The 144179-nt window shown below is 35.0% G+C and overlaps 2 protein-coding genes across 2 annotated transcripts; both read right to left on the bottom strand.

The window, feature by feature from the left end:
* Positions 1-21226: 21226 nt before the first annotated feature.
* On the bottom strand, positions 21227-68852 carry LOC132739149 (uncharacterized). Its single transcript, XM_060726804.1, has 6 exons — positions 68720-68852; positions 52939-53008; positions 49018-49134; positions 38447-38570; positions 21573-22285; positions 21227-21381 (listed from the first exon to the last, which is right to left on the bottom strand). The coding sequence occupies exons 2-6, from the start codon at positions 53006-53008 to the stop codon at positions 21227-21229; spliced, it is 1179 nt and encodes a 392-aa protein (XP_060582787.1). The 5' UTR covers positions 68720-68852.
* Positions 68853-77257: 8405 nt separating this feature from the next.
* Positions 77258-143711, bottom strand: LOC132739148 (uncharacterized). Its single transcript, XM_060726803.1, has 8 exons — positions 143660-143711; positions 143026-143199; positions 123336-123418; positions 101073-101140; positions 100044-100223; positions 96269-96468; positions 77555-77649; positions 77258-77299 (listed from the first exon to the last, which is right to left on the bottom strand). Exons 1-8 carry the CDS (start codon positions 143709-143711, stop codon positions 77258-77260), a joined length of 894 nt encoding a protein of 297 aa, XP_060582786.1.
* Positions 143712-144179: the final 468 nt, after the last annotated feature.

Genomic DNA, 144179 nt, shown 5'->3' with positions numbered 1-144179 from the left:
TGTGACCTTGACCTTTGACCCCTTGACCCCAAAATCAATAGGGGTCATCTACTGATCATGACCAATCACCATCTCAAGTTTGAAGTCCTAGGCCTAAGGGTTCTTTCATTATTGATCGGAAACCGTTTTTACCTACAAGGTCAATGTGACCTTGAACTTTGACCCCTTAACCCCAAAATCAATAGGGGTCATCTGATTGGTCATAACCAATCACCATACCAAGTTTGAAGTTCCTAGGCCTTAAGGTTCTTTAGTTATTGATTGGAAACCGTTTTTACCTACAAGGTCAATGTGACCTTGACCTTTGACCCCTTGACCCCAAAATCAATAGGGGTCATCTACTGATCATGACCAATCACCATACCAAGTTTGAAGTTCCTAGGCCTTAAGGTTCTTTAGTTATTGATCGGAAACCGTTTTTGCTTTTTCAAGGTCAATGTGACCTTGACCTTTGACCCCTTGACCCCAAAATCAATAGGGGTCATCTACTGATCATGACCAATCACCATACCAAGTTTGAAGTTCCTAGGCCTTAAGGTTCTTTAGTTATTGATCGGAAACCGTTTTTTGCTTACAAGGTCAATGTGACCTTGACCTTTGATCCCTTGACCCCAAAATCAATAGGGGTCATCTACTGATCATGACCAATCACCATACCAAGTTTGAAGTTCCTAGGCCTTAAGGTTCTTTAGTTATTGATCGGAAACCGTTTTTGCTTTCAAGGTCAATGTGACCTTGACCTTTGACCCCTTGACCCCAAAATCAATAGGGGTCATCTACTGGTCATGACCAATCACCATACCAAGTTTGAAGTTCCTAGGCCTAAGGGTTCTTTAGTTATCACTCGGAAACCATTTGGTCTACGGACCGACGGACCGACGGACCGACAGACCGACGGACCGACGGACCGACAAGTGCAAAGCAATATACCCCCTTTTCTTCGAAATGGGGGCATAATTAGTGAATGAAATCTCTCCAGAAAATGAATCAGTCTCAGATCATTATTGTCACACAAAACACACTGATTGCCTTACACTAAAAACAACTAGAACTATCACTAAATGTGATTAATACCCCCGCAAGACTGCTTCGGAAATGAGGATGTTACTAGTAATAGAATACCTTGTAAAGAATTGAAATAGAGTTATGGTTGTGGGCAATTAAAGATGGCTGTGGTTCTTGTATGTTGCATTTCCTTTCAATGTGGTTGGCCATTGATGGAGTTTTATTGGATTACTCTGTAATAAGTCCAGAAAGACAAGGAAAAGGAACAAAGGGCAATAACATTATAAATACTGAACAATGAGTTATGGTTATTGTGCATTGCACTTCCTCTGATTGCGCTTGACCATTGTATGAAGTTGTATTGAATTCCAACTACTAGTTTTCAAGTTATGCACCGGACAAAAAAAGTAACAAAGGCAATAACTGTAATTAGTCCAAATAGAGTTATTGTTCTTGTGCACTGCACTTCATCTCACTGCCCTTGACCATTGTATAAAGTTTCATTCAATTCCAACCATTAATTTTCAAGTTATGCACTGGACAATAAAAATAAACAAAGGGCAAAAACTTTTAAATTAGTCAAAAAAGAGTTATGGTTTCTGTGCACTGCACTTCCTCTCAATATACTTGACCATTGTATGAAATAGTTTTGAATGCCAACTAGTAGTTTTTAAGTTATGCTCGCTCTGGACAAGAAAAAAGCAATGGAAAAGTAACAAAGGGCAATAACACTATAATTACTCTAGACAGAGTCATAGTTCTTGTGCTTGGCCATTGTATGAAGTTGTTTTGAATTCCAACCAGTAGTTATCAAGTTATGCTCCGGAAAAGGAAAAGTAACAAAGGGCAGAAAATTTGTAATTAGTCAAAATGGAGTTATGGTTCTTGGGCACTGCACTTCCTCTCATTGTATGAAGTTGTTTTAAATTCCAACCAGTATGTTTAAAGTTATGCTCCGGACAAGGAAAAGTATCAAAGAGCAATAACTCTGTAATTTGTCAAAATGGAGTAATAATTCTTGTGCACTGCATTTCCTCTTAATGTGCTTGACAACTGCATGAAGTTGTATTGAATTCCAACCAGTAGTTTTCAAATTATGCTCCGGACAAGGAAAAGTAACAAAAGACAATTACTCTGTATTTAGTCAAAATGGAGTTATGGTTCTTGTTCACTGCACTTCCTCTCAATGTGCTTGACCATTGTATGAAGTTATATTGAATTCCAACCATTAGTCTTCAAGTTATGCTCCGGACAAAAAAAGCAATGGAAAAGTAACAAAGGGCAATGACTCTGTAATTAGTCAAGATGGAGTTATGGTTCTTGTGCATGGCACTTCCCCTTATTGTGCTTGACCATTGTATGAAGTTGTTTTGAATTCCAACCAGTAGTTTTCAAGTTATGCTCCGGACAAGGAAAAGTAACAAAGGGCATTAACTCTGTAATTAGTCAAAATGTAGTTATGGTTCTTGTCCATTGCACTTCCTCTCAATGTGCTTGACCATTGTATGAAATTATATTGAATTCCAACTATTAGTCTTCAAGTTATAGTCCAGACAAAAGAAAGCAATGGAAAAATAACAAAGGGCAATAACTCTGTAATTGCTTTAGATAGAGTTATGGTTCTTGTGCACTGTACTTCCCCTTGACAATTGTATGAAGTTGTTTCAAGTTTCAACCAGTAGTTTTCAGGTTATGCTCCGGACAGGGAAAAGTAACAAAGGGCAATAACTCTGTAATTAGTCAAGATGGAGTTATGGTTCTTGTGTACTGCTTTTCCTCTCAATGTGCTTGGCCATTGTATGAAGTTATATTGAATTCCAACCATTAGTCTTCAAGTTATGCTCCGGACAAGGAAAATGCAACGATCCGCTGGACCGACCGACCAACCACCGGGTGACTCCTATATACCCCCAAGACTTCGTTTTTGGGGGTATAATTACAAAAGACTGTTGATTTATAATTTCCGCAAGTGATTATTAAAAACATAAATAATGTAGATAATGGAAATGATACTCATCACCGTCTTTATGGCACAGAGACAAATAATAATGTTGATGAATCATAGCAACAAAGTTTTGTTTATTCGTAAGATATACGTTTGCAATTGAAACAATGTGAAAACTTGTCTCCCTTTCCGTAATTAGTAATTTTTCTAATTCTATTTTTGTTGCTGCTTGTAAACTTAACAAAATACATAAGAATGATGCATTGACTATAATTAATTTTGTTTTTGAGTCAACAGATTAAACTCGTTGCATTTGACAATATACATGTACATGTATATAATTTGTACAGTACATTATTTATAAACTTATTATCTTTGGTATAGAGACCGAAAGTAAACAAGAGCACCGCTTGGCGGAGCATTATATGCCCGAAAGTGATTTTTTTTAAATTAAGATGAAACATTTGTAAAACGTGGGAATTAAATAAAGTATTACCAAATAACAATCCTCTTTTGAAGTTTCAATATTGTGGTCCAAATGGAACTTAAGTTATGCCCCGGAAACTGTTTTCAGTTCTCAGGTAATAGTGACCTTTGACCTTGTGACCCCAAAATCAATAGGGGTCTTCTACCCAATATGGACAATCATACAATGAAGTTTAAACACAGTGGGCCAAATGAAACTTAAGTTATGTTCCGAAAACTGTTTTCAGTTTTAAGGTAACACTGACCTTGACCTTGTGACCCCAAAATCAATAGGGGTCTTCTACCCAATATGTGTAATCATCCTATGAAGTTTGAATATTGTGGGCCAAATGGAACTTAAGTTATGCTCCGGAAACCAAATTGCTAACGGACGGACGGACAGACGGACGCTAGGGGGTATAACATAATATGCCCGAAATTCTTTCGGGCATATAAAAATGTATTCCTGTTGACATTAATTAGATCTGGTTATAATTGTATATTAATGGGCGTTTAAATTATGACTGTCAGACATATTTTCGATCATAATTTAAAAAAAACCTATTAATTTCATTTGATTGTCAAATATATACACTGTTTGTATTTATATTATTCAAAGATAACACCATCTTTTCTGTTTACATCTGATAACTGGGTAGAGCTACTTTCAATCTTTATTAATTCCAAGATTATCATGAGCAATTATCAAGGTAATCCGATTGTTAATCTTTCATGTCATTCCCTCTGATGCAGCTTGGCAGGCAATGTCACAAGGCGATCCCATAGTGGTTTTACTTAAGTAACTACCCACATTTTGGTTTTGAGCGAAATTAACGAAATCACTATATACTAATAAACTGCTCAGTATAAAAAGGTCCACAAGGTGAAACAAAATCTCAGTCAACATGGAGTACAAACATTTAATTATGTATAATAATTTGTTGGATTCTCTAGTAGGATACCACAACAGAATTCATTTGTTCAAAATACATTTTTTTATTTACATTATATGCAATACAAAATATAATTTCATACACTGTTAAAATTTATACACAATTTAAACAAAACAAGGTCATAAAAAAAATAATGTTATTTTACTCCTGTTAAATAATAGACTTGATATATTATAACGGTTTCTTACATAAAAAGAAACGAGACCATTCCAAAAGAAATACACAATTAGTTTTTACATATACTTTTCTATACATTATTTTCAAAAATATACAAAATTTCTTACTAACCACTTCTTTAATTCATTGTCAAACTTTAACATACATATATCTGGACTCTTTAAGTAAATTTCAGATGTTTTTTTTTATCTTTTATTAGTCAGATTTTGGTATTCTTATACAATATTAACCTGACTAAGGGGATCTTCTTAGTTTCACAATATTATTTTATATATGTAATAGGATGGGTATTTACGGTTATCTAAGTTAACAGTTAAACTTTTAGATCTATATAAGTTATGAGTTACTATCTTTCATACTTATTGCATGGTATATACAATATTATTGTCAACCAATCAAATTGTTGCAGTGAATACTGAATGGTATGAATAAGCTGACTTTGGCAATGTTAGCTACTAGATTAGGTACTGTACCTACTCTGGTCAGTACTGCAAGACTTAGCCTTGAAACATTAAACTGGACTTATGTTTGTTGTAATCGACCACATATAAAATATATCATTAATATAATCTTAATTAAATAATAAGCGGAGTTATTATTAATATAAAATGAAATATCATTTGATAGGTATACTTATTAAATTTGTTAGGGCTACTCATATAATAAAAGTATTGACTGAAATTGTATTTACTAGTTGTTGTTGTTTAGTCCATCATCTTTATATAGAGACATTTATATAAGTCTACTGAGCCCTCATAATTTACTCCAGTATAATTTGTGATCGTTTGGTCTCCGTGTAAAGCAATGATTCTCATTAGAACCTGACCACAATTACATTATATACTAGTAGATGAATAAACCAAATCTCTTTTGTAGTTAAATATATAATTACATATTGTGCATGCCTAGTAAATCAAGGACGATCAGTGATAACATGTGTCGCAAAAAAATGTTGATGAGATGCACAACTAGATTATGGTATTGATCATTCCGCTAAAGTTTTGATGAAATTGCACCAGTAGTTTCTGAGGAGTGATCCAGACAATCTTCTGTGTAGCTGGCAACACCTTTTTTTATTCAAGGGCAATAACTCATCCAAAATCATTAAAGCGAAAAACGTGTGTATTATGCACAAGAGCTTGACCTACCAATCAATCCTGTAAAGTTTCATTGATATTGCATTAATGCTATACGATGAGTATTCAGGACAAACTTTATTATTTCAACGGCCATAACTCAGACAAAATTTATTGAACCATGAAGAGCAGATGATGTACACAAATAGACTTGGTACTGACCATTCCTGTAAAGTTTGGATGAATTGCACCAGTAGTTTTTGAAAAGTAGTCCAGACAAGGTTTTATGTATCTGGCAACACGCAAAAACACATTTTTATTAAAGGGCCATAACTCGGCCAAAAATCGTTTAACCAGAAAACCTGTGCAAAATGTGTAAGGACTTGAGCTCCAGATCAATCATGTAAAGTTTCATTGAAATTGCATTAGTGGTATAAGCTACAGGAATAGCCCGGACAAACTTAAAAACTAAAAATTATTAATTAACTCGGACAAAAGTCATTGAACCGGAAAATGCTGATAATATGCACAACTAGACTTGGTACTGATCATTCCTGTAAAATTTGGATGAAATCATAGACGGGCAGACAGACGAACAGACAGACAGACGATGGATAAGTGAACCTTATATATCCCCACTACTCTTTAGGGGCGACAAAGTATTTTTTCATGTTTGTGATTTGTAAGATTAAATTCTAAATAACGTATGAACATGTGTCATTCTCTGCTAATCATTTCACTCAACAATGATTTATAATTGATGCAAAAATAATAAAATAACATAAAACTACATCTATTACAAGAAAAATCAAAACACTACCGTATAATAGATGAACGGGTATATGGAACAATGAGGTTATACATTCTTGAGTACAATACTGAATTCAATTTTACGAGTACACAGATACAAAACCTATATTTGAAGAAATGCTTCCATACTGAATACCACTTGTACATATAAAAACTCCACTTCAAAACAATTAATTTCACTTGAATAGCTCAAGCTCTCAAATCAAATCTACAAAACCACATCACTATATACGATGAAACATTGTCCAAAACCACAAACAATAATTATAACAGAACTCTAACATAGAGATATTTGTCATTAACATTCAACAAGATATATTTTGCACATTTAAATAATGTCTAACAAAAGCCAACAAGCTGGGCCACCTTTACTTTTTCTGATTTCTAAGATGAAAAACATTGTAGGAAAGGGTTCTTAAAGAAAACATCATTTTCTGTCATTTTCATATTTCATTGGAGAAAATTAATCACTGGCCAGTAACAAGAGGGCCATGATGGCCCTGAAATGGCCCCTGTATAAAGGCTCCCGGTGCTGGGCCAGTTTTAACCCAAGGGCTTTAAACAAAACTTGGTAGACACCCATCAGAAGATTTTTTTAAGTTTATAATGACCCCCACCACCGGACCGGGCCAATTTTGACCCTAGGGCTTTCAATTAAACAAACTTGGTAGACACTAACAAGAAGATATTTCATGCTTAGAATTCAAACTCTAGCTCTTCGGGTTTTTTAAAAGAAGTTTTTTTTAAAGCTTTTGCCATACACATAAAAGGAAAATCAATAACCCCCCACAGTTTGGATGAATTTGGCTAAGCGGTTTATTTAAAGTAAATGTTTACGGACGGATGCCGGACGGAAAGCGATCACAAAAGATCACAAAAAATACAAAAAGCTTTTCCTGTCATTCTATTTTAAAGATTGCCCTCTTAATCATATACAAAAAGTTTGAAGCTTGTCTTATTTATAATACAGAGACACACACAATACCTTTGTAATTGACGATGTTATGATGTAACAACTGAAGACTGTTGCTTAAAGCGGGCATTTTACACTATACAACCTAATATTTCATTTATACACATATACTTTTAACTGATATTTATGACCCCATTGTGCCTTTTCACAGTAGATTTTTTTTAACAATTTAAATATACAACACTTTTGTAACAATGCAAGACTGAATTCTGTAAAAAATCTTTTAAACATTATTGCTATATAACGGTAATCTCAATACTGGGGCATATCATAATGCCCCAAGTAAATTTAATGTTATGGTGGGATATTCAATGTTTGTCGCATAAAAATTATGAAACCACACACACATGCACATATAAATTCATACATTAAAGTAACACTGTCAAAATGTATAAAAACATGAAATTTGAAATTCCTACATAGATGAACTGTTACACTTTATAAAAAGAAAAACAAATGCAGAAGATATTAAGTTAAATAAAAAAATATTTTATGAGTTATTTGATATAAAAGCAGTGCAACATTTCATTTTTAGTCATTTTATGCAATTACATGATTATAATGAAAATGGAGTAAGCAAATAATCTGAAAATGTGCATACTAGATAATGGTCCAGACATACATCAAATGGTAAATAAATCTTGATAAAATGTTTCTAGTCTTCTCTCATGTAAAAAAAGAGGGCAACAATCTCAATGGAAACCCTTTAACAATCAACAATCCCTGAACATTCTTTGTTTAAAAAAGTAGATTTATCAAACTCATAATAAACACAACATGACCTAAACTGCATACATACAACAGGATACACTTTCGGAGCATAAAAATTTTAGGTTTCAGTGAAAGATGACACCCTTTAATTTAAAGTCAAAAAAAACTACACTTTTATTCTTTCCCCTGTAAATTTTGAAAAGGGTTTAAATTTTCGGGCTTTAAAATACATTTTAAATTTCTGCCCCCTTCTGTTAACATCTTGTACAGCAGGTTATACCCCTTTTTTTGTCCCTTGGGTTGCTTTGCAGTAACAGGCAAAGCCCTTTCTAATTTTAAAAAAGGGATTTAACTATTTTTATTCCCACTAAGGTGCCCTTTGTCAGTTTTTCCCTGCTTTCCCTATCCATTCATGCGGGTTTTCTAACCATCCCAAAAGGCAAAATTTTTCTTTCAAATTTGGGTTTTTTAGGAACATATTTATTTTTTTTTTTCCAACCCCCCCCCCCTTGAAAATTTAGCAGGGCAAGGGACCTTTTTTTGCTCAAATCAAATGAAAAATTTTGTTCACATTTAATAGGTACTCCTAATAACTACCCTATACCCAATGAATGACCCCTGCATCAGAGCAGAGCGTCTCATATACAGTTGAATCATTTACAGAAACTATAAATAAGCGTAGCAATAAATCAAGAGGGCCATGATGGCCCTGAAATCACTCACCTATATATAGGCCCCCGGGCCAAGGCCAATTTTAAGCAAGGGGCTTTTATTTAAACAAACTTGGTAGACACCTATTAGAAGATGTTTCATGATAAATAATATTCTAAGCTCTAGCTCTTTGGGGTTTTTATAAGAAGATTTTTAAAGTTTTTACTATATACAAATAGGGAAAAACAATGACCTCCCCACCCCTCCGAGGGGCCAATTTTGACCCCAGGGCTTTTATTTGAACAAACTTGATAGACTCTCACTAGAAGATATTTAATGCTTAATATCTAAACTCTAGCTCTTTGGTTTTTTTATAAGTAGATTTTTTAAGTTTTTACTATATACAAATATGGAAAATCAATGACTACCTGGGGCGGGGCCAATTTTTACCCCAGGGCTTGTATTTGAACAAACTTGTTAGACACTGACTAGATGATGTTTTTGTATCATAGTAATGTGTTAAGTTTCCATGCTTAAACATTATTGAAAACAAAACAACATTTTTTTCTAATGAAAATTCTTAGTTCAATGATGATAATTCTGATAATATAGGTACTAGAACTGATTTACAAAACTTTCCGCTTCCGATGTGGGTCAATGATGATAACAAACTTACATTTCAAATTTAAAGTCAGATACATTAAAAAATAAAGAAGATATAAAAAAACTTTTCATGAAAATTCTACATTTAAAGGGGATAATTCTTTTAGTTTCTGTGCAAGTCAGTTGTAAACCTCTATGTGGTTGATGATCAGAAACATGTATTTCAAGTTAACTAAATATCTAAAGAAATAAAGAAGTTCTATTGAAAATTTTTCTGCGTAAGTCTGTAAAAATTTTATTGGAATTAAAAACCTTCACAAGGTCGCAGACATTGGGTGAGTAGGACAATTGGCATTATACTCCCTACAGTCGAGCTTAGAATAATGTACCTAATTTCCATACTGCCATCTGTATATATTTCAAGTTTCTTAAAAAAATACAGTACTTTTTGAGTTAACACAAATATTTTTTTATTTGCAATATTTTGAGTCTATTTGTTACCATAGCAACCACATTTTCAATAGAGGATGATTGAAGATAAGCATAATCTCAATACTGTCATTTACCCTTATTCCATGTTTTATGAAAACATTTTTAGTACTTTTTGCATTATCATGGGATCCAGTTATAATTGTCATTTTATGTCTCTTTGTTGTCATAGCAACCAAAGTTTCAACATAGGAAAAAAAGAAGTGTGCATAGCCTCCAGACTGCCATATACCCATATTTTAAGTTTCATAAGAAATCAGTACTTGTTGTGTTATCACGGGATCCAGTTTTGTGGACTGACGGTCCAACAAAAAGACGAACGTTGTAACGAGACACTAATTATATTGTTCCTTTTAGCCACATAAAGGAAAATAGCCACGTAAATGCCTTACTGAATGAATGACTTCAAAGAGAAGCTACAGTTACCTATTGTACCTCTAGCCACATAAGTATCCAAATGTAAGCTCGGACAGACAGATAGAGGGACGGACGGAGGAACTGAAAGTCCCATCCGGTTTAACCGATAGGGAACTTGTATATAATATTTGAACGAACAAATATTATTCAAAATGAAACGAAACTGAACAGGACCTTATTTGGGAATATATTTTAAAGGCACCCCCATTTTTTAAAACCTTATAAATTATAGCCCAAAAATAGGTAATTTTTTCAAATTTTTAAGTTTAAAGTTTATGGGAAAACCAGGGAATGAAAATAGCTTACAGGTTTCCCAAAAGAATAGCTTTAGGGTCAAAAACAAAAAAAAATTTAAAAAAACCCGCATTACTGGGAAAATAGAGTAAGACAATTTTTTTTTTTCATAATTACCACTAAATTGAGGGGAAAAAAAACAAGGGCCATGGGTGGGGCCCCGGGAAAACGCAACCTGTAAAAGGCCCCCCCGGAAACGGGGCCAATTTTAACCCAGGGGCTTTTATTTGAACAAACTTGGTAGACACCCATTTGAAGATGTTTCATGATAAACATCTAAGCTCTAGCTGTAAGAAGATTTTTAAGTTTTTACTATACACATATAGGGAAAAACATGACCCCCCTCTGGGCGAAGATTTTTTAAGTTTTTACTATATACATATAAGGAAAATCAATGATGCCCTGGGCGGGGCGAATTTTAATCCCAGGTCCCTTATTTGAACAAAAATGGTAGACACCCATTAGAGATATTCCATGCTAAATATCTTAGCTCTAGCTCTTAGGTTTTTTTTAAAGAAGATTTTTAAATTTTTACTATAAACTTAAAGGGAAAAACAATGACCCCTCTGGGGCGGGGCCAATTTTGATCCCAGGGCTTTTATTTGAATAAACTTGGTAGACGCCCACTAGAAGATGTTTAATGCTTAATATCTAAGCTCTAGCTCTTTGGGCTTTTTAAAAGAAGATTTTTTAAGTTTTTACTAAATACATATAGGGAAAATCAATGATGCCCGGGGCGGGGCAGATTTTAACCCCAGGGCCGTTATTTGAACAAAAATGGTAGACACCCATTAGAAGATGTTTCATGCTAAATACCTTAGCTCTAGCTCTTAGGATTTTTTAAAAGAAGATTTTTTAAGTTTTTACTATATACATAAATGGAAAAATTTATGAACAGATGAATTTAATTTAATGCTTTTCTTTGGCACTTTTTTCCATCTGACATCTTAAATCCAAATAACACATCGCACTCATTTGAACTAACACTCGGCGTGCTTGCTTTTGATAAAACTTGTGAATCCGACTGTTCATCATCATACCTGGGGCGGGGCCAATTTAACCCTGGGGCTTATATTTGAACAAACTTGATAGACATCACTAGAATATGTTTGAACCTTAATATCTAAGCTCTAGGTCTATGGATTTTTTAAGAGAATAATTTTTAACTTTTTACTATAAACATAAAGGGAAAAACAATGACCCCCTGAGGCGGGGCCAATTTTGACCATAGGGCTTTTATTTGAACAAACTTGGTAGACACCCACTAGAATATGTTTCATGCTTAATATGTAAGCTCTAGGTTTTTGGGCTTTTTAAAAGAAGATTTTTAAGTTTTTACTATATAAAAAATAAGGAAAATCAATGACTCCCCCGTGTCGGAGCCAATTTTAACCCCAGGGCATTAATTTGAACAACTTTGGTAGACACTGACTATACGTTTCTTGCAAAATATTTAGGCTCTAGCTCTTTCGGTTTTCTAAAATAAGATATTGTTAGTTTTTTCTTCTGGTTGTCATGTGCTTGGGAACAAGGAACATTCCTGTGAAGTTTGGATGAAATTGGCTTAGCCGTTTATGAGATGTCGTTTTAAGTAAATGTTTACGGACGGACGCCGGACGAAAAGCGATCACAAAAGCCCACTATGTCACTTTGTGACAGGGGAGCTAACAAAAACAAAATAAAACAAAAAACACCCTCCAAAGAACCCCAAACAATGTTGAAACTGCAAAGTGATCTTAATTTACACAAAATCCTATTATAATTTACAAAGAATTCATGGCATTAATTTCATGTAAACGAATTTTGTAAAATTAGTGTTTATAAAGTTATTAGAATAAAAACAATTTAAAGGTGCAATTCTTTCAAGGTATGTAAATAATAAAACAAAAAAAACCCCTCAAAATATGTATATTTATACATCGTACAATTACCTAAATTTATAAACATCAATGTTACTTTTCTATAAGTGTTTTTTTGGATAAATTTCATAGTCTAATTATTATATCAACTGTCTCGGATACACTAAAATAATTAATAATATAAATCATCATAAATTCAAATTTACTGACTGGTCAGCAATAATATTTATCTAGCAGACATACCATGTTGTCTAGAATAACAGGTATTACAAAACCCACCCTTGGCGCAATTTCCATAATTTGTACAGCCAGTTTTATTATTTTTTTTTACAATAAGACTTAATCTTCTTACTATCGATCAATCTATTGTAGGAACTACCAAGATGGTCATCTCCATTTATGGCATGCTCATGAACTCCATGAAGTTCAGCTGGAACCACTTCCGGTCTATGATTTCTGTTATCTCTACCAGTTTCGGACCAATTTGCGTAAGTAATCCTTAATGGGTAGCCGTACCTGTTGTTGATGTTGACTAGCCAGAATATGTTGTTGTTGTGAATAGTGAAAAATACATCTATCAAGTTGGCTAGGGTCCGCGTATCTCGTGCAGTATTTCTCTATAAAGAGTTTAGGTTTACGTGTTACAAGGGGTACTGTCTGTCTTGACTTCACTTGCTGACCTACAGGAGTTATTAATATATATAAATATAGTAAATAGAGTAATTGAAAATAATATTGAAAACCCTTAACAGATTATTATCATTTACTAAACAAGAGGGCCATGATACCCTGACATCGCTAACCTGTATATAGGCCCCTGGGGCGGGGCCAATTTGAACCCAGGGGTTTTTTATCAACCGACTTGGTAGACACCAATTAGAAGATGTTTCATGATAAATATCTAAGCTCTAGCTCTTTAGATTTTTAAATGAAGATTTTTCAAGTTTTTACTTTAGACATATAAGGAAAATCATATACCTGGGGCGGGGCCCAATTTAACCCTGGGGCTTTTATTTGAACAAACTTGATAGACATCACTAGAATATGTTTCAACCTTAATATCTAAGCTCTAGGTCTATGGATTTTTTAAAAGAAGAATTTTTAACTTTTTACTATAAACATAAAGGGAAAAACAATGACCCCCCGAAGGCGGGGCCAATTTTGAACCCAGGGCTTTTATTTGAACAAACTTGGTAGACACCCACTAGAATATGTTTCATGCCTAATATATAAGCTCTAGCTTTTTGGGCTTTTTAAAAGAAGATTCTTAAGTTTTTACTATATACATATAAGAAAAATCAATGACCCCTCGGGTTGGGTCCAATTTTGACCCAAGGGCTTTTATTTGAACACAGACTATGTTTCGTGCCAAATATTTAAGCTCTAGCTCTTTCAGTTTTTAAAAAGAATATTTTTAATTTTTACTACATACAATTAAGGAAAAGTAATGACCCCCTGGGGCGGGGCCAATTTTGACCCCGGGTCTTTCATTTGAACAATCTTGATAGACACTCACTAGAAGATGTTTCATGCCAAATAATTAAGCTCTACCTCTTTAAGGTTTTTTAAAAGAAGATATTTTAAGTTAATTTTTTCGGTTGCCATGAAAAAAAGAGTTCTTCCTGGAATTAAATTCTTGGAACAATTTTTAAAGGTGACCATGAAAGGACCATTCCTGTGAAGTTTGGGTGAAATTGGCTGAACGGTTTATGGGGAGATGTCGTTTAAAGTAAAAATTTACGGACGACGGACGGACGCCGGACGAAAAGTGATCACTAAGGCTCAACATGTCACTTTGTGACAGGTTAGCTAAAATAAAAATTATTAATGGGCCTTTACTTAGACAAAAATCATAAAACCGGAAAATGCTGATGATATGGACAACTAGACTTGATACTGATCATTCCTGCAAACTTTGGATGAAATCACAGACGGGCGGACAGACAAACAGACAGAGGATGGATAAGTGAACCTTATATATTCCGTAGGGGCGACAAAGTATTTTTCATGTTAGTGATTTGTAAGATTAAATTTTAAATAACGTATGAACATGTGTCATTCTCTACTAATCATTTCACTCAACAATGCAAAAATAATAAAAGAACATAAAACTACATCTATCACGAAAAAATCAAAACACTACGGTATAATAGATGAACGGGTAACTATTATGACTTTATGGAACAATGACGTTATACATTCTTGAGTACAATACTGAATTCAATTATACGACTACACAGCTACAAATCTGTATTTGAAGAGGTGCTTCCATACTGAATACCACTTGTACATATACATGTATGTAATATATAATGCACCGCATTTTAAAGCATTATATTCATAGCCCCACAAGCAGGTAATTTGGTCATAATCAAGTTCAAAGTTATTGAATTCTATGGAATGTAATATAGCTTACAGGTCCAAATGACATAGCTGTAGCTCAAAACACAACAAAGTAGGAAGTTTGGTAAGTGGTTGCGGAGATGTCGTTTTTTTCCTTCTATCTTTAGCTCTAGCAGCCATCTAGTTCACCGGAATTGAACCATCTGAGCAATTATGTTAAAGGACCAACTAAGGATCAGTGCATAACAGTTTCAACAAAATCTACCGTTAGTTTTGAGGAGAAGATGTTGTTTAGAGGTTTTCTATTTTAAGCACTAGCGGGCATCTTGTTCAATGAAGCGGAAACATTTGAGCATTTGTATAGTTGATCTCTCAAGGATCATTCTTGTATAGTTTCTACACAATAATGGCCAAGCGACTGAGTAGATGTCATTTATAAGAAAGCTTATTTCTGTTTTTAACTCTGCCCAACTATTGACTATTAACAGACCGGAATCATTTGAACAATTTATGTAGAGGACCATCCAATGGTAATTCCTGCACAGTTCATCAAAATCTATCACCTTGCTGAGGAGATGTGGTTTGGAGGTTTTTCTGTTGAATCCCTCTGGCAGGTATCTTGTTAAGTGGAGCGATTCCATTTGAGCATTTTATAGAGGACCACTCAAGAATCATTACTGTGTAGTTTCATCACTATTAGCCAAGAGGTTTGTTCAATACAAAGATGTAAATCATTGTTTGATTTTATTTTAACATCCGGAAGTGTGTATATAATCTAAAATTAGTTTTAGATAGAAACAAGGGCTAAATATGTGCTTAATACGTCCGTCATGAAAGATTTTGTCAGAGATATGGACATTATATACAGTATATGCATATAGGAGATATGCTTTGGGCAATATCTGGATATTTTATCATCTCTAGTGACCTTGACCTCGCAAATATTAACCTAACATGTGTCACACTTGAAGTCATGATAGTTATCCTTTGTGTTACAATCCATCTATGACTAAATGGTCCCCTTATACAAATTTTGACCTCTCTATGTGACCTTAACTTTGGTAGTAGGGACTTGGATTATGTGCACAATACTTATATGTAGCTTCACAATGGTAGTCATGATAATGACCATTTAGGTTTCAATCTCTCAATAAATGATAACTAAATGGTCCGATACACATTTTCATATTTTTAACTGAATTTTGACCCCTATGTGTGACCTTGACCTTGGCCACAGGGACCTAAATTTTGCATGCGACACTCTGCCTTACAATGGTGAACATTTGTGCCAAATTAATGAAATCCCCATATGCATGTGAACTTTTGCTCTGGACAAGCGTTTTTCAATGCCCTCTTGTGGCCTTGCCCTTTAATCTGGTTCATGCACATGACACTGCTTCTAAAAGTGGTGACCATTTCTATAAAGTTTCATTAGAATACCTCCATATGTGTAGGAGATATGCTCTGTACAAAATCCCTATATTTTATCATCTTTAGTGACCTTGAACTTGCATATATTAACCTTATTACATGTATCATACCCGTAATCATGACAATGATCATTCGTGTTTCAATCCCTCAATCAATGATGACTAAATGGTCCGAATACACATCTGAACTTTGACTTCTATGTGTGAGCTTGACCTTGGCAGCAAGGTTCTAAATTTTACATGCGACACTTCGCCACACAATAGTGAACATTTGTGCCAGGTTATATTGAAATCCCAATATATATGTAGAAATTTTGCTCCGGACAAGCATTTTTAAAAAACCTCTAAGCGTGACCTTTATCTTTGACCTAGAGACCTGGTTCATGCGTACGACACTGCTTCTCATAGTGGTTAACATTTCATTTCTATGAAGTTTCATTAGAATCCGTCTATATGTGTAGGAGATATGCTCTAAACAAAATCGCTATATTTTATCACCTTTAGTGACCTTGACCTTGCATATAATAACCTAAATTACATTTTCGCCAATTCTTATATTGGAATCCCTCTATGCATGTAGTAGTTTTGCTCCGGACAAGTGTTTTTTTAATTACCTCTAAATGTGACCTTGACCTTTAAATAGACATAGAGACCTGTTTCATGTGCATTACACAGCATCTCATAGTGGTGAACATTTCTATAAAGTTACATAAAAAGTTCTTCAATGTGTGAAGGAGATATGCTCCAGACCAAAAATTGGACAAGGCACGCCGTTCTGCCCGTCCGCCTAGGGGGAAATTATAAAACGACCCGTTTTTCAAACGGGCGTATAATGACTTCTAAATGTGACCTTGACCTTTATATAGACCTAGAGACCTGTTTCATGTGCATTACACAGCTTTTCATAGTGGTGAACATTTCTATGAAGTTACATAAAACATTCCTCAATGTGTGAAGGAGATATGCTCCAGACCAAAAATTGGACACGGCACGCCAATCTGCCCGTCCGCCTGGGGGAAAATTATAAAACGACCCGTTTTTCAAACGGACGTATAAAAAGAGGTCCTTGTGTTAAGTTTTAGATCAACTCAAATCAAAAATAAAATCTACAAATGAAAGTGCATCTAGTCCGAATTTCATAACTGTATGCTGTATAACGATTGTCTGTTAATAATAAGGGACTCACAGTTAAAACAAGTGCATATTATAAGTCCCTCAAGAATTGCTTCAGAATAGTAACCTCTGTTCAACCACCTGCTCCTCGGCATGATAATCAGAATGATAACAAGAGCCATGTCAACATGGCCATCCCCCGCCGAATGTGTTTGCTCATTGGAAGAATGTATATGTAGTAGAGCGGAATAATTCCATTTTAAGAGGTCTTTTGGTAATGAAAACTGATGGCTATAGTGATTACAGATTTGAAACCTATGTGAATACTGATGGCTGAAAATAACAAAGGGCAATTACTGAAAAATAATGCAGGGTAGGTTATCATTCTTGTGTGCTGCATCCCTCCTCAGTAAAATCTATCCACCTATGAAGTTTCAAGTTGATACCTCAAATACTTTTTGAGAAAAAAATTGAATTGAAAAATTAAGTATGAAAAAGAACAAAGGGCAATTACTCAAAAATTATAAAAGGTAGAGTTATCATTCTTGTGCAGTACACACCGCCTGAGTGAGATCTATGCACCTATGAAGTTTCATTTCGATATCTCAAAGGCTTTTTGAGTTATGCTCTGGACAAAAATTAATTTTGAAAAATAACAAAGGGCAATAATTCAAAAATAATGCAGGGTAGAGTTATCATTCTTAAGCACTGCACTCCTCCTCAATGAGATCCATCCACCTTTGAAGTTTCAAGTTGATACCTCAAATACTTTTTGAGATAAGCTCTGGACAAAATAGCATGAAAAAACAAAGGGCAATAACTCAAAAATTTTATAGGGAAGAGTTATCATTCTTGCGCACAACATTCCTCCTCAATAAGATCTATCCACCTATGACATTTCATGTTGATATCTCGAACACTTTTTGAGTTATGCTCCACTCAGGTGAAAAATTAGGTATGAAAAATAACAAAGGGCAATAACTCAAAAATTATTAAAGGAAGAGTTATCATTCTTGTGCACTGCACACCTCCTGAGTGAGATCTATGCACCTATGAAGTTTCATGTTAATATCTCATAGGCTTTTGGAGTTATGCTCTAGACAAAAATCAATTTTGAAAAATAACAAAGGGCAATAACTCAAAAATCATGCAAGGTAGAGTTATCATTCTTGTGCACTGCACTCCTCCTCAATGAGGTCTATCCACCTATGAAGTTTCAAGTTGATAACTCAAATACTTTTAGAGGTATGCTCCGGACAAAAATGTCGGACGGAAGGACGGACGGACGGACGGACGGAGACCATTTCTATATAAAAAAGTGTTTTTTTAAATAGAAAAAACTAGGTCAGTGGCTGATAACTACTGAAGCATATTAATTTTTACACAAGGGCTTAAAACAAAGGACTCGTCCACTAGACAAAGTGCAAAGCCTTTATTGGTTCAAAAGAAAATGGTTTGAAATGTTTACTATTTACATGTACATATAAAGAAAGCCGCTAAAGTCAACAGTTTCAATTGTAAGATTGGATGATGTTAGCTGGGACAAACGGCGTCAATTACCACATCTTCCATCGTCTTTTCAGCTTGGAATAAAAACCTGATGAATCGGCTAAACCCATTTAAGAATTTCAATGGTAGAGACAAATTGTGTTTTAACATTTTAAATAAAAATATTGACCTATATGAATCAATATTTAGCAAATAAACATTTCAAATCGATACAGGTGGAAATTCGAAAATGCCATGCTTCATATCAACAAGAGGGCCATGATGGCCCTGAAGTCGCTCACCTGTATATAGGCCCTTGGAGCGGGGCCAGTTTAAACCCCAGGGCTTTTATTTGAACTAACTTGGTAGACACCCATTAGAAGATATTTCATGCTTAACATCCAAGGTATAGCTGGTCAAGTTTTTTTCTTTACACATATAGTTAAAAACAATGACACACCTGGGGCAGGGCCAGTTTTGACCCAAGGGCTTTTATTTGAACAATCTTTGTAGACACTTACTAGAAAATGTTTCATGCTTAATATCTAAACTCTAGCTATTCAGGTTTTTTCAAAGAAGACTTTTAATTTTTTGCTATACACATATAAGGAAAATCAATGTCAGCCGGGGCGGTGCCAATTTTGACCCCAGGGCTTTTATTTGAACAAACTTTGTAGACACTCACTAGAAGATGCTTCGTGCTTAATATCTAAACGCTAGCTATTTGAGTTTTTTCAAAGAAGATTTTTTAAAGTTTTTGTATAACACATATAAGGAAAAGGAATGACCCCCGAGTTGGGGCCAATTTTAACCCCAGGGCTTTTATTTGAACAAACTTTGTAGACAATCACTAGAAGATGTTTCATGCTTAGTATCAAACTCTAGCTATTTGGTTTTTTTCAAAGAAGATTTTTTAAGTTTTTTCTATACATATATAAGGAAAATCAATGACCCCCGGGGCGGGGCCAATTTTGACCCCCAGGGCTCTTATTTGAACAAACTTGGTAGACATCCATTAGAACATGTTTCATGCTAAATATCATAGCTCTAGCTCTTTGGGTTCTTTAAAAGAAGATTTTGTAAGTTTTTACTATATGCATATTGGGAAAATCAATGACCCCCTGGGGTGGGGCAAATTTTGACCCCAGGGCTTTTATTTGAACAAACATGGTAGGCACCCATAAGAAGATGTTTCATGGTAAATATCTTAGCTCTAGCTCTTTGGGTTCTTTAAAAGAAAATTTTTTAAGTTTTTACTATATGCATATAGGTAAAATCAAAGACCCCCTGGGGTGGGGCCAATTTTGACCCCAGGGCTTTTATTTGAACAAACTTGGTAGACATCCATTAGAACATGTTTCATGGTAAATATCTTAGCTCTAGCTCTTTGGGTTCTTTAAAAGAAATTTTTTTAAGTTTTTACTATATGCATATAGGGAAAATCAATGACCCCCTGGGGCGGGGCCAATTTTGACCCCAGGGCTTTTATTTGAACAAACTTGGTAGACACACATAAGAAGATGTTTTATGCTAAATATCTTAGCTCTAGCTCTTTGGATTCTTTAAAAGAATTTTTTTTAAGTTTTTACTATATGCATATAGGGAAAATCAATGACCCCCTGGGGCGGGGCCAATTTTGACCCCAGGGCTTTTATTTGAACAAACTTGGTAGACACACATAAGAAGATGTTTTATGCTAAATATCTTAACTCTAGCTCTTTGGATTCTTTAAAAGAAAATTTTTTAAGTTTTTACTATATGCATATAGGGAAAATCAATGACCCCCTGGGGCGGGGCCAATTTTGACCCTAGGGCTTTTATTTGAACAAACTTGGTAGACATCCATTAGAACATGTTTCATGCCAAATATCTAAGCTCTAGCTCTTTGGGTTTTTTAGAAGAAGATTTTTTAAGTTTTTACTATATGCATATAGGGAAAATCAATGACCCCCTGGGGCGGGGCCAATTTTGACCCCAGGGCTTTTCTTTGAACAAACTTGGTAGACACTTACTAGAAGATGTTTCATGCCAAATATCTAAGCTCTAGCTCTTTGGGTTTTTTAGAAGAAGATGTTTAAAGTTTTTTCTTTTGGTTGCCATGGCAACCAGAGTTCTGCATGGAATTAAATTCTTTGAACAATTTTTAAAGGTTACCACCAAAGGAACATTCCTGTGAAGTTTGGATGAAATTGGCTTAGTGGTTTATGAGGAGATGTCATTTAAAGCAAAAGTTTACGGACGACGGACGGACGGACGACGGACGGACGGACCGACGCCGGACGAAAAGCGATCACAAAAGCTCACCCTGTCACTTTGTGACAGGTGAGCTAATAAAAACTACTGGTATGTGATCATACAGGCCATTTCAATTAATATTCATCTTTTGTCATTTATGTTCTACTGTATAAAATATCTACGTCTTCATCACCTTCCTCCATTCTTTGGATTAAAGGCCACCTGAAGGGGCTGTCTGGTTTCCCAAGCTAGAACAACTTCTTTAAACGTTTTACAAGGCTCCATTCCTATATCCGTTCTAAAAGTCATTTTTTGTATGGCAACAGTGTAGGAATCTTTATCCTCTGAAAAGGAAACTAAATCATGAATCACGAGTTTTATGAATTACTTCTACTGATTTGATATGCTTAATCTTTTGTTACAAATAAAAAATATATATTGATAGAAAAAATACAACACTTACATACTATAAATTTGGAAGATATTCATTTTAAAAACTTGTTAAAGTGCCTATCTGAATGTAAAATAAACTTACTTTGTGACTTTTCAAGAAGCTGAGCTTCAATCTGACACATATCTGAAGAAAAGTCAAGTAGAAGTCTTTGAGTTTCTGTATCAGAATCATCATGTACAGTGAACTCTATGCATTCCTGCTCATCTGTGTAGTAAGCTATAACAGAATCATCATAGCTGCCGTTGAATAAAAGTTGAGGCTCCTGTATCTTTTTAATATGATTGTGTATGTAACCAAATAAGTTCTCAACGGTCACATAATCTTTCCGATCGTTCCAATACATCTTACAAGAAGTGCAGTATTTTGTCCCACATGGCGCATTTTCAGTATTTGCTTTCAAACCTTGTATCAGAAACTTTGAGAAGTAACTTGTCTCCTGAGTAGGGGTCCATGACCTTTGTGTTTCTTTAGATGAGTTAATTTGAATAATCTTATCTGTCTTGATACCTTTGATATTTATTTTTCGAGGATAGCAACAGTCACAAAACAAAATGACTTTGATGAAGTCATTATTAGAGTCTTTATATTTCTCTAATTCTTCTTCTAATCTTGTCAACAAAAGTGTGTCTGATGCTGACAAACAAAATGTGAAGGGGTCATTGCGTGAGCCATGGCATGAAATGTTTATCACAAGAGTCTGGAGATCTTTTGGTAAATTCTCAATGGCATCCACAATTCTCTGAGACTGCTTTGGCTTTGTTTTATCTGGTAATACCATCTGAAGGCTGCTTTCACTGAAAAAAAAATAATATGACTTCAAAAAAGGCCATTGGTCCCAAAGTGCTCACCTGAGGACAGAATAGTGTTACATTCTCTTTAGTTGGACACGGTTTTAATTGTAAAGGCCAGTCTGATCTTATGGGTCATCCATAACCTCTACACCAAATCTTAGAAAAGTTTAAGGCAAAGTACATGAAGGGAAAAACCTTGCAGAACATCGGCAAGTTTGACTCCAAATTAATATTTTGATCAATCTTAGTGAAGGTTAATTAGAAGAATACTTTATACAAAGTGTCTCAATTTAAGCCATCTTGCAAAAAGAGGGAGAAGAATTTTGAAAGTTAATTGAAGCCGTTTTGCAAGTAGAGGAGAAAGACTTTTAATAGTTATATTTAATGTAGATAAGGAAAACGAATGTTTCCTGGGGAAGGACCTTTTCAACAATCTTGGATAATGATTCATGCCAAATATTAAAACGCTTGCCCTTGGGGATTCAGAAACGAGTATTTTTTTAAGTTTTTACTAATTATCCTTGTTTTGTATTAATTACCAGGGATTTGTCGTATTATTTGGGCAAGCTTATATAAATCTGACCGCATCAGCGCTTTGGGAAACATTGAAATGCTGACCTGCCTATGTAAATATTCAAATTAGAATGTGACAAAAGCAGAAAAAACTTGTTTTTATCTCCAATAATTATGGGAAGGGGGAATGAAGTCTTACCCTGTCCATGCCTGTGTGCATGTGTCCGTAAGTGCATCCTAAACATGTAAAGGCCCATAGCTCTGTCATGAATCAAGTGATTTTAGAATAAATTGGCTCAAATGAGTAGCATGAGAAGAGACAGAGTTTCATGCACACGACCTAGACTCCTAGCGTCAAAGTCAAGGTCACACTTTAAGGTTTAAAGTCTGAAGTAAGAAAATCTTGTCCGACCCATAACTCTGTCATGCATCAAATGATTTTGGAATAAATGAGCTTAAATGTGCAGCATGAGACAATGTGTTCCGCAATACCAAGGTCCTTAGTTCCAAGGTCAAGGTCACACTTAGCGGTCAAAGGTCAACAGTTAGAAATTCTTGCTCGGTTGGTTACTCTGTCATGATTTAAAAGTGATTTTGAATTCCGTTTGAAGACGAGTTAAGCAAAATGTGTCATTATAATCCTAGAAATTGTGATAATCAATTCTTCATTTTGACACTACTGACCTTTTCTGCCACTTTTATGCTCCTTACAAATATCATCCGTGTCTTTCAGACACATTATTATTTTTTAATACATTGTTTCAGTTAATCAGGAAAAACGTGTTAAAATTTCCATTTCCAGAAATGATCCATCTAATGATCCTTAACAAATTATTTGCTAAATTAGAAAATAACTCTGAGAATTTAAAATAAACAAACATAAAAACTCTGACAATTTAAAATAAACTAACATAAAATGGAGCAAAATAGTGAATGCTTTAGGCGTTTATTTTGGCACACAAAAAAGAATGCGAACAACTGTATTGGGAGTTGAAAATTCAAAACTAATTACATACCTTTGGGACGATAAATGTTAAAAGATTAAAGTAAGTATACTGATAAACAATTTTGAGAAAGGTGGTTTAAACATGACCAACATCGAAATATTTGTCACCATGCTCCAAATCAAATGAGTAAATTCTCTACTTTTTAAATGAATTGCAAACTGGAAAGTTATTCCAGTTATTTTTTCAGCAAATTTGGCAATAATTTTCGTCTTTTTAACATGAATCTAAAATCAGTCTCAAGTTTACCAAACCACTATTATAACTTGATAACCTGATTTCTATATAGGGCTTATAAGAAAATTTCCCTATATGTACATACTGAAAATCTATTAGCCCATGGCATATGCCAATTTTGACCCCAGGGCAATAATTTTAACAAACATGGTAGAGGTCAATTACACAATGTTTCATGCCAAATATCTAACCGCTAGCCTTTGTGATTTCAGAGGAGGATTTTTAAAAATGTTTTTAGTATATACATTTCAGGAAAACCTGGGTTGGGCCAATTTTGCAACTGTCAACAACATTGGTAGATAATTAAAATATAATATACCCACTATCAAAGCCCTAGGCCTTGTACTTTCAGACAAGCAGATTTTTAAATTTGCATGTTTTAAAAATTCTCTCTGATCTACGACCTATTTATGCGCTAGACCAGAACCATTTAAACAACTATAAAGGGGACCACCAAAGGATCATTCTTTAAAAAACTAAAAGTTTTCAGTTGATACCTATAATAATTATCAAATTGTGTCCCGGACAAAAAGTTCAAAGTGTAAAAATGCACAAGGGCAATAACTCCAAAGGTAGGGTTAGGGTTTTTATGCACTGCACTTCTTCAGTGAGATCTATTTACCTACAAAGTTTCAAGTTGATACTTTTTATATTTATCAAAGTATATCCAGGACAAAATTCAAATTGTAAAAATGAACAAAGCGTAATATTTCCTAAATTAGGGAAGGGGGGGGGGAGGGGGCGGGATTACGGTTCATCTGCACTGCGCTTCTTGTCATTCAGATGTATCTACCTACAAAGTTTCAAGTTGATAGCCTTTACATTTTTTTATGTTTTGTCTCGGACAAAGTTCAAAGTGTAAAAATTAAAAAAGGGTAATAACTCCAAAATAAATAGGGAAGGTCACAGTTCTTTTGCACTGCACTTCTATCTACCTACAATGCTTTTTATAGTTTTTAAGTTATGCCTCAGACAAAGTTCAAAGTGTAAAAAACAAAGGGCAATAACTCCAAAATTAGGCAAGGTACAGTTACAGTTCTTTTGCATTGTACTTTTACTTAATGAGATCTATCTACATACAAAGTTTCTTGTTAATACCCCTTGTTGTTTTAAAGTTATGTCAAAGACAAAGTTCAAAGTGTAAAAAACACAAAGGCAATAACTCCAAAATTAGGCAAGGCAGAGTTATAGTTCTTTTGTACAGTACTTTTACGTAATATGATCTACCTATCTACAAAGTTTCATGTTAATACACTTAGGCGTTTTAGAGTTATGTCCCGGACAAAGTTCAAGGTGTAAAAAACAAAGGGCAATAACAATGAAATTAGGCAAAGTACAGTTACAGGTCGTTTGCATTGTACTTCTACTTAATGAGATCTATCTACCTACAAAGTTAATACCCCTTGTCGTTTTAGCGTTATGTCCAAGATAAAGTTCAAAGTGTAAAAATAACTAAAGGGCAGTAACTCCAAAATTAGGCAAGGCAGAGTTACAGTTATTTTGCACTGCACTTTAACTCAATGAGATCTATACACCTACACAATTTGAAGTTGATATCTTTTGAATATTCTTAGTTATGCCCCAGACAAGAAATCTGCAACAGACCAACAGTCTGACCGACCGACCACCAAGACCGACCGACCACCAGCTGACTCCAGTATACCCCCTAAAACTTCCTTTGTTGGGGGGGGGGGTATAAAAAAACTCGACATTTGTCCTTGAAGGGCAATGTTATATTAAGTCAAGGTCAAGTTCAGTCTTGTCTACTTGAAGGTCTTGTCTTAAAGGTTTGTTGTGTCCAAGTTTGAAGACATTAAATTTATAAATAATGACCAATATTAAAGTTTCTGGACGGCAACAGGAAGAACTTTACTGGTGCGATAGCTGGAAATTTGTCTTTGAAAATGTCGAGCTAAAAACACATGACCACTGGGACAGGACAAATGTTGACCACAGTGCGATTATTTCTAAAGCCATGTAGGAGGTCATTTAGACGATGTTTCATCTAGCCCTTGGGTTTCCAGTGACGAAGGTTTTAATTTATATTCATATAAAATAAACATTTAATGGCTTAGATTAACTAGAACTATCACTGAATATGATTAATACCCCCGCAATACTGCTTCTGAAATGAGGAAGATACTAGTTACAGAACACCGTGTAAAAAATGGGAATAAAGTTATGGTTGTGGGCAATTAAAAATAGTTGTGGTTCTCGTATGTTGTATTTTCTTTCACTGTGGTTGACCATTGATGAAGTTTTATTGAATTAATCTGTGATAAGCCCAGAAAGAGTTACGCTTCATGAGCACTGTACTTCCTCTCATTGTGCTTGACCATTGTATGAAGTTGCATTGAATTCTAAACATTAGTTTTTAAGTAATGCACCGGACAAGGAAAATGAACAAATGGCAATCACTCTACAAATACTGAAGATGGAGTTATTGTTCCAACCAGTACTTTTCAAGTTAAGCTACAGACATAGAAAAGTATCAAAGGGCAATAACTCTGTAATTAGTGAAGATGGAGTTATGGTTCTTGTGCACTGCACTTCCTCTCAATGTGCTTTACCACTGTATGAAGTTGTATTGAATTCCAACCATTTGTCTTCAAGTTTTGCTCCGGACAAGGAAATTGCAACGGATGGCTGGACCGACCAACCGCGACCACAGTGACTCCTATATACCCCCTAAACTTCGTTTGGGGGGGGGGGGGGGATTACAAGGCACAGCTTAATGTAAACAATTTTTGTACACTGTCACCAAAGAAATTTTTGGTGAATTTTTTTTCCTTCAAAACTTGAACCACTGGTTTAGATGTTGTTTAAATGTGTTATTTTTCTAATTTTAGAGGACAACTAGATGACCTTACATACCAAATTTCCAAGCACCTGGTCTTTTAATTTTTAAAGGAAGAGTTTTTAAGATTGTTTGTTTGTTTAATTGGGTTTTATGTCACACCGACACATTATAGGTCATATGGCGACGTTCCAGCTTTACTGGAGGAGGAATACCTTAGGTGCCATTCCGTACATTATTTCAGGCATGAACAAGAACCTGAGTAGAACCAACGACGTTCCGTTTGCTAGCTGGATAGCTTCCTCACATGAAAGAATCTGTCAGGATTCGAACCAACAGCGGTGAGAGGCAAGTGGTTTGAAGTCATCGACCTTAACCACTCGGCCACGGACAACCCTCGAATTTTTAAGATATTCATAAATAACTCTAAATACAGCTAATAAGGCCCTTGGTTGACCCCTTTTGATCTCAGGCAAATTATCTGAACAGTTCCACGTTCACCCTGGGGAGGGGCCAATTTTAACCCAAGGGCTTTTATTTGAACAAACTTGGTAAACACCTATTAGAAACGGTTTCATGATAAATATCTAAGCTCTATCTCTTTCGGGGTTTTATAAGAAGGGGCCAATCTTGACCCCAGAGCTTTTATTTAACAAGAGGACCATGATGGCCCTGAAGTCGCTCACCTGTATATAGACCCTGGAGCGGGGCCAGTTTAAACCCCAGGGCTTTTTTTAACAAGCTTGAAAGACACCCATTAGAAAATGTTTCATGATGTTAAGTTTTTACGACACACATATTATGAAAAACAACGATCTCCCGCTTGATTCTCCCCCTCCCGGCAGGGCCAATTTTAACCCAAGGGCTTTTATTTGAACAAACTTGTTAGACATCCATAAGAGGATGTTTCATCATAAACATCTAAGCTCTAGCTCATTGGGTTTTTTAAAAGATTTTTTAAGATTTTACTATACACATATAGTTAAAAACAATGACACCCCTGGGGCGGGGCCAATTTTGACCCCAGGGCTTTAATTTGAAGAAACTCTGTAGACACTTACTAGAAAATGTTTCATGCTTAATATCTAAACTCTAGCTATTTGGACTTTTTCAAAGAAGATTTTTTAAGTTTTTGCTATACACATACAAGGAAAATCAATGACCCCCGGGGCAGGGCCAATTTTGACCCCAGGGCTTTTATTTGAACAAATTTGGTAGACACCCATTAGAACATGTTTCATGCTAAATATCTTAGCTCTAGCTCTTTGAGTTCTTTAAAAGAAGATTTTTTAAGTTTTTACAATATGCATATAGGGAATATCAATGACCCCCTGGGGCGGGGCCAATTTTGACCCCAGGGATTTTATTTGAACAAACTTGGTAGACACTCACAAGAAGATGTTTCATGCCAAATATCTAAGCTCTAGCTCTTAGGGTTTTTTAAAAGAAGATATTTAAAGTTTTTCATTCGGTTGCCATGGCAACCAGAGTTCTGCATGGTATTAAAGGTGACCACCAAAGGAACATTCCTGTGAAGTTTGGATGAAATTGGCTTAGTGGTTTATGAGGAGATGTAAATTGAATAAAAGTTTACGGACGGACGGACGACGGACGGACGACGGACGAAAAGCGATCACAAAAGCTCACCCTGTCACTTTGTGACAGGTGAGCTAAAAATCTTGGTAGACTCTAACTCAAAGATATTTCATGTTTAGTATCTAAACACTAGCTCTTTGGGTTTTTTTAAAAGAAGATCTTTAAGTTTTTACTATACACATATAATGAAAATCAATGAACCCCGGGGTGAGGCCAATTTTGACCCAATGACCCTTAATTGAAAAAACTTGGTAGACACTCATTAGAAGATGTTTCATGCTATATATCTTAGCTCTTGCTCTTTGGGATTTTTACTATGTACATAAAGAGAAAACTATGTACATAAAGAGAAACACAATGACCCCTGGGGAGGGGCCAATTTTTACCCCAGAGCTTTTATTTGAACAAACTTGGTAGACACCATGTTTCATTATGACACCCATAAGAAGATATTTCATGCTTTATATCTAAGCTCTAGCTATTTTGGTTTTTTAAAAGAAGATTTGTTAAGTTTTTACTATATAAAATTAGGAAAATCAATGACCCCTGGGGCGGGGCCAGTTTTTACCCAAGGGCTTTTATTTGAACAAACTTTGTGGACACCCACTAGAAGATGTTTCATGCTTAATATCTTAGCTCTAGCTCTTTGGGTATTTGAAAGAAGATTTTTTAAGTTTTTACTATATACAAATAAGGAAAATAAATGACCCCTTGGGTGGGGCCAATTTTTACCACATGGCATTTATTTGGACAAACTTGGTGGACACTGACTAGACAATTTTCCATGCCAAATATTTAAGCTCTAGCTCTTTCGGTTTTCTATATGCAGATTTTTTTTAACTTTTGGCATAGCAACCGGAGTTCTGCATGGAATTAAATTCTTTGAATATTTTTTTAAGTTGACTTCCAAAGGAGCACTCCTGTGCAGTTTGGATGAAATGGGCATAGCGGTTTTGGAGAAGATGTCGTTTAAAGTAAGTTTACGGACGGACGCCGAATGAAAAGCAATCACAATAGGTCACCATGTCACTTTGTGACAGGTGAGCTAATAACAACAAGGGTGCCATAGTCACAAAATACGCCCGTTTACGAAAGCTTTAGATGGAGATGGGGGCATTATGGATAAGTGTTATCTAGCAAGCAAGTTTTTATTCTTGGCACTGTGTTGTTAAATGAACCTTAAAACAAATCAGTAGGGAAGATATGCACAGGATGTGTGACCTTGACCTTGGTCGCAGGGACCTGAATTTTATGCACGGCACTCAGCCTCACAATGATGAACATTTGTGCCAAATTATATTGAAATCCCTCTATGCATGTAGAAGTTTTGCTCCAGAACAAGCGTTTTTTTCTATGAGCTCTAACTGTGACCTTCACCTTTGACCTAGAGACTTGGTTCATGTGCAGGGCAACTACGTCTCATGGTGGTGAACAATTCTATAAAGTAACATTAAAATTCCTCCATGCATGTAGAAAATATGCTCCGGACAACATCTGGATATTTAATCATCTCCAGTGACCTTGACCTTGCAAATATTAACCTAAATTAAATGTGTCACAACTGTAGTCATGATAGTTACCATTTGTGCTACAATCCATCAATAAATGATGACTAAATGGTCCCTATACACATCTTCAAATTTTTATCTGAATTTTGACCTCTATGTGTAACCTTGACTTTGGTCGCAGGGATCTGAATTTTGCGTGCGACACTCAGCCTCACAATGGTGAACATTTGTGCCAAGTTATATTGAAATCCCCCTATGAATGTAGAAGTTTTGCTCCGGACAAGCGTTTTTCCAAGAGATCTAAGTGTGACCTTGACCTTTGACCTGGAGACCTGGTTCATGCATGGAGCAATACATATCATGGTGGTGAACATTTCCATAAAGTATTATATAAATTTTTCCATACATGTAGGAGATATGCTCCAGACAAAATCTGGATATTTCACCATCTTTAGTGACCTTGACCTTGCATATATTGACCTAAAGTACATGTGTCACAGCCGTAGTCATGATAATGACCATTTGTGTTACAATCCCTAAATAAATGATGATTAAATCGTCCCTATACACATCTTCATATTTTTATCTAAACTTCGACCTCTATGTGTGACCTTGACCTTGGCTGCAGGGACCTGAATTTTGTGCGCGACACTCCGCCTTACAATGGTGAACATTTGTGCCAAGTTATATTGAAATTCCTCTATGCATGTGGAAGTTTTGCTCCGGACAAGCGTTTTTCAATGAGCTCTAAGTGTGACCTTGACCTTTGACCTAGAGACCTAGTTCATGTGCGTGACATGGCTTCTCATAATGGTGAACATTTCTATGAAATTTCATTAAAATCCCTCCATGCGTGTAGGAGATATGCTCCGGACAAAATCTGGATATTTCATCATCTTGACCTAAAGTACATGTGTCACAGCCGTAGTCATGATAATGACCATTTGTGTTACAATCCCTCAATAAATGATGATTAAATCGTCCCTATACACATCTTCATATTTTTATCTAAACTTCGACCTCTATGTGTGACCTTGACCTTGGCCGCAAGGACCTGAATCTTGCGCGCGACACTACGCCTCACAATGGTGAACATTTGTGCCAAGTAATATTGAAATCCCTCTATACATGTGGAAGTTTTGCTCCGGACAAGCATTTTTCAATGAGCTCTAAGTGTGACCTTGACCTTTGACCTAGAGACCTGGTTCATGTGCGCGACACTGCTCCTCATAGTGGGGAACATTTCTATGAAGTTTCATTAAAATCCCTCCATACATGTAGGAGATATGCTCCGGACAAAATTGGACGCCGCCCGCCCGCCAGGGGCGTTCCCATAATACGTCCCGTTTTTCAAACGGGCGTATAATAAAAAACATTTTTTGGCGTATTGGGCTTTTAAAGTTTTAACTACATGTATATACAAACAAGGAAACCCAACAATACATTTAATAGTGGTGAACATTTCTATAAAGTATCATAAAAATTCTTCCATGCATGTAGGAGATATCCAGATATTTCATCATCTTTAGTGACCTAAATATATATGGTCAATAATGCACAAATCAGTGAAAATTCAATAATTTAACCTTCAAGCCAAGGTAAATTTGAATTTGACAAGTATCAATGTCTTGTCCTTACAAATGTTCTGTTATTATATGAAGTCAATTCATTCAATAATAGCAAAGTTACAGCCAGTTACAGCCAAAACAAGATTGCATTTGAGAAAAATGCTTTGCCATCGCATTAATACAACACTTAATAGTAGTGTAGGAACAGATGTTTTTTGTTTCTATACAATTGAAGATTGTCATAATGCATAAATCCCTGACCTATCTAATTCTTTTTATCAGATTAGTGGTTCAATCTATTGTTAATCCAATAAAAGATCAGATTAGGAATATATCAATGCTCTTGAGTCTAGTGAATTTGGTGGTGAAGGTCATATTTCACACAGCCTAAATTTCATGACTACATTAAAGGACAACACAGTAAGACACTTTGTCAAAATCTAGGTCAGCTGATATTAAAGTTCACTTTACATCTTCATCTGTGCACATGGTTCAAATTTCATAGCTGTAGATCAAAGGACAAGAAAGTAGGTCACATCAACAAAATCTAGGTCACCTTATATCAAAGTTCAATTTTAAAACTAAAACTGTGCACATGGTCAACATTTCATTGCTGTACATCAAAGGACAAGAAAGTAGGTCATTGTCCCCTTGGGCACGGCAAAATTTTGACCCAAGGGTTTAATTCAAAACAATCTTGATACAGGTCCACCAAACAACATTTCAAGTCAAATATCTAAGCTGTATCTTTCTCACATTCAGAAAACGTGTGTACATAATGAGAATCACTGACCCCTGGCAGGGCCAATTTTGACACCAGGGGAAACATTTGAACAACTTTGGTAGAGGACCTATAGATGATATTATATAGCAAACAACAGCTCTATGCCTTGTACCTTCAGACAAAAATATTTTTATATTTTTACTATATGTACATAATGAAAATCAATGACCCCCGGGCGGAACCAATTTTGTCCCTAGGGCTATAATTTGAACAATCTTGAAAGAGGATTCACTTCGCAAAGTCTAATGCCATATATTTAACCTCAAGCCTTTGTCAATTCAGAGAAGCAGATTTTTCAAGTTTTTACTTTATACATATAAGGAAAACTATCGCCTCTGGGGAAGGTCAATTTTAACACTAGGGGCATAATTAAAACAACTTTACTACTTAGAGGACCCATAGATGATATTATATACCAAATATCAAAGCTCTAAGCCTTGTACCTTCAGACAAGAAGATTTTTTAATTTTATACGATACGTACATAGTGAAAATCAATGATCCCTGTAGGTGGGGCCATTTTTGACCCCAGGGCTATAATTTGTACAATCTTGCTAGAGGTTTACATAAATGTTTCATGCAAACTATCTTAACTCTAGCCTTTGTAAATTTAGAGAAGATGATTTTGTAAGTTTTTACTATATACATATAAGGAAAACCTATGGCCCCCGGGGCGGGGCTAATTTTGACTCTAGAGGCAAAATTTGAACAACTTTGGTAGAGTACATATAGCTGATATGATTTAAAAAAATATTAAAGCTCTAAGCCTTGTACTTTCAGACAATTAGATTTTTTGATTTTTACTATATGTATAAAATTATATTGAAAATCAATGACCCCCGTGGCGGGGCAATTTTGACCCCAGGGCTATAATTTGAACAATCTTGCTAGAGGTTCACTCCACAATGTTTCATAGAAAATATCTAACCTCACACATTTGTCAATTGCCAGAAGAATTTTTTTTAGGTTTTTACTATAAGTTTTTACAATATACATATAAGGAAAACCAATGACCCCCGGGGCGGGGCCGATTTAGCCTTAGGGCTATAATTTAATAAATCTGGGTAGAGGTCTACCAGACAATGCATAATGCAAAATATCTAAGCTCTAGGCCTTTTGGGTCTTTACAAGAAGGTATTTTAAGTTTTTACTATATATACATATAGTGAAAATCAATGACCCCCGGGGCGGGGCCGATTAAGCTCTAGGCCTTTGGATTCTTTACAAGAAGATTTTTTAAATTCATTCTTATAACTCCTTTTGGTTGCCATGGCAACCAGATTTCTGCATGGAATGGAATTCGTTGAACAACTTTGAAAGCCCGTCAGTCAAGGATTAAGCCTGTCAAGTTTGGTTGAAATTGGACTAGTGGTTGTTCACAAGAAGATTTCTTAAGTTCACTATATAATCTATAGAACACACACACAAACACAGGTGAATCGCTATATAAAAATGTCAATTTCGATAATTTGACATTTAAAGTCAAGGTCATTTATAAGTGAAGGTCAAGGTCTGTCTGGTTATTTTAAAGGACTATCCTTGAAGATTATTATGTTCAAAGTTTCATAAATAACGAAGTTACAGCCAATAATAGCAAGAGCAAGCAAAATTTGGACATTTGACCTTTAAGGTCAAGGTCATTCATGGATGAAGGTCAAAGTTAGTGTGGTCTACTAAACGGTCTTGTCCCAAGGGTTTTGTGGCGAAGTATGAAGACAATACACCAAGAACTAAAAAAAATATGATCCAGGTACAAGTTTGCAGACGGCAACGCCGCCAGGACTATAACAATACCTCTATTTTTTTTTCAAAAAAAAAGTCGATCTAATAAATGATGACTAAATGGTCTCTTAACACATTTTCATTTTTAATCTTAACTTTGACCCCTATGTTTGACCTTAACTACAGGAACCTGAAGTTGGCACAGCAAACTCTGCTTTACAATAATAAATATCTAAGTTAAATTGAAATACCCCAATGCATGTAGAAATTTTGCTCCGGACAAACATTTTGCAATGACCTCTAAGAGTGACCATGATCTTTGATCTACAGACCTGGTTCATGCACGCGACATAGCTTATCATAGATGTGAACATTTTATAAATAAAATCGCTCCATGTGTGTTGGAGATATGCTCTGGACAATCTTGATGTTTCACCACATTCAGAGACCTTGGCCGTGCATATATTGACCTAAATTACAAGTGTCACAGATGCTGTCATGATAATGACCGTTTGTGTTACAATCCCTAAATAAATAATGACTAAATGGTCCCTATACACATTTTCATATTTTTATTTGAACTTTGACCCTGGGTAATATATGTAACCTTGACCTAAGCCGCTGTGACCTGAACTTTGCACGCGACAGTCTACATTCCAATGGTGCGAAATAATATTGAAATCCTTCTATGCATGATAAAAGTTTTTTTTTCCAAGCTTTTTCAAAAGAACCCTTAAAATTTGGTGACCTGAAACCTTTGGATGTAGATACCCTTAATCATGGGCCCGTTACAGGGTTTTTCGTAGTCGTGAACAATTTTCTATGAAGCTTTCCGTCCAAATCCCCAATGCTTTTTATGAGATATGCTCCCAGCCAAAAAAATTTTTTGCTAAACAGGCGGTATAAAAAATTGATTAAGGGTTCCCATGATATACTGTGATAAGAAGGTATCTTTACCCACTTTTCAGGGACTGTCCCATGCCCCTTGACACAATTAAACCAATTCAGTAAGGCACTTTTGTCACTCTTTTTACATTTTCTCTGTTTTTACTATAATACAATTATAACGAAAAAAAAACCATTGACTTCTTCCTGGACCCGGGATCAATATTTCTAATAGGGGCAATAAAACTATGAATCAAATATAGTAAGTTTCATGCCTCAAAAAGATAACTTATACCCCCTAGCTTTTCTCAGACGGAAGAGGGTTTTTAAAGGTTTTTATAAGTAGTTTTTTTATCATCATTGGAAAACCCAAATTGACAACCCCAACCCGAGGTAAGGGACTAATTTTGACCCAAGAGGTATAATTGCAACTTTTTTCATGCTTTCCAGTGTTTTATTGCAATATATCACATGATAATATTCTGATAAACTACTAGTGAAATTTGTTCAATATAATTTTCACTGTAGCCGGGACTTATATTGAATGGGGATGAATAGAATAGAATAATCATAACTAAAAGCAATAGCAGGCAAACATAAATGCTGTCATACGTAAATTTGGCTTCTTTAGAAGAAGCAAGTCGATGTCAGCATACATCAAGTTAAAAATGTAAAAAACAAGATTGCATTTGCTAAAAATGCTATGCCACCGCAGTAATACAACACTAAATAGTAATGTAGGAACAGAATTATTTTGTTTCTATACAAATGAAGATGCCATAAATGCATAGATCACTGACCTAATCTTATCCTTATTCAGATTAAGTGGTGTAAATCTATTGTTATTCAAATAAAAGAGTAGGAATCTATCAATGCAGTAGAGTCTAGTGAATTTGGTGTTGAAGGTTATATTTCACATGGCCAAAATTTCATGACTGTATATAAAAGGACAACACAGTAGGTCACATCATCAAAATCCAGGTCACCTGATATCAAAGTTCAATTTTACAACTAAAACTGTGCACATAGTCAAAATTTCATGGCTGTACATCAAAGGACAAGAAAGTAGGTCACTGTCCCCTTTAACAAGGCAGAATTTTGACCCAAGGGTTTAATTCAAACAATCTTGATACAGGTCCACTTAACAACATTTCATGTCAAATATCTAAACTGCAGCTTTCTCCAATTCAGAAAACATTTGTTTTAGTTTCTGTTTTTGCTATGTGTACATAATGAAAATCAATGCCCCCCAGGCAAGTCAAATTTTGTCACCAGGGGAAAAATTTGAACAACTTCGGTAGAGGACCTATGGGTGCTATTATAAAGCGAACATAAAAGCTATATGCCTTGTACCTATTACTATATGTACATAGTGAAAATCAATGACCCCGGGAGGGGTCAATTTTGACACCAGGGCTATAATTTGAACAATCGTGGTACAGGTTCACTACACAAAGTCTCATGCCAAATATCTAATCTCTAGCTTTTTCATTCAGAGGAGAAGATTTTCTAGTTTTTACTAAATACATATAGAAAACTATTATTTCTGGGGCAGGCAATTATTAACACCAGGGGGTCGGGCAAAATTAAAAAAACTTTGCTAGAGGACCCATAGATGATATTATATACAAACGATCAAAGCTCTAAGCCTTGTACCTTCAGACAAGAAGATTTTTAATTTTTTACTATATGTACATAGTGAATTAAAATAAATGACCCCCGGTGCGGGCCCAATTTTGACCCCAGGGCTACAATTTGAACAAACTTGCTAGAGGTTCAATACACAATGTTTCATGCAAAATATCTAACCCCAAGCCTTTGTCAATTTAGAGATGATTTTTTTTAAAATTTTTACTATATACATATAAGAAAAAACCTATGACCCCTGGGGCGGGGCTAATTTTGACACTAGAGGCAAATTTTGAACAACATTGGTAGAGTACCTACAGATGATATCATATACCAAATATCAAAGCTCTAAGCCTTGTACCTTCAGACAAGAAGATTTTTAAATTTTTTACAATATGTACATAGTGAAAATCGTTGTCCCCCGGGGCCGGGTAAATTTTGACCCAAGGGCTATAATTTGAACAATTTTGCTAGAGGTTTACTACACAATGTTTCATGCAAAATATCTAACCTCTAGCCTTTGTCTATTTCGAGAAGATGATTTTTTTAAAGTTTTAACAATATACATTAAAGGGAAAACTATGACCCCCGGGGCGGGGCCAATTTTGACATTAGAGGCAATATTTCCACAATATTGGTGGAGTAATTATAGATGATATCATATATTAAATATCAAAGCTGTAAGTCTTGTACCTTCAGACAAGAAGGTTTATTAAGTTTTTACTATATGTACATATAGTGAAAATCAATGACCCCTGGGGCGGGGCCAATTGTGACCCCAGGGCTATTATGATCAATCTTGCTAGAGGTTCAATACACAATGTTTCATGCAAAATATCTGACCTCTAGCCTTTGTCAATTTCTAGATGATTTTTTAAGTTTTTACTATATACATTAAAGGAAAACCTATGTCCCCCGGGGCGGGGCTAATTTTGACACTAGAGGCAAAATTTGAACAACTTTGGTAGAGTACCTATAGATGATATCACATACCAAATATTAAAGCTCTAAGCCTTGTACCTTCAGACGAGAAGGTATTTTAAGTTTTTACTATATGTACATATAGTGAAAATCAATGACCCCCGGGGCGGGGCAAATTTTGACCCCAGGCCTATAATTTGAACAATCTTGCTAGAGGTCTACCAGACAATGGCTAATGCAAAATATCTATGCTCTAGGCCTTGTGGGTCTTTACAAGAAGATTTTTTTAACTTCATTCTTATACTTCCTTTTGGTTGCCATGGCAACCAGATTTCTGCATGGAATGAAATTTTTTGAACAACTTTGGAAGCCCTTCACCCAAGGATCAATCCTGCCAAGTTTGGTTGAAATTGGACAAGTGGTTTTTCACAAGAAGATTTTTTAAGTTCACTATATAATCTATAGAACACACAAACATACATACAAACACACACACACAAACAGGTGAATCGCTATATGCCACCGCATCGCAGATGCTGCGGTGGCATAAAAATAGAGAAATTTAACAGAACTTCATTTCAAAATTGATGATGTGACGTCATGATGTGATGACGTCACAAAGGAGAATGAGCGACGTTACGCGGTAAAATCAGTAAAAAAATACTTAAACTCACTTAAAAGAATGAAATAAAAAACATTTATTTGTTTTACATATAAGATTGAAATATATTTCATTCGTGAACACAAGCTTTTCTATTTTCACGAGTGGCGTATAATATTACATCTGGTGTTCACTTAGTGAAATTATATTTCAATCTTACATGCAAAACAAACAAATATCATCTATGTATATCACATACCATGTATCAATTGATAAATAAGCATAGCAGAAAACACTCGTATCAAACAACATTGATTACATTACTTCAAGGCCTACGTTTGTTTTATTTTATAACTTAGGACATAATTCTACAATACAATAATTAGATAAAATACTACACCTTATTCCCATTATGAGTGGAGCTCTAGATGTAATGACTTCTTTGAAGGAGAGAACATCTTGAGTAAAATTATGAGAACCTTCTGTATTTTCTCCTGCCACTAGCAATGCGCCCCATTTATATCCTGAACATATGTGAAATGGTAAAACTGTACTCTTCATATATCAAACATTTTGGAAATACTTATTTTATGACTAAGACTAAAATTGCTGATGACAATGAAATGAAACATGTGCAACTTTCAAGCGGAAGCCAATCTAAACCCTTTCCTTATTTCTAAATGAACAAGCAAATTCGTTGAATTTATATCCCCCGCCGAGTAATGGTTATTACTAACACAACAACTGAAGACATAAGGTCTTATTTATATATTTATCATGGCATAATCAGTAATATTCTTTGTACTTGGTAAATATTCAGGACAATAACAGAGCCATAACTCTGTGTTAAATAGTAATATCTGGACATGCCAATGAGATGTAAATTGCCTTGTTTGCAATAGGTGGCGCTGTGTAGCGCACGAGTTTCTCGGGTGTAATGTACAACGTGTTCATTCAGCGCTAGGACAGCCGACGATAATGACTGAAGAAAAGTCTAACAGTACTTCAGATTTAATCCAACAGCAGTTATAAAGGCACAACGACGATGTTAATTCTTTACGTGAAGAAGTACGGGGCAATAATATTTCTGTAAGACAGGAAGTTAAAAAGTTAAAAGCAGATGTGGACTTTGACTGGAAGAGAAAAAGTATTAATATTCAGCATGAATTTAACCGTGATATACTAGAACATTTAATTAATTGGACTTGGCTCTTAAAAACAAAAAGTACGAGTACTGCAGCGAAATCCTGCAAGAATCAGTAGATTTAGTCTCTCGCAGACAGAAACTCATTCAAGTCGCTGACCAGTCCGAATTCGGTGGGATACTGTTGATTGTTATACATCGAACCCTCTCACCAGTGATTCTGATGATGAAGCAAAGCTCCGAATGCTGAAAATCAAGCAGCTAAACGTCGAAAGTCTAAGTCAGCCAAACGTTCTCCAAACGACACGCAGACAACCATTCTGCTAACGGTTACTGCGCCTTCTCTTCCCCCTACTTTTCACTTCCCAAGCGCAGCAGCATCACCAAGCAGCACCATTTCCGATCTCACAAGCTCGAAACACAGGCTTTATTCGAGGCTCCAGTCCATATGGACAACGATCAACCGCCTACGGTTCCTGTTTCATATGTGGATCTTTTGACCACTTCCGGCGCTCATAGACAGTTCAGCAACCATCTTCAAGCGAGTCAAGAATTAACATTTCGGATACAGTTGATCTAGAAGATGAGTATTTATGTAATGACTCAAGAAATTTTAATGACAGAAAAAATCAAGTTTTTTTAACACATGAAAATTTTGAATACGAGTCTGGTCAGAAAAGAAATAATTGTTAGGGGTAGATTAAGACAAAATTTAAATTTTTTTGGAAATCGATTACAACAAATATTTTTTATTGATACGATTTTGCAGAGTTATAAAATTCTTTTTTTTCTATAAACCCGAATCATGCCATTTGCCTGCTTTAGAAAACAAAGCTTTTGATATTCAAGCTATTCAAGAATTGTTAGACAGGGGCTTGATATAAATTTGCTAAGAAATACCATTTATTGTAAATCCTTCGACTGTTTCTGTCGAACGACAAACGTAGGCTTATTCTAGATTTACGTGCAGTTAACAAGCATTTATGGAAACAGTATTTTAAATTATGACGATATCAAAATTGCTCTTGAATTTCTCAAAAAAGGTTCATGGATGATAAAATTTTGATATTCATTCCGCTATCATTTTATTGAGATTTTCCCGCCACATACTACATTTTTGGGGTTTTCCTGGACAAATTTACAAGGCGTTTCAACTTTTTATAAGTTTTTAGTTCTCCCTTTTGGTTTTATCTACGAGCGCATATGTTTTCAGTAAGGTGTTTCGCCCTGTAATTGTAAAATGGAGGGGCGAGGGCAAAAGGACGTTATGTTTTCTTGATGATGGTTTTGCTACAGACGAAACCCATGATAAAATAAGCACAGTAGCTGCAGAGATAAAGCAAAATCTGATTTCTCCAGGGTTTGTTCCCAAATTAGAGAAATGTATCTGGGAACCTACGCGTATCATGGATTTTTTAGGTTTAAACTTAAATTTTGAATCTGGTATAATTTCCGTACCGGAAGCGAGAATTTGTGTTTTTACACTCTTGAAATGATCGAAAGTGCTATAAAGAAACCCAGTCGTGTTTGTGTACGTTTATTAGCTAGTTTCGTAGGCAAAATCATATCAATGTTAATCGTATTCGGAAACAATTCGCTTATCATGACTAAATATATCAGTATGGATATATTAGATGCTCCTCACTGGAATTATTATGTCCGCGTTTCTCATGAAAGTAGGAAATAATTAGAGTTTTGGCGAAACGAAATACTTAATTTAAGCGCTAGGGACATGTTTATTAACCCCTCATACTCTAAAGTAGTATATTCGGACTCAAGTAGTTACGCTTACGTTGGTTACGAAGTAACAACCATTCAAAGCGTTACTTACGGTATTTGGTCTCCTGAGGAAATGCTACTTTCCTCTACTTGGAGAGAATTAACCGCAGTTTTCGGGGTTTTAAAATCTATAGCTTAGAGACAACCGTATAAAATGGTTTATTGACAATCAAGCAGTCAGTAAAATAATACGAAATGGGTCGATGGTACGTAATTTACAGCAAGTTGATGTTAGTATATACAGATTTTGTTTACAACATTCGATTTCTATATATGTAGAATGGATTCCGAGGTCTCAGAATCAGAAAAGCGATTACATATCAAAAACTATCGATTATGATGATTGGGGAATCAATTTTTGGCCTATTTCATGTCCTAATGGTAGATTTTGTAAAGAAGTAGTAGACCTTATTATCTTACCTCGTGAAAGACAATTTTACACAAAATGTTCGAACGGAAGGGGTATTTTTCGCAATCAAGATTTTATTTTTCGATATGCTTGCTTTAAAAATTGTTTTCTAACAAAAAAAAGTGTTTTTTTAGAGTTAAAAAGCGTCTAACGTTAAACAGTTACTTAATATTACACTAAATATAGACCTATGTGAGCGTAAATGAGATTTTGAAATCATTAGATTTTTCACAGGCTTAGCAGCCATGAGAATAGTTTTTAGACTTAGCAGCAAGGCATAAGAATATTTTGAAGAGGCATAGCAGCCATGAGAATTGCTAACGGTAATACTTTAATGAGGCTCAGCACTGCCACTCAGCAGCCATGAGAATATCTTATAATGAGGCTTAGCAGCCATAAGAATAGTTTAATGAGGCTAAACAGCCATGAGAATAGCTTAATGAAGCTAAGCTGCCATGAGAATAGCTTAATGAGGCTAAGCAGCCATGAAAATAGCTTAATAAGGCTTATAGCAACTAGAACTATCACTAAATGTGATTAAAAGCCCCGCAAGACTACTTCGGAAATGAAGATGTTACTAGTAACAGAATACCTTGTAAAAGAATTAAAACAGAGTTATGGTTGTGGGCATTTATAGACAGTTGTGGTTCTTGTATGTTGCATTTTTTTTCAATGTGGTAGGCCATTAATGAGGTTTTACTGAATTACTCTGTAATAAGTTTAGAAAGACAAGGAAAAGGAAGACAGGGCAATAACTCAATAAATACTGAAGATAATGTTATGGTTATTGTACACTGCACTTCCTCTCATTGCGCTTGACCATTGTATGAAGTTGTATTGAATTCCAACTACTGGTTTTCAAGTTACGCACTGGACAAAAAAGTAACAAAGGGCAATAACTGTAATTTGTCCAAATAGGGTTATGTCTTGTGCACTGCACTTCATCTTACTGCCTTTGACCAGTGTATAAAGTTTCATTGAATTCCAACCATTAATTTTCAAGTTATGCACTGGACAATAAAAAGTAACAAAGGACAAAAACTTTTAAATGAGTCAATAAAGAGTAATGGTTTCTGTGCACTGCGCTTCCTCTCAATATACTTGACCCTTGTATGAATAGTAATGAATTCAAACTACTAGTTTTCAAGTTATGCACTGGACAAAAAAGTAACAAAGGACAATAACTGAAATTTGTCCAAATAGAGTTATGTTTTGTGCACTGCACTTCATCTTACTGCCTTTGACCATTGTTTAAAGTTTCATTGAATTCCAGCCATACATTTTCAAGTTATGCACTGGACAATAAAAAGTTACAAAGGGCAAACAACTTTAATGAGTCAAGAAAGAGTTATGGTTTCTGTGCACTGCGTTTCCTCTCAATATACTTGACCCTTGTATCAAATAGTATTGAATTCCAACGAGTAGTTTTCAAGTTATGCTCTGGACAAGAAAAAAGCAATGGAAAAGTAACAAAGGCAATCACTCTATAATTACTCTGGAAAGAGTTATAGTTCTTGTGCACTGCACTTCCTCTTATTGTGCTTGACCATTGTATGAAGTTGTATTGAATTCCAACCAGTACGTTTGAAGTTATGCTCCGGACAAGGAAAAGTATCAAAGGGCAATAACTCTGTAATTTGTCAAAATGTAGTTATGCTTCTTGTGCACTGCACTTCCTCTTAATGTGCTTGACAACTGTATAAAGTTGTATTGAATTCCAAACAGTAGTTTTCAAGTTATGCCCCGGACAAGGAAAAGTAACAAAGGGCAGTAACTCTGTAATAAGTCAAGATGGAGTTATGGTTCTTGTGCACTGCACCTCAACTCAATGTACTTAATCATTTTATGAAGTAATATTGAATTTCAACCATTAGTTTTCAAGTTATGCTCTGGACAAAAAAGCAAGGGAAAAATAACAAATGGCAATAACTCTGTAATCAGTGAAGATGTAGTTATAGTTCTTGTGCACTGCACTTCCTCTTATTGTGCTTGACCATTGCATGAAGTTGTTTTGAACTCCAACCTGTAGTTTTTAAGTTATGCTCCGGACAAGGAAAAGTAACAAAGGGCAGTAACTCTGTAATAAGTCAAGATGGAGTTATGGTTCTTAAGCATTGCACTTCCTCGCAATGTGATTGACCATTTTGTTTGAAAATATATTGAATTCCAACTATTAGTCTTCAAGTTATGGTCCAGACAAAAGAAAGCAAAGGAAAAGTAACAAAGGGCAATAACTCTGTAATTTCTTTAGATAGAGTTATGATTCTTGTGCACTGCACTGCCCCTTATTGTGCTTGACAATTGTATGAAGTTGTTTTGAATTCCAACCAGTAGTTTTCAAGTTATGCTCCGGACAAAAGAAAGCAATGGAAAATAAACAATGGGCAATAACTCTGTAATTAGTCAAGATGGAGTAATGGTTCTTGTGCACTGCACTTCCTCTCAATGTGCTTGACCATCGTATGAAGTTATATTGAATTTCAACAGTAGTCTTCAAGTTATGCTCCGGACAAGGAAAATGCAACGGACCGCTGGACCGACCGACCACCGGGTGACTTCAATATACCCCCCAAACTTTGTTTCGGGGGTAAAATTAACTGTGTAAATGTTTCCTTTAAGACAAAACATACACGACGTTAGTATTTACTAAGTTAAGCATTTCATTGGTATTTATCTTATAGTGACATACATATGTTAAGAATATTTTTGTTTAGTTTTTTTTTAAATAAATTTTAGTAATTAAGATGTTAATATACGCTCGTATATAGACACTTTCGTCTGTCGAATTATTGTTTTGGTATTTTAAAAATGTTTAATTTTCGTTTCTTAAGACTAAGTTTAAGGAGTGTTTTCTTAATTTTATATATATGTATTATTAATTTTACACCAATCAAGTTTTCATGTAATTAAAAAGTATGATTATACATTTATTTTTCCAGAGCCACCGTGACGAGGTAGATAGCCTGCCGGAGATCCTGGTGGACAAAGTGACTCTACAGCCGAATATACTCCTCCAGTCTAGAGCTGACAGCACGCTCAAAAACTATACAAATGCTTTCAAGAGATGGAGGATATGGGCTTTATCTAACGGTCATGGTAGTAGGGACATTTTGCCCGCGGGGGATTTTCCGTTGGCTTTATATCTTACGTCATTGATACAAAGTGTTAATTCTTGTAGGCATATAATAACGGCATTTACAGCATTAAGTGGTTTCATGACATTAATAAGTTTAGTTCTCCAACTAATTCTAACATTGTTCTTAACATATTAGAGGCAGCTAAACGCATTTTAGCTAAACCTATTAATAAAAAAGAACCGTATTACAGTCTATGTATCACAGTTTGTTTGAAGAAGGAAATGTTTTTTACACAGAGAACTATTTGTGCATTACTTTTATCCTTCTCCGGTTTTTTAAGGAGTTCGGAATTGTTAAATTTACATTATAATGACATTGTTTTACATAGTACTCATATGGATGTTTTCATAGAATCAAGCAAGGAAAACTGACCGTTATAGGGACGGTGCTTGGCTCGTTATAGCAAGAACTGGTGCAGAGTTGTGCCCAGTTAAAACTTTGGAAAAAATATTTTTATGGGCTTATTTTTCCACTGATTCAAGTTCTTTTATTTTCTGTGGTTTTAGTGCAACTTTAATTGGGCATAAAACGAAACTTGTTAATAAACACATTTCTTATTCTACTCTGAGAGATTTATTTCATAAAGCTTTAGCTCCTCATGTCAAAGATGTTTCTAAGTTCAGTTTACATTCCCTGCGCTCAGGCGGAGCTTCAGCCGAAGCTAACCGCATCATTAAAGACCGAATGTTTAAAAGACGCGGCCGTTGGTCTAGCTATTAAAAGACGGTTATATCAAAGACAATATGGAGGAAAGATTGCTAGTATCTCAAAATTTAGGTTTATAATAGTATTAATGCTATTTGTTCATGTATATATTGTTATATTGATGTCGTAACGTTTAACTTGGCGCAATTAGTTTTGACAATATTTGAGGTCAGCCGGCATCTAAAATCGCTTACAACAAATTAAACAAGTTCGTTTCTTTTATCTATTTCACTTTGTCACTTTGCAAACAGTTTGCAATGATCTAGGGGGAAAATAATTTTCTGCGTTTGAACGCAGTGAATTAGATGATAACTATTTCCCCTTGTTTCGTTGTAATTGTTTGCAATAGGTGGCGCTGTGTAGCGCATGAGTTTCTCTGGTGTAATGTACAACGTGGTCATTCAGCGCTAGGACAGTCGACGATAATGACTGAAGAAAATTCTAATTTTAATATCTAACAAATCTTAAAATATGAAGTTGCGCCAAGTTAAGATGTTTTATTATATATGTTTGTGTTGTTCATGCTGTTGGAAATGAAGATGATAACGCTTATCCTTTGACGTTACAATTGTATTTTATAAATGTTTGTACTTTAAGTAAAAGTATTTTGAAACAGTCGGCATCTCCAAAGTTGCTTACAACAAATTAAACAATTTGAAATGTTTTTGTTCGTTATTTTTATCTTTAACATTTTGTCACTTTGCAAACAGTTTGCAATGATCCAGGGGGAGCATCATTTTTTGTATAAATATAATTTAATTTCATATCTGACCTTGACAGTCAATTATATTTAAAGATAAAGTTTAAATCTTAATTTTTAATGTTGTTTTGTCCTAGTATAAATCAAATAAGTCCAATATAATTAAAGAGCTATAAATGATCACGTGTTGGCTGGTAACAGCCAATTACATTTTGCTGGAAATGTATTGACTGTATGGATATTTGAGTGTTTTTTGTATGGAAAATTTAAGAATTATCAATAAAAATTATCACTGTCCCTTAATGTCTTTTTATTCAAGGGCATTACCTCAGCAAAACAATAACCCATGTAATATGTGCAAGTAATTGAGATACCAATCAATCTTTTTACATTTCAAATTACGTCAGTGATACAAGAGCAGCCTGGCCAAACTTTAACACGTTAGATAATAAACACATTAGATAAATAAAGGGCCATAACTCTGACAAAACTAATTGAACTAGAAAATGCAGACGATACAACTAGATTTTACACTGATCATTCCTGTAAAGTTTTGATGAAATTCCTGACATATTTTGTGACAGACGGACAGTCGGACAGACAGAGAGATAGACACATGAGAGATAAGTGATCCCCATATGTCCTTGCTACTGTGTAGCATGTGGCAGCCCCTGTGTTATAGTCAGTTAAAAAGATAGACTTGACCTTAAATATCATGCATTAGTAACGGTCAATTAAGTCTACTTAAAGAAATGTTATTTCGCAGTTTTAAGACTATCCAGTCATCAATATAATGTGCCAGTTAAACCAAAAAGCAATCAGAATTAAAACAAGGGGGGCATTATGGCCCTAAAATCGCTCACCTGTATATAGGCCCCTGGGCCAATGTCAATTTTAAACCAGGGGCTTTTATTTGAACAAACTAGGTAGACACCTATTAGAAGATGTTTTATGATAAATATCTAAGCTCTAGCTCTTTGGGTGTTAATAAGATTTTTAAAGTTTTAACTATATGAATATTGGGAAAAACAATGACCCCCCGGGAGGGGCCAATTTTGACCCCAGGACTTTTAATTTAACAAACTTAGTAGACACTTACTAGAAAATATTTCATGCTTATAATCTAAACTCTAGCTCTTTGGTGTTTTTATAAGAAGATTATTTTTGAAGTTTTTACTATACATATATAAGGAAATTCAATGATCCCCTGGGGCGGGGTCAATTTTAACCCAAGTGCCCTTATTTGAACAAACTTGGTAGACACCCTTAAGAAGATGTTTTTGTTAAATATCTTAGCTCAAGCTCTTTAGGGTTTTTAAAAGAAGATTTGTTAAGTTTTTACTATATAAAAATAAGGAAAATCAATGACCCCCTGGGGCTGAGCCAATTTTTACCCAAGGGCTTTTATTTGAACAAATTTGGTGGACACCCACTAGAAGATGTTTCATGCTTAATATCTAAACTCTAGCTATTTGTTTTTTTTTTAAAAGAAGATTTTTTAAGTTTTTACTATATACAAATAAGGAAAATCAATGACCCCCGGGCGGTGCCAATTTTGACTCCAGGGCATTTATTTTAACAAACTTGGTAGACACTGACAAGATGATGTCTCTTGTTAAATATTTAAGCTTTAGCTCTTTCGGTTTTCTAATAGAAGATATTTTAAGTTTTTTCTTTTGGTTGCCATGGCAACCAGAGTTCTGCATGGAATTAAATTTTTTGAACAATTTTTAAAGTTGACTACCAAAGGAACATTCCTGTGAATTTTGGATGAAATTGGCTCATCGGTTAATGAGGAGATGTTGTTTAAAGTAAAAGTTTACGGCCGGACGCCGGACGAAAAGCGATCACAAAAGCTCAACATGTCACTTTGTGACAGATGAGCTAAAATATATACCTTAAAGGTCAAGGTCATTTATGGGTCAAGGCCATTATATCTATGTATGAAGAAAATACATTCAGAAACAAGAGCGATCAGTGATCACACGTGTCGCCTCATGATGGCCAATTTCATGTTTGGACAAGTTTTGTGACAGACGGACAGACAGACGGACAGTGCACAACTAGACTTGGTACTGATCATTCCTGTAAAGTTTGGATAAAATTGCACCAGTAGTTTATGAGGAGTAGTCCGGACAAGCTTTTGTGTATCTGGCAACACACAGAAAAAAACACCTTTTTATCAAAGGGCCATAACTCGGCCAAAAATCATTCAACCGGAAAACCCGTGCAATATGCGCAAGGTCTTGAGCTACAGATCAATCCTAAAAAGTTTCATTGAAATTGCATTAGTGGTATAAGAGAAGTAGTAGACAAACTTTAAAAATAAAAATTATTAAAGGGCCATAACTCTGACAAAAATCATTGAACCGGAAAATGCTGACAATATGCACAACTAGACTTGGTACTGATCATTCCTGTAAAGTTTGGATGAAATTGCACCAGTAGTTTATGAGGAGTAGTCCGAACAAGTTTTGTGACGGACGGACAGACAGACAGACAGACGGACAGACAGACGACGGAGAAGTGATCCCTATATGTCGCCACTACTCCGTAGAGGCGACACAATAAATTATTCAAATTGCCAAAACTTCCAGATTAAACGTAGAAGTAAACAAGATTGCATTTGTGACAGCTTTGCCACGCAATAATATAATACTAAATAGTGGGAACAGATGTAGTTTTTTTGTTGCTTCTAATGAACTTTGCCATAAGGCAGAAGTGTCTAGTAGTAAATTTATTGGTCAATGATTATATTCCAGCATGTCAAATGAAAGACATGTGCAGATGTGTCGATCTTCAGATACAAAGGCTGTAACATAGTTATATTTCATTAAAAATAAAAGTTTTCTTACTTGATAATAATTTTGGTATCATGGCAACCAGATTCATGGATAGAATTAAATTCTTTGAATAACTTTGGAAGCCTTTCACCCAAGGAACAATCCTGGCTAATTTGGTTTATTTTTGGACTAGTGGTCTTTTACAAGATGGTGATTTTTAACAAGAAGATTTTTAAGTTAGCACACGCATACACACAAGAACGCATATAATTAAATGGATTTTTGACAGGTGTTTTGCAAACAAATGTACTTACCAATCCTTGGTCGTATTTCATTGCCACAATGGCATCTTATTGGATTCAGAAAACTAGTTTTTTCGCAGGATACACATACATTAATGCAGTGATGGTTGGCAACCTCTACATCTCCAGCTGAGGTTATAAAAAAGTTACATAAGTGTGGCAATATTAAATAAATTTCATTTAAGTACCGGTATTAATTAAGAAAAAAATAACTAAATTTACTGCTCTTTATATGTCTAGTCATCCTGTATATTTTGAATCGGTGGAAGAAAATTGAAACTAATTGGCAGAAATGTTAAACAAAATGAGATGATGAGCAGATCCCAGGTGTGACCTTCTTCAGGTCAAGGTCACAGTTAGTTTGTATTTATATAAAAACTTAGTATCCGCTCTGTATCTATTTAAACTTAAGAAATAAATTAACACTTTTAAGCAGAAATAGTACTTATAGACTATTTGAATAACACAGACTTGGTCTTCTTGATAAAAAAATCGGCCAACCCTCGAAATAACTTGATATAATGGACTAACATAGAAAATGTATTTTTGAACTAGTTGAAGGAAATTGAAACCTTTTGGCCGAAATGTTAATCATAACGAAGAAAACTAATGAGCAGAACACAGGTTTTACCTCCCTCAGGTCAATGTCAAGGTCAAACGTAATCATTTTGTATAAATTTCGAATTGATCATATTACTTATAATGAGACAATATGCAGGACACAGATTTGGCTTTTTTTTATCAAAATTAGCCTCACACTGGGGATCATTCCATAGGAAAACACATTTAAGTTTTATTGTCAGAAACTACAATGTTTAGAGCTTAGATGTTTAGCATATTACATTAACTTAGAGACCTTTACAAAAATGATACGAATCATGCCTCTTGCTTCAATATTGACCCCACCCAAGGGGCTCACTTGAATATTTATACTTCCGAAGACAAGGAACAAGTTATATTGTAAACTATAAACAAAAGCAAATATAAACAAGAATGTCAAACGACACATATGCCCTCCTTCCTAGCCCTTGACTCACATAATTGGTAATTTTGTTACAGAAACTTGTAAATGGGTACATGGAAGTGTTCAATTATGGAAAACAGAAAAATAATGAAGACTCTGTGATAAATAGTTTTCAAGATAATAAGATATTTAAGGTCCCTGTGACCTAGAACTTTGAACTAGTGAACCAAAATCAATAGGGGTCATCTAATAGGTATTACCAATCAACACTACAAATATGAGGACTTTTTGATAAATATTTTTCAAGATAATCAGCGGAAACCAAACTGACATTCAAGTAACATGTGAACTTTACCTTTGACCTACTCACCCCAAAATCAATAGGTTCACTTACTTGTGATAAAAAATCTTCAAGATAATATGCGGAAACCATTCTGACACTTAAGGCCCCTGTGACCTTGACCTTTGATCTAGTGACCCCAAAAGCAATACGGATCATATGTTGGTTATGACCAATCACTATGTGAAATATGAAGACTTTGTGATTATTATCTTTCAAGATAATGAGCCGAAACCATTCTACCATTCAAAGACCCTATGACCCTGACGTTTGACCTAGTGACCCCAAAATCAATAGGGGTCATCTACTAGTTATGACCAATCAATATGTGAAATATGACTTCTTTGTGATTAATACTTTTCAAGATAATCAGCGGAAACCATTTTGACATTTAAGGCCCCTGTGACATTGACCTTTGACCTAGTGACCCGAAAATCAATAGGGATCATCTACTACTTATTTCACTATGTTAAATATGAAGACTTTGTGATAAATTCTTTTCAAGATAATCAGCAGGAACCATGTAGTCTACCGACGGACAGACCGACAGACATTAGCAAAACAATATACCCCCTCTTCTTCGAAGGGGGGGGGGGGGGGCATAAAAATTAAATCTTCATTTGTATCTGAAATAGTGCACATTTAAAAACATTACTAGATTACTGGATGACAAGTTACATAAGAAGTCACTGATTGCTGTATGAATGAAATGGTTTCCTTATAAGTCAGTCAGTGCCTGCTTTGAAATTCAATGTAAATAAGATGATGTTTGCTATGGAAGTCACTGGTTGCTATGAAATTTTACAGTTCTATAAAGCCAATGGCTGCCAGAAGTCACTGGATGCTATGGTAACTAAGCTTTAACTTCTGTAAATTTAGAGATATCTTAAGTTTTTGCCATATACATAAATGGAAAATTTATGTTTCCCAGGGCCCTACCAAATTAGACCTGAGGGCTATTATTTAAAAAACAATTGTAGAGGTCCACTGCATGAGCATAAGATCATTATAAAATTTAGGTTACAGGGTTAAAACATAGAGCATAACTGCAGTTTATATTGCATTTTTAGAAGTACAGATAGCTGGGGCTTATCAGCATTTAATGTGGTCAGGATGTGTATTCCTGAATTCACCATAGTGAATAGTAGTATTTACGATAGCAGCCATGCGTTAGTTTATACTTTGTGTATTATCCTTTGCAGTCACAGGTGCTAACATGATGGTGGTGTTGCTATCCGGATCACAACAGTAAGCCACATTGATTTCACCAAAGCACCACCGCATCGTTCCTGGGCAGGCTGTCAAGGAGTTTACTAGTACTTGTTGCCGATTTTCGTCGATTGTTTTCCAACTTTTATTGGTGGAGGAAGACCCCAAGTGCCCTTCCGGGCATTATTTCAGGCACGAGGGGCACCTGGGTAGAACCACCGACTTAAGCCAGCTGGATGACTTCCACACATTAAAGATTTCGGCCCGAGTGAGGATCGAACCTACAGCGGTGAGGGATCTGTGATCTCAAGTCAGCGACCTTAACCACTCGGCCACGGAGGCCCTGTACTAAAATTGAGATTTTCTTAATATATATACTGCTGCAGTTATTCGTAAAGATGATTGTGATCAAGAAGATCAAAAGACATATTTTTATTAGATAAATATTTTCTTCATTTCTAAATAACCATAAATATAAAAATTATAATTAAAAAATCTTATTCATTTTCTTCGTATGAATGCAAATCTTTACTAAATCTTATTAAAGGGAGGTTATTTAGCCATTAATGGAATGTACTGAAATGGCTATATGTATATGGCCAATCCCTAAATCAGTTTTTGATCTCGAGGCTTTTATTTGAACAAACTTGGTAAACATCCAGTTTCATTCTAAATATCTAAACTTTAGCTCCTTCGGTTTTTGGATTATCTCGTTAAGATTTTTTTTATAGTTTTTACTATATACATATAAGGAAAATCAATGACCAACTGGGGCGGGGCAAAATTTGACCATAGAGCTTTAATTTGAACAAACTTGGTAGACATCCCCAAGAAGACTTTTCATGCCATTTATCTAAGCACTATCCTTTTTGTTTTTTTTACAACAAGATGTTTTAAGTTTTTTTTAGGACAGAATGAATTTTTGTGAACAATTTCTAAAGGGCTTTATGCAAGGAACATTGCTGCTCAGTTTTTATTGGTATAAGAGTTGTTGTTTTAAAAGTATAATTTCAATACTATTGTCCTTTCCATTCCAGCGTTTGGTAAGATAGTAAATTAGTTTATTATCTGTGTTATATACAATTAACAAAATTAGAACAATTCTTCCTGTAGACCTACAACGCCTGTCTTTAGTTAGTCAGAATGAATAATTTAATTTCACATGGTAACAAAAATGGACGTCAAAAATTCAACACGGCTGCATAAATGGGCTCGCCATCTGCCATTTTTTGTCGGGTTACATGTACGTTCAATTGTAAAATGGTATCAATGATTATGTACGATATCAATGTACGAACTCAGTACCAGTTTCTAAGTTTCTTCAGAATAAAAATAGCAAATTGCAATTACTTTTGCTACATGTTATTTTTGATTAGAGAATATATCCAAAATAAGAATGCATTCTAAAGATCATAACTACCTTTAGGATTTACCATACATAGATGACATTTTTCTGGATCTCTCTCCTCAGTAACATCTCTATCAATCATCTGTAAAAAATATCATACTTGACTTTTTTGTGTACAAAAATATTTTGCATATTCATTTGATTTTAGTGTATGGACAAGACTGGAAAACAAATAACAGGAGTAACAAGATTCATTTGTGTAAAACTGATATCCACCCCATTACACTAAAAAGCAGGAACCTTTTTTTCTATTGATTGGACTTTGCCATTAAGTTAAAGTGTCTGGTGCATTTCGGGGGTCAATGTCATTTTTTCAGCATTTGAAATGAAAGAAAATGAAAAAATGTGTCAAATGATCAGGCACGAAGACCATAGTATAATAAAGTAGAATCGCTACTTAAGACCACCCCGGAATTAAGACCGCCCCGTTATTAAGGCCATTTTTAAAAAGTACGGAATTTTCTGTTCTTTACCTCAATGGTTTGATGACCCAGAAATAAGACCACCTCGCTTATCCACTTTTAAGACCACCAGATTTAGTCCCAATTCTTTGTTTTATTCTTTATCTGACTCCACTATTGAGACCACTGATTTAAAGTCAAAAGCTACCTATATGTTAAATTTATTGTTATGTTGTTATTCGTTTGAATGCTATTAGGCATGACACTTGATTTCACAAGGTGTCAAACACGAATGTAATTTAAGATGCATTTGAAAAAAAAATTAAAACAAGCATTTGATAGTATTGCGGGCAATACAGTAGTCCCCTACCGGTCCCTCAAAAAGTTCTTTAATTGTCATACACTCCTGTGTATTGCCATTTATAATGAATTTGAGGATGAAGTCTGTATTTGAAAATATCGACCACAAAACATAATAAAATAAGTTTGTCTATATCACAGTAATGTGTTAAGTTTCCATGCTTAGTAAGGAAATTATGTTTATACAACCTTGTCATATTATTACGATGTGGGATTTTAAAGTAAATCCTATAAAGAATGAAGAAGTTGGAGTGAAAATACCAGTTTCTCGAAAAAAATCTAAGTTCAAGGGGGACATAATTCTGGAAATAGTCTTGCTAGAGTATTTAACCTTCTCAAAAATGTCGAGTGATAATAAGAAACATATATATGAAGTTTGAAGTAGATACATTAGGAAATAAAGACGTTATTTAAAAAAGACAACATTTTTTCCCCTAAAAAATCTAAGTTCAAGGGAGGTAATACTGATATTTTTGTGCTAGAGTTATAAACCTTGTCACATATGATGTGGTTGATGACCAGAAACTTATATTTAAAGTTTGAAGTAAACACCTCAAGAAATAAAGAACATATAGTGAAAAAGCTGAAAAATTTAAATCAGAAATCTTGAAATTCAGGCTATTTGTTGCCATAGCAACCAGAATTTTCAACATAGGAAGAAAAGAAAAAGATGTGCATAATCTCCAGACTGCCATCTACCCATATTTCAAGTTTCATGAAAATATTTTCAGTATTTTTGAGTTATCACTGGATCCAGTTTATGTGTTAAATTTGCCATATTTTCAGACTATTTGTTGCCATAGCAACCAGAATTTTCAACATAGGAAGAAAAAAAAAGACGTGCATAATCTCCATACTGCCATCTATCCATATATCAAGTTTCATAAAAATATTTTCAGTACTTTTTGCGTTATCGCGGGATCCAGTTTTGTGGACGGACGGACTGACGGACGGACAGACAGACAGACGGACAGACGGACGGAGGGTAAACCTAAAGTCCCCTCCGGTTAAACCGGTAGGGGACTAATAATGTGTTATATTATATTAAGATATATGTACGTATATTATATGTATGTTAATCCATCAAATCTTGCCCAATAGATAAAGTTGTGGGGTTTAGTCCACTCTGTAAAATTGAAGGTGTAATGTTTTGTCAACTCTGTAAAATTAAGGTGTGGGGTTTTGTCCACTTTATAAAATTTTGAGGTGTAGGGTTTTGACTGGTGGGGTTTTGTCCGTCTTCCGTCAAAACACCTGATATCATTGGGATATTATATGAAATAAGGTGAGGAAGTAAATTTTAGAGAGTTTGAATGTTGCTTTAAGCACATTGATAATGCGAAGAATTAATTTCTTATGTGATGGGTCACATAATAATCAATATTGAAAAAGGACCAAATAGAATTTGATATTAAATTTCTTTCTTCCAATCAGATGTTAAATAATAACTTAGTTTAATATTGTAGTTGTAGGTTAAGAATCAAACTGTTTGTTCATACAAAATAACTTAAATAGACCATGGTCAAAAAGTGTGTAAGCAATAATAAGAATATTCATAATTAAGACCAACCTACAATTAATACCACTTTGGTCCAGTCCCGATAGTGGTCTTAATTGAGGGTTTTTACTGTAATTGATTCAAACAAAAGCATTCCTACTTGATAAAAATTGTGGTATCTAACATTGAAATACATTTCTTAAATACCAACTTTTCAATTAAGCATTACCAATTTCTGAAAACATAAAAAACGACATATAAATGATTTTAAAGACATTTTCTACAGTTTTATGAAAATTTAATCCTTTCATAGAATTTTCTAAATTTTTGGTATGATATGTAAAATTTAATGGCGAATTCAAAAATAAAAAGTTTTTGTTGACGTGTTGGCTTTCTTGAAAAATGGCAGTTTCCATGGTAACCGTATATCTCAAAACTGTCAAAATAGTCAAACTGTGTTAAAACAAATAGAAAATGAATAAGATAGCTTAATACACACAACAAGCATTGTTTTATGCAACAATAACCTTTTTTATGATACTGTATGAAACAAATGATAATCTGAACATATTTCTTTAAAAAATGAGTTTTTCATGTTCCTTAACCGAACAAAAAATGAGAAAAATTAACATGAATTCTGTGAATAATTAAAGATATTGAAAAAATTATTTCATAGGATTTTCTATTTTTTTTGTATGTTGTGTAAAATTTAATGACGAATTCAAAAATAAAAAGAAAAATATATGTTGACGTGTTTGATTTTTTGAAAAATGGCAGTTTCCAGGGTAAGCGTACATCTCAAAATTGTCAAAATAGCCAAACTGTGTTATAAAAATGTATAAGGCAACTTATTACACACACAATAAACATAATTTTATACAAAGCTTGCTTTAATTTAGGGTTCTGTATAAAACAAACGATAATTGGAACATATTTCTTTAAAAAAAGAGTTTTTCATGCTCTTTAACTAAACAAAAAATGAGAAAAATAAACATGAATTCTGTAAAAAAATTAAAGCTATCAAGAAATTTCTTTCATAGAATTTTCTACATTTTTGATATATCAAGTTAAATTTTATGGTGGATTAAAAAATAGAACTACAAATATACGAGTGGTGTCCCAGAATTACATGGACTTTTGCTGTAACTCAAAAACTACTGAAAATAAAAACAAACAAAATTAACATGAACAAAATGCAACTTTATTGCATTAGTACAAAAAAATTTCAAAGTTGCCCGGCAACTGGATCAGTGTCTGTGGGCAGGGTAATGAGACAAGGGGTAGCGGGTGCGGGACAGTCCATTCCGACGTTACGACGTCATTCCGGTGGCGTCGCTAGTTGTTAATAAATGCGTGGCGTCGAATGTCAGTTTTCCTCAACATAGTCGCCGCCTAACTCAATACACCTATGGTGTCGATATATCCACTGGTCGTACACCGCCCTGTACCACTCCTGGTCGAAATCAGCCACCACTGATAATAATAATAATAATAATAATAAAGCATACTATTAACTTTTGTTACGATAATAGTGTTAAAGACGACGGTGATAATGCTGACGCCGTATTATTATTATTATTATTTATCATTATTATTATTATCATTATTATTATTATTATTGTGTATTTTGTACGCAAAGGCAGTGTGCGTTAACAAGGGAAATAACCTATCATGCACTGCTTAATATAGCAGTTTGAGTTCACTTTCTTAAAAGCTGAAGCGGATAAATTGCGTTTAAAATAGTAAATTGTGATAAGCTTAATTTTTAAAAATCATTTTTTTTTAAACACAAAATATACAGTGTAACGCCTGTCCCGATCTATGACGTCCTTGACTTCCTTAATTGACGCTGCAATCAACGTTGACTTTCTCCCACGACCCTTGTCGTCTTCAATGTCCTCCCGGCCGTCTCGAAAACGCTTATGCCACTTGAAAACGAGTGATCGACAAACAGGAGGTCTCACTTTTGCAGTCTTCAACATTTCCTGCGTCTGTGTTGGTGTCTTTCCAAGATTAACACAAAACTTGATGATATTCCGATGTTCCGCGTAATAGCGTGGACGTCATTTTTTTGTTAAATATCCAAGAGCAACGGTTGTCAGTTGTCCGCTGGTAAACAATAACGGAAACAGCTATGACGTCAAAATTTCAAACGAACGTTCATATGACGTCACTGCATATTCTTACGACGTCGCGCCATTTTTTAGGTATAAATACGCAAGATATACGAAAGTAAAGACAACTTATTAATACAAAATATTGGACTGCCCCGCCCTGCGCATAATGCGTTACTATAGCGACGTAAAATATAGAGAAGCAATGTTAGAAATTTAAAAATAATGGACATATTCATTAAGGATATGTAAAAGGTATTGTGTACAAATTTGCTAAAAAAAAAGCATTAAAAAATAAAAAAGTTATAGCAAAAGTCCACGTAATTCTGGAACACCCCTCGTATGTTGACGTGTTAGTTTCGATGGTTACCGCATATGCCAACTGTCAAAATTACCACGCTTTCTTGAGAAATATCAGTGTTATACTAAATGTATTGTCATATATACACCAAAAACATGTTGTAATAAAAATTTCTTTTTCTTTTGATGTTATACTAAGTTAAATGATACTGAATTTGTTTTTAAAACAGGTTATATAGGGCCATATTATTTGTTCACTCGACTATCATACCCTAACAGTAAGCAAGTATTTAGAAATTTACAAAGAAAATAATGAAATTCGGAACGTTTCTTAGATATTATTTTTGTTTTTTATTCAACACTTTTAAAATATATCATTTTAAACTTCTTCCCCCAGTTGTCTGCCAGTAATCAAGTGGCGACGCATTTTCGTCACTATACCACAAGTAGGTGGGGTAACGCGCGCCGAATCATCATCAATGCTGTCGTACTAATGCTAGGAGAAATCTTTTATCTGATGTTGTCTAAACGACCTCTTTTTCTTTTGGACCGATCTCCTCCTGAACATTTAGAAATATCTATTCTATTATTTACTCATTATTTGCTTATAGTCGAAATTTAAACACTTATCCGAGTACTATTCACCTTGACCTTCTTTTTGAAGAGTAATTATCCGTGATTATCTTTCTTGGAAGCGCATAACGATGCGCACGTAAAACTACCGAAAACGTCTTTAAATCATCATTATATACACATAATATCCTCATTGTATACTCAGGTCATTTCATAAATATCCCTGCAAAGCAAACACCACTCTTGCTAGAGGTCATGACCTCAAATCCTCTGAAAGCAAACATCTCTCTTGCTAGAGGTAATAACCTTTAACCCATTATCCGATATACACGCCTTTTAACGCCTTTTCCACCCCATCCCCCTTTTTTGTTGTCTCAAATGGTGTAAAATTGCGTTATTTAGGCCCCCAACACTTGTTCTTGTTTAAGAAATATTGTATAAAAAAGTGACCACTTTTTCGGCGCCGCCCTCTATCCAAAAGATACATCCGGGGGTTGCCAGAAGGGGGATGTGTCCCCTTCTATTTGGGGGGGGGGTAGAAGGGGGTAGCCCCTCTCATCTCCAAGTATATTTTGGAGAGGCTAAAAATGACCCCAGGTTGATCATTAGGTAACGCTGAAAAGCCTTTGACTCTATCTCAATCCATTGAGAAGTTTAAAATCAATTTTGATGGAAAAAAAAATCAACGCAAAATAGTGATTTTTTGGCAGTTTTGAGATGTCCGCTCGTGCCATGGTAACAGGAAATTTAAGACTGAGCATATTGTTACAAAGGCAATGGTCGAGTCAACATTTGGCCAAGTTTGATTAGTATGGAAGCAGTTTTTATAGTGTTACAGCAACTTGAACTTATAACAGGAGACTTTTCAATGAAAACAGCCATTTTTCACAAAATGCTCAAGCAGTAATGGGTTTATAGACACACTCCCAACAATTTATCTTTGTTTAATATATTCCCCCATATAGACGTGTTTTGACGACTTTTTGCCCCCCCCCCCTTTTTAAAAAATGCCCTATTTAGGTCCCCAAACACTGTTTTTCGTTTGAGAAATGTTGTTAAAAAAGTGACCACTTTTTCGGCGCGGCTCCCTATCAAAATGATACATTAGGGGGTTGCGAGAAGGGGGATGTGGCCCCTTCTGTTTGGGGGGGGGGTTGAAGGGGGCGGTAGTCCCCCTCATCGCCAAGAAAATTTTGGACATGTGACCTCAGGTCGAACTTAAGGAGACGTGTCACCAACGCTGAAAAGCCTTTTACTCTATCTCATTGCATTGAGAAGTTGCAGCACTTTGCAATCAGTTTTGATGAAAAACAAAACAAAAAAACAATGCAAAATAGTGATTTTTCGCAATTTTGAGACGTCCCCCCGTTGACATGGTAACAGGAAATTTAAGATTGAGCATGTTGTTACAGAGGTTATGGTTCAGTCAACATATGTGCCAAGTTTTATCAGTATTGAAGCATTTTTCATAGTTTTCTTGTAACAGGAGGCTTTTCAGTGAAAACGGCCATTTTTAACAAAATGCTCATGGGGTTAAAGGTTAAAAAAGGCATAACAAAATGCTCATGGGGTTAAAGGTTAAAAAAGGCATAACATGTACAAGAGGCCCTTATATCGCTCTACTGAATGTAGATATTCTTAATGACAGGGAACAAAATAATATTATAAACTATTAGCGAAAGCAGGTAAAAATCTAAATCTTATACTAATATTGAATAGAAGTTAATATGTGTATCTGAAATAGTATACCTGTAAAACATTACAAGTTGCTTTTGCTAAGGGAAATCAATAGTTACTAAAGATGTCACTAGTTGCCATACAAATTCAGTGTTTTTTTTTGCAAGTCCGTGAATGCTATGAAATCAATTGTAGATTCACTGGTTGCTATGGAAGTCACTGGTTGCTATGTAAAGAGTCAATGTTTGTAATGGAAGTGACTGGTTGCTGCGGAAATTTTATAGTTTGTTATGAAAAGACAATGGCTGTTTTGAAGTAACTAGTTGCTATGGAAGCCAATGGTGGTTATGGAGAGCAAACAGTTGCTATGGGAGTCATTGGTTGCTATGGGAGTCAATGTTTCTTATGGAAAGTCAATGTTAATGGTTGTTATCGAAAGTTACTTATTTCTACTTGAATTAACTGTTTGCTATAGAAGTCAATAATTGCTGAAGAAAGTCATAGGTTCCAATGGAAGTCCTTGGTCACTATGAAAATTCTGTGGTTGCTATGGACGTCAATGGTTTCTATGGAAAGTCAATGGTTGCAATGAAAGTCAGTCACTGGTTGCTATGAAAAGTCAATGGTTGCTATCGCCAGCCACTTGATGCTATTGAAAGGTTGGTATGGAAGTTTAGCGGTTGCAGGAAGTTGGTGGCTAAAGAAAACAAAAGGGCCATGATGGCCCTGGATCGCTCCCCTGACCCATCAATTGCATCCAAGCAATGTTTTAGACAAGCATCCTGGCCAAGTTTGATGACAACTGAGTCAAAAATGTGACCTCTAGTGTGTTTAAAAGGTTTTTCCATATTTGAGCAATGTGACGTAATTTATGACCGGAGACGACCCATATTCAAACTTGACCTAGAAATCATCAAAACAACCTTCCTGACCAATTTCCAGGTAATTTGGATCAAAACAGCAGCCACTAGAATGTTAAAAACATTTTTCTATTTTTAGCTCCTGTGACCTAGTTTTTGACCGGACAAGATCAATCTTCAAACTTGACCTAGAAATCATCAAAACAACCTTCCTGACAAATTTCCAGAATATTTGGATGAAAACTGCAGCCAGTAGAGTGTTAAAAAAGATTTTTTCTATTTTAAGCTCCTGTGACCTAGTTTTTGACCAATCTTCAAACTTGACATAGAAATCATCAAAACAACCTTCCTGACCAATGCCCAGAATATTTGGATGAAAACCGCGGCCACTAGAGTGTATACAAGCTTTTTCTTTTTTTAGCTCCTGTGACCTAGTTTTTGACCGGACATGACCCATCTTCGAACTTGACCTAGAAATCATCAAAACAACCTTCCTGACAAATTTCCAGAATATTTGGATGAAAACTGCAGCCGTTAGAGTGTTAACAAGCTTTTTCTATTTTTAGCTCCTGTGGCCTAGTTTTTGACCGGAGATGACTGCAGCCACTAGAGTGTTTACAAGCTTTTTCTATTTTTAGCTCCTGTGACCTTGTTTTTGACCGGACACGACCCATCTTCGAACTTGACCTAGAAATCATCAAAACAATCTTCCTAACAAATTTCCAGAATATTTGGATGAAAACTGCAGCCGTTAGAGTGTTTACAAGCTTTTTCTATTTTTAGCTCCTGTGGCCTAGTTTTTGACCGGAGATGACTGCAGCCACTAGAGTGTTAACAAGCTTTTTCTATTTTTAACTCCTGTGACCTAGTTTTTGACCGGAGATTACCCATCTTCGAACTTGACCTAGAAATCATCAAAACAACCTTCCTGACAAATTTCAAGAATATTTGGATCAAAACTGCAGCCACTAGGGTGTTAACAAGCTTTTTCTATTTTTAGCTCCTGTGACCTAGTTTTTCATCGGAGGTCACCCATGATCAAACTCATCCGTTTATATTATTGAGACAAGTTTCATGATGATTGAGGAATAAATGCGACTGCTAGAGTGTTAACGAACTAAATGTGGACGGACAACGGACAATCATCGATCCTAAAAGCTCACCCTAAGCATGATCAGGTGAGCTTATTAATAGTTGCAATAAAATTCATTGGTTGCAATAGAGAGTCAATGGTTGCTTTCGCAAGCCACCGGATGCTATTGAAAGGTTGCTATGGAAATTCAGTAGTTGCAGGAAGTTGGTTGCCAAAGACAGTCAATGGTTGCAGTAAAAGTCACTGGTTGCTATAGAAAAAGCTAATGGTTGCACGCGCATGGTATAACCCTCTTGAATAAAATGTTCGTGAAGTTAGCGAGACAGCCGGAGCAGCCGGAACAAAATTTTGTCTTGTCCGGCTGTTCCGGCTACTCCGGCTAGCCGGAATCCGGTTTCGGCTAGCCAGAGAATATACAATAAAACCTGTGCAATAGACAATTGGTTAATTCCTTAATGTAGGTTCAAATTACTTATCACCTCGATCTCTGGCTATTCCGGCTGGCCAGAATAACCAAAATGAAGGCTATTTAAGATGAAAAAATAATCCATGAACAAATTTATGAATATTTGTGTCATGCAAAAGGTGACAGTGGGTCCGCTGGCAAAGGTGTGTCCGTCGGGAATGCTGTAGCATTTAGCCGACCTGGAGCCAAAGATCGTGCTTTAAATGGTCTGTGAGGCCCAGCCTCAATTGCACAGAACCCCATATGATGGGATGGTTAGGGTCTGACCGTGTGTCCGCTGGCATAAGTGTGTCCGTCGAGAATACTTTTGGTATTTTGCCCGACGTTTAGCCGAAAATCCTACTATACATGGTCATTTCAACTCATACCACGGCATTTCCGGGCTGACCCCTGTGAGGCCCCAGCCTCAATTTGCACCGAACCCCATATGGTGGGGAAGGTTAGGAGTTTAACCGCGTGTCCGCTGGCATAGGTGTGTCCGTTGGGAGTACCTTTGGTATTTTGCCGACGTTGAGCCATAAATCGTACTATAGTTGGTCATTTCAGCAACATCTCGCCTATTTCAGCTGGCCCCTGTGAGGTCCAGCCTCAATTTCGCAGAATCTCATATATTTGGATGGTTAGGGGGTCGGACCGTGTGTCCGCATGTTTATTTGTGTCTGCCAGAAATACTCTTGTATTTTGCTTACGTTTAGCCAAATATCAAAATATAAATGATCATTTTAGCTCATATTTTGCCATTTCCTTGAATGTCCCCTGTGATACCCATAACCAATTCAACAGAATGCCATATAGTGGGGTGGTTATGGAGCTGACCGTCTGCTCGCGGGTATAGGTGTGCCCGTCAGGAATACTCTGGGTTTATGCCGGTGTGGAGTCCAAAATCGTACAATACATGGTCATTTCAGCTCATATCTTGCCAATTTGGGTTGACACCTTTCTCTTGTGATCCCAAGGTTTAGTTCAACAGAAACCCATAAACTTATATTCTTAGGTACGAAAGACCAGTGGGGACATTTCAAGTACATGAATTCCCGATTATATATTCGTGAATTCACGAATTCAACTTCGTGATTTAACGTTTTCAACATACGGAAATCACAAATTTACGATCTGAACTTCAAGAATTCACAACTTCAACATCATAAATTCACGATTTCAACTGCATGAGGTCATGATTTCAACTTTCAAATCACGAATTCACGATTTCAACTGCACGAGTTCACAATCTTAACTTCTCTTAATCACGATTTTAACAACAGAAATTCACGGTTTCAACTTAAGATGAATCCGCATTTCTTTTTAGATAGTGGTATGTTTAAAGTCATTTACATGAAAGAAGTATGTGACCATATAATTATCAGCACAGTCAATGCCCAATTAGTTTTAAATAGCATGCTCAACTTACTTATTGTGGTATATCATATTTTTCTGTTTTTCACTATCAAGACATCATATACATGTACGATGTTATTCTATTTATTTTAAGCTGATCTTGTTAACCTTCCCTGTTAAGCTTTTTTCCTTTAATAAATTGCTAATTTTCATTTTTTTAAATATGATCAATAAAAATCATTACAGGCATATGTTGAACGTACGGAAGAGCATTAGTGCCTGGTGTAGGTTTTTTATATACTCGAAATTTCGAGTTACTTACTCGAAATTTCGAGTTCCTGACTCGAAATTACGACTTACTTTTCTCGACATTTCTAGATAATAACTCGAAATTACGACTTACTTATCTCGACATTTCTAGATAATAACTCGAAATTTCGACTTACTTACTCGAAATTTCGGGTTATTTATCTCGAAATTTCGAGTTACATTGTACTTATCTCGAAATTTCGAGTTACTTATCTCGAAATTTCGAGTTAATAAGTCGAAATTTCGAGATAGTAAGCCGCTATTTCGACTTATATTGCACGACTTTCATTGGTTACCTGTGAAAGCAAGGATTGAATTCAAGATACTTTCTTTCGTGTGTAGTTGTTGCACATTGATGGTAGAGCACCTTTGTTTTTAACAGAACAATTTAATAGGGTCAAATTGTCCACATACCTTCGCTTTTTATGGAGGGGGTGTAAAATCACGGGGGTGTAAAATCACACTTTCCACATTTCCGTGTTAAGCGGATGTTTTTTTGCTAAAGCACACATTCAACCATCATGTTGAGTTACAACAAGTCCAAAACCCACCCTTTTCTAAACTGTGCAACATTCATGTGTAAAATAAGTTTTAAATGGCGTGTATACGCCAGTTAGTCTGTCATGTTTCTTTATACTAATAATGTTTTTGTAACATTATTCATTATTTACTTAGAAATTGATTCATATTGTGTTGATAAAAGTTGATAAAAGGAGAACTTGTTGTTATATACATGTTGGGAATAATATAAATGCATCCGATTTTACAAAAATATAGTCAGTCAAACAAATTGACAAAGGCCCCAGCACCCTTATTTTGGCCACTCCGCGATACTTTCCTCAGATGTCCCACACGTGAAGTATAGGATCGTTTTATTCACATGCATGAGAAGAATATGATTGGTGAAAAGATATGGTCGAACAGGATGGATATAACGTCTGAAGAACGCCTGAACGTACAAATTTCGAGTTTGCTTGTCGAAATTTCGAGTTAATAACTCAAAATTTCGAGTAAGTAGGTCGAAATTTCGAGATAAGTTAGTCGAAATTTCGAGTTATTAAGTCGATTTTTCGAGTTAGTTACTCGAAATTTTGAGATAAGTAAGTCGAAATTTTGAGTAAGTAACCCGAAATTTCGAGTTAATAAAAAACATACACCTGGCACTAATGCTCATTCTTATGAACGTGTAGTTTGTTATTTGTGTAATTATTCAATTACTATTTTCACAGATATATAAGCAACAGAAAACTCCGAAAATAGATGTGAGTCCGATTCAGACCCACAATCCTTTGCGCGCTTCGGTGATAATCGGGCCTTCCCGCTAGTCTCCGATTTTCACGCTATCGTTAAACTTCGGCGATATCCGTGAATTATTGCTTACATTACCGACATAGATTTTCATCGGAGAAATATTTGTGTGGAAAAGTGTTTTTTGTACGTTTTAGAATAAATAACTATTGCTTCTTATATAAGTAAAAAATGTTTAGTCTTTTTTTGCTGATGTACCTCCGGGAATTCAATATGGCGGTATTTTGACTACTTTTACCCAGGATGCATCAAATCTTGAGACATATGAGAACTTGTGGGTACACAATTCCGCCGATACTGATTCTAACTGTGTGACATCATGCTCTCTTCTCCATCTAATATTTAGCTCCATGTTATATTTCAATTGATATTTTACAAATTTATGTGGTTTGTCACAAGTTCGTCGAAGTGAAGAGCACCATGAACAAACTAAAAAGGAAAAATCAAGAATACAAAATCGATTTTTCAGAACTAAGACGAATTCAAACGATTTTATATAGAGGACAGAAAGGGGGTTGGGTGGAGATAAACAAAGGTTAAAACCCTAAATTAAGACAAACATCGTGACTGAAGTGGTCGAAATACAGGGTTGGTCTCAATTGTGGATATTCTTATCATTGCTTAAATTCTTTATGACCATGACTTTATTACCTACAACTACAATATTTAAGTATGTTATAATATTTAATCTGATTAGAGCTAAACACATTTCTGAAGAAAAGCTAATACAGTAAAAACCCTCAATTTAGACCACCATCAGGACTGGACCAAAGTGGTCTTAATTGCGGGGTGGTCTTAATTGTGAATATTCTTATCATTTCTTGCACACTTTATGACAATGGTCTATTTCAGTTATTTTGTTTGAACAAAAAATATGTATCTTAACCTGCAAATACAATATAAAAGTTAATGTCGTTAAGTTATTTAATGTTACATCTGATGGGAAGAAAACATATTTCTGAAGAAATTAAATATCAAATTCTATTTAGCCTGATTTCATTATTAATTAGTATATGATGTACAAAATGAAATGCATTCATCAAATAAAAAATAAAATCTTCGCAAAATCGATATGCTTAAAGCAACATTAAACAACTTTAAAATCTACTTTCTCATCTTATTTCATACAATATCCTCCAAAATATAAGGTGTTTGACGTATTGTGAAATCAAGTGTCATGCTCAAGAACGTTCAAGCAGATGGTTACAACATAACAACAAATTTAAGGTCTAGGTGGGTGTTGACTTTAAATCAGTGGTCTCAATAGTGGGGTCAAATAAAAAACAAAACAAAGAATTGGGACTTAATTTGGTGGTCTTAAAAATGGATAAGCGGTCTTTATGCTGGATCATGTTACCATTGACATAAAGAACAGAAAATTCTGTTCTTATAAGAAATGGTCTTAATAGCGGGTTGGTCTTAATTACGGGGATGGTCTAAACTAGAGATTCTACTGTATAAAATTCATTTTGGTTTGGTCTGATTTAAATATTAATTTAAGTATTATGTGCATAATTCAACTATCATATAAGAAATGAATTCTTTACAAAATAAATGTGTCGAAAGCAAAATTAAACCACAGTGACGCAAAACATGTACTTTCTCACCTTATTTCATCTAATAACCCAATAACACTTGTTAACACCGTCATGCCAAAGAGCATTCAAACAGAAAATAACAACAAATTTTGATTTATTACAGGTAAGTGTTGAGTTAAAAAAAGATTTAAATAAGAAATTTAGGACTGAATCTTGTGGTTTTAAAAGTGGATAAGCAGGGTGGTCTTAATTCTGAATCATGTAACCATTGGCATAAAACCACAAAATACGATTCCTTTATTAAATGGTCCAAATAGCGGGGTGGTTTTAATTCCGGGATGGTCTTAAGAACAGAGAGTCTGCAAGTAGAATTTGCTTCGGATAACAGGGCAGTTTGAACAAGGACAATATCAATTTATTTGTTTTAGAGAGTTGCCTGTTTTTATCAAACATTGTTCTATTTGATTCATCGTTATATAATTTAATGTATGGGCATGGTGAATGCTCTATTTAATCATGAACAACCGCGTAACGCTAAGCTTTGATATATCTAATTTATAAAGTTGTCTCCCTTTAAATATTATCACCATTTGTTGTTCAGTTTAAATTTAGTTTTAGAGTATTAGTTTCGAACTGGCCAGGGGCAAATTAACAAATAAAAATCACATTTGAAATTATATCAGATAGTTGAGCTTCTAAATATCTAAATGTGCTATATTTCAAGTTTCAGTGCTTAGAATCGCGTTTCAAATAATTGGAAAAAAATGCGGGAAAACTCATCATAATAATATTATTAGCAAATATATCGTTTTCTCATGTTTGAGGAAATTTCTATTTAATCAAGATCAAATTTTCAGAATTGAAAAAAATGATAAAAGGAAGAAACATAACAGTAATGAAAAAATATAAGTACATAAGGAGGCAGGATACCAGAGTATTCCCGACGGACACACCTATACCCGCGGACACCCGGCCAGACCCCCTAACCATCCCACCATATGCGGTTCTGCGGAATTGAGTCTGGTCCCCACAGGGGCCAGCCGGAATTGGCCAGATATGAGCTGTATAGTACGATTTTCGGCTCAACGTCGGCAAAATACCAGAGTATTCCCGACGTTCACACCTATACCCGCGGACACCCGGCCAGACCCCCTAACCATCTCACCATATGCGGTTCTGCGGAATTGAGTCTGGTCCTCTGGTCCCCACAGGGGCCAGCCGGAATTGGCCAGATATGAGCTGTATAGTACGACTTTCGGTTCAACGCTGGCAAAATACCAGAGTATTCCCGACGGACACACCTTTACCCGCGGACACCCGGCCAGACCCCCTAACCATCCCACCATATGCGGTTCTGCGGAATTGAGTCTGGTCCCCACAGGGGCCAGCCGGAATTGGCCAGATATGAGCTGTATAGTACGATTTTCGGCTCAACGTCGGCAAAATACCAGAGTATTCCCGACGGACACACCTATACCCGCGGACACCCGGACACACCATGGACGACGCTCATTTTTTAGGAATATATCTGATTTTTTTCATCTGAAGTACTCTTGATATCGGTTATTCTGGCTAGCCTGAAGAGCCAGATATCGATGTGATAAGGAATTTGAAACTACATCATGAAATAAATGAATGGTCTTTTGCACAGGTTTTACTGTATCATTTCTGGCTAGCCTATTCAGCCAGAACCGGATTCCGGCTAGCCGGAGTAGCCGGAACAACCGGACTAAACAAAAATATGTTCCGGCTGTCTGGCGAACTTCACGCACATTTGAATAAACTATTACTGTGATTCATTCCGGCTTTTGACAAGCTAAAAGTTCTCGTCTAAGTTCTATTCATCAGCTTGAAAAAATACATCCGTCATTATAATAGCCACTTGACTGATCCTATTGACTTATTTTAAAATATATTTTGTCAAAAGTTTAATGATACATTTTTTAAATAAAAATACTTACTAAATCTCTTAAGCCATTTTGCACTTTGCTTTTGTAGTCATCCACTTTCTTGGTTTTTAAACAAAAGTCTGCAATTGTGTTCAGTCGTTTAGTGATTTGGTTGTCTTTAAATGGTTTCTATAAATATATCATATTCATGTTACAATGGCTAGACAACAGCTCATGTTCAAAGAAAGATGCACTGGATTAATAAAACAGGAGAAAATGAAAACAATGTAACATTGTTTTACCACTTGAAATGCTAGAAGTGCAATTCTGCAAAAGAAGTACAAAATAATTACAACTTGGTAACCTGCAACAAAATTATGAGTACTAATATTTGAGTTTATATGATGACACTGTTTTCCCGTCTTTGAAACAGGTACTCAATGTAAAGCATTGATCTACATTTTATCGTGGTAAATCATTTAAAGTAGACTCATGTTTCATCACAGACTAATGTGTACCCGATTTCATTTACAGCCCTAATGTTTAAATTCTGGACCTGTACTGTGTGAAAATTGTTCAACCATTTTAGCAAGGTTATTCCTTCCAAAAATGGAAATAATTGATAATATAATAAAAAAATATAATAACAAACCGGAACAATAACATCATATGATTTGATCTAATGATTACAAAGTGTCCTGTCATTTGCACTTCTTTTTCACTTGATTCACATTACCTTATGTTTATATTTCATAACATCAGTAAATAATCAATGGCAACCATCTGATTTCCTATAATCCAACCAAACGCACATTAACTTTATTTAAAACTTCCAATTATTTTACCATTAATTGTTGAGTTTGATCAAACTTAGCTACGTCCACGAGACCAGGTTGTGTTGCTCTTTCAAATACACTGCCATATAGCCTTGGCACAGCCAGCCAGGTGTGCACTGCATACCTTGAAAAGACCTAAATAAAATGCTACCCAGATGAATATCCTATAGCTGAAGGCTAGGGGAAGTGTAACAACACAGAAATTCCATTTCAAACGTTTAATCATGCCCCCGCCATAAAATGGCGGGGACAGATAGTTTTACCCTGTTTAGTCATTTCGTCCTTCTGTCATTCCATCATCATCAGTTTCCGTTCATAATCTTAGTAACTGTTGCACACATTCAACTCAAATTTTTCATATTGATATATCATGAGAAACTACAGGTCAAGTTCGAATTTGGTCATGGTCCGATGATTTTTCACAGAGTTATGCCCCTTAATAAAATTTTCAGTTTCCGATCATTATCTCCCCAACAGTTGTACATATTCAACTCAAATTAGCCATATGGATATGTCATAAGAATACACTGGTCAAGTTCGATTTTGGTCATGGTTTGATGAAAGTTGACGGAGTTATCCCTCTTGAACTTTAAAAAATCAGCAATCTTTTATTTCTGTCCATTATCTCCCCAATGGTTGTACACATTCAGCTCAAATTTGACATATAGATACATCTCAGATATAAACAGTTTAAGTGATCTCTCTTGAATGTTGGAAATATTTTGAATTTTCAGCACTCATACTGTTGTGGAAATGTATGTAGTCATTGTTTTGGCTACAAATATGCAATATGCAATTTACAAAAGTTTAACATAGTTTCATTGCCTTGCACTTTGTATAACAAGTTTGCATTTGAGAAAAATGCTATGCCACCGCATTAATACAACACTAAATAGTAGTGTGAGAACAGATTTTTTTGTTTCTATACAATTAAAGATTGTCATAATGCATAGATCCCTGGCCTATCTAATTCTTATTATCAGATTATTGGTAAAATCTATTGTTAATCCAATAAAAGATCAGAGTAGGAATATATCCATGCACTTGAGTCTAGTGAATTTGGTGGTGAAGGTCATATTTCACACAGCCTAAATTTCATGACTACATCAAAGGACAAAACGGTAAGACACTTTGTCAAAATCTTCAAATAACATTGTAAGTCAAATATCTAAGCTGTACCTTTCTCCCATTCAGAAAACATTTGTTTGATTTTCTGTTTTTTATATGTGTACATAATGAGAATCACTGCCCCTGGGCAGGGTCAATTTTGACATCAGGGGAAAATTTGAACAACTTTAGTAGAGGACCTATAGATGATATAGGTATATAGCAAACATCAAAGCTCTATGCCTTGTACCTTCAGAAAAAAATATTTAATTTTTACTATATGTACATAATCAATGACCCCCAGGGCGGAACCAATTTTGACCCCAGGGTTATAATTTGAACAATCTTGGTAGAAGTTCACTTCGCAAAGTCTCATGCCATATATTTAACCTCTTAGACTAGCCTTTGTCAATTCAGAGAAGAAGATTTTTTCAAGTTTTTACTTTAAACATATAAGGAAAACTATCGCCTCTGGGGCAGGGCAATTTTAACACTAGGGGCATAATTAAAACAACTTTAGGAGAGGACCCATAGATGATATTATATACCAAATATCAAAGCTCTAAGCCTTGTACCTTCAGACAAGAACTAAATGCACATAGTGAAAATCAATGACCCCTGTGGGTGGGGCCAATTTTGACCCCAGGGCTATAATTTGTACAATCTTGCTAGAGGTTCACTACACAATGTTTCATGCAAAATATCTTAACTCTAGCCTTTGTAAATTTAGAGAAGATGATTTTTAAGCTTTTATTATATACATATAAGGAAAACCTTTGGCCCCTGGGGCGGGGCTAATTTTTACACTAAAGGCAAAATTTGAACAACTTTGGTAGAGTACCAATGACCCCCGTTCACTATATAATCTTTAGAACGAACACACACACACACACACACCAACACACACACGCACGCACGCACGCACGCACGCACACACACACCACACACACACACACAGGTGATTCGCTATATGCCACCGCATCGCAGATGCTGCGGTGGCATAAAAATGCTTTGTATTAACATTGAATAGTTTTAAGGGCTTTGAATTTAAAACAAGAGCCGGTTGAACCGAGTTATGCTCCCCGACTAGGTTTTCGACAATGAAAAGTATATATTTTGTTGTTACAGAGTTATGTTGATCATTTCTGTGAAATACTTTAAAATCCGACTTCAAATAACAAAGTTACGGGCCGGACACGGTTTTGCTGCAATGTCATGCTGTGACCTTGACCTTCAAGGTAGCGACCTAAATGTTATACACGATACGTTGTCTCAATATGGTGATCATATCTGTGAAATAGTTGTAAAATCCGACTTCAAAAACAAAGGTATGGGCCAGACACAATTTTGCTGCAAGATCATGCTGTGACCTTGACTTTCAAGGTAGCGACCCAAATGTTACGCGCGACACGTCGTCTCAATATGATGATGATTTCTGTGAAATAGTTTAAAAATCAGACTTCAAATATAGAAGTTTTTGGCCGGACACGATTTTGCTTCAAGGTCATGCTGTGACCTTGACTTTCAAGATAGCGACGCAAATGTTGCGCGCGACATGTCGTCTCAATATGGTGATAATTTCTGTGAAATTGTTTAAAAAAGTTCAAATTTCTATAATACTATAAAAACTGCTTCAACACTAATCAAACTTGGTTCAAATGTTGACTGGACCATTGCCCTTGCAACAACATGCTCAGGCTTAAATTTCCTGTTACCATGGCAACGAGGGGACATCTCAAAATTGCCAAATATCACTATTTTGCGTTGATTTTTTCCATCAAAATTGATTTCAAAGTGCTGCAACTTCTCAATGGATTGAGATAGATACAAATGCTTTTCAGCGTTGGCTACACGTTACCTTATGATCAATCTGGGGTCATTTATAGCCTCTCACAAGTCCAAAATTTTCTTGGCGATGAGGGGGACTCCGCCCCCTTCAAACCCCCCAAAGAGAAGGGGGCACATCCCCCTTCTGGCAACCCCCTGATGTATCTTTTGGTTGGGGGCCGCGCCGAAAAAGAGGTCAATTTTTTGAACAACATTTTTCAAACAAAAAACAAGTGTTGGGGGCCTAAATAAGGCATATTTTCACCATTTGAGACAACATAAAGGGGGGGGGGGTGAAAAAGGCGTTAAAAGGCGTGTATATAACGTAATGGGTTAACAGAAAATGATGAAAATACTTGAAATTACCCTTAATCGCGTTTTTTTCATGTTTAAACATGGCCTGTCATATAAATTTGAAGAAAAATTGTTGTTTTGTAGATTTTTTGATTTTTTTCATTAACCCATTACTTCATGAGCATTTTGTGAAAAATGGCTGTTTTCATTGAAAAGTCTCCCGTTTCAAGTTCAAATTGCTATAATACTATAAAAACTGCTTCAACACTAACCAAACTTGGCACAAATGTTGACTGGACCATTGCCCTTGCAACAACATGCTCAGGCTTAAATTTTCTGTTACCATGGTAACGAGGGGACATCTCAAAATTGCCAAAAATCACTATTTTGCGTCGATTTTTCCATCAAAATTGATTTCAAAGTGCTGCAACTTCTAAGTGGATTGAGATAGAGTCAAATGCTTTTCAGCGTTGGTTACACGTTACCTTATGATCAATCTGGGGTCATTTATAGCCTCTCACAAGTCCAAAATTTCCTTGGCGATGAGGGGGACTCCGCCCCCTTCAAGCCCCCCAAAGAGAAGGGGGCACATCCCCCTTCTGGCAACCCCCTGATGTATCTTTTGGTTGGGGGCCGCGCCGAAAAAGAGGTCACTTTTTGAACAACATTTCTCAAACAAAAACAAGTGTTGGGGGCCTAAATAAGGCATTTTTTCACAGACAACATAAGGGGGGGGGGGGGTAGAAAAAGGCGTTAAAAGGCGTGTATATAACGTAATGGGTTAAAACAATATTTAGTGTGTAGCTCGAATTGTTTTATTTAAGTCTCACTTGTGGCAGGATGGGTATGCATAAGTAATAATTGTGCCAAGTTCATGAAATTCTTACTGAATATGTCTAATTTGAATAAAATGATGTGCAAACTATGTGTTAGAAGCTGTGTTCCCTGTTACAGGTTAAGTAGAATTAATTCCTTTTTTAATGACACTATAATTTTTTATTCATAATTTGGCCTCCTATAGAACTTCAAACATAACATTTCTCCTTCGCATGATGTAACAAACATGTTGATCTATAAGAAATAAATAAAACTGCATTTGTGAAACAAGAAATGTCGAACATCACATATGCCCCCTTTCTACCCCTTGACTCACATTATTGGTAATTTTGTTACATGGAACTGTCATAATTGGGTACATGGAAGTGTTCAGTTAATGAAAAAAGAAAAATTAATGACCTACTATTTATAACCAATCAATATGTGAAATATGAAGACTTTGACCAATGAACTAGTGACCCCAGTATGCTTAATAAATATGTGAAATATGAAGACTTTGAGATAAAAAAGTTTTAAAAGTAATAAGCTGAAACAATATTTACATTTAAGACCCCTGTGACCTTGACCTTTGAACAAGTGATCCAAAAATCAATAGGGTCATCTACTACATATGGCTAGGCAAGGTGTGAAATATGAAGACCGTGTGATAGTTTTCATGTTAATAAGAAAATAAACATTTTTACATTAAAAGCCACTGTGACCGTGACCTTTCACATAGTGACCCCAAATTCCACAGGGGTCCTTCACTACTTATGACGAATCAATATGTGAAATATGAAGATTTTGTGATACATAGCTTTCAAGATAATCAGCAGAAACCATACTCCAATTCAAGGCCCCTGTGACCTCGACCTTTGAACTAGTGACCCCAAAATCGAAAGGGGACATCTACTTTTTATGACCAATCAGTATGTAAGATATGAAGACTTTGTGATAAATTTCTTTCGAAATGATAAGCAGAAACCATTATCACATTTAAGGCCCATGTGACCTTGACCTTGGACCTAGTAACCCCAAAATCAAAGGGGTTATCTACTAGTTATGACCAATCACTATGTGAAATATGAAAACTTTGTGATGAATAGTTTTTACGATAATCAGCAGAAACCATTTTGACATTTAAGGTGCCTGTAACCGTGACCTAGTGACCCAAAAATGAAAATGGGTTATCTACTAGTTATGACCAATCGGTATGTGAAATATGAAGTCTTTGTGATGAATAGTTTTCAAGATAATCAGTGGAAACCATTCTAACATGAGGCTATGTGACCTTGAACTTTGAACAAGTTTCCCCAAAATCAATAAGGGTCATCTACTACATATGACTAGGCAAGGTGTGAAATATGAAGACCTTGTATTAGTTTTTATGATAATGAGAAAAAACATTCTGACATTAAAAGCCCCTGTGACCGTGACCTTTGATCTAGTGACCCCAAAATCAAGAGGGGTCCTTCACAACTTATGACTTATCACTATGTAAAATATGAAGACTTTGTGATAAATAGCTTTCAAGATAATCAGCAGAACCATACTCCAATTCAAGGCCCCTGTGACCTTGGCCTTTGATCTAGTGACCCCAAAATCTAAGGGGACATCTAATATTTATGACCAATCAGTATGTAAAATACGAAGACTTTGTGATAAATATCTTTCAAAATAATAAGCAGAAACCATTATCACATTTAAGGCCCATGTGACCTTGACCTTGGTTCTAGAAACCCCAAAATCAAAAGGGTTATCTAATAGTGATGACCAATCACTTTGAGAAATATGAAGACAGTGATGAATATTTTTTAAGATAATCAGCAGAAACCATTTTCACATTTCAGGCCCCTGTGACCTTGGCCTAGCGACCCCAAAATGAATATGGGTCATCTACTTGTTATGACCAATCAGTATGTGAAATATGAAGACTTTTAGATGAATAGTTTTCAAGATAAACAGCGGAAACCATTCTAACATTTTATGCTCCTGTGACCTTGAACTTTGAACTAGTGACCCCATTCTTAATGATTTTCATTGATTAAAACATGGCAAAATGTAAACGTGGTTGGAGTAATAAGATGACCTGTAAACTATCCTAATAATTTTTTATATCAGAATGATTCAACTATGTTAAGATTATGGTTTGAGACGTTTGTACACCAATTTGAGCGCTGCAATGGCAGGGGAAGGCAATTTACCTTCATATTCTTTCTCTTATTTTAATTATATATTTAACTGTAAGATCAGAAAAAACAAAATTTTAAGAAAATCATACCTGGTTACACTATTACATTATGTTACAAAGATTTTCATTACCTCTATACTTAACAAAAGTTCTAACCGATCACTTTTTAAATTTTGATTATTTTATAACGGGTCAATAGATCCTTATAAAATTGTGCAGATGTGATTTTTGTGTCTTTTTCTACCGATTTGTGGAAAGAAAAATATTTTAATACAGTTCCATGCACTCAAGCGGGAGACAGGGCGCGGTTTACACATTTTGGCAAGAACTGTTCGTGCAGAGCATGGTGAGTATTAAATTTTACATTGCATAAATCCTTGTTACATTTATAGGTGAAGAAATATAAAACATGGCACGAATGTCGATGCAGGATCGTGCCGTAGCAGTTGGAATGTTGAATTCTGGAGCCTCTATCAGACAGGTGAGTGGCTGTTCATCAAAAATGTTTTTTTTTTAAAAGTATTATTTAAATAGAAAAATGTTATTATTCTCAATGTGTTCATTCCTATTTCAGGTCGCAAGACACTTCAATCGGGCCTTTTCGACGATCCATGGACTTTGGACTAAGTATCAAGGGACCGGAAACGTTTCTGACTTACGCCGCAGACCAAGAAGAAAGGTTACAACTCGCCGACAGGATCGGTATATTATTGTGAGTCACTTAAGGATTCGTTTCACACCTGCAACATCCACGGCTTCACGTAAAAGTGGCATAAACAACTGCCGAATATCACCACAAACTGTACCTAACCGCCTCAGAGCCGTCGGGATAGTGCCCGTCGGCCTTTTAAGGGGCCTATTTTTACTGCAAGACACCGACGGAATCGTTTGACGTGGGCCAGACAACATCTTCGATTTACCAGGGCTGACTGGGCCAATGTGTTATTTGTGGACGAAACACGAATCAAACTACGCAATGCGGACTGGGCAAGTACGTGTATACCGTCGCCAGGGTGAAAGGAATTATGCCAACTGTGTCGTCGAGGTTGACAATTTCTGTGGTGGCTCATTGATGGTGTGGGCAGGCATGTCAATGCACACCAAGACAGTGATCGTACCTATACGAGGTAATCTCAACGCCCGCAGGTATCAGGATGATGTTGTGCAGCCAATTCTACTGCCTCACTTACGGATAAATCATGGTACGTTGTTGGCGGAGGACAATGCCCCATGTCATGTTGCCAGAACTACTTATAACATGTTGGCAGCCAACAATGTCAGAGTCCTTCCATGGCCATCGAAAAGCCCGGATCTCAATCCGTTGGAACACGTATGGGATTTATTGAAAAGACGTGTCCGTGATCTGCTTCAGCCGCCACGTCATATCGGTAAATTGGAGTGTGAAGTCCAACGGATCTGGAACAATATTCCACAACGAAATCTTCAGAATTACATAACATCAATGAGGGGCAGATACTGAGCCGTAATAGCAGCTAACGGGGGGCATACCGGATACTAAAGGAAATGACGGTACATGTTTTACGGGTGACCTTCTTTATTGTGCTTTTGTGCTCCAAGCAGCTGTGTGAATTTAATGAAATTTCATGTGAACATTGTAAATGAAATTCTCTTCGAAATAAAACAAAAGTCGGATCTATTGGCATTATTTTTTCATATATGAGCGAAAACTCAGGGTGATCGGTTAGAATTTTTGTTCAGTGTATTTGGTCAATTATCTACACGCAAAATCATGGATGCAAATTCTATCCCTGAGCTAAGTGGATGGTCATTTCTGTTTTCAAATAGTGTTTAAATGAGAATAAAACATTTAATTACCTTTATGTTCGCCATAATTTTCCCTTGAGTCATATTTTTCAGGTAAGTATGTTGAATTCCCTCTGGTTTCAAACTGGTCAATACTTCCCGGACCACTTATGTAAATAAGAAAAAATGAGTACAATTATCAACAGCAATAAAGACAAGAGTCCCGCTGATGTGGGGAAATATATGCCCATCAAAATCTACCCGAAAGATGAGCTTTCATAAAGGACTCCATTGATAATTTCTTAAGGTATTTATAAATCTATCGGGCGGTTGAGGACAAAATATTACACTGACCGTGATCTTGTTCAGCACACCGAAAATATTTTGAGCAATTATAACAGACGACTATCCAAGGACCATTCCTATTTAGTCTTATCAAAATCTACCAAATAAGTTAGGAGATGTACTTTAAAAAATATATTTTTTTGCTCTAGCGGCCATTTTGTTCAGAAAACCAGAACAATTTGAGCAACTTTTATAGAAAACTATCATGGGATCATTCCTGTGGAGTTTCATCAAAATGTTCCAAATTATTCAGGAGGAAGATCTCATTGAAAGTTTTTAGCTCATCTGACAAAGAAGTGGTCAAGGTGAGATATAGTGATGGGGCTATGTCCGGCGTCCGTAGTTGTGCGTTGTGCAGCATTCGTCGTCAACAATTGGGTTGTTAACAGTCTAGCAGTCACAGTTTTGATTGGATCAATATCAAACTTTGTCAGAATGTTTGTCTCAATGAAATATAGATCAAGTTCGAAGATGGGTCATCTCGGATCAAAAACTAGGTCACATCAGCTCAAAATAGAAAAATCTTGTTAAAAATCTAGTGGCTGCAGTTTTGATCCAAATATTCTGAAAAATTGCCAGGAAGGTTGTTTTGATGATTTCTAGGTCAAGATGGGTTATCTTGGGTAAAAAACTAGGCCATACGGGCTAAAAATAGAAAAAGCTTGTTAACAGTTTAGTGGCTGCAGTTTTGATCCAAATATTCTGAAAATTTGTCAGGAAGGTTGTTTGGATGATTTCTAAGTCAAGTTCGAAGATGGGTCATCTCGGATCAAAAACTAGGACACAGGGGATAAAAATAGAAAGGCTTGTTAACACTCTAGTGGCTGCAGTTTTAATCCAAATATTTTGGAAATTTGTTAGGAAGGTTGTTTTAATGATTTCTAGGCCAAGCTTGAATATGGGTCATCTCCGGTCAAAAGTTAATTCACAGCCGATAAAAATAGAAAATTTTTGTTAACAGTCTAGTGGCTGCAGTTTTGACCTGAATATTCTGGAAATTTGTCGGGAAGGTTGTTTTGATGATTTGTAGGTCAAGTTCGAAGATTGGTCATTTCGAATCAAAAACAAGCTAACAGGAGCTAAAAAAAGAAAAATCTTTTTAACAATCTACAGGCTGCAGTTTTGATCCAAATATTCTGGAAATTTGTCAGGAAGGTTGTTTTGATGATCTCTAGGTTAAAGTTGCATATGACCAATATCTGCAGTGTTGATCAAAATATCCTGAATATTGGTCAGAAAAGTTGCTTTGATGCTTTAAAGGTCAAGTTCGAATTTGGGTCAAATCCGGTAGAAAAGAAGGTCACAGAAGCTATAAATAGAAAAAAGCTTCTTATCAATCTAGTGACTGCAGTTTTGACCCAAATTTCCTCGAAATTTGTCCTAAAGGTTATTTTGATGATTTGTAGATCAAATTCGAATATGGGTCATCTACGGTCAAAAACATGGTCACAGGAGCTAAAAATAGAAAAATCTTTGTAACACTCTAACGGCTGCAGTTTTGATCCAAATATTCTGGAAATTTGTCAGGAAGGTTGTTTTGATGATTTCTAGGTCAAGTTTATATATGGGTCACCTGGGGTCAAAAGCAAAGTCACACTACCCAAATATGATAAAAATTGTTAACACACTAGAGTTCACACTTTTGACTCCACTGTCATCAAACTCGGTCAGGAGATACTACTGTCAGTCAAGGGCAATAACTCTAACAAAATTGAAAAAAAATCCACATGCAAAGTCCCAGGTGCATAGCTTCACAGTGATGCTGATCATTATTCTTGTAAAGTTGGTTGATTCTAACTCAAGCACTCAAGGAACAAATAACAACATATAATTAAACGGATTTTACTAAGTCAAGGGAAATTACTCTACAAATACTGGATAAATCCACAAGCGAAACCCAAAGTGCACAAATACATATGCTGAGCATTCTTCTCGTAAGGTTCCATGACTCTACGTCAAATCCATTCCTGTAAAGTTTCATGACTCTATGCAAATCCTTTTTAGTGACATGCGACACAAGTTGAAAATTGCAAAATTAGTAAGTCAAGGGCAATAACTCTAAAAGTACTAAATATATCTACACGAAAATACCCAGGTGCACAACTGCACATGCTTATCAACATTCCTGTAAAATTTCATGACTCTAGGTCAAATACTTTTTGAGTTACATGCGACACAAGTTGAAAATTGCAATTTTTTACTAAGTCAAGGCAATAATTATTAAAATACTAAATAAATCCACACCTAAATACCCAGGTGCACAACTACACATGCTGATCAACATTCCTGTAAAGTTTCATGACTCTCTGTCAAATACTTTTTGAGTTACATGCGACACAAGTTGAAAATTGCAAATTTTTACTTAGCCAATGGCAATAACTCTACAAATACTAAATAAATCCAAACGAAAAATCCCAGGTGCACAACTAAACATGCTTATCAACATAACTGTAAAGTTTCATGACTCTAGGTCAAATACTTTTTGAGTTATGTGCGACACAAAAGAGAACGGACGGACGGAAGGAGGTCCGGACAGACGGACAAGGTTAAATCTAAATGCCCGCCACTAAAGTGGGGGCACAAAAATAAAATTTCACCTTAACATTAATATTACATAATATACTCATTCATAAAATCCTTCCTAAGTTTTTTCTTTGGAAACCAATAATTTCACAGAAATTTGATGAGCAAGAGGACCCTTGGGCCCTGGGTTTCTCCCCTGTGGCAAAATGATTTTAAAGATTAAAAAAAAATCTTTTGGTAGCCATGGCAACCAGAGTTCTGGATGGAATTCAATTATTTGAACAGCTATAGTACAGCTAAATGCAAGAAACATGCCTGCAAAGTTTCATTAAATTTGGCCACGTGGTGTTGGAAGAGAAGTCATTTGAATGAAAAAGTTTACGCATGGATGGACGGACGAAAGACGACGGACAACACAGTGTCACAAAAGCACACCTTGTCACTCTGTGACAGGTGAGCTTAAAATTGATAAGACCACTGGCAGGGCCCCTTTTCATCCTAGGCGAATAATTTGAAAATCTTTGTAGACGACCACTTAATCACATTACATACCAAATATCAATGTTCCATACCTTATGGATTTTGACAAGAAGACAACTTTATATAAAACTGAAGCCCCCTTGCAGGACTCCTTTTGATCCTAGAGACAGAATGTGAACAATCTTTGTAGAGGACCACAAAATGAGGTTACATACAAAATATCAAAGCTGTAAGCCTGCGATTTTTGACAAGAATATTTTAAAGACATTTTGTAAAAATTGAGTAACCCCCAAGGCGGGACCCTTTTGAACTTAGGGGCATAATTTGAACATCTTTGTATAGGATCATGTTACATACCAAATATTAAGGCTCTAAGATTTCGGTATATGACTTTAAAAACTGGCTATATGGCTATAAAACTGTTGAGCCCCCTGGCGGGGTCCCTTTAAACCATAATTTGAACAATCTTTGAAAGGACCACTAGATGATGTTACATTCCAAAATCAAAGCTCTACACCTTGTTTTTGACAAGAATGTTTTTTAAGATTTTGTTAAAAAAATTTTTGGTTGCAATCATGGCAACCAGAGTTCTTCAAGAAATTTAATTCTTTTAACAACTCATGTAGAGCTTCGTGCAAGGATCATGCCTTCCAAGAATCAAAATTTAGCCAAGCGGTATTGGTTTTTAGAAGAAACAGAAGGGCCATGATGGCCCTAAAGTCGCTCACCTGTATATAGGCCCCCACAGCGGGGCCAGTTTAAACCCCAGGGCTTTTATTTGAACAGAAGATGTTTCATGCTAAACATCTAAGGTCTAGCTCGCTGAGTGTTTAAAAAAAAGATTTTTTTAAGTTTAAACTATACACACATAGTTAAAAGCAATGACACCCCCGGGGCGGGGGCAGTTTTGACCCAAGGGCTTTTATTTGAACAACTTTGAAGACACTCACTAGAAGATGTTTCTTGCTTAATATCTAAACTCTAGCTATTTGGGTTTTTTTTTCAAAGAAGATTTTTCTAAGTTTTTGCTATAAACATAAATAAAATCAATGACCCCCAGGGCGGGGCCAATTTTAACCCAAGGGCTTTTATTTGAACAAACTTTGTTGACACTTACTAGAAGATGTTTCATGCTTAGTATCTAAACTCTAGCTATTTGGGTTTTTCAAAGAAGATTTTTTTTAAAGTTTTTGCTAATTTACACATATAAGGAAAACCAATGACCCCCGGGGCAGGGCCAATTTTGATCCAAGGGCTCTTATTTGAACAAATTTGGTAGACACCCATTAGAAGATGTTTCATGCTAAATATCTTAGCTCTAGCTCTTTGTGTTCTTTAAAAAAAAGATTTTTTAAGTTTTTACTATATGCATATAGGGGAAATCAATGACCCCCTGGGTCGGGGCCAATTTTGACCCCAGGGCTTTTATTTGAACAAACTTGAAAGACACTCATTAGAAAATGTTTCATGCTAAATATCTTAGCTCTAGCTCTTTGGGTTCTTTAAAAGAAGATTTTTAAAGTTTTTACTATATGCATATAGGGAAAATCAATGACCCCCGGGGCGGAGCCAATTTTGACCCCAAGGCTTTTATTTGAACAAACTTGGTAGACACCCATTAGAAGATGTTTCATGCTAAATATCTTAGCTCTAGCTCTTTGGGTTCTTTAAAGGAAGATTTTATAAGTTTTTACTACATGCATATAGGGAAAATAAATGACCCCCTGGGGCTGGGCCAATTTTGACCCTAGGGCTTTTATTTGAATAAACTTGGTAGTCACCCATTAGAAAATGTTTCATGCTAAATATCTTAGCTCTAGCTCTTTGGGTTCTTTAAAGGAAGATTTTATAAGTTTTTACTATATGCATATAGGAAACGAACGTTCCGCAAACTGGAAAATTCTCTATTTTAAGTAACAGTGACCTTGATTTTGACCCTGGGGCCTAAAGGAAATTGTCAGCGAGATATTCACCTAAGACCCAAAAGCAGGCAGATGGGCTGGCAGGTGTACTTCAAACTAGATGGTTTTTTTGCAATAACTAAAAAAGTTTTTGTTAAATGTACTAGTTCTGATTATAAGGTTATTACACTTTAATTTACATTACAGATATTGTTTAAACAAAGGACAATAATTTGGTCTAAACTTACCAAAACACTTAATTTATACTCTGTGACATTTGATCACAAAGCTTCTTTGAAAGTTTGATCAAAATCTCTTGAGAAATGTAGGAAGAGTGGGGCAAAGAAGACATTGTTTACTAAATATTCAATGTAAGAAAAAAAAGCCATAAATAGGTAAAAAAATCAAATCACAAAACCCCAACAATATGCACCACAGCACTTGATGACAAAGCTTCTGTAAAAATCATTCCTTAAGGAATATAGCAGAAAAATTGTGCACAGAAGAATTAGTTACTATGTATTCCATATAAAGAACAAGAGGGCCATGATGGCCCAAAGGTCACTCACCTGTATATAGGGCCCTGGAGCGGGGCCAGTTCAAACCCCAGGGCTTTTATTTGAACAAACTTGGAAGACACTCATTAGAAGATGTTTCACAATGTTAAGTTTTTATTTCACAATGTTAAGTTTTTACTTCCCACAAATAATGAAAAACAATGATCTCTCCTCCCCCCTCCCCTGGCACGGCCAATTTTCAACCGAGGCCTTTTATTTGAACAAACTTGGTAGACATCCATAAGAAGATATTTCATGCTAATCATCTAAGCTCTAGCTCATTGGGTTTTTTAAAAGAAGATTTTTAAGTCTTTACTATACACATATAGTTAAAAACAATGACACCACTGGGGCGGGGCCAGTTTTGACCCCAGGGCTTTTATTCGAATAAACTTTGTAGACACTTACTAGAAGATGTTTCATGCTTAATATCTAAACTCTAGCTATTTGGGTTTTTTCAAAGAAGATTTTTTAAATTTTTACTATATGCAAATAGGGAAAATCAATGACCCCCAGGGCGGGGCCAATTTGACCCAAAGGCTTTTATTTGAACAAACTTTGTAGACACTCACTAGAAGATGTTTCATGCCTCATATCTAAACTCTAGCTATTTGGGTTTTTTCAAAGAAGCTTTTTTAAGTTTTGCTTTACACATATAGGCAAAATCAATGACCCCCGGGGCGGGGCTAATTTTGACCCCAGGGCTTTAATTTGAACAAACTTGGTAGACACCTTTTAGAACATGTTTCATGTTAAATATCTTAGCTCTGGCTCTTTGAGTTCTTTACAAGAAGATTTTTTAAGTTTTTACTATATGCATATAGGGAAAATCAATGACCCCCAGGGGAGGGGCCAATTTTGACCCTAGGGCTTTTATTTGAACAAACTTGGTAGACACCCATTAGAAAATGTTTCATGCTAAATATCTTAGCTCTAGCTCTTTGGGTTCTTTAAAAGAAGTTTTTTTCAGTTTTTACTATATACATATAGGGAAAAACAATGCCCCCCTGGGGCGGGGCCAATTTTGACCCCAGGGATTTAATTTGAACAAACTTGGTAGTCACTCACTAGAAGATGGTTCATGCCAAATATCTAAGCTCTAGCTCTTAGGATTTTTTAAAAGAAGATATTTAAAGTTTTTTCTTTCGGTTGCCATGGCAACCAGAATTCTGCATGGAATTAAATTCTTTGAACAATTTTTAAAGGCGACCACCAAAGGAACATTCCTGTGAAGTTTGGATGAAATTGGCTTAGTGGTTTATGAGGTAATGTCATTTAAAGTAAAAGTTTACGGACGGACGGACGGACGAACGCCGGACGAAAAGCGATCACAAAAGCTCACCCTGTCACTTTGTGACAGGTGAGCTAAAAATCAAGGGGCCTTAATATTGGTAAAAAATGAGTCAAAGACAGAAAAGGCCAGGTTGCATTTGTATACAAAATATCACGACACTGTGATGTTACTAAAATTTTCTAAAATTGTTTTCAAAATTTTAAGTAAGTTAACAGGAAGTGGATGTCGAGGGACAGAACTGAAATCGAAACAAACAATATGGGACCACGTGTTAATGCTGTATACCAAATATCAAGAGGCTGTGATAAGGTGTTGCTGAGAAAACTGTTCCGAAAAATTCCTACAATTGACCATAATTGTCGAAAATTAAACTAAGTCGGCAAACAGGAAGTTGATGAACGACAGACCTGAAATCAAATCCCTCGATATGGGAACACGTGTTAATGCTGTATAAAAAATATCAAGAGGCTGTGATAACTAGTTGCTGAGAAAACTTTCACGAAAATTTCCCACAATTAACCATTTATTTTAAAACATTAACAAGAGGGCCATGATGGCCCTGAGTCGCTCACCAGAAACAACGGCTTTACAGTGTTGGAAATTATTTTTCAAAAGAATTTGCTGAAAGGCAAGTCCAGCTCTTTCCGCAAGTTCAGCTTAACTTTAACTTGCCCCTTTAGTAATATACTTTCACAACACTTTATTGTTTTAGCTTTTTTCTTCATAATAAAAAAGGGCCACTAAGATGGCCCTAGATCACTCATCTAACCCATCATTTCATGATTCACAATATAAATTGAAATATTTTGCCCTAATATTTTGGAAAGGCTTTGTTAAAAATATGCATGTTGCAAGTGTGTTCCTATGAGACTATGTAGAATAAATGCAGAATAAATGACCACTGGAGCAGGATTAATTTGGACTAAACAATTTTGTTTTATAACTTTTTTGAATGAAAACACAAAATGTCACATGCAAAACATGTATCAAAATTGAATTCAACATCTAAAATTACACAAATTACACCCCTGGTCCAAATTTCAAGTCTGTACATAAAAGACAAAAAAGTAGGTGAAGCGATATCAAATATATCAAAAGTGGGCCAGTTCATATCAAAATTCAATTCAGGATCAGAAATTAAACCCCTTGTCCAAAGCAGGTACATCAAAAAACGACAAACTAGGTCAAACAATATCAAATAATAATATCAAAAGTAGTCAGTTGATATCTTTATTCATTTCGCATCAGAAATTACATTCCTGGTCCAAATTTCAAGTCTCTGTACATCATTCCAAATTTCAAGTCTCATTACATCATGAACAAGAAAGTATGTGCAATGGTTTCAAAAATATCAAAAACAATTCCACTGATAAAAAAATTCAATTATGCACATGAAACTCATGTTCAACAGTCTGGCCCAATATTTATTGAAATGTGCTTTTTCCAAGTTATAATCTAATTCAAGAAAAAAAATGAAAAAACAAAATGCAATTTTTAACAAAATTCAATAACAAAATTGAACGTACAAACATGTCTTTGTTAGTCAGGCACAGGAGAAACAACTTTAATGTTTCTTTAGGCCTATTTTTTTCCTGGTTAATGACCTACAACTGACCTTACAATGATGGAATATGATGTCCGATTTCTAGTGCTGAAATATATTTACACATCATAAACAGGTCATGACATAAAGACTTTCTCCAAGCCATTGAACCTCTTTTAGAAAATTGAAATAACATATGTACACATTCCAACATAAAGTTGTTTCCCTTTCATTAGTTTATTATTTGAAAAGTTTTGTTAATGACACTTTATAATCATTGTATTTATACTGTGACCTCCTATAGTGTGAAGAGTTTAAAACAATAACATATCTTCTTTGTGTGAAGTCAAAACACGTTTATTTTATATTTATAAAAAGACTGTGTATCCATTGTCAATATTTTTTAATATTAAATTTGAGCATAGAATATCTTTAAACTATAATTTGAAGAAATTCCAGGACCTGTGGAATTAAGCTTTAGCTTAAACAGGGTCAATCAAATTAATATGACTAATGAGCAAACTTGATATAAGACTACCTAGGAATACTATAGACAAAGTTTGGCGATCATCCATCAAATATTTCATTAGGAGATGATGTCCAAAGGTTTTTTATATTTAGCTTTAGCGGCCCCTTAAAAGGGCCAATCAAATTAATATGAACAAACTTGATAAAAGACTACCAAAGAGTGCTACAGACAAAGTTTGGTGATTTCAGAAGGAAATGATGTTCAAAGGTTTTTTCTATTTTTAGATTTGGAGGCCCCTAAAAGGGGCCAATCAAATTAATATGTGCAAAACATGATAAAAGACTACCTAAGAATGCTACAGACAAAGTTTGGTAATCATCCATCAATTAGTTCTGTACAAGAAGATGTCTAAAGTTTTTTCAATTTTTAGCTCTAGAGACCCCTTAAAGGGGCCAATCAAATAAATATGAGCAAACTTGATAAAAGACTACCTCAGAATGCTACAGACAAAGTTTGGTGATCATCAACCAATTAGTGCTGTAGAAGAAGACATTTGAAAGTTTTTCTATTTTTAGCCCTAGAGACCCCTAAAAGGGGCCAAATCAAATTAATATGAGCAAACTTGATAAAAGACTACCAAAAAATGCTACAGACAAAGTTTGGTGATCATTCATCAAGTAGTTTCTATAGAAAACAGACGTTTAAAGGTTATTTCTATTTTTAGCTATAGCGCCCCTAAAAAAAGGGCCAATGAAATTCATTTGAGCAAAACTTGATAAAAAGACTACCAAGAATGCTACAGACAAAGTATGGTGATCATCCATACATTAGTTCTGTAGAAGAAGATGTTTAAAGGTTTTTTTTTCTATTTTTAGCCCTGGAGACCCCTAAAAGGGGCCAATCAAATTAATATGAGCAAACTTGATAAAAGACTACCAAAGAATGCTACAGACAAAGTTTGGTGATCATCCATCCATTAGTTGTGTAGAAGAAGATGTTTAAAGGTTTTTTCTATTTTTAGCTCTGCTGACCCATAAAAGAGGCCAATTGGAATGACATGAGCAAATTCAATTGTGACTGTCACAAGGATGCTACAGACCAAATTTAAAGTAAATCTGCCCTGTAGTTTCTGAGAAGAAGACGATTGTTGACGCATGACGACGGACGACGGAAGCCGGAGCATCCCCTTTTGATACAAATTTCTCACCCTGAGCCTTCGGCTCTGGTGAGCTAACAAAGTCGCTAAACAGGAAGTGGATGAGCAACAGACCTGAAATCGATCCTATTGAATGGGACCACATGTTAATTTGGGACCAAATGTTAATGTGGTATACCAAATATCAAAAGACTGTGATAATAGTTGCTGAGAAAACTTTTATGAATATTTCCTACCATTGAAAATTACTGTCGAAAATTTAAATAAAATGGTAAACAGGAAGTCAATAAGGGACTGACCTGAAATCAAATACCACGGTAAGGTACCACATGTTTATACTGTATACCAAATATTAACAGGCTAAGATAAGTAGTTGCTGAGAAAACTGTTTTCCCCAGGAAAATATTTCCCCAAAATACGCCTGCCTGCCACCTGAGATTCACCATACTATAACCCGGGTTTGCATCTGTACAACCCGGCCAATTATCAAACTCAAAACACCAACAATATGCATCAGGGATGACAAAGCTGTAGTAAAAGTTTGGACAAAACCCCTTAAGAAATGTTGCACATGGAAAAAAAATTTTACGCCCGCCCGCCCACAAACATATCTCAATCTAACAAGAACTATCACTTAATGTGATAAATACCCCCGCAAGACTGCTTCGGAAATGAGGAAGTTACTTGTAACAGAAAACTCTGTAAAATAATTCGAAAAAGGTTATGGTTGTGGGTAATTAAAAACAGTTGTAGTTCTTGTATGTTGCATTTCCTTTCAATGTCGTTGACCATTGATTAAATTTAATTGAATTGTTCTGTAACAAGTCCATGAAGAGTTACGCTTCTTGAGCACTGCAATTCCTTTCATTGCGCTTGACCATTGTATGAAGTTGCATTGAATTCCTAATATTAGTTTTTTAGCTATGCAACGGACAAGGAAAAGGAACAATAACTATATAAAATACGGAAGATGGAGTTATGGTTATTGTACACTGCACTTCCTTTCATTGCGTTTGACCATTGTATGAAGTTGTTTTGAATTCCAACCAGTACTTTTCAAGTTATGCTCCGGACAAGGAAAAGTATCAAAGGGCATTTACTCTGTAATAAGTCTACATGGAGTTATGGTTCTTGTACACTGTACTTTCTCTCAATATGCATGACCATTATATTAAGTGTTGTATTGAATTGCAATTAGTAGTTTTCAAGTTACGCTCTGGACAAGATAAAAAGCAATGGTAATAACTCTATAATTAAACTCGACAGAGTTATGGTTCTTGTGCACTGCACTCCCTCTTATTGTGCTTGACCATTGTATGCAGTTTTATTGAATTCCAACTTGTAGTTTTCAAGTTATGTTCCGGACAAGGAAAAGTAACAAAGGATAATAACTCTGTAATAAGTCAAGATGGTGTTATGGTTCTTGTGCACTGCACTTCCTCTCAATGAGCTTGACCATTGTATGAAGTTGTATTGAATTCCAACCATTAGTCTTCAAGTTATGTTTCGGACAAGGAAAATGCAACGGACCGCTGGATCGACCGACCACCAGGTGACTCCTATATCCCCCTCCCCCCCCCAAAAAAAAAGAAAATTCGTTTCGAAGGTATAATAACCAGTTTTTCCTTCAGAAATATGATTTAAATACTAATGGCAAAAAATCAGGAAACGTTAATTTTTAAAATTATTTGATATTAAATTTTGACAATTTTAACAGATAATTTTGCACATAATAATTATTGAAAAAAGTAACAAGAGGAGAGTGTGCTTGAGTTTATATGGTGTGCTCTGTACCGTGATTTCACACAATGCTATTTATCAATCTAAAAGAACAGAAAACAAGAGGGCCAAGATGGCCCTAGATCGCTCCCCTGACCCTTCAACCTCACCCGAGCAATGTCTTAGATAAGCATCCTCACCAAGTTTGATAACAATTGAGTAATCAAAAGGGCCAAGATGGCCCTAGATTGCTCACCTGACCCATCAACCTCATTCGAGCAATTACCTAGACAAACATTCTGACCAATTTTTATGACAATTGAGTCAAAAATGTAACCAATAGAGTGTTAACTAGGATTTTCTATATATATTTGAGCAGTTTGATGTAGTTTTTGACCGAAGACAAACCATATTCAAACTTGACTTAGAAATCATCAAAACAAACTTAAGGCAAATTTCCAGAATATTTGGATCAAAACAGTAGCCAATAATGTGTTCACAAGATTTTTCTATTTTTAGCTCCCGTGATCTAGTCTTTTTGGAGATAACTCTGTTCGAACTCATCCGAAAAATTACCTATACAAGCATACTGACAAAGTTTCATCACAATTGACTCAAAAATGTGACAACTAGAGTGTTCATATCCATATTTTGGTGGTGTGACCTAGTTTTTGACCCAGGTAACCCATATTCCAACTTGACCTAGAAATCATCAAAACGAACTTTCAGACTAATTTCCAGGACATTTGGATCAAAACAGTAGCCACTAGAGTGTTAACAAGGTTTTTTCATATTTTGGCGGTATGACCTAGTTTTTAACCCCAGGTGACCCATATTCAAACTTGACCGAGAAATCAACAAAACAAACTTTCAGACCAATTTCCAGGATATGTGGATCAAAACAGTAGCCAATAGAGTGTTTACAAGATTTTTCTATTTTTAGCTCCCGTGATCTAGTCTTTTTTAAGATGACCCTGTTCGAACTCATCCGAAAAATTACCTATACAAGCATCCTGACAAAGTTTCATCACCATTGACTCAAAAATGTTACCACTAGAGTGTTCATATCCATATTTTGGTGGAGTGACCTAGTTTTCGTACCAGGTAACCCATATTCCAACTTGACCTAGAAATCATCAAAACGAACTTTCAGACTAATTTCCAGGACATTTGGATCAAAACAGTAGCCACTAGAGTGTTAACAAGGTCTTTCCATATTTTGGCGGTGTGACCTAGTTTTTAACCCCAAGTGACCCATATTCGAACTTGACCGAGAAATCAACAAAACAAACGTTCAGACCAATTTTCAGGATATGTGGATCAAAACAGTAGCCACTAGAGTGTTTACAAGGTTTTTATATTTTTAGCTCCTGTGACCTTGTTTTACATCCGAGTTGACCCATGTTCGAACTGATTCAGGCAATTATCTTGACAAGCATCTGACCAAGTTTGATGACAATTGAGTCAAAAATGTGACCACTAGAGTGTTATTGATCAGGATGCTTGTCTAGGTAATGCTCGCAAGTCAAGTTCGCAAGTCGAATATTGGTCACCTGGGGTCAAAAACTAAGTTACACTGCCCAAATATGGAAAAACCTTGTTAACACTCTAGTGGTCACATTTTTGCCTCAATCATCATCAAACTTGGTCAGGATGCTTGTCTAGGTCATTGCTCGGATGAGTTCGGACATGGGTCATCTCGGATAAAAAAACTAGGTCACAGGAGCTAAAAAAAAATCTTGTTAACACTCTCGTGGCTACTGTTTTGATCCAAATATCCTGTAATTTGGTCTAAAAGTTTGTTTTGATAATTTCTAGGTCAAGTTCGAACATGGGTCAACTCGGATGAAAAACTAAGTCACACTTCCCAAATACTGAAAATCCTTGTTAACACTCTAGTGGTCACACTTTTGACTCAATTATCATCAAACTTAATCAGGATGTTTGTCTAGGTAATTGCTCGGATGAGTTCGAACATGGGTTATCTCGCATGAAAAACTAAATCACCGGAGGAAAATATAGAAAAATCTTGTTAACACTCTAGTGGCTACTGTTTTTTTGATCCAAGTATCCTGAAAATTGGTCTGAAAGTTTGTTTAAATGATTTCTAGGTCAAGTTCGATTATGGGTCACCTGGGTAAAATAGTAGGTCACATTGCTCAAATATGGATAATCCTTGTTAACACTCTTGTGGTCACATTTTGGACTCACTGTCATGAAACTTGGTCAGAATGCTTTTCTAGGTAATTGTTTGGATGGGTTTGTTGGGTCAGGTGAGCGATCTAGGGCCATCGTGGCCCTCTTGTTAAGTTTTTACTTTCGGTTGCAATGGCATTTAACCAGAGTTCTACATGGAATTAAAATTATTTGAACAAGGTGACCACCAAGCTAACATTTTTGTGAAGTTTGGATGAAATGATGAGTGGTTTATGAGGAGATGTCATTTAAAAAAAACTGACTGACGCTGGACGAATTATGATAACAAAAGCTCATCTTGTCACTTTCTGTGAATTATTTCCAAATGATTTGTACATTTTTTATTTGATTACCTGAATATTATTATTATAAATATAGTAAATATTCTACTAATTAGTGTATTAAATATATTTTCAGATCATTCAAGACAAGCGTTCATATATAGATGAATTCATTAGGTTGGCAAGGAAGAAACTTTTATTGGCATACAGAACAGCTGTTTTTTTTTATTTTGAAACAGATTTTTTTTCATAGTTATCCTTCACGTCAAATGATTTATTTGTCATATGTTTATTTTCATTTTTTTTCAAAGAAAGACTTAACGAATTTAGTTGTATATTTTCAATTTCATTTATAAATGTTAAGAAAGAAAATAGATTTCATTGTATTTATATATATCCTCTTCAGAATCATTTTCTCATTACACATACCGTGGACTGTAGTTAAAGACCGCGCACATACAAAATAGATACATTCAAATTCTATTTGTTTTTGAAGATTGAGGGTTGCAATTATCACATGTAACCTGGTAATGAAAGTTTGAAAATAAAGTTTTTCAACTATCACGTGTAACCTGGTAATTAACCCCCTTAATTAAACTTCAAAGAAATTTAAAGCAGCAGGCCTCAAGATTCATGCTAATTTTCAAAATGTATTTGAATTTATAATATTGTGAGATAACCAAAAGGAAGCCATTTACACATTATCAATGGCAGTTACAAGCCATGTAAATTACCAAAATGTAGTCAAAATATGCAAAAATAGCCCTTACTGCGTTAGAAACGCAGTAGAAATATAGTTGTAAATACTAAAAAATCTGTCATTAACCTAACACAACATGTAAAATATTACTTGAATCTTGAACCATTATTCGTTTCCTAAAATCGTAGTACATATTTCTCAAGTTTGATTTTATTAATATATTTTGACTCATCTGGAGGCATGCAGCTTTAAGCGATGTGTAAAAACTAATCAACAGTTACTTTTATTTCGCATGATACTGACACCAACTGAAAATTTTTTATTGTTTTCTAGCGTTACATTAAAAATATCAGAAATATCTTTCTACAGGCATTCAAATAAAAAGAATAATTGAAATATACGAGTTACATTAAAAAGGCCGGAATCGAGACAGCCACACGAGAGTACTCTACTTTACTGTGACGATGATTGTCTACTTCACTGCACCGATTTTTGAAAACAGATTTACAAAACAAATAATAATGATATAAATGATGAAGGAAATTTAAATATTCTATGAAAATGGCGATATTGACAATATCAGCAAGAGATCTTGTATTAAAAAATGAATAAATTAACTTCACGTGTTGAGCGAATTGAAAAGCCCGCAATACATTACCCGTAAAACAATTGTGCGTCAATTAATTTGACAACATAACCCAATAAATCTTAAATATTGCATCTTTGATTATCTGTGAATAACTTACACCGGCTTCTTTTTTTATTTTGAAATTGAATTTATTATGTTACCGTAATAATAAATTTCAAATACCTGCTTTTTATATAAAAAATGTAAATTTACAGCGGATTTCGTCAAGTTATTTTTTAATCGTCGTTGCGGACAGATAGTTTGTCTTTAACAAATAAAATAGATATTTGAATTAAAAAAGTATTTTTCTTGAAAATAAACTTTAAATTTCCAAAATCGGATAATAAATAGAAAAGCAATATGGTATTTTGTAAAGTAGGTATCCGTTGCGAACGGGCATTTTCGCTTAGCGCCGGTAAATCATCGATCGATGTACCTTTATCGGGTGCACGACAAGAAATTTAAGCATTTATATAGGGTTAACTAGGAGTGTCCGATTCCTGTAATATATATCCGTGGTTGTGTTGTGTGCAACAATTTAATGACAAAGTTATCACAAATCTTACCAAATAATAAATTATTTAAGCATAAATTTATGAATCATGTATGCCACATTAATGACAGCCAAGAATAATGCAACTGTGAAGGTTGAAGGTAAAGGGTCCATGTGTTGTTGGGATATTGATTAAAAAGCATTTTTACCTATAAAGTCAATGTGATCTTGACCTCTGACCCCTTTGCCCCAAACATCTAGCCTGTCAAGTTATTGATCGGAAACCATTTTTACCTACAAGGTTAATATTACCTTGACCTTTGACCCCTTGACCCCAAAATCAATATGGGTCATCTTTTGGTCAAATATAATGCACCTATGAAGTTTGAGGGCTAACAGACGATGGGTTGTCAAGTTAATGATTGCAAACCATTTTTACCTCCAAGGTAAATGTGACATTGACCTTTGACCCCAAAATCAATTAAGGTCATCTACTGGTCATGAGAAATTAACATACAAGAATTGAAGTTCCTAGGTCTAAGCGTTCTTAACTTATTGATCGGAAACTGTTCTTACCTACAAGGTCGATGTGAATTTACCCTTTTGCCTTTGATCCTTAAATAAATAGGGGTCACCTTTTGGTCATAAGCAATCATTATAACAAGTTTGAAGTTCCTAGGCCTTAACGTTCTTTAGTTATTGTTTGAATACTGTTTTTACCTACAAGGTCAATGTGACCTTGACCTTTGACCCAGAAATCATATCGCGACGTTCCAGCTTTACTGGTGGAGGAAGACCTCAGGTGCCCTTCCGTGCATTATTTCAGGCACGAACGGGCACCTGAGTAGAACCACCGACGTTCCGTAAGCTAGCTGGATAGCTTCCTCACATGAAAGAATCCAAAGTCCCTGTCGGGATTCAAACCACAGCGGTCAGGGGCAAATGGTTGGAAATCAACGACCTTAACCACTCGGCCACGGACGCCCCATATTCCTAGGCCTAAGCGTTCTTTAGTTATCACTCGGAAACCATTTGGTCTATGGACCGACAGACCGACAGACAGACAAATGCAAAGCAATATACCCCCATGTCTTTGAAGGGGGGCATAATGTATTAGATACCCGAGTATCAATACCAGGCTGTATTGTCATGTAAGCTACACACATGCCAAGTTAAGTATCAAAAGTCAAAGTGTACTGAAGTTATTGAGTAGAAGCTGAAAATTCTATTGTAAACAAGTGACCTTTACCTTGTTGTAGCAATCCCAAACTGCATCTTAATATAAGCTTCCCATACAGCAAGTTTGGTGTCAATAGGTTACAGCAAACTAGTTATTTTAAGGAACAGTGACCTTGACCTTGTTCACAGACACTTAAGTAGCAATCCTTAGTTGCCTTTTGATATAAGCTACCTGCATACTAAACTTTGTGTCAATAAGTATAAGCAAGTCAAGTTATTATGTGGAGACCCTAATTTCTATTTTTAGCAACAATTGATGCCCACCCGCCCAAGTAGTGTCTTGATACAAGCTACCCACAGTTTTGTGTCAATAAGTCAAAGAAAACTGAGGTTATTTAGCAGAAACTTAATTTATAACCCTCGCAACAGTGACCTTGACCTTGATCAAACACATCTGGGAAGCAATCCCAAGCTGCCTCTTGATATAAGCTACCTATACGCAAAGTTTGGTGTCAATAGGCCTTAGCAAACTAAACCAAAAGTTATTGAGGTTTAAATGAATTTCTATTTTTAGAAATAGTGACCTTGATCACAGAGACCTGCGTGGCAATCCGAAGCTGTGTCTTTATATAAGCTACCCAGACACCAAGTTTTGTGTCAATAGGCCTGAGCAAACTTAGGTTATTGAGCGAAAACTGATTTTCTATTTCTAGTTACAGTGACCTTGACCTTGATCACAGACCTGGGTAGAAATAAAAAAAAGCGTCTTGATATAAGCTACCCATACACCAAGTTTGGTGTCAATAAACCTAAGCAAACTTAAGTTATTGAGCAGAAACTGAATTTCTATTTTTAGTTACAGTAATTTTGACCCCCAGGTGCGTCTTGATATACGTCACCCATACACCAAGTTTTGTAGCAAATTAAAGTTATTTAGCGGAAACTGAATTTTATTTTTAGTAACAGTGACCTTGACCTTGATCACAGACACCTGGGTAGCAATCTCAAACTGCCGTTTGATATAAGTGCATAACAATATACGAGGAAACTTTTTCATGCATATAAAATTTAAAAGATTTATTACAGCAGGACATTATTCTGGTAACAGTCGTGCTTTAGTAATTTATCTTGTCAAAAATGTTGTTGGTGATGATTATGGACACACACTACAAAGTTTGTAGTAAATACCTTAATATAAAGGAAATATTTTACTGCATAGAAACTTTAATCAGAAATGCCAAAACTTGGGTAAGTGGGACACCTCTTCAAATACTTAAAAAAAACCAGATAAATATGTCATGAAATGAAATTTAAGTACCAACCAACACCAAAGCTGAAGTAATCCCAATCCTCGCAAGCAGCTGATTTCCCAACATCATCATGACTATATGTATCCCTACCAGATCGACAATTAGTGACATCGTTTTTCTCTCTTGAAATTCCAAAGTCAATAAGCCGTGCATTAAATTTTCCATCAAGCAGAATATTTGACGATGTAACATCTTTGTGTATGATGGCATCTCTAATAAAACATTTAATATCAACAAGATTAACAAACGGAAAGTTTGGTGCATTCTTGACAGAATCCATTAAAGAGTTCATGGCCTCAGTTTGCGCAACTGTATTCCCTGGCAGCAGAGACCGATAATTTTGACTGCTAAATTTGGTCACTATGTTACATTTTATGACATTGAAATCAAAATTTTATTACACACACTGACATTCAAAATTAACATTCAATTAATGAAGAGACCAATTCATATAACCTGTATGAAACTTGTTTCCTATTAACAGTAAATTGTATTTATTGAACAGGTAGACAAATTTTTTCACCACAGATGCATGATGCACATTATTTTTGTAAAAGTCTACTTGGCAATGCAGCATACAAAGTATTTATGCTGGGTCATTGTAGTTTTCAAAAAGAAAATGTAGATCGAAAATGAGTTTTCAAGTTTTCACTCATAAATCTATGTAATAATCTATGTAATATTCCATTTATTTAATTTCATAACAAGAGACATGTTAACATGGCCATGCCCTGCCAAACGTGTTTGCTCATTGGAAGAATGTATATGTAGTAGAGCAGAATAAGTAAATTCTAAGAGGTCTTTTGATGATGAAAACTGATGGCTGAAGTGATTACAGATTTGAAACCTATGTGAATACTAATGGCTGAAAATAACAGAGGACAATAACTGAAAAAAATAATGCAGGGTGCTGCACTCCTCCTCAATGAGATCTTTCCACCTTTACTCATTTACTACATATGGCTATTCAATATGTGAAATATAAAGACTTTGTGATTACTAGTTTTCATGATAATGAGCAGAAACCATTCAGACATTTAAGGCCCCTGTGACCTTGACCTTTGACAAAGTGATCCCAATATTGATAGGGGACATTTACTAGTTATGACCGACCAGTATGTGAAACATGAAGACATTGAAATATATAATTTTCAAAACAATGAGCTGAAACAATTCTGACATTTAAGACATCTGTGATATTGACCTTTAACCTAGTTATCCCACAAACAAAAGGGGTAATCTAATAGTTATGACCAATCAATATGTGAAATATGAAGACTTTGTGACAAAAAGTTTTCAAGATAACCAGCGAAATCTATTCTGACATTTAAGACCCCTGCGACCTTGACCTTTGACCTAGTGACCTCAAAATCAATAGGGGTCATCTACTAGTAATGACCATCAGTATGTGAAATATGAAGGCTTTGTTTAAATAGTTTTCAAGATAATCAGCGGAAACCATCTTGACATTTACAGCCCCTGTGACCTTGACCTTTGACCTTGTGACCTTAAAATTAATAGGGGTTATCTACTTGTAATGACCACTCACTATGTGAAACATGAAGACTTCGTGATGAATTGTTTGCAAGATAGCAATGGAAATCATTCTGACATTGAGGGCCGCTGTCACCTTCACCTTTGACTTAGTGACCCAAAACTCAAAAGGGGTCATCTATTAGTTATGGCCAATCACTATATGAATATGAAGATTTTGTGATAAAGAGTTTTTCAGATAATCAGCAGAAACCATGTGGTCTTCCGACGGTCATACCGACCGACATTAGCAAAACGATATACCCCCGTTTCTTCGAAAGGGGGCATAGAAATAACAAAAGGCAATATCTGTAAAATTATGCAGGGTTAAGTTATCATTCTTGTGCACTGCACTCCTTCTCAATATGATCTATCTACCTATGAAGTTGATACCGCAAATATTTTTGAGATATGCTCCAAACAAAAATGTTGGACGGAAGGACGGACAGATGGATAGACGGACGACCGTCCGACCGAATAGGGATAGAGGGCCATTTTTATCGTTATTTCCTTTTGTCAAATAGAGGACCATGACCCCTTATTCTATTGATAAGGAATGAATTCTGTTGTTTTCTTTTGTTCAGTTTACAGTTAGATGGCCCCCTATTCGGTAGTGCGGAAGGACGGACGGAGACTATTTCCCCCAACACCTTTTAAGCGGGGGATAATAAACACAAATTTAACACACATGTCCAATAGATGTGATTAAAAAGTCATTAAATCTGTGATCTCTATTCTAAATCAACGGATGCTTTCGTTGGCTTTGATAACAACATGATAGTTTGGTTCATCGTTCGTTTTTTATACAAGACGTTTAAGAGTGACCTTGACCTAGGGGGAGAGCATTCTATTTGTTGCGCCCCTACACATGTAACTAGTAATTGTCACAACTGATGATTAATTTAAATTATTTGTCCATCATCAATAAAATAGATTAAAGTTTGGATTTGAAGTTTTGTTTTCATGACTTCTTTTGAGGGCATTACGTTCTTCTCCCTGAGAATTCTGCACTTCTACTCAGTGAGATCGACCTACTTACAAAGTTTCAAGTTGATACTTTTTATAGTTCTCAAGTTATGTCCTGGACAAAGTTCAAAGTGTAAAAATTAACAAAGGGCAATAACTCCAAACTAAGGGAAAGGGGGGGGGGGTCTTCTCCACTGCTCTTCTACTCAATGAGATCTATCTACCTACAATTTGAAGTTGATATCTCTTGTAGTTTCCGAGTAATGTCCAGGACAAAGTTAAAAGTGTACACGTGAACAAAGGGCAATAACTCCAAAATTAGGTAAGGCAGAGTTATGGTTCTTTTGCATTGCACTTTTACCCAATGATATCTAATTACCTAAAAAATATGAAGTTGATATCTCTTGTGGTTTCAAAGTTATGTCCCGTACAATGTATAAAGAGCAAAAATGAACAAAGGACAATAACTAAAAAATAAGGCAAGGCAGAGTTATGGTTCTTTGTACTGCAATTCTTCTAAATGAGATCTATCTACCTAAAAAAGTTTCTTACCAATACCCTTTGTAGTTATGTCCCGGACAAAGTTCGAAGTGTAAGGACAATAACTCTAAAAAGGGCAAGGCAGAGTTATGGTTCTTTTGAACTTCACATCTACTTAATGAGATCAATCTACCTAAAAAGATTTAAATTGATACCAGCTATGTCCTGGACAAAGTTCAAAGTGTAAAAATGAGCAAAGGGCAATAACTCTAAAATAAGGGAAGGAAAAGTTACCATCCTTTTGCAGTGCACTTCTACCCAATGAGATCTATCTACCTACGAAGTTTTTTGTTAATACCCCTTGCGGTTTTTGAGCTTTGTCCCTGACAAAGTTCAAAAAGTAAAAATATACAAAGGGCAATAACTCAAAAGTAAGGTAATTCAGAGTTACGATTCTTTTGCAATGTACTTCTACTCAATGGAATCTCTTTACCCACACAATTTAAAGTTGATTTCTCTTGTACATTCTGACTTATGTCCCGGACAAGAAATCTGCAACAGACCGACGAACAGATTGACCGATCACCAGCTGACAAACTTTGTCTGTGAGGGGTATAAAAATGATGATTAGAGACGGACAAACAGACAGAGGCTGAAATATAATCCCTTCCTTGCTACACGGCAGGGGATAAATAAGGCTCATGTTGTGTAGACACAGATGATATATATCCGTCGTACTAAATTAAAGCTTAGATGAGCTTAGAAATCTAAAGTAATTAAATGACAGAGTGCAGTGAAAAATTCATACCTCACACCCTTAACAGGTGTATGCAAATATTCTAAGGCTTTCTCAATCTGGAACAAAATTTTGATCCTGTGTTTGACCTCTAGCTTTGGTTCTTCTCTGGAAATATCCAACTGAAGTGCACCAAGTAAGTCACCATTTTCACAGAAAGGAGATATAAACCAATATTCACAGTAGGCCTCTCTGTTAATAAATGGACATATTTGAAAATCATGCGTTTTTAATTCATATTTTTTCCAAATTTTAGATGATACCTAAATTGTAAAGGTTTCAGTGCTTCTTTCATCCTCAGGTTAAAAATAGAAAGTGTGACTCAAAGGTAGAGCAAACAACCCGCCCCTTGATACCTCTAAAATCGTTAAGGTTAAAATTGGACACTATTAATACATATTGCCTAAGAGTTATACAACCAAAGAAATTTGCAAAGACAACTGTTTTACCAAATAACAATTAATATTATTGATAGTCAATAAATAGTAAAGACATTTATTATTATAAACAAATTTAATTTCTTTTATATATGATTAATACCCTTGGTATTGGATATCAGGTGATGACAAAAGTTTATATTTGTATACAGCTGAAATATGGAACAAAGTTAATCTACTAAAAATTGTAAAACTTTTTTTTTCCTTTTAATATATATACTGAATTTATTTCAGTTCAAAGGTGTTTAAGCTATGAGCTTATTGTAACTATTCATAAAGCTGTCCTTGAACCATTGAATACTAAGTAATAAGTGTAAAGGTTCCTGCTTAAAGAGACAGCTGCTTGTTCTTGACAGGTTTGAACCAACACAGCCATTCATCTTTAGACTACACTACTACAGCTTAGATATTACATTACTCTTTATGAGTTAATGGGTCTGAGAAACTTGAAAATAAATATCATCGTTTGCATATAATAATCCTTGCAAATTTTACAGCCGTGTTAGTTCTTACATTAGTCATAAAGGCCATATAAAGCCTTTTACACAAATGTATGCATTGAAAATTCAGGGTATGTAAAGATCAATGTTTGGCTCCAACTTACTTTTCTTGATAACATGTAGCAAGCAAAGGAAGGATGAACTGATGCCTGATCCTTGACACAACCATTTCCTGAATAGAAAATAATGCATTAAATAAATAATACAAATCTAAACCTACATAAAGTTAAGGTGATCTAGTGGTTTTGTATAATGTTCTTGTCAAATAGCTATGCTATAGGTGATATTCAGGGAGTTCACAGCTAAGTTATAAATACTTGTTATGTGTATACCTAAAATTCATATCGTTCTGACGGTTGCACATCATGTGACATAAATATAAAAAAGAAATGTGTTATACACAAATGCCCCCTTGCCTCATCCTTTCATGCGAAGCAAGAGCTAGACCTAATATCTTACAAATGTAGTCTTGAAGAAACATATCTTTTCAATTTTAACTAAATGTATATACTTGGAAAACACATGACACCCCAATGCAGGACCAATGTTGGCCCCAGGGCTATAATTTGAACATTCTTGGTAGAGGTCTACTAGACAATGTTTCATATCAAATATCAAAGACAAAGCTCTTGTAGTTTTGGATCAAAACATTTTTAAAGTTTTACTTTACATATTTAGGGAAAAACTTTGGTCGTCAAATATAATTTGTAAAAACTTAGTTAAGGTCTACTAGACAATGTTTCATGCCAAATATCTAAGCTCCACAATTTCTAGTTTTGAACAAAAATATATATCAACTTTTATGAATAGTAAATAATTTGCAGTGACTTTTAAGAACAGGGTCATTTAACGGGCAGGATCATTTTTATAGCTCTAAATCGAACGGATACAGTTTTTCTTCAAAAGTGTCTCCTTACAGACCTATGAAATCTGTTTGCTGGGATAAACAGCTAATTGTCCGAGGCGAGACCGAGGATAAATTGTTGTTTGTCCTAGCGAACTGTCTTCTTCACGTCTATAAGAAGACACAATTGGAGAAAATACTAGTAACTGTATCTGACTTATACGAGGAAAAAATGTAAACAAGATAATGGCCCTGAATCGCTCAACAGAAACAACTGTTTTTCAGTGATAACAGAAAGTTGTTTTTTTCAAATAAACTTGTAGAAAGACAAGTCCAGGTCAATTTCAACTTGACTCTCCACTTATAAGGTTTCCTGACACTGATTGTTTTTTTTTCTTTAAAGTAAAAATTATAGGAACCTTGTTTGGCGATCATTCGACCATTAATTTGTGATAAAATTTGCATATGACTGTTTTACAAAATTGCGATCTTTCTTTTTTTTTAATTATCTTAAAAATTAGATACATGTAATAACATAATCTCAGTATTTAGATAATCATGTATACTGTTTGTCAGGATGACACCACAGGTCAATATTTATTTAAGATAACATAGGTATACTGGTCAACTCGACCAGAAGGTTAATATTTCAGGTTAATTATCTTACTCTCTAATAGAAATGGGAAAATTGTAACTATATAGAGAACAAGAGCTGTCCGTAAGACAGCGCGCTCGACTTTTTTATTGCTTGCCAATAAAAAAAGTTTTTGCAGTAAAAGGCAATACAAGAATCTCTGTATTTTTAAAGTGAACTAGTTGTTTGATACCCTTGAATATTACAGCAATGTTTATATGACATAATTTATGGTAAAGTGAACAAGTGGATAGGAATGAATTTTTTTAGATTTTTTAAGTTTTTTAGTGCTTGCCTATAATACAAAACATTGACAGTTAAGGGCCATAATTCAAATAAAATCTTTGACAGAATTACCTTCTCCTGGACATGTTTGGGAATCATGATTGTAAACAAGTATTCCAACTTTCAAAATAATATCTCAAACAGTTCAGTCAAAAAGTGGACTGGTACTAAAAACTTAACCAAGATTCTAAGTCGATAAAAGGCCTTAATTTTTAAAACAAATCCTTGACAGAGTTACCTTCTCTTGCGTACAGATGGGGGTAATGATGTGAAATAGCATTAAAAGTTTCAAAGCAATATCTCAAAGGGTTAAGGCAATAAGTGGATTTTACCATATTCAATGTATTTTCTAAGTCAAAAAGGGGCATAATTCTGTCAAAACCTTGACAGAGTTATGTCCTCTTGTCTGTTGATGAAGGTCGTGATGGTAAACAAGTATGGTCAGTTTCAAAGCAATACCTCCAATGGTTTTGAAATAAAGTGAGGTGGTACAAAAAACTTAACCAAGCTCAATACACTTTCTAAGTCAAAAAAGGCCATAATTCTGTCAAAAACCTTGACAGAGTTATGTACTCTTGTCTGTAGATGGAGGTTATGATGGTGAACAAGTATGGTAAGTTTCAAAGCCATACTTGTAATACTTCTGAAATAAAGTGGGGTGGTACGAAAAACTTAACCAAGGTGTGACGCCAACGCTAACGCCGACGCCGACGCCGGGGCGAGTAGGATAGCTCCCCTTTTCATAGAAAAGTCGAGCTAAAAATGGCGAAAGATTGTTTGATGAAATGTATTCAGTGAACATGAAAACACATTTACATACATAGTATGAAACAGTGCAAAATAACTTTCAACAAGTGATAACAAAGTTTGCAAATTGTGATTTTGGATAGAAATAATTGAAATGACAAATTACATAGAGACAAGCAAGAAATACTTCTAAAGTTGACATGAGTTCACTTAAACTTAAGTTTTGTTCCTTAATGTAAAAATGGTAAGTTACAAACGATTAAAACGTAAAATAAGATGAAAAATAATTTAAGCCATATCTACATTTATGAAAATATAAGATCAAATTTATTAACATTTAACTTATTAGTTTGAATGCTTCTCTATTAAAAAAAAATTGAATATTACCTAATGAAAAAAAAGAGAAAAAAACTGAGATCAGGGAAAGTGGTTATGGAGAAGACCAGTTCAGGCTTATAAGACAATAACAGGTCAATCGATCAGACTATTCTATATATTATTATTATATTCTCATATAATACAACAGATACTGTAAATGAGTCTCAGTGAAAAACAATCACCTATCTGTTACACAGTGACAATATCCCATGCACATGAAACATCAGGTTCAACAGTGTTTCCCAATATTTATTGAAATGTGCTTTCTCCAAGTTTGTAAGGTACATAAAAATGTAATATTTCTTTAGGCCTTATTTCATTTTCTGGGGAAAATTCTCGAGATTGACCTACAAATGAACCTGCAGAAAGATGCAATGCCCACAAACAGAAAGATACAAAGCACATGACCTCAAATCATTTCTTCAAGATCTCTGAAAAGCAAACAGGTCATGACATTAAGACATTCAATCTTTTTTATGCATAACATATACATACATGTGAACTGTTTCCAATGTTCAATAGGGAGAATTTACTTCAAAAAGTGGGAGATTCTTTAATTGACAATAGACATAGAAGGAAATTTTGAAATGAAAAAGAGGGCGATTTCTTGATTTTTTTTTTAAACTTCCCTTATTCTAAGAAACATATTTAAAATTTTGACAGGAGAAAGACGGTGTCTCCTGCTCAAATTGGGAGAGTTGACATGTATACATGTACACATATATGGAAACATTCCAAAATGAGTTATTTTCCTTTAATTATTAAACAATAATTTGAAGAAATGCCATGGCCCGGGGCATTTTAACTATAGTTGCTCATAATAGGGGCCAATCAACTAATATGAGCAAACTTGATAAAACACTACATAAGAATGCAACAGACAAAGTTTGGTGATCATCCATCAATTATTTCAGCAGGAAATGATGTTCAAAGGTTTCTTCTATTTTTAGCTATAGCGGCCCCTAAAAAGGGCTAATCAAATAAATATGAGCAAATTTGATAGAAGACTACCAGACTACCAAAGAATGCTACAAAGAAAATTTGGTGATCATCCATCAATTAGGTCTGAAGAAGCAGATGTTAAAAGGTATTTCTATTTTTAGCTAGTGGCCCCTAAAAGGGGACAATCAAATTAATATGAGCAAACTTGATAAAACACTACCCAAGAATGCAACAAAGTTTGGTGATCATCCATCAATGAGTTTTGTAGTAGAGGACGTCTAAAGGTTTTTCTATTTTTAGCCCTAGAGATCCCAAAAATGGGCCAATCAAACTAACATGAGCACACTTGATAAAAGACTACCCAAGAATGCTACAGACAAAGTTAGGTTATCATCCAATAGTTAGTGCTATAGAAGCAGACATTTAAAGGTTTTTCTATTTTTAGCTTTAGCGGCCCCTACTAGGGGTCAATCAAATTATTATGACCAAATTCGATAAAAGACTACCCAAGAATGCTATAGACAAATTTTGGTGATCATCCATCAATAAGTTCTATAGAAGAAGATTTCTAAAGGTCTTTCTTTTATTAGCTCTAGAGACCCGTAAAAGAGGCCAATCAAATTAATATGAACAAACTTGATACAAGACTACCCAAGAATGCTACAGACAAAGCTTGGTGTTCATCAATCAATTAGTTCTGTAGAAGAAGATGTCTAAAGGTTTTTCTATTTTTAGCTATAGCGGCCCCAAAAAAGGGGCCAAACAAGTTAACATGAGCAAACTTGATAAAAGTATTCTAAATGCTTCAAATGTGAAAATGTCAAAATAAATACACTGTGGACAGGCATTCTTCAGCATTTGATCAGACAAGCTTATTATAGTAACAAGAGCCACCGCCGGGCGGGGGCAACGCTCGACTTTTTACTTTTTCTAAACGCAAACATAGAAAGGTTTGAACATATATTAACGTTTCCTTTTTATAAATTTAGTTGGTCTGTCTTGTCACATTAGTTTTGTTTATATATTTTGTATATATATATGAATAGAAACATTAAGCATATTTCAAAAAATAGCAACAGTACGCAATTTCTAAAAATAACAACATGACGCAATTTCTAAAAATATAAAAATAAACAAATTTCTAAAATTAGAAATAATGACGCAATTTCTAAAAATAGAAAAAATAACGCAATTTCTAAAAATAGCAACAATGATGCAATTTCTAAAAATAGAAAATTTGAAGCAATTTCTAAAAATAGAAAAAATGACGCAATTTCAAAAAATAAAAAAAATGACGCAATTTCTAAAAATAGGAAAAAAATGACGCAATTTCTAAAAATAGGAAAAAAATGACGCAATTTCTAAAAATAGGAAAAAAATGACGCAATTTCTAAAAATATAAAAAATGATGAAATTTCTAAAAATAGAAAAAATGACGCAATTTCTAAAAATAGAAAAAATGATGCAATTTCTAAAAACAGAAAAAATGACGCAATTTCTAAAAATAGACGCAATTTCTAAACATAAGAAAAAAATGACGCAATTTCTAAAATAGACGCAATTTCTAAAAATAGGAAAAAAATTACGCAATTTCTAAAAATAGAAAAAATGACGCAATTTCTAAAAATAGAAAAAATCACCCAATTTCTAAAAATAGAAAAAAATGACGCAATTTCTAAAAATAGAAACAATGACGCAATTTCTAAAAATAGGAAAAAAATTACGCAATTTCTAAAAATAGAAAAAATGACGCAATTTCTAAAAATAGAAAAAAATGACGCAATTTCTAAAAAATAGAAACAATGACGCAATTTCTAAAAATAGAAAGACGCAATTTATATATATATATATATATATTTATACGTGTGTGTATATATATATACATGCATATATATATATATATATATATATATATATATATATATATATATATATACACGCATATATATATATTATATATATATACATATATATATATATATATGTATAATATATATATTGTACATATATATATATTATATATATATACGCATATATATATATATATATATATTATATATATATATATATACGCATATATATATATTATATATATATATATATATACATATTATATATATATATGTATTATATATATATATATATATATATATATATATATATATATATATATATATATATATATATATAATATGCATGTACATATATATATATATATTATATATACACACACACCAATAAATGCACAAATCTGAGAAAATTCAGTAATATAACCTTCAAGGTCAAGGTCATTAAAGAGCCCAACGAAATTTGGGTTTTGATAAACAACAAGGTCTGGTCCTTAAGAATGTTCTGTTATAATATGAAGTTAATCCCTTCAATAATAGCAAAGTTACAGTTAGTTACCGCAAAAACAAATGAAAATTTTAATAATTTGACCTTCAAAGACATTAATGAGTGAAGGTCAAGGTCTTTCGGTATATTTTTAACAGTTATCTTTGAAAGATTATTATGTTCAAGTTTCAAGACAATCCATTCAAAAATAACAAAAGTTACAGCCAATAATAGCCAAAAAAATAAAAATTTCAATCATTTGACCTTCAAAGTCAAGGTCATTTATGAGTGAAGGTCAAGGTCTGACTGGTTATTTTTAAGGGATATCCTTGAAGATTATTATGTTCAAGTTTGAAGAACAATCCATTCAAAAAATAACAAAGTTACAGCCAATAACAGCATGAACAAGCAAAAATTGGACATTTAACCTTGAAGGTCAAGGTCATTTATGGATGAAGGTCAAGGTTAGTGTGGTCTACTGAAAGGTCTTGTCCCAAGGGTTGTTGTGGCCAAGTATGAAGACAATACACCAAGAAAATAAAAAAGTTATGATCCAGGTACAAGTTTTCGGACGGCAACGGCAACCGGCAAAGGCAACGCCGACCTGACTATAACAATACCTCTACTTTTTTTTTCAAAAAAAAAAAAGTCGAGCTAAAAATCCCTGTAACTTGACCTTTGACACAGTCACCTAAAATCAAAATGGGTCATCTACTAGTCATAAACAATCTCAATACCAAATATGAAGACTCTTGATCAAAGCATTCTTAAGCAATTGAGCGGAAAACTATTTTTTTAGTCAAGGCCCCTGTGACCTTGACCTTTGACCAAGTAACCTCAAAATCAATAGGGGTCACCTAATGATCAGCATCAACCTACATGCCAAAAATGAAGACTGTGGGTCAAAGAAATCTAAAGTTATTGGGCGGACAACTTTTGAAGTCAATGCCCCTGTGACCTTGACCTTTGACCTAGTGACCTCAAAACCAATACGGGTCATCTACTAATTATGACTAACCGCCATGCCAAATATGAAGAGTAGTAGAATATAAACAAATTTTTCTAATTTTTGCTTCTGTGACCTAGTTTTTAACCCTAGTTGGCCCATATTCGAACCTGGCCTAGAAATCATCAAACTAACCTTTTCATTGAGACAAATATTCTGACAAATTTTGATTATGTTCCAATCAAACCTGTGACTGTTAGAGTGTTAACAACCTAAATGTTGACGACGCCAACACACGACGACAAACGCCGGAGATAGTCCCATCACTTTACATCACCTTGATCACTTCGTGGTCAGGTGAGCTAAAATTCAATAATTTGACCAGACGTTAAGGTCATGTAAAGGTCAAAGTGACAAATTTTAAAAATATTCAATAATTCGACTTTACACGTAAGTTTGTTTAAAGGTCAAAGTAAATCAAGAATTGTACAACATGACAGTTTTATGTCAAGTGCTGTTTAAGTTAACATCAAATCCATCCATGAATAACAAAATAATGGCCAATGTAAGCAAAATAAAACATTTTAACCTTAAAGGTCAATGGTCATTAAAAGGTCAAGATCAAACTTGATTAAACATAACTTGCAAAACATGACCATGCAATGCTTAATTTTGTTTTTGTTCCAGTATGATTTAATCCGTCCATTAACCCTTTACTTCATATAAACGTGTTTTGACGACTTTTCGCCAGATATTTAGGCCAAAAACACTGTTTTTTGTTTGAGAAACGTTGATAAGAAAATAATCACTATTTCGGCGCCACCCCTATCAAAAAGGTACATCAAGGGATTGCCAGAAGGGGGATGTGCCCCCTTCTGTTTCGGGGGTTTGAAGGGGGTGATAGCCCCATCATCGCCAGAAAAAATTTTGAACATGTGACAGGCTAAAATGGCCTAAGGTCGACCGTATGGGAACGTGTACGCTGAAAAGCCTTTGACTAGATCTCAATTCATTGAGAACTTGCAGCACTTTGAAATCAGTTTTGATGGAAAAAACACAACGCAAAATAGTGATTTTTGGCAAATTTGAGATGTTCCCCCCGTTTCCATGGTAACAGGAAATTTAAGATTGAGTATGCTGTTATACAGGCTAAGGTCCAGTCAACAATTGTGCCAAGTTTCATCAGTATTGAATCATTTGTCATAGTTTCATAGCAGGTTGAACTTGTAATTTCAATGAAAACGGTCATTTTTCACAATATGCTCATGAAGTAAAGTGTTAATTACACATGCCCACAGGCAGAATGTTGAGCCCGCTTGTCTTAATTTAAACCTGAACCTTTAAGCTTCAGATCAAGGAGAAAGAGGTGTACATAGGTGAGATATGATGTGATGTGGGCAACACATCCCCTTTATACCAAAGGCGAAATCTTGACATTGCATCATCTTAGGCGACCATGATCTCTGACTCGGTGATCTGGTTCATGTGCATGACACCATGTCTCATGATGAGTATTTGTCCTAAAAACTCTATTTATGTTATTTGAAACTTACTCCATGCGCAAAGAAGTTAAGGTTTGGATGCAAGCACGCACAAACAAACAATGAACAGCCATTTTCACAACTATGTCGAGCTCAGCACAAAGAGGTCGACAAAGATCCTCTGACCACAAAGCATAATACAAAGCAAAAGCAAGATACGGTGTGGACAACCAAATTTTGATATTAAAATTTCAGCTGTGACCGCTTGTGACATTGACCTTCATTTTGCAATAGACAACACAACTCATAATGTAAAACATTTGTTCTAAGTTATATTTAAATGCATCAATATATATAGACGATATACTTACAAATGCTTAATTTGTTGTTTGAGTTTTGGCCCTTAACTAAGACCCTCGCCTTTGCCACAGACACCTGGATCCGATTGTTCAAAACATTGGTTAGTGTTAACCAGAGGTTAAATTATTATCCCCTGGTTTAATTTTGTCTGTTGGATAAATTATGCTGCTCAAAACTTATCAAACGGATAAAATGCGTTATCCAGTGGTTAACTTTAACAAGTCCAGTGATCACAGGATAGTGCCCTTAACCAGTGGTAAGTCATCATCATTAAAACAGTAAAAATCATTTAACTTGTTTTAAACCAGATTTTTCTTACAAATATATGTTCAATTTTACTTAACTAGAACATTTCATATGAAATGCATATGATTTAATTGAAACATTTCTGAAAAAGTGCTTTAAGAACCCTTTTTCAATTAAAATTCGTTGTCGTTGTAGTTCAGAAAATTCAGTTGAACAGTTTCTTTCTTATTCTTTACTAAAACATGTCAGTATTAATTTTCTAAGTTAGAACATAACCCATCTAATGGAAGTAATTTAAATTCAAAATTTGAAAAAAAGTTGTTTTTGAATTTTTTCTAATGTGTGTCTAAGGGAAAGATAGGTCTATCAATACTTTAAGGCCTCTGATATACTTTATGTTTAATATCAAAAAACAAGAAAGTACAAAACATGCAAAATTATTTCTTTAGGAGCTTTTTGATTCTTATAAATTTATTATCATAAAAAATGGCCAATGCAATCCACTGGTTAGATAGCCAGGGTACTATCCAACTGTCGAACAATGAAATTTTATCCACTGGATAGCTGGCCGCTGGTAAAGGATTTAACCAGTGGATAAGATATCCATTGGTTAATTCTAACCAATCTTTTGAACAACCCGGTCCTGATTTGATGCACGGAATTCAGCCTTACTATTGATAACATTTGTCCTAAATTATATTAAAACCTCGCTACGCATGTAGCAGTTACGATCTCGACACTGGTTTTAAGCCAAACCCCTAATTGTGACCTTGACATTTGGGCGGCGAACCTAGGTTTTGCATATGACACACCACCTCATTTACATCATTTGGTGAACATTTGTATCAAACTATTTTGTAATCCTTCAAAGAATTGCAAGTTATAGACTGGGCAAATCTTGATTGACGCATATACTTACGGACACACATACACCAAACAGTCAAAAGTGGAAAGTTGCGACTTAGTCCACCTCATCATAAGCAGGCTCAACAATTTTTAAAATTCCTATGACCTCTAAGCATACTACTTCAAAGCATAAGCAAGATACATCGCCAACAAAACTAATTTGATATTCGTATTTGACCTTTGACCACTTGTGACCTTGACCTTGCACTTCATTTTGCACGTGAAAACTCAACATACAGAACGTTTGTGCTAAGTTATATTAAAATTAATGTATATAAAGTTATACTGGCAAATGAATATTTAAATTTGTTATTTGACCTTTGATCCCAAAGTGTGTCTTTGACCTTTGCCTAAATTTTTTCAAGTGACACTCCGCCTCACCATGGAGAAATATTTGTCCTTAGTAATATGAATATCCTTGCATGCATGTAGAGGTTACGGTTCGGACACGGTTTGCGCTGACCATAAATGTGACCTTGACATTTGAGTGGCGGACCTGGGTTGTGTGCCACATTCTTAGTCCAGTGGGAATAACTCTGTCAAAAATTCCTTGATAGTACTCAAAACAGAACTTGACCTAGATATTCTCATGATGAATCTGTATACCAAATTTTATTTCAGTATGTGCAACCTCTACAAAGAAAACGAACGGAAACTGTTGATGGACAGACCGACATTCAAAAGGCAGCATAGCAATATGTCCTCCCTTTTTTAAAGGAGGGGTGGATTAAAAAGTGAAATTACATAAATACAACCTTAAAGAGGAAGGTCATTTATGACTCAAGTAACTGAAGGTCATATTTTGATAACTAAGACATTGTGCTGAAGGTAGTTGTGTTAAAGTATTCATAAATAGCATTCTTATAGCCAATAAAGGAAATTTAAACTTAACCTTTAAGGAAAAGGTCATTTATGAGTCAAGATCAAGTTCAATCTTGGCTTGATGATTAAGTATAAAGACAAATCGTTAAAAATATGATATATCTACTGCAAGAGTGCTTCTTGCATTTTAATAGAAGGTTGTGTATGTAAGAAGTATGGTTGTTCATTTCAATAAGAGCACTGGTGTATGCCTCAATTCTGTTTACATACAATATTTATGTGCATTAATTAAAAGAGAGATTTTATGCTGCAACTTATGGAAACAAAATAATTTTACTGTTTAATAATTCATGAAAAAAACTAGAAATGTGTCAATATGACACTGGTGCCCCCACACTTCACTGTTTTGTCGTATGACTCTAGGTCTCATATCTTTTGTGCTACACGTACAACAAATTGAATACTAAAAATCTTTTTACTAAGTAAAGGGCAAGAACTTTACAAAATCTGAATAAATCCACAAACAAACCCCAAGATGCATAAGTACACATACTGACCAACATTTTGTAACGTTTAATGACCCTAGGTCAAATACTTTTGAGCTATGTGCGACAAAAGTTTAAATTTGCAAGGCAAAAACTCAAACATACAAATACTGAATAAATACTTTTTGAGCTATATGAGACACAAAAGGAGAACGGACGGATGAAAGGACAAGGATTAATCAAAATGCCCCCCCCCCCTCATAGTTGGGGCACAAAAATAATAAGATACAGCATTACACACCCTAAAGTTTCCGGAGGGCAACAACAACAGCAACGGCAGAGAATGGAAACCACCGAAATCTAGTTAAAAAGTGGCATTTCTCCAAATATGTCTTTCAGAATAATATTTACAATTTTACAATTTACAATAATTCCATAAACAAGTATTCCAAGACTTTCAGACTAACAAGTCAAATACTTTTTGAGCTATGCATGAACAAGTTGAAAATTGCAAATTTCTTTCTAAGTCCAGAGCAATGATTCTAACAAAACTGAACTAGAAATGTGTCCATAGGACATGGGTGCCCCCACCGCGCCACTGTTCTGTCAATCTTATGACTCTAGGTCAAATATTTTTTGAAAACCAAAAAATCTTTTACTAAGTAAAAGGCAAGAACTTTACAAATACTGAATAAATCCACAAGCAAACCCCAAGGTGCATGAGTACACATGCTGACCAACATTCTTGTAAACTTTCAGGCCTACAAGTGAAATATTTTTTGAGCTATGCATGAACAAGTTGAAAATTGCAAATTTATACTACTGTAAGTCAAGGGCAATAAATAGCTCTAGCAAAACTGAAAAAATCCACATGCAAAGTCTCAGGTGCATAGCTTCACAGTGATGTGAATCATTACTCCAGTATTTTAGTGATGTTGATCATTATTCCTGTAAAGTTGGTTGATTCTAACTCAAGCACTCAAGGAACAAATAACAACATAATTAAACAGTTTTTACTAAGTCAAGGGAAATGACTCTACAAATACTGGATAAATCCACAAGCGAAACCCAAGGTGCAAAACTTAATATGCTGAGCAACTTTCCCGTAAGGTTTAATGACTCTATGTCAAATCCTTTTTGAGTTACATGCGACACAAGTTGAAAATTGCAAAAAAATTCTAAGTCAAGGACAATAACTCTAAAAATACTATATAAATCCAGACGAAAATACCCAGGTGCACAACTACACATGCTGATCAACATTCCTGTAAAGTTTTATGACTCTATGTCAAATCCTTTTTGAGTTAAATGCGACACAAGTTAAAAATTGCAAAACTTTACTAAGTCAAGGGCAATAACTCTAAAAATACTAAAAATATCCAGACGACAATACCCAGGTGCACAACTACACATGCTGATCAACATTACTGTAAGGTTTCATGACTCTGACAAATCCTTTTTTGAGTTACATGCGACACAAGTTGAAAATTGCTAAATTTTTCTAAGTCAAGGGCAATAACTCTAAAAATACTATACAGATCCACACAAAAATACCCAGGTGCACAACAACACAAGCTGATCAACAGTCCTGTAAAGTTTCATGACTCTAGGTCAAATACTTTTTGAGTTACATGCGACACAATTTGAAAACGGCAATTTTACTAAGTCATGGGCAATAACTCAAAAAATACTAAAAATATCCAGACGAAAATACCCAGGTGCACAACTACACATGCTGATTAACATACTTGTAAAGTCTCTTGACTCTATGTCAAATCCTTTATGAGTTACATGCGACACAAGTTGAAATTTGCAAAATTTTACTAAATCAATGGCAATAACTCTAAAAATACTAAAAATATCCAGACGAAAATACCCAGGTGCACATGTACACATGCTGATCAACATTCCTGTAAGGTTTCATGACTCTATGTCAAATCCTTTTTTGAGTTACATGCGACACAAGTTAAAAATTGCAAAATTTACTAAGTCAAGGGCAATAACTCTAAAAATACTATACAGATCCACACAAAAATACCCAGGTGCACAACTACACATGCTGATCAACATTCCTGTAAAGTTTCATGACTCTAGGTCAAATACTTTTTGAGTTACATGCGACACAAGTTGAAAATTGCAAAATTTACTAAGTCAAGGGCAATAACTCTAAAAATATTATACAGATCCACACAAAAATACCCAGGTGCACAACTACACATGCTGATCAACAGTCCTGTAAAGTTTCATGACTCTAGGTAAAATACTTTTTGAGTTACATGCGACACAAGTTGAAAATTGCAAAATTTACTAAGTCAAGAGCAATAACTCTAAAAATACTATACAGATCCACACAAAAATATCCAGGTGCACAACTACACATGCTGATCAACATTCCTGTAAAGTTTCATGACTCTAGGTCAAATACTTTTTAAGTTACGTGCGACACAAAAGTGACGGAGGGACGGACGGACAAGGGTAAATCTAAATGCCCGCCACTAAAGTGGGGGCACAAAAATCAAATGCAAAATCCCCAGACTTTTTGAGCTTTGTATGAACAAGTTGAAAATTTAAAATCTTCTACTAAAAAAAGGGAAAAAACTTTACAAATACTGAATAAATCCACAAACAAACCCCATAAAAATACATGCTGACCAAACTTCTTGTACATTTTAAGGCTTTCAGGTCAATACTTTTTGAGCTATGCATGAACAAGTTGAAAATTGTAAGTTTTTACTCAGTAGAGGACAATAACTCTAACAAAACTGAAAGTACACATGCAAAAAAAAACCCAGGTACACAGCTTCACAGTGATGTCGATCATTATTCCTGTAAAGTTGGTTGATTTTAATTAGAATAAAATTGGTTTATTCTTACTGGAGCACTCAATGAACACATAACGCAACATAATGGCACAGTTCTTACTAAGTCAAGGGCAATAACTCTAGATATACTTGATAAATCCACAACTGAAACCCCAGGTGGAGCACAATGACACATGCTTACCAACATTCCTGTTCAGTTTCATTATTCTAGGCTAAATACGTTTTGAGCTACACACAACACAAATTGAAAATTGAAAATTTTTAATAAGTCAAGGGCAATAACTCTAACAAAACAGAACAAATCCACAAGCAAATCTCCAGGTGCACAACTTCACATGCTGATCCGCATTCTTGTACAGTTTCATGACTCTATGTCAAATTCTTTTTGAGTTATGTCAGACAAAAGTTAAAAATTGCAAACTTTTACTAAAGCAAGGGTAATTACTGTCACAAAATAGAACACAAGACAGAATAAATTCACAAGCGAAACCCCAGGAGCACAATTTCACATGCTGATCAACATTAATGTAAAGTTTAATGACCCTAGGTCAAATACTTTTGAGCTATGTGCGACAAAAGTTTAAATTTGCAAGGCTAAAACTCAAACATACAAATACTGAATATATACTTTTTGAGCTATATGAGACACAAAAGGAGAACGGACGGATGGACGGACAAGGGTTAATCAAAATTCCCCCATCATAGTTGGGGCACAAAAATAATAAGATACAGCATTATACACTCTAAAGTTTCCTGATGGCAACAACAACAGCAACGACAAAGAGAATGGAAACCACCGAATTCTAGTTAAAAAGTGGCATTTCTCAAAATATTTCTTTTGGAAAATTTACAATTTTACAATTTACAACTAGAACTATCACTAAATGTCATTAATACCCCCACAAGACTGCTTCGGAAATGAGGATGTTACTAGTAACAGAATACCTTGTAAAAGAATTGAAATATAGAGTTGTGGTTTTGGGCAACTAAAGATAGTTGTGGTTCTTGTATGTTGCATTTCCTTTCAATGTGGTTGGCCATTGATGAAGTTTTATAGAATAACTCTGTTATAAGTCCAGAAACACAAAGAAAAGGAACAAAAGACAATAACTCTATACATACTGAAGATGGAGTTATAGTTCTTGTGCACTGCACTTCCTCTTATTGTGTTTGACCATTGTATGAAGTTGTTTTGAATTCCAACCAGTACGTTTTAAGTTATGCTCGGGACAAGAAAAGTATCAAAGGGCAATGACTCTGTAATTAGTCAAGATGGATTTATGGTTCTTGTGCACTGCACTTCCTCTCAATGTGCTTGACCATTGTATGAAGTTATAATGAATTCCAACCATTAGTCTTCAAGTTATGCTCCGGACAAAAAAAGCAATGATAAGTGAAAAAGGGCAATTACTCTGTAATTAGTCAAGATGGAGTTATGGTTCTTGTGCACTGCACTTCCCCTTGTTGTGCTTGACCATTGTATGAAGTGCTTTGAATTCCAACCAGTAGTTTTCAAGTCATGCTCTGGACAAGGAAAAGTAACAAAGGGCAGTAACTCTGTAATAAGTCAAGATGGAGTTATGGTTCTTTTGCACTGCACTTCCTCTTATTGTGCTTGACCATTGTATGAAGTTATAATGAATTCCAACAATTAGTCTTCAAGTTATGGTCCAGACAAAAGAAAGCAATGGAAAAGAAACAAAGGGCAATAACTCTGTAATTACTTTAGATAGAGTTATGGTTCTTCTGCAATGCACTTCCCCTAATTGTGTTTGATAATTGTATGAAATTGTTTTGAATTTCCAACCAGTAGTTTTCAAGTTATGTTCCGGACAAGGAAAAGTAACAAAGGGCAATAACTCTGTAATTAGTCAATATAGAGTTATGGTTCTTTTGCACTGCACTTCCTCTCAATGTGTTTGACCATTGTATGTAGTTATATTGAATTCCAACTATTAGTCTTCAAGTTATGTTCCGGACAAAAGAAAGCAATGGAAAAGTAACAAAGGGCAATAACTCTGTAATTACTTTACATAGAGTTATGGTTCTTGTGCACTGCACTTCCCCTTATTGTGTTTGACAATTGTATGAAGTTGTTTGGAATTCAAACCAGTAGTTTTCAAGTTATGCCCCGGACAAGGAAAAGTAACAAAGGGCAATAATTCTGTAATTAGTCAAGATAGAGTTATGGTTCTTGTGCACTGCACTTCCTCCCATTGTATGTAGTTATATTGAATTCCAACCATTAGTCTTCAAGTTATGCTCCGGACAAGGAAAATGCAACGGACGTCTGGACCGACCGACCGACCAACCGACCGACCACCGGGTGACTCCTATATACCCCCCCCCCCCCCCAAAAAAAAAAAAACATCGTTTTTGGGGGTATAATCATTCCATAAACAAGTATTCCAAGTTTCTTAGTTTTTGAATAATTCTACTTGATAGGTAATTTTTACAAAAGTTAAAGAGGGACATAAGTCCTAAAACATTGCTTGCAGATCTTACTGCTTCATACTATCATGGTTATCAAATCCTCAAAAATTCGTTTAAAATTGTTTTACAACAACAACAACTACGACAACAACGCTGCAACGGTCATACCAGTTTGATATTTTTAAAAAAAAAAAGCTAAAAGCAGAAATACATTGATTTATATTTTTGACTGCACATAACACATATACTATTATTGTGTCATTAACCCAAGGTCTTTGAAGCATAGACAAAATATTATATACAGGTACTATGAAAGCTGTTAGTTCACAGGTTATTGGGGTAGAAACAGTTTCCATGCTCAAAGTCATTGTAAAATTTTGACTTTTGTTTATCCAAGCAAAAAAACAACATTTTCTCTATTCATTAAGGGCAATCATCTTATTTAGTCAGAAATCTTGGGTCATAAAGTTCTAAAGTAATTGTATCAGTGACCTATGAAAATCAAATGATTGTTCATCAAATTGGGACAATCCGCCTATGAAATTTGAAGCTGTGGGTCTAATGGTTCTCTTGTTGTTGAGTGAATCTTTTTTAAAGTCTATGTTCCATAATACCTTTATCGTTGACAAATCAAGGCAATAACACAAATTGTCTGTTACTGAGTGTTCAATATTACTCTAATCTTTGAGTATCTGAATCCAAATAAATAGAGGTCTTCTCCTCAACAAAAAAAAAACAAGCTATGTGCCAAATGATTCTTTTGAAGGTTCAGCGTCACTACATACATGAAAAAAATCTTCCTCCCAAATATGGTTGAACATCATATGACAGTTAAAGGCTATAGATGATTTTTTTTCTTCTGGTTGTGTTAAAATGTTTTCCCCTTGACATTTACCTTCCAGCATTAAAATACGAGAAGTAAATTTATGAAATTTATATATCCTGCCAAATAATACATTTTACTTAGTATTTTTTAGGTCGGAATATCAAACAAACAACAGCATAGAGATAGGGACTAGACAATATACGTCCACACTAAACTTTGAATAATCAAAAATAATCTTTCAATTAGGGGAGAGACCCATTCATGAACATCACCAAAATGTTTAATCTTAATTATCCTTAAATACTAAATAACCCCAAGGCGGGAGCATGTTTACCCTATTTGCATGGTTCATAAAAATCTAATAGAGGTCTACTAAGCAATGTTACATGATAAATATGTAAGCTCTAAACACTGAAGTTGCCACAAAAGGTCTGATGTGTTTTCTAATACATCTATTATTATTGCGTGTGATGTCAGGGGTCGTGGTTAATACGAGTATAACTTTTGAAGAAGACTAACTTGTAACAAGAAATGTGTCCACAGGATACAGGTGCACGCAGACATTTTACTGTCTACTGACATGCTGTAGGACAATATGACAGAATGACAGAAAAGGAAATTCTACATGATTCCAACTACTCCTTAACATTCATTTTTCCAATGTTGACATACTGCTTTTTCCCAACCATAGATGCACAGCTAATCATGCTCACCAATAGTCCCTAAAAACTTTCATGACTTAAGGTCAAATTCTTTTTGACACTGAATAATATTTAGACGTCGAAGGTCTTAATGGCCTTAATTTTAGAGTGACACAGCTTAAACTTCTTAGTTTAGTCTGTACTAGACATAAAATTTGGAAAAAAGGTTCAATAGGTAACAATTAACTAGAACTATCGCTGAATGCGATTCATACCCCAACCAATGTCCTTGACAGAAGACGACTTGGAAAGGTGGTTAAGAGAATAACTTTATCGGCACAAATACATATACATAAAGAGAAATTATCTCTGGTGAAAAAATACTAATTGTACAGGTATTAGTATAAATATATATTGGTAAATCATGTTCGAAACAGTTACAAATAACCTTTCATTTTCCCAATGTACTAGACATTTTCTAAGTCAATTTTTGACCTTTAAGTGTGGCCTTGAACTTAAGCTGGCACAATGGTAAGATGGGTTCTGCACATTACCCAGTTGGGGTGAACATTTGAGTAAAGTTTGAAGAAAATCCTTCCATTAGTATAGAATTTATAGAGCGGACATGACATATTGTCTAGTATTGATTGTATGTAAACTTAAAGACTTAAAAAGGGCCATAACTTTGTCAAAATGCAATACAGAGTTATGAAACTTGACCTGCATATCTTATTTGTGACACCTCATATATCTTCTAAGTTTCAAGCAAATATCTGTGCTAGTTTCAGAAATATTCAAGTACATGTTAAAATTTAAGAACATTTTCTGAGTCAATTTTTGACCTTCAAGTGTGACCTTAGCCTTTGGCCAGCACAAAGGTAATATGTATTCTGCACATAACCTTGTTGAGGTGAACATTTGAGTAAAGTTTGAAGAAAATATTCAATTAGTATAGGATTTATAATGCGGACACAACATATTGTCTTATATTTGATTAATGTAAATTTGAAGACTTAAAAAGGGGCATAACTTTGTTAAAAAGCAATTCAGAGTTATGAAACTTGACCTGCATATCTTAATTGTGACATTTCATATATACTTTAAGTTTCAAGCAAATACCTTTTCTAGTTTCAGAAGTATTCAAATACATGTTAAAATTTAAGAACATTTTCTAAGTCAATTTTTGACCTTCAAGTGTGACCTTGACCTTAAGCCGGCAAAAGGGTAACATAGGTTCTGCACATATCCTTGTTGAGGTGAACATTTGAGCCAAGATTGAAGAAAATCTTTCAATAAGTGTAAGACTAACAGAGCGGACACGACATACTGTCTAATATTTCATTGTTTGATATTTGACCTTCAATTGTGACCTTGACCTTGAGCTGACACATAAGCAACATGGATTCTGCTCATCCCCCTGTTAAGGTGAACATTTGAGCCAAGTTTGAAGAAAATCTTTCAATAAGTGTAGGAGTTACAGAGCGGACACGACATACTGTCTAATATTCATTGTTTGATATCTGACCTTCAAGTGTGACCTTGAGCTGACACATTGGCAACATGGGTTCTGCTCATCCCCTTGTTAAGGTGAACATTTGAGCCAAGTTTGAAGAAAATCTTTCAATAAGTGTAGGAGTTACAGAGCGGACACGACATACTGTCTAATATTTCATTGTTTGATATTTGACCTTCAAGTGTGACCCTGACCTTGAGCTGACACATGGGCAACATGGGATCTGCACATCTCCTTGTTAAGGTGAACATTTGATCCAAGTTTGAAGAAAATCCTTCAATTGGTATAGAATTTATAGAGCGGACACGAAAATGGAGACGGACCGACCGACCGACCGACGGACGGACGCGGCAAAGCGAATCCGTTATAGCCCCCACCCCTCCCCCACATTTTGTGGTTGGGGTATAATTATATTGTCAAAGTAAAGCATTGATTTTTACAATTGGTAGGATAACATAACTCATGCTTTGACAACTAACTTAGATATCCCTTAATGCATGACACAGACAAGAATTTCTTAGTTAACTTTAACCTCTAAGTATAACCTTGACCTTGAAGGAAGGGGTCTTGGTCTTGCTCATGACACACCATCTCATCATGCTATACATTTGTTTGTAATTGTTTCAAAATCCCTTGATGAACGTAATTATGGGATGGGCATCTGACATTTGACCTCTAAGTATGACCTGAGACTGCATGAGACATATTCTCATCATGCTAAACCTTTCCGCCAAATTGTTTTAACATCCACAGAATTATGGGCTTATCAAGATTTTATTCCTTCTAACCTTTGACCTCTAAGTGCGACCTTGATTTAGGAGTTTGTGGTCTAGGTCCTGCGCATAACAAACTGACTCATCATGGGTAACATTTGTGTCAATTTTTTTTAAACAAGAGCTGTCGGAAGGACAGCACGCTCGACTATTCTAAGTGCTTGATAGTAAAAGAGCCTTGATAATGTTAAATTTTTTAAGATCACAAAAGGTCTAATTTTTTTTTAATAAATTCATGTTATAGGCCTTAGAGAGAGTCTAATTATACAGTATTGGCTTGACTATTCGGAAGGTAATGTCACAAGGTTGTTTTATTGAGTATAATAATACTAATTACCTATGAATACAAAAATTTGACAGAAAAGGTACAAAGGGATTCTAATTAAGATGTTTTATCAAGTAAATCACTGCTTTATTATTATGAATGCATAAAATTGTCCCAAAAAAGCACAAACCCTTCAGTAGTAATTGAGATAACAGCTTACAAGCAAAAACTTTACCATGAATTTCTAAGTTGAAAAAGGGAGAAAAATCAGCCTAAATGCAAGATAGAATTATGGATCTTTGTCAGTGACCTACAATTATGACCCTAAATGCATATGTGAAGTTTTAAATAAATATCTTTAATAGTTATTGAGATATGTAAAACTTGCATGTTAACATTAACCAAGAGACTAAGTAGAAAAGGGGATATGAATCAGCCTTAATGCAAGATAGAGTTATGAAACTTGGTCAGTGACATACAATTATGACCCTCCAATTATGACCCTAAGTGCATGTGTAAAGTTTCAAGTAAATATCTTTGAAGACCTTTAACCTTTAACCAAAATTTCTAAGTTTCAAAGGGGCAAATAATTCTTCAAATTTTGCAGGCAGAGTTATGCAATTTTGCAAACTGATGTACATTGTTACTATAAAAAAGTATTTTAAATTTCAATTGAATATCTCAAGCAATAATTGAGATATTTGACTTTACAAAAGAACTTTAACCAAAATTTCTAAGTTCCAAAGGGGCATAATTCTGTCAATATTGTAGGCAGAGTTATCCAACTTGTCAATCTGATGTACCTTGTTACTATAAATAAGTATATTGTAAGTTTCAATTGAATATCTCAAGCAATAGTTGAGATATTTGACTTTACAAAAAACTTTAACCAAAATTTCTAAGTTAAAAAGGGGCATAATTCTGTCAATATTGTAGACAGAGTTATCTCACTTGTCAATCTGATGTACCTTGTTACTATAAATAAGTATCGTAAGTTTCAATTCAATATCTCAAGTAATTATTGAGATATTTGACTTTACAAAAAACTTTAACCAAAATTTCTAAGTTAAAAAGGGGCATAATTCTGTCAATATTGTAGGCAGAGTTATCCAACTTGTCAATCTGATGTACCTTGTTACTATAAATAAGTATTGTAAGTTTCAATTGAATATCTCAAGTAATTATTGAGATATTTGACTTTACAAAAAACTTTAACCAACGCAGACGCCGACGCGGACGCCGACGCCGACGCCGGGGCGACTACAATAGCTCTCATATTCTTCGAATAGTCGAGCTAAAAACACTTGATGCATGACAAGATATGGGCTGGACAAGATATTCCACTGACTGGCCTTTGATCTCCAAGTGTGACCTTGACCTTGGAGCTAGCATTCTAGTTCTTGACATGAAACACCGTCTATTTATACTACACATTAATGCTTAATAATTTCTAATTCCCTTGATGCATGACAGAGGTATGTGCCAGACAAGGACTTTTAACACATGCATGCATCGACGGACAGAAATAACACAATATGCCCCCATGCCATTATCATGACGAGTACATAACACAAGCAATCCGCCCGCACTTTATGGATTTTCCCTCAATACGACAAATTGTCGCACAAATGGTTTCAAGCTGATCTAAACAAATGTGAAATTTAAAATGTTAAATTATAATTACATTTGATGCCAAATTCCTCATGCTCCTGTCCTTGTTTGTCTTGATTTTCTTGATGGCCAGCGGAATATTGAACACATTGTTACCTGAAACACATTATTCCTTACTTATATCAATTGGGCTCTAGATGAGCATACTTTAAAAAGAAAAAGAGCGATTCTTAATCACATGAGTTGCCTAATGATAGTCCATTCAGCAAGTGTACTGAAGGGTGGTTGGACAGTTTGTTCTTATTATGTTGCGGCTACTTTGTTAGCATGTTGCAGCTACTGTATTGCAAGAGAAAAACATAAACATTCAAAACGCTTTGTTATACAAGGGTCATAACTCAGCCAAAAATCATTCAACCGTATTAGCCATTAAATATGCGTTATTACTTGAGGTGCTAATCAATCTTGTAAAGTTTCTTTCAAATTCCTAAGACATAATAGAAATAATTCGGACACAAGTTTAACATAAATATATTAAAGAGCCATATCTTTGACAAAAATCATTATTTCAGTGTTCCAACAAAGAAGAGAAATCAAAATTCCTGACTTTTCCATGACCAAAACCATTTTTTCCTGACCAATAACAGCATCAAGTTTGCACAATCTTAGAGCATTAAATGCATTTTTTTACATTTCGACCTCCTTATCTCCATATTAGCCAACCTCTTTTCTCCAATTTTTTATTTTAAATTATTTCCGATATTGTCATAAGCTACTTGTATTGTTTACTTTCATCAAGTATGATTACATTTATCCAGAATGTAAAGTATTTGATAAGATATGGCATGATCAAAGATTTGTCATTCTCTTAAAAATAAAAAGCAGTGTAATCAATGAAGAATTGACTAAAACAGGCATACATTTAACTAAAATATATGTTAGTAAAAAATTGAAAACTGTTGTTGAAAAAGAAACAATTAGACAGGTAATGGAGTGGCTACATAAAAAGCAAAATGCAGTAAAAGCTAATAATACTAATATACAGCAGAGAATATACATAACTAGCTATGGCAGTTCGTATCTCAAAGTTATGGTTAAATTCATGCGTACAAAAGCACAACAGGGCACTGAATATAATTGGTATTTAATAATAATTTACTGTCTAAATGTTTTCATTAGTTTCTCAATATATTTACAGGATTCTTTTATAACTTTTCTTTGACCTTGCCCCTTAAAGAATTGGACTTGGCACTGGACTTCACAAGCAAGTCCATTTTCATCTTTTTTTAAGCCTGAGCTGTGCCAGATTTTCAGATTCTTTCACAAGAACAAACCATAAAGAGCTCAGGAGGCAAGGAACCCTTAAACCCCTTTCAACTTCTTCCTTAATAAGTTAGTTACAGTAAATTGCAAAAAAATATCCAAAACTTCAGGCATAAGCATATTTGTAAGAGTAAAAGAAATATAAAAAGAAAAACACGGTTATAATCATAAATAACAATAAAGATACCCATATAAATGGAAGAAACTGCCTTAGCCTTTACCAATTTCTAATGTTTGCGTAGTCCAGACAGGACAGACAGACAGGCAGATGGTCAGACAGACATGCAGACAGACAGACGATTGACCAGTGGCATGTATCAACTATTATGGCGCAGACAACACAAAAATAACAAACAGGCCAAAATGCCTTTTTCATTCAAGGGCCAAAACTCAGTCATAAATCATTTAACCAGAAAACCCATGAAATATGCACAAGTACTTAAGCTACCATTTATTCATGTAAAGTTTTTTTTTAAATTGCATCAGTAGAATAAAAGAAGTAATTCGAACAAAAGCATAAAAGAGGCCATTGTTACCCTGACAAAATCAGTGAACCGAAAAATGCTGAAAATATGCATAGCTTGACTTGGTACTGATCATTCCCCTATTGTTTGACTCAAATGAAAACAGTTGTTATCTAGCAGTAGTCTGGGCAAGTTTTAAGATAGACTGACAGATAGACAGACGTATGACAGACGAAGAAGTGATCCCTTTATGCTGCCACTACTCTGTAGCAGGCAACACAAAAACATGACATTAAAATTTCACTCACATATTAAGGACTCCACAAATTTTAACCAAAAGATACCAAAAACATTTAACATTTAATATAGACTCGGCCACTTAAGCCAGAAAGAAATACAAAAGATAAAGAAATAAACTCAAAATTGAAAATAAAAATCATACATTTGTTTTTATTTGCCACTGCTAGATCTGGTCCTGATAAGAATAGGCTTAGGATTTAAAGGCTTTTAAACGCTTTGCATTTTTTTGGGTCAGTTTTCACAAGCGGAAATACGAATTTAGTGAATGATCTGTTATTTGGGTCAAGACCTATATCTAATGGTATATAAATCATGAAAATATTTCAAGCGCAATAAATCATTTTTATACAATATTTAGATTTAAAGGGATATAATGCTTTCCGGTAAATGCAACAATTCAAATTTGCATAGTATCGATGATCAAGTATTTCAAGTGTCATGTGCCCACATTTCATAGTTTTGAAATCATTTCATTTAATGGGCAATTTTGATAAAAAAAGCTTAAAATGGGCATAACTCCAAAAAGATAGCTTTTAGAATAATACCCCTTGTCCAACTCCTATGCTTCATGTCGATATCTGTCCTAGTTTTGAAATCATTATTCTTAATAACAAGCAATTTTGACAAAATTCAAAGTTCATAAATATACCTTTTAGTATAATGTCCCTTGTCTAACAACTTAGCCTTGTCTTGATAAGCGAGTATTCAAAGTTTCATTTTGATACTGAAAATGTCGTTTTTTAATAATATGCTACAGTGATGTTTTTGCACGATGCACAACAATGCAGCGAACATAATAGCTCGGCTTTTTCTTCGAAATGGGCGAAATTACAAGTTCTTACAATGAAGACCTACGTTTACCGAATGCAATACCAAGCAAAGTCTTGCACAACAATATAGCCTTAAAAAGCAGACAAGACACCAAATGATGTTTGTTTTTATGGATATTTAGTAAATTTTAACATATTTTTGGTCTTTTTATTGAAGTCATTGTACCTTATTGGCTTTCCTAGGTACTAAACAAGTAATTACCAAATTCTCCAAAAGTGATCAATTACTAATCCAATATATATATATATATATCTCTTTATGGATCAGCAATAAGAGACAAATTACTATTAGACTCAAAAATGTAAAAATAATACATAACTAATGGTGACTAGTGACTCTTAGGACCAAAGGTAAGTTCTACCATACAAGGAAAACATAGGTAAACAAAAGCTGTCACATGAAAGTGTCGAATGGCTCCGAAAAGGTTCGTAAGTATTGCAGAAAGGTATTATGAAAAGAAAAAGCTGTAGAAGTTAATAATTGCCTAATATTGCTCTTGTGAAATGAAATTATATCCATAGCAAACGTACCACCGAGAACTTGCAGGTAAACACATGGCTCTTAGACACAACACATCGTCTTGACATGTATGCTATGTTATGTAAAAATCCTTCAATGCATGGCAAAAGTTCAGTCTGGACACGAATATTTGTACATTTAAGCTTTAATTGTGTTCATGTGAACCTTTAAACTGTAAGTGTGACCTTGACCTTTGAGGTAGGGACATGGATCTAAGACCGGATGATTCATAAAAACTTTTGTAGGAAGATACTAGGCAATGCTAAATGCCAAATATTTATGCTCTGAGCATTCAAGCTGTCCAAATAATGTAAGGTGTGTTTTCCTTCACATTGATCTACATAAAGCAAGTAACCCTAGGACAAGGCCAATTTTGACCATGGTTTCATGATCAATATATCTCTTTGTAGTATACTACATGCGAAGCATCTAAGTTATGGGATATGTGAGCCCAAAAAAAACATGACAAATATCTTAGCTCTGGGGCCTTAAATGAAATATTGTTTGTTTCCCTTCCCGCTAACTACCCAAAACGAGAGTGATGAGAGTTCACACGTGTCACAATAATGAATTGTATTAAGTGGTGATTTGAAAGTTTTAGAAGACCTGTTCGCACACATTGCCCACCACTTTTCTCAGTGATGGATAATTTGCAAAATTTGATCATGTACGTATCATTTCTGTTAAGTTAGGATGAAATTGCACCAGTAGTTTTAAGGAGCAGTGTGGAAAAATTTTGTGATGGACAGGGAAATGAACAGACAGACGGACAGACAGACAACTGAGAAGTGATCCCTATATGTCGCAGATACTGTGTTGAGTAATAGGCGATACAAAAATCATTAGAGGCCTAAATGACGAAATGACTAAACTCGGCCAAACATTAAACCGAAAGTCCATGAAATATACATAATCACTTGAGGTAAAAACAATGTAGTATTTACTTCAAATTTTATCAGTAGAATAAGAGAATAAGTCCAGCCTAGGCCAGTTTCCACTTATTCTTATTTCGAAAGTCAAACACATCAGAGGAAGACAAACAAAGGCATATAATGCCTCAGAAACGTACTTTTTAAAATGATAAACATGGATTACATGTAAATACCTTTTAAATAATGGTTTTACATCATGTTAGATGCTTGCTGTCAGGAAAAAGTAACGATAACTGTGAAATTATTTGTCAAGAAAGTTGCAAAATGTACATTAAGTAGTATTTTGATTCCAAAAGAAAATACTAAAACACTATAACTTTACTTACTGCCAAAAACAACAGCAGACAACTAAACGGCCATTGTCATGGCGTGAATACCCCCGCATAACACTTTGTCAGAATTAACAGTGGCCATTTAGAGCTCAAGGACAAACTCCCTGCCAAATCAGAGGTTACTAAGCCAGTGCATTTTTAAATTATGTATTCTACATGCTTTAAATATGAAAATGTCAAAATCAATACACTGCGGACAGGCATTCTTAAGCATTTGAGCAGAAAAGCTTATTATAACAAAATCCCTGTGACCTTGACCTTTGACAGTCACCTAAAATTCAAAAGGGGTCATCTACTAGTCATAAACAATCTCAACACCAAATATGTCTTTAAGACTGTTAAGCAAAGCATTCTTAAGCAATTGAAGCAATTGTACCGTCAAGCATTTATAGTCAAGGCCCCTGTGACCTTGACCTTTGACCCAGTGACTTCAAAATCAATAGGGGTCACCTAATGGTCATGCTCAACCTCTAAGCCAGATATGAAGATTGCCAAAGGTTTCTAAAATGATTGGGCGGGCAACCTTTTGAAGTCAAAGTCCCTGTGACCTTGACCTTTGATTCAGTGACCTCAAAATCAATAGGGGTCATCTACTTATCATGACTAACCTCCATACCAAATATGAAGACTTCTGGTCAAAGGAATCTTAAGTTATTGGGCGACAAGTTTTTTTTCAATCAAGGCTTCTGTGACCTTGACCTTTGACCCGGTAACCTCAAAATCAAATGGGAACATCTACTATTCATGAACAATCTAAATACCAAATATGAAGACTGTGGGTAAAAGGAATCTTAACTTTTGGGACGGACAAGCTTTTTGAAGTCAAGGCCCCTGCGACCTTGACCTTTGACCCAGTGATCTCAATATCAATAGGGAACATCTACTTTTCATGAATAATCTAAATACCAAATATGAAGACTGTGGGTCAAAGGAATCTTAAGTTATTGGGCGGACAAGTTTTTTTTAAGTCAAGGCCCCTGTGGCCTTTACCTTTGACCCAGTGACCTCAATATCAATAAGGATCATCTACTCATCATGACTAGCCTCCATACCTAATATGAAGACTATGGGTCAAAGGAATCTTAAGTTATTGGGCGGACAAGCTGTTTGAAGTCAAGGCCCCTGTGACCTTGACCTTTTACCAAGTGACCTCAAAATTGATAGGGATCATCTACTCATCATGACTTACTTCCATGTCAAATATGAAGACTTCTGGTCAAAGGAATCTTAAGTTATTGGATGAACAAGTTTTTTTTCAGTCCAGGCCCCTGTCACCTTGACCTTTGATACAGTGACCTTAAAGTCAATAGGGGCCAACTACTCATCATGGCTAACCTCATTGCCAAATATGAAGACTGTGGGTCAAAGGAATCTTAAGTTATTGGGCGGACAAGCTTTTTTCAATCCAGGCCCATGTGACCTTGACCTTTGACCCTGTGACCTCAAAATCAAAAAGCGGTCATCTACTCATCATGACTAACCTCCATGCCAAATATGAAGACTGTTGGTCAATGAACCTTAAGTTATTAGGCTGACAAACTTTTCGAAGTCAAGGCCCCTGTGACCTTGACCTTTGACCCAGTGACCTCAAAATCAATAGGGATCATCTACTTTTCATGACCAATCTAACTTCCAAATATGAAAACTGTGGGTCAAAGGAATCTTAAGTTATTTTGCGGACAAGGAAAAACCGACGGACAGCCGGACGAGGCGACGGCCGGGCGGACAAGCTGATTCCAGTTTACTCCCCTTTAATTTTTGTTGTGTGGGGGTATAAAGATGGTTAAAGAATAGATAACTTTTAACAAACTATAAAAGAACACAAAATTAAAAAAAAAACTTAAAACAAATGTAAATAAAAGCCTTTTTAGGACATAATGGGCCTTTTTAAGTATAGTACTCGTACAAAATATGATTTTTGTAAGAAATGAAATTCAAATTTTTATTTGACCTTGAAGGTCAAGGTTATTCAAAGGTCAATGCTATATTTGTAGTAATTGTTATGCGGTGTTTTCATTTGTGCCCTTTTGTCCAAGAATGAATCAATCCCTAAATAAGTAACAAAGTACATGTAAAACAATTTAAGCAAGTTTCAATAATTTGACCCTGTTGGTCAAGGTCAATTAAAAGGTCAAAGTGATAGCGTTGGTTTTGTCATTTGTGTTCTTTTGTCCAAGTATGAATCAAAGATTTAAATAAATATTAAAGTTTTTAGCAAATTTCAATAATTTCAACTTGATGGCCGATGTCCATTTTAGGTCAGAGTCATATCAGAATAATTCAATTCGGTTTTGAATCAAATCTGCATATAATCTGTCTCCAAAGTTATGACAATTAAACCAAATTCCAATAATTACATTGACATTAAAGGTCAAAAAAATGTCACGATCCTACTTGAATTATTAAACATATTGGTTTTGTCAGAAGGGTTCTTTTGTCCAAGTATAAATCAAATACATAAATAAAATGCAAAGTCATGGCAAATTCTAGCAAACTTCACTTTATTTACCTTATGTGTAAAGGTAAACTTAAGGTTTAGTTCAATATCAGTTTTAAGGTCAAGTTCAAGTTCAGTTTATATCTTCTTTATTGTCTTCTCCAAGGATTGTTGTACACAAGTATAAAGACAATGCATTCATTAATTACAATATTCTAGCCGATAATAGCAAAAACACTATGAAATTACAATAATTTGACCTTCAAGGCCAATGTAATTTACAGGTCAAGGTCATGTTGAGTTTGATCTTTTAAAGACATTGCCCAGATAGTTGTGCGCAAGTATGAAGACACTCCATGAATAAATATCAACGTTTTGGCCCATTTTAGCATAAATTAATCAGGCTTAATTCATAAATTGAACTTCAAGGTCAAGGTTATTCAGCTGACTGAAGGTTTCATTCAATTAAGGCTACATAAAAGTTTTGTCCAAAGGATTGTTTTGTCAATATATGAAAACAATCCATTCATAAATAACATATTATAAAGCCTAATAGAGTAAAAATCAAGCGAAAATCAAACATTTGACCAGAGGTCTTTAGGAGTCAAGGTTTGGTCTACTTGAATGCCATGCCAAAGGGCTGTTGTGTCCAAGTATGAAAACAATCTATTAAGAAATAATGGCCGATGTTAAAGTTACTGGACAGCAACGACAAACTGATTGTAGCAATAGCTCGAAGTTTTTCTTAAAAAAGAGGGCAATGATGGCCCTAGATCGCTCACCTGACCCATCAACCGCATCCAAGCAATGTCTTACACAAGCATCCTGGCCAAGTTTGATGACAACTGAGTTAAACATGTGACCTCCATATTTGGCAACGTGACCTAATTTTTGACCGAAGACGACCCATTTTCAAACTTGACCTAGAAATCATCAAAACAACCTTCCTGACCAATTTACAGGAAATTTGGATCAAAACTGCAGACACTAGAGTGTTAAAAAGATTTTTCTATTTTTAGCTCCTGTGACCAAGTTTTTGACCGGATATGACCAATCTTCGAATATGACATAGATATCATCAAAACAACCTTCCTGACAAATTTCCAGAATATTTGGATCAAAACTGCAGCCACTAGAGTGTAAACAAGCTTTTTTTATTTTTAGCACCTGTGACCTAGTTTTTGACCGGAGATGACCCATCTTTGAACTTGACCTAGAAAATCATCAAAACAACCTTCCTGACAAATTTCCAGAATAATTGAATCAAAACTGCAGCCATTAGAGTGTTAAAAATATTTTTCAATTTTTAACTCCTGTGACCTAGTTTTTGACCGGACATGAACAATCTTCGAACTTTACCTTGAAATAATCAAAAAAACCTTCCTGACAAATTTCCAGAATATTTGGTTCAAAACTGCAGCCACAAGAGTGTTAACAAGCTTTTTCTATTTTAAGCTCGTGTGACCTAGTTTTTGACCGGAGATGACCCATCTTCGAACTTGACCTAGAAATCATCAAAACAACCTACCTGACAAATGTCCAGAATATTTGAATAAAAACTGTAGCCACTAGAGTGTTAACAAGCTTTTTCTATTTTTAGCTCGTGTGACCTAGTTTTGACCGGAGATGACCCATCTTCGAACTTGACCTAGAAATCACCAAAACAACCTACCTGACAAATGTCCAGAATATTTGAATAAAAACTGTAGCCACTAGAGTGTTAACAAGCTTTTTCTATTTTTATCTCCTGTGACCTAGTTGTTGACCGGAGATGACCCATCTTCGAACTTTACATAGAAATCATCAAAACAACCTTCCTGACAAATTTCCAGAATATTTGGATGAAAACTGCAGCCATTAGAGCGTAAACAAAAATTTTCTATTGATAGCTCCTGTGACCTAGTTTTTGACCGAACATGACCCATCTTCTAACTTGACTTAGATATCATCAAAACAGCCTTCCTGACAAATTTCCAGAATATTTGGATCAAAACTGCAGCCACTAGAGTGTTAACAAGCTTTTTCTATTTTTAGCTCCTGTGACCTAGTTTTTGACCGGACATGACCCATCTTTGAACATTACTTAGATATCATCCAAACAACCTTCCTGACAAAATTCCAGAATATTTGGATGAAAACTGCAGCCACTAGAGTGTTAACAAGCTTTTTTCTATTTTGAGCTCCTGTGACCTAGTTATTAACGGGAGATGACCCATCTTCGAACTTGACCTAGAAATTATCAAAATAACCTTCCTGACAAATTTCCAGAATATTCGGATGAAAACTGCAGCCACTAGAGTGTTAACAAGCTTTTTCTATTTTTAGCTTCTGTGACCTAGTTTTGACCCTCGGGAGATAACCCATCTTCGAACTCGATCTGTATTTCATTGAGACAAACATTCTGACAAACTTTGATGATGATCCAATCAAAACTGTGACTGCTAGACTGTTAACAACCCAATTGTTGACGACGCACGACGCACTATGCACGACGCAAGACGACGGACGCCGGACATAGCCCCATCACTATACCTCACATTGACCACTTCGTGGTCAGGTGAGCTAAAAAAATCTAGCAAAAATTATCAAAACACCATCAAGCTGTCAAAAATCATTGAGCACAAAGTGATGATAATATACACAACTTGACTTGGTATTGATTAATCCTGTATAGATACAACGGGACCAGTAGCTCTTGTGAAATACAGACACATATTGTGACAGACAGAGAGACAACGGCGAAGTGATTCCTCATGCTGTGGCTACTTTGTAGCATGTAGCGGCTTCTGTATCGAAACAAAACGCCCTTTTTAGGCCATAACCAATGGCCTAAAATCTGTCAACCGAGAAACCCGTTAAACATGCGCAAGAACTTAAGGTATCATTAAATCCTATAAAGTTTCATTTAAATTGCATTAGCAATGTAAGAGAAGTAGTCCGAACAAACTTGAACATTATTAAAAGGCCATTACTCTGACTAAAATTCTTACACAAGAAAATGCCAATTATGTGACATAGTGTGTAGTTTTGGACCGATTCAGGGTGTTAACGTTTTTACTCGCTGCTTATAAAGTGGCAGATGTTGTATTATTTATGCGATGTTTACATTTGGGAATTATAGGGGCAGTGTTACCAATGGAGCTGCATATCGTGACACACTAACGTGTTAAAGATCCTGTATGTTTTGTAATTGAGATTGCATACCACTCTTCATTGAATTATATATGTATGTAATTATGCAAATTCGTCAATTTTCAAACATGGAAGAATATGTAAAATATGTATTGCAAATATTTGTACATATTTAAGGTAATCATTAAATTATATGCATTCATTTCTTTTTGGAAAAATTGACTTAGAATTTATGGAAAACTAAATTCTAATTACCTCCCTTTATTTACATGAAATATTAAATTCGGTAATATCTTAATAAATAATGTTTTTTGAAACTTACAATATCGATAAATCTTAATTTGAGCATCATAATTTGAATATAAAACCATAAAAATAATGTGTTACAGGATCTTTAATTGCTGTCAATTATCGGCAGTAACTGTATTACTCCCAGAGGCAAGGATTAAATTTATTGACAAAAGCTGTGTTATATACACGCGGTAAGTAAAACAGCGCGGTGATTAAGGGAAAGAATTCTTTCCATTGCTTATTTTTTTACAAGAAAATGAAGTACCACGAATTTAAGAACCCACGAAAATGCCAGTTTTGATAAAACCACGTTATTTCATGCCCACGAATAAAAATGATTTCACAGTAAAGGGCCATTCATATTGTTATTTTTTTGTTTAATAGAGAGCCATTGGTCCCTTTTTCTATTGTCACGGAATGAACTATTTTATTGTCTTTGTTAGATGGCCCCATATCTCTTTCCGGTAGTATGGATAGACAGAGATACTCTTTAGCAGGCACCACAAAAAGGGCCATACATCTGTAAAAATCCATGCTTAATTTATAGGCCACTGAGAGTAACCTCAAATTTATGACCTCAAATACTTATAATAAGTTTCAGTAGTTTTGAAGATTGATACTGCATGCAAAACTTTTACTAAAATTTTCTAAATTCAAAGCAATTATCATAGTATTGCAAGCAATCCATAAGTCCCCTACCGATTAGAACCCCAGCAACATTCTGATGGGCCATTTGCCATTCAATTTAACCAGTGAATGAATGACATGAATGTACTTAAATCTTTTGAGTTCTAAGTTTGTCTATATCACAGTAATGTGTAAAGTTTCCTTGCCTAGTAAGGAAATTATGTTTATACAACCTTGTCATATTATTACGATGTGGGATTTTAAAGTAAATCCTATAAGGAATGAAGAAGTTGGAGTGAAGAATACTAATTTCTCGAAAAAAATCTAAGTTCAAGGAGGACATAATTCTGGAAATAGTCTTGCTAGAGTATTTAACCTTCTCAAAAATGTTGAGTGATCAATAATAAGAAACATATATATGAAGTTTGAAGAAGATACAATAGGAAATAAAGAAATTATTTATAAAAGACAACATTATTTTCATAAAAATTCTAAGTTCAAGAGAGGTAACACTGATAATGCTTGTGCTAGAGTTGAAAACCTTGTCACATATGATGTGGTTGATGACCAGAAACTTATATTTAAAGTATGAAGTAAACACCTTAAGAAACTAGAACTATCGCTGAATGCGATTCATACCCCCACCAATGTCCTTGACAGAAGACGACTTGGAAAGGTGGTTAAGGGAATAACTTAAGTGGCATAAATACATAAAATAAATTATCTCTGGTGAAAAGAAGACTAATTGTTCAGGTAATAGTATAAATATATATTATCTTATCATGTTCGAAACAGTTACAAATAACCTTTCATTTTCCCAATGTACTAAACATTTTATTTATAAGTCAATTTTTTACTTTCAAGTGTGGCCTTGACCTTAATCTGGCACAAGGGTAAGATGGGTTTTGCACATCGCCCAGTTTGGGTGAACATTTGAGTAAAGAATTTATAGAGCGGACACAACATATTGTCTAGTATTGATTGTATGTAAATTTGAAGACTTAAAAAGGGGCATAACTTTGTCAAAATGCAATACAGAGTAATGAAACTTGACCTGCATATCTTATTTGCGACACCTCATATATGTTTTAAGTTTCAAGCAATACCTGTGCTAGTTTCAGAAATATTCAAGTACATGTTAAAATTTAAGAACATTTTCTAAGTCAATTTTTGATCTTCAAGTGTGACCTTGGCCTTTAGTCGGCACAAAGGTGACATGGATTCATATTTCATAACCTTGTTGAGGTGAACATTTGAGTAAAGTTTGAAGAAAATTCTTCCATTAGTATAGGATTTATAGAGCGGACTCGACATATTGTCTAATATTTGATTGTATGTAAATTTGAAGACTTAAAAAGGGGCATAACTTTGTTAAAATGCAATAAAGAGTTATGAAACTTGATCAGCATATATCTTAATTGTGACACTTCATATATATTTTAAGTTTCAAGCAAATACCTTTTCTAGATTCAGAAATATTCAAACAAGCAAATTCGTTGAATTTATATCCCCCGCCGAGTACTGGTTATTATTAACACAACAACTGAAGACATAAGGCTTTATTTATATATTAATCATCATAGGCATAAACAGTAATATTCTTTGAACTTGATAAATATTCAGGGCAAAAACAGAGCCATAACTTTGTGTTAAATAGTAATAACTGGAAATGCCAATGAGATGTATACATACAACATAACTAATCAAGGGCCATAAATCTGAGTTATAAGTATCTGACCGGAACAAGGCGACTATATGCACATCTCCTCTTAGAATCCCATAAAGTTTCATTGAATTCCAGACAGTAGTTGCAGAGAAGTAGCGAGGAAACGAATATTTTTCCATATGGATACTGCATAACTAATCAAGGGCAATAACTCTGAGTTAAAGTGTCTGACCCCAACAAGGCAATGATATGCGCATCTCCTCTTGGTATTGAAGGTTCCATAAAGTTTCATTCAATTCCAGCCATTAGTTGCAGAGAAGTAGCGCGGACACGATTTTTTCTCTATATGCATACTGCATAACTAATCAAGGGCCATAACTCTGAGTTTAAGTGTCTGACCGCAACAAGGCAACGATATGCACATCTCCTCTTGTATTGAAGATACCCATAAAGTTTCATTGAATTCCAGCCAGTAGTTGCAGAGAATTAGCGAGGAAACGATTTCTACTCCATATTCATATTGCATATCTAATTAAGGGCCATAGCTCTGAGTTAAAGTGTCTGACCGGAATAAGCCGACGATATGCGCATCTCCTCTTGGTATTGAAGGTTCCCATAAAGTTTTATTTAATTCCAGCCAGTAGTTGCAGAGAAGTAGTGCGGAAACGATTTTTACTCTATATGCATACCACATAACTAATCAAGGGCCATAACTCTGTGTTAAAGGGTCTGAGCGGAACAAGCCGATGATATGCGCATCTCCTCTTGATATTTATGATTCCCATAAAGTTTCGTTGAATTCCAGCCAGTAGTTGCAGAGAACTACTCCGGAAACAAAATTTTACTCTATATGCATTCTACATAACTTATCAAGGGCCATAACTCTGAGTTAAAGGGTCTGACCGGAACAAGCTGACGATATGCGCATCTCCTCTTGATATTGATGATTCTCATAAAGTTTCGTTGAATTCCAGCCAGTAGTTGCAGAGAACTACTCCGGAAACGAAATTCGGACGGACGGACGGATGGACGAACGGACGGACGGACGGTCAGATGCGCATTCTCCTCTTGATATGATGATTCTCATAAAGTTTCGTTGAAATTCCAGCCAGTAGTTGCAGAGAACTACTCCGGAAACGAAATTCGGGCGGACGAATGGACGGACGGACAACGCCAAAACTATATCTCCTTCCCGATTCCATCGGCGGGGGATAATAAATGTTAAAATTTAAGAATATTTTCTAAGTCAATTTTTTACCTTCAAGTGTGACCTTGACCTTAAGCCGGCAAAAAGGTGACATGGGTTCTGCACATTCCCTTGTTGAGGTGAACATTTGAGCCAAGATTGAAGAAAATCTTTCAATTAGTGTAGGACTTACAGAGCGGACACGACATACTGTGTAATATTTGATTGTTTGATATTTGACCTTCATGTGTGACCTTGACCTTAAGCCGGCAAAAAGGTGACATGGGTTCTGCACATTCCCTTGTTGAGGTGAACATTTGAGCCAAGATTGAAGAAAATCTTTCAATTAGTGTAGGACTTACAGAGCAGACACAACATACTGTCTAATATTTGACACGACATATTGAGCAATATTTGATTGTTTGATATTTGACCTTCAATTGTGACCTTGACCTTGAGCTGAGACATGAGCAACATGGTTTCTGCACATCCCCTTGTTGAGGTTAACATTTTAGCCAAGTAAGAAGAAAATCTTTCAATTAGTGTAGGACTAACAGAGCGGACACAACATACTGTGTAATATTTGAATGATTGATATTTGACCTTCAATTGTGACCTTGACCTTAAGCTGACACATGGGCAACATGGGTTTTGCACATCCACTTGTTGAGGTGAACATTTGAGCAAAGTTTGAAGAAAATCTTTCAATAAGTGTAGGACTTACAGAGCAGACACAACATACTGTCTAATATTTGATTGTGTTTGATATTTGACCTTCAATTGTGACCTTGACCTTGAGCTGACACATGGGCAACATGGGTTCTGCACATCCCCTTGTTGAGGTGAACATTTGAGCAAAGTTTGAAGAAAATCCTTCAATTGGTATAGAGTTATAGAGCGGACACGAAAATGGAGACGGACCGACGGACCGACCGACGCGACAAAGCGAATCCATTATAGCCCCCCCCCCCCCCCCCCCACATTTTGTGGTGGGGGTATAATAAAAGACTTATAGTGAAAAAGCTGAAAAATGTAAATCAGAAATCTTAAAATTCAGGCTATTTGTTGCCATAGCAACCAGAATTTTCAACATAGGAAGAAAAGAAAAAGATGTGCATAATCTCCAGACTGCCATCTACCCATATTTCAAGTTTCATTAAAATATTTTCAGTACTTTTTGAGTTATGAGTGGATCCAGTTTATGTGTTAAATTTGCCATATTTTCAGACTATTTGTTGCCATAGCAATCAGAATTTTCAACATAGGAAGAAGAAAAAACGTGCATAATCTCCATACTGCCATCTATCCATATATCAAGTTTCAAAAAAATATTTTCAGTACTTTTTGCGTTATCGCGGGATCCAGTTTTGTGGACGGACGGACTGACGGACTGATAGACAGACAGACGGACGGAGGAAAAACCTAAATTTCCCTCCGGTTAAACCGGTAGGGGACTAAAAAGGGCCATAATTTTATGCTGTCAAATAAGTTTATGAAGTTACAAGCAAATATCATGAGTGGCTGATGAGATATGATGTTGCAAGCAAAACTTTAACCAAGTTTTACAAAGACGCCAAAGTCAATTCCAGGATGAGAAAATAGCTATTCTATTCTACGATGTATGAAAGTACACTAGTGTAAAAATAAATTTTCTTGACATATTTTGAGTTATATATACATGGGACCAACTTCATATGTTCATTGATATGTTCACCAGTTAGAAAGATATGTTGGTCCAGGTAAAAAATATGATTGTTAAACTCACATTAAAGACAGCCTTTTTCAGGAAATCAAAGTTTTACAAATTTGATTGATTTTCGTAAATATGAAGTATAATTGGACAAAAATTAGAAACCTATTCAACCCTTATATATTTCTCGATAATAACCATTTTATTTGTTGTCATTTGATGCAGTCTTTTTGAGAATTTTCGGTTGTCGTTTGTTCAGGTGTGTCAAACAACTGACATTTCGATAAAAATATCTGAAAATAGGCTCCTAGGATTATATAACCACACAATGTTCACCCGTGATGATGTAAAACATACAGGCAGTCCTTGTCGATTCTTTGGATTTCAACAAATGAAAATAAAAATGGCCATTATTCACATTGTGATCCATATTTGAGTATGTGTTCTGTATCTAAATATAAAATATGCTTAAATACTGTGAATCTCTTCTTCACTAAATCCATAATGCATTTGTAGCTAACAAGCATTAAAAGAAATGAACAGAAAGGAAAACGTATGTATCCACATATGTATTAGAATATGTACCATCACCATCATTCCCTTCATTTGTTGATTCATATAATTGATCGAACAAGGGTTTGTGTTTTCATCATCACAGATGAAGACTGTTTGATGTAAAGTGTTTTAGCCTGTTTCTTAAGGGATTTTCTTTATCCCCACGTTGAATGTTTGACGCACCTAAACCCTCAACAACAAACAATTCTCAAAACAAGAGGATCATGATGGCCCTAGATCGCTCCCCTGACCTATAAACCACATCCAAGCAATTTTGAGTAAAGAATGTGACCTCTAGTGTGTTAAAAAGGTTTTCCCATATTTTGGCAGTGTGACCTAGCAATTGACCCCAGGTGACCAATGAAACATGACCTAGAATTCATCAAACGAAACTTGCAGACCAATTTTCAGGATATTTGGATAACAACAGTAGCCACAAGAGAGTTCACAAGATTTTCTATTTTAAGCTCTTGTGACCTAGTTTTTCACCAGAGAAACCCATATTCAAACTCCTCCAAGCAATTAACTAGACAAGCAGCCATACCAAGTTTGATGAGAATTGAGTCAAAATGTTACCATTAGACTGTTTACAAGAATTTTCCATATTTGGGCAGTGTGACCTTGTTTTTGACGCCAGGTGATCCATAACAAAAACTTGACCTAGAAATCATCAAAACGACCATCCTGATATTTGGATCAAACCTGCAACCACTTGAGTGTTATCAAGACTTTAGATTTTTAGCCCCTGTGACCTAGTTTTTGAACAGAAACGACATATATTCGAACTTGACCTAGAAATCATCAAAACAACCTTCTTGACAAATTTCCAAAATATTTGGATTAAAACTGCAGCCACTAGAGTGTTAACAATATTTTTATATTTATAGCTCCTGTGACCTAGTTTTTAAGCAGAGATGACCCATCTTCAATCTTGACCTATATATGATCAAAACAAACTTCCTGACAAATGTCCAGAATATTTGGATCAAAACTGCAGCCACTAGAGTTTTAACCAGATTTTTCTATTTTAAGCTCCTGAGACCTAGTTTTTGAGCGGAGATAACTCATTTTCGAACTTGACCTAGAAATCATCAAAACAACCTTCTTGACAAATTTCCAGAATATTTGAATCAAAACTGCAACAACAAGAGTGTTTACAAGCTTTTTCTCTGTTTAGTGCCTGCGACCTAATTTTTGACCGGAGATGACCCATCTTCAAACTTGACATAGAAATCATCAAAACAACCTTCTTGAAAAATTTCTATAATATTTGGATAAAACCGCAGCAACTAGTGTGTTAACAAGCTTTTTCTATTTTTAGCGCCTGCGACCTAGTTTCAGACCGGAGATAACCCATCTTCGAACTTGACCTAGAAATCATCAAAACAACATTCCTAATAAAGTTCCAGAATGTTTGGACCAAAACTGCAGCCACTTGAGTGATAACAAGATTTTTCTATTTTTATATCCTGTGGGCTAGTTTTTGAGCAGAGATGACCCATCTTCGAACTTGACCTAGAAATCACCAAAACAACCTTTCTGACAAATTTCCAGAATATTTGGATCAAAACTGCAGCCACTAGAGTGTAAACAAGCTTTTACTATTTTTAGCCATTGGACCTTGTTTTCGCTCGGGGATGACCCAACTTCGAACTTGACCTAAAAATCATCAAAAAAACCCTTTCTGACAAATTTCCAGAATATTTGGATCAAAACAGCAGCCACTAGAGTGTTAACAAGATTTTTCTATTTTTAGATCCTGTGACCTAGTTTTTGGAAAAGAGTTTTCCTATCTTAAATTTCCCCTAAAAATCATCAAAAAAACCTTTGCCCCTTTTTTCCAAATATTTGAATAAAAACACGCCCAAAGTTTAAACAAGTTTTTTCTATTTTAGCCCCTGTAATTGTTTTGACCAAGATACCCTTCTTCAATTTTACTAGAATCAAACTACAACCTTTCTAACTAATTTTCCAGAATATTTTGATCAAAACTGCAGCCATTAGAGTTTTTACAAGATTTTTCTATTTTAAAGCTCCTTTGACCCTAGTTTTTTTTGGGGGACTAGAGATGACCCATTTCGAACTTGACCTAGAAATCATCCTACCTGCCAAGTTTTCCAGACTATTTTATCAAAATGCAAGCCACTAGAGTGTTAAAAGCTTTTTTCTATTTCTAGCTCCTGTGACCTAGATTTTGGCCGAGATAACCCATCTTCCAGCTTGACCTAGAAATCATCAAAACAACCCTTTCCCAAGTTTTCAGATTATATTGGGATAAAAACTCAGCCACTAGAGTGTTAAAAACATTTTTATTTTTTAGCTCCTGTGACCTAGTTTTTGACCGGACATGACCCATTTTCAAACTTGACCTAGAAATCATCAAAACAACCTTCCTGATAAATTTTCAGATTATTTGGATGAAAACTGCAGCCAGTAGAGTCTTAACAAGATTTTTTTATTTTTAGCTCCTGTGACCTAGTTTTTAACAGGGGATGACCCATCTTCGAACTTGACCTAGAAAAGCAACCCTCCTGACAAATTTCAAGAATATTTTGATCAAAACTGCAGCCACTAGAGTGTTAACAAGCTTTTTCTTGTTTAACTCCTGTGACCTAGTTTTTGACCTAAGATGACCAATCTTCGAACTTAACCTATATTCCATTGAGACAAAATTCTGACAAAGTTTGATGATGATCCAATCAAAATTGTGACTGCTAGAGTGTTAACAACCCAATTATTGACGACGAACGACGCACGATGATGGACAGAGCCTCATCACTATACCTCACCTTGACCACTTCGTGGTCAGGTGAGCTAAAAAGACAATGCATGAATTGGTAACTATAATAAAGGAATTTCATAAAGGTCGAACAGCATTTCGATTTTGTTTTAAATAAAACATGTAGTTGTAATTTACAAATAATTAAATAATACTAGTAACTTACCATTGAATCTCAAGCAACATACTTTTACCAGAAACCAACATTTCTTTTTACCTGACACACATTTCGGTGAACCATATGAAGTAAGGTCCTCCGAAATAAACAATTATAAAGTTAAAGCCTTATAATCTGACGCAAATCAAGAAATATGTCCATTTAAAATGAACACAGTTGTTTTGGACATTAGATAAATAGAATATTATATTCCTAATTACCTTGCAAAAAAGATTAATTTGAATCCAGATGGATGCTCAAGTGGCCATTCTCATGTTCTTTTTATTTTTAACATTAATTTGTTGACACCGTTGATTCACTTTTATGTTTTTTCCCCGCTACCTTACTTACAATCAACAAATGAGGGTGTATGGTTTAATCACAATATGAAGAAAATATAAAAAGTAAAACATGAATTGAAATGAAAGTGTCAGGAACTAAAATGAAAGACTGAAACAGTCTTCCAATATTCTTGATTTTTATATTAAAAATACAAGGGAAAAAAGAACAGCGTTTTTAATAATTGTAGAAAGAATATATACCTTTCACTTCAAAAATTTCTCCAAATCCACCCTTCTTGAAAAAAATACAGTTTTCATCTAATCTTTTTCTATCATCATCTTCAAGAATGATTGGTCGTCCATCATAGATACAAGAAATCCTTGGGCTTAATTCTGTCTTTCTTTTAATTTTTTTTGTTAAAGTAGTGCTTTCATCTGAAGTTTAAGAAACACATCAAGAGACATTATGTACCGAAAAACATTATAACAACCATATGAAATACTAAGAAAACTTGTAAACAACATTTTTGTTCCTGTGTGGTCTCCTCAGTCAATACACATAATAGACAGGCAGTCAATTTAAGTCTTACTGTTATGGAATGAGGGTCTTAAGAAGGTGTAAAAGAAAGTAATACACATTGTATTTACTTTAAAAACTGTTATATTTTGCGCACGAACAATCATTATAAATTATTCTTATAACGGAAGATGTACATGTTAATAATATGGTTGTCAAGTCTAAGAAGTAAAGCCATATTTCATGGAAGACAAGATGAACTAGAAATGTATCCAAAGGACACGGATGTCCCACCACTTCACTGTCAGTCTACTGACGCACTGCAGGACAGTATGACTGGAAGCCAGATAAAAGGATATTCTACATGACTAAACCTACTCCTAAATGGCTGGATCCTAAAAACGATGTCGATTTTTCCCAATGTTGACATCTTGATTTTCCAAAAGTTAAGAATTTCAAATCTCAATTTTGTAACCTAAATTATGCTTGCTTTATCCATTATCCGATATACAATGTACACGCCTTTTTCAGCCGCCTTTATTGTTGTCTAAAATTTTGAAAAAATGCCGTATTTAGGCCCTCAACACTTTTTGTTTGAGAAATGTTGTTTAAAAAGTGACCTCTTTTTCGGCGCAGCCCCCAAACCAAAAGATACATCAGGGGGTTGTCAGAAGGGGTTTGATCCCCCTTCTGTTTGGAGGGTTTGAAGGGGGCGGCAGTCATCGCAAGCAAAATTTTGGACTTGTGAGAGGCTAAAAATGACACCAGATCGATCATAAGGTTAATATGTAACCAACGCTGAAAAGCATTTGACTCTAGCTCAATCCATTGAGAAGTTGCAGCAATTGAAATCAATTTTGATGAAAATCAACACAAAATGGTGATTTTTTTGCAATTC

Source organism: Ruditapes philippinarum, unplaced genomic scaffold (assembly GCF_026571515.1).
Source record: "Ruditapes philippinarum isolate M1 unplaced genomic scaffold, ASM2657151v2 ctg545_1_1_1_1, whole genome shotgun sequence".
NCBI classification, from domain to species: domain Eukaryota; kingdom Metazoa; phylum Mollusca; class Bivalvia; order Venerida; family Veneridae; genus Ruditapes; species Ruditapes philippinarum.
Note: the sequence above shows the minus strand (reverse complement) of the source record. Positions and strands in the feature narration are given on the sequence as shown.

Coding starts and splice junctions, on each gene's coding strand:
- LOC132739149 (XM_060726804.1), bottom strand. CDS start 53,008: ATGATTGATAGAGATGTTACTGAGGAGAGAGATCCAGAAAAATGTCAT. Junction 22,286..38,446: donor CCACTCATAATGGGAATAAG/GTGTAGTATTTT, acceptor TTTTTTTTTCAG/TGAAAGCAGCCTTCAGATGG. Junction 21,382..21,572: donor GCTTCTTGAAAAGTCACAAA/GTAAGTTTATTT, acceptor TTTCCTTTTCAG/AGGATAAAGATTCCTACACT.
- LOC132739148 (XM_060726803.1), bottom strand. CDS start 143,711: ATGTCAACATTGGGAAAAATCGACATCGTTTTTAGGATCCAGCCATTT. Junction 100,224..101,072: donor GCTACATGTTATCAAGAAAA/GTAAGTTGGAGC, acceptor ATTTATTAACAG/AGAGGCCTACTGTGAATATT. Junction 96,469..100,043: donor ACACCTGTTAAGGGTGTGAG/GTATGAATTTTT, acceptor ATGTTTTATTAG/AGATGCCATCATACACAAAG.